This window comes from Sphaerodactylus townsendi, linkage group LG04 (assembly GCF_021028975.2).
Source record: "Sphaerodactylus townsendi isolate TG3544 linkage group LG04, MPM_Stown_v2.3, whole genome shotgun sequence".
NCBI lineage: Eukaryota > Metazoa > Chordata > Lepidosauria > Squamata > Sphaerodactylidae > Sphaerodactylus > Sphaerodactylus townsendi.
This window is the reverse complement of record NC_059428.1, coordinates 104,606,214-104,750,392: the sequence shown is the minus strand read 5'-3', so window position 1 is coordinate 104,750,392 and position 144,179 is coordinate 104,606,214. Positions and strand designations below refer to the sequence as shown.

General features: G+C 43.3%; 2 protein-coding genes and 1 long non-coding RNA gene across 4 annotated transcripts in view; 1 reads left to right on the top strand and 2 right to left on the bottom strand.

Moving 5' to 3' along the window:
* Positions 1-50,250: 50,250 nt before the first annotated feature.
* On the bottom strand, positions 50,251-115,570 carry EFNB2 (ephrin B2). 2 transcript variants are annotated; one of them, XM_048493034.1, is made up of 5 exons: positions 114,720-115,565; positions 84,619-84,902; positions 56,764-56,856; positions 55,876-55,989; positions 50,251-53,925 (listed from the first exon to the last, which is right to left on the bottom strand). In XM_048493034.1, exons 1-5 carry the CDS (start codon positions 114,845-114,847, stop codon positions 53,546-53,548), a joined length of 999 nt encoding a protein of 332 aa, XP_048348991.1. In that variant the 5' UTR covers positions 114,848-115,565; the 3' UTR covers positions 50,251-53,545. The 2 variants fall into 2 exon arrangements, with proteins under 2 accessions (XP_048348991.1, XP_048348992.1); XM_048493035.1 differs by lacking the exon at positions 55,876-55,989 and having other exon boundaries at positions 114,720-115,570.
* Positions 115,571-124,974: 9,404 nt separating this feature from the next.
* ARGLU1 (arginine and glutamate rich 1) lies at positions 124,975-142,422 on the bottom strand. The gene is made up of 4 exons (XM_048493153.1): positions 141,908-142,422; positions 129,502-129,727; positions 127,095-127,178; positions 124,975-125,789 (listed from the first exon to the last, which is right to left on the bottom strand). Exons 1-4 carry the CDS (start codon positions 142,264-142,266, stop codon positions 125,625-125,627), a joined length of 834 nt encoding a protein of 277 aa, XP_048349110.1. The 5' UTR covers positions 142,267-142,422; the 3' UTR covers positions 124,975-125,624.
* Positions 142,423-143,720: 1,298 nt separating this feature from the next.
* LOC125432121 overlaps positions 143,721-144,179 on the top strand; it is a 5,667-nt gene continuing 5,208 nt past the window's right edge. The window contains exon 1 of the long non-coding RNA XR_007244405.1: positions 143,721-143,857. This is a non-coding gene — a long non-coding RNA (uncharacterized LOC125432121). The remainder of the gene's footprint in view (positions 143,858-144,179) is intronic.

Below are 144,179 nucleotides of genomic sequence, written 5' to 3'. Positions count from 1 at the left end.
GTACGGGTGAACTGTAGGCTGAATATGAGCAGTCAGTGTGATGCAGCAGCAAAAATGGCTAATGCAGTCCTGGGGTGGATCAACTGGGACATAACATCCAAACTGCAAGATGTCTTATGACCTAATCCAAAGGAGGGAGGGAAATCTGCCTATGGAAGCAGCACAGGGCCACTCCTGCAGATTTGTCCTCCCTGGGGCACTTACCAGTGCGTTGTCGCTGTGGCCCTCCATGGCAACCAGACACAGCGTAGAGCACCATGTTAGCACTCCTGTGACTTTGTTGATGTAGCCAGGGTGTTCTGGAGGCACGACCTCTTGCTGGGCATAAGTCCATAGAGCCCAATGGAGGACTTTTCAGTGGTGGGGAGGCCCTTTTTTTGTTTTTGCCCCTCATTGATGATCCTGCATTGAGCAGGGTGTTGGACTGGATGGTCTGTATTGGCCCTTCCAATTCTATGATTCTATGATATCATTTCCATGGAAAATCTGGAAGTGACACCATGTCACTCTAGGACCGTGGTGGCGAACCTTTGGCACTCCAGATGTTATGGACTACAATTCCCATCAGCCCCTGCCAGCATGGCCAATTGGCTATGTTGGCAAAAGGCTGATGGGAATTGTAGTCCATAACATCTGGAGTGCCAAAGGTTCGCCACTACTGCTCTAGGAATTGCTGCAAACTCTGTGGTAAAACTATATTCCTACCACAGTTCCAGGTTCTCCTCAGAAATGATATTGTGCTGCATGTCATATTGCCATTTTTTTAAAAAAAAAATTCTCTCATCTCCACTCAGAGCAGTGGTGGGTCCACAAGGGTTTCCAAGAGGAGGTCTCCCACCTCAGTGGCAGCCTGCCAACCCTATTCCACAGACAGAAAAAGGAAAGAGGGAACACTCAAATTCACACCAAAGGATCTAATAATTATATCACTATTCTACACAAACAACCGTGTGCAATTCCCATATAATTCATAGTACAGTTACCAGTTGTGGGTACCAGGTAGGTCTTATACCAATGAAATGCTTCAAAATGGTTGTAAAGTATAGTGGAGTGTGAAGGATCAGCAGGAAAATGAACTGAACACAATGGTGGACGAAGTGGTAGTTTTCAGCAGGAGGGCAGCATTGGCACCCTTCTTTCACTAATGCCACTACCATGTTTACATCCTCCGCTTCCTCTCAGCTTTCAAACTGTTCTGCCAATACCAGCAGAATTCTTGAGTCACCTCAATGGCCAAACTAGATCTGATGACAGTAAATCTATTCATATAAACCAGTCTCTGATTTGTAGAGCAGAAAGGGTGCATAGTGAAGGGAGCTAAACCTTCTCTAAACCCTTGCATTTCCTTCAGCAAATTTCCTTTCCTAGCTCTTGGATGAGGAGAAAAGAGATGAAGGCGGAAATAACTGCAAGAAGGTTGTTGGTTTAGCACTGCCAACCAGATGCCTTTTTTTGCCCTACATATAAAACCCCACAGCCTGATTTATTTTTAATTGGGGCAAATGTTGGTTTGAACAAATGGATCTGTCGCCATTGTGTCTCTCTCAATGAACCACTTTGGTAATTGAAATGCTAAGTGTTGTTATTGATTTCCTGTTGGGTTGATTCAGGGTCTATACTTACCATGTAAAAGTATGTTTTGAGATCTCTTTGGGCCCAGTTCCCATAAAAATCCTTGATACGACCTCTTGCAGTATTTGAAATCAATGCCAACTTCTTGAAGCTTTTTTTCCCCCTGCAGATGCACATGTAAATTGGTCAGACTAAACACTGATGTGTGTGTTTTTCTTCCTAACATTACATCTATTCCCCAGAAATTGCTTATATTTGGATCTTTCTTGAGCTGTTTCCAATTAACCCAATGGCTTCAGGGATGTGGTGACGAAGACATGCTTTGCATATTATTGCACTCCACAGTAAAGTTGCACTTTGGAGTTTGCTTTATTCCTCCACAGCATTTGTCTTCCACAGGTAGGCTATGATCCACAACTTGGTTGTGGCTGTGGCCTGACCCAAAGGAGTACCAGCGGCTTTTTAAAGTCCTTTTGTCAAAGTAGACAGAGAAAGAAAAAGGGATGTATATACTGCAACAAACTAAAACTGGGTTCCCAAGTTGTAAGTTGCATTTATATTTTATCTTGTTCCAAAATGGTTGAGAGCTACAGATATACAGATATAGATGAGTATGTACCAGTACAATATATATTCACATTCTCTGTGCCACACTCACAAACAAGGGTGAGCAATCTTGGGACAGGCGCAGGTAGGGGGGGGAGACAGACGGGCTAACTTTGTGGCTTCCAACCTTGTGACTTCTCTCAGTGTAACAAGTTGTCCATAAGGAGGGAGCATGTAAGCTCTCAAAACATTATACCAGTTAATAGCACAAGATTGGACTTTCTGGCTGATTCCGCATGGGCCAAAAACAGTGGTGTGAAAACAGTATAAACCCTTTTACCCCGTTTTAAACCCTTTTACACCATTTTCACACAGTTTTCACACTGCTGTTTTTGGCCTTTGCGGAATCAGCCTCTGTGTCACCTGCTTACTTGGGGAAAAGAGGATTCTGGGCTTTTGGCCTGATTCCTAGAGGTGCTGCTTTACTAGACTAGCTGGCTCTTCCTATATCAACAGGGATTTTCATGACTCAAACCTGTAAAAAACTAAATGTTTCTGTTTCAGTATTTTTATACCTGGCAGAAAGGTATTGGTATTGAAAGCTCTGACAGCATCTGATGGGGATTCTGTGCAGACAAGGCAAAAACTAGAACTATACAGTTAGCTGTACTGGTCTGCAGTTTCCCATTAAATGGATGTCTTTCTCTCGCTATCCTTCACTGTAATTGCCATGTCTGGGAAGCTGACTCTCCCTAGAGATTAATCTATTTTAAGTTTAATAGATCAAGGGAAGCTACTGAAAGACTTACTAAAAAAAAGGAACCCTCTGTACACTTGATTTCTTAAGACCAAAGAAAAACAGCACTGTCTGTATCTGTATTAATCTGAGACATTTTCTTGGCATTGCCCCAGGCAAATATTTCTATCCAATGCTTCCATATATTTATTTATAAGCACTTAGTAGAATATGTAATTGTAAGATTAGCAAGGAATGGAATGGTCAAAAATGCTTTGGAAGAGATTTAGAAACGGAAACAATCATTGAAGCATGGTTTTAAATAAGATTTTGAGCAGAATATGTATATAAAGGGCACGATCATTTGTGGAAAATAACAGATATGGCGAGCCCAATCCACAGCCGGGGTAGCCGTCAGGGACAGTGCAGCAGCCACTCTGCCCTTCCACCTCCAGAGAACTTTCTGGCAGCTCAAGGTGGCAGAAAAATAAAAAAATCCACTGCTGGAGAGTCCTCCATAGGGCTAAATGGACTTACACCATCCAAAAGCGTTGTGTAAGTCCAAGCCCCAGACCATGGGGTAGCTACCTGCAAAGCTGGGGTGGAAGTTGACGTCAGCCACACCCCAGAAGCCCCCTGCCCCCCTTCCACACTGGCATCTGATTGGACATCAGCAGAGCTTTGCAGCAACCCTGACTTCCTGGTTTCAGTGCTGTGGAGCTAGGGGGCAGCTGGTTTCACTGCCATGGAGCAAATGGGGCAAATGCATCAATATAGTTTGGCCTAGCTCCACAATTCTATTCAGCCCCCCCATAGGATTGTGCTGATAGTACATCTCAGCAAAATTTAATCTGCTACTGTGAAGGTGTGTCCCCAATCCATTAAAAAGCCATATAGGAATAAAAGCAAAAGTTGCTGTCCAGAGAGAATCAACTGTAAAAGAGGGGCATGTCTGTTGGCCTGCCTTGATTTATTTGCTATCAAGTCATATGGCAACTCCATAGGGTTTTCAAGGCAAGGTATGTTCAGAGGTGGTTTTGCCATTGCCTTCCTCTGGATCATGACCCTGGTATTCCTTGGAGGTCTCCCATCCAATTACTATCCAGGGCCAACCCTGCTTAGCTTCCAAGATGATGAGATCGGACTAGCCTCAGCTAGCCTGGTGGTGATTGTTTAGTTTCTAAAATATTATTTTGTATTTCATATTTTTACAGCTTCTGACGCAGACCATTTCAGACACTGTTAGAGAAAAAGTGGTTTATAAATATTTTAATTATAAAATAAATATTAGGAATACAAAGTGATGGGGGATGGAACCAGTTGGAATCTAAGGCCTGACTGGCAAGTGGACCAAAGACAATAGTACGGGTTATATGTGTTTTATTTAAAAAAAACATTTTTATGCCACTTGTTCACCTTAGGATTTCCAGGCACACAAAAAACTCTGTAACAGTTAAAAATGTAAAATATACAATTCAATACAAAGAGATAAAACAATAGTAGAACCAGAGAAGGGGGGCAATAGCTGCAATTGTAAAAGTGTGCCAGTTCAAAAATAAACATCCCCATCCAAAGGGAGGGAGAATCCATCACTGGGAATGGTGTGGAGCCATGCTGATGGATTTTCCATCCCTGCGGCACTTGCCCTGGCAGAAGGGTAGATCCACCAGTGGGTGCCTGCCATAGCTCTCCATAGTGGTGGAACACAGTGATGGGTTCTCTGCGCAGCATCTCTGCACCCCTACTGCCAGCATAGCAGGGCAGGCCAGAGGCATGACTAGTCAGCTTCCACCTGGCCGTTGCCTCTATTATGCCAGCAGCCGGGACTTTGGACTTATGCCACTTTTTTGATGGTGTAAGTCCATTCAGCCCAATGGGGGCTTTCCAGTGGCTGGGAGGACAAGTTTATTGAAGATAAGTTTATTGAGGACAAGTTTATTGAAGATAAGTTTATTGAGGACAATGTGTAAACTATTTGTTGTCAATCAGTTTTTCATTGATATTGTGTGTTTTGTTTGACAGTGTGTGTTTTGCGGCAAGGAGGACAAGTTTATTGAGGACAATGTGTGGAATATTTGTAGTCAGTTTGCTTCTCATTGATATTGTGTGTTTTGCTTTCCCACGCCACCAGAAAGCCCCCTTGGGAACAGCGGGGCAGAGTGCCCGTGTTGCCCCATCCCAGAGCTTGGCCCTTTGGCTGGGGCTGCCCATATAATTAATATGAGTTGACTATTACATAGAATAAGGCTTCAGTTCAGGAGATAAGAGTGCTAACTTCTGATGCATGTCGTTCATTATTATTTTAAAATAAAATTGAGTGGAAGGGCAATGTGGCATTCCTCTAAAAGGGCAAAAATGTAATCTTCCTTTCCATATGTGGCCCATACTGGACTACTTCCATCTGTTTAAATGATCCCACCTACAATATCTCATTTGAATATGCAGTCCTTACACCTGTTTTCATTTCAGTCAATGGTCTGTTGTTTTCAAATGTCTTCATAGATATCTTTCTCCATGACATTTCAGGCCTGCGAACAATATGTGGAACAGGTTCTTCCATGTATTTCTGCATGAATGAAGGCTTGTGATGACTTTTGCTGACTCAAGCGGTTGGAGTGATTGACTGGAGCAGAAGTACCATAGGGGAACGCCTCGCTAGGGGTATGCTGAAGCAGACAGCTGTTGAATCCTTTGGGTTGGCAGTGTTTCTTGTAAATATTGACTTTATTGAAATAAAGATAAGCCACTGTAGCAATGAGCTTTTAGGTGGTGGAGGGAGACTAGTGTTCCCTTCTAGCTCTGCCATCCCAGGGGTCTTTGTCAGATTATTCAGCTAAAGAAGTTTATTGAGGACAATGTGTGGAATATTTGTTGCCAGTTTGTTTTTCATTGATAATTGATTGCCTTTTTGAGGGTCTCAAAAGGAACTTGCCATGACTGGCTGATATGAGAAATTATAGGATTTTCTTATATTTGTCAATACAGTCAGTGAACCAGAAGATTTTAAACCTATCGATCAAAGTTAGCAAAAAGTACATGAACGCCTATAATGTTAGTGACATGATCCATACTTTTGAATGTCTTCATAGATGATTGAGCATCTGCATTTCAGCTTATTACATCTTAGTAAATGTGAGATTGCAGTCTTCCAAATAGTTATTCTTGTTGTCTGTAAATAACTAAGATTGACTAGGATTCCTGTGGAATAAACAAATTTAAGAATTGCAGATAGGCATTTAAATCCATACACTTAAATTTACTTGAGGGTAAATACCACTGAGATCAATGGATCTTACTTCCAAGTAAATGTAGCTGGAAAACTTGTCAATAGGCAAATACATCCACATTATGCCTACTGCAGGTTTATGCCGTCATCCACATAGGATCAATTTATCTGAAGAAAAGAGCCTTTTTAGAAAGCCTGCTTTAGGAATCCAATCACTCAGCAAAATTGCTGCTATGAATTAAAATATCTTAAATATTTGATAATGCTGTGTCTTGGTACTGAATGACTTCCTAATAAAAAGACCAGTGCAAAGGAAAAGAAAGGGAATGAACTTTTCTTGTAATTAAACTGTCAATGAATAAATTATTTTAGTTTCCTCAATACCTGTTTGCAAAACCATTTACCGGTAGTTAAAAAAAAAAAAGACCAACTGAAACCCGAACCAAAGGTCTTTTCTTCAAATCTAAGCAACGGGAAGGTTTCATTGCCTGTCAATCACAGCGGCTGCAAGCTCTTCTTCTTTTAAAGCACTTCAATTTTTCAAGCTGTTGGAGGGATTGCCATAGATCCTGGGGGCACAGGCCTGAAAGCAAGATCGTAATTCAGCAGTAGGAGGTCTGCTTATCTCACTCAGCAGTGAGCTGGCAGAGGACAAGAGCCCGGACTTTGTTTATGAAAGCAATAAATAGCATGCTTGTTTTGTGCCCTACCTAGTATTAAAGCTGATTGGTTGAGATGTGTTGGCAAAAAGTCTGAGGGGGTGTGTGCATGTGCAAGCAGAAAGCCCATCCATGCCTTTAACAAAAAAAACTCTCTCTTTTTTGCAGTTTCAGCCTCTTGATCTCTTTGTTAAACTGTGCTTTTTAAAAGGCCCATTGTCATTCAGGAAATGCCACTTCATTACTGGAGGGAGGGATGGAATGAGTGAGAGATGGCATTCAGTGACTTGAGTAGCAACTGGGGAGGAAACACGACTCTCTCTCTCACTCTCTCTTCACAAAAGATAAATGCATCAAAGTACTGTTTGATAACATTCCGTTTTTGGATGAATATCAGTTTCCATGTACTTATTCATACTGGGGAGAAAACCTTTCTTCAGGACAGCATTCACTAGTTTCCAGGGATGCACACTTATACAATGTTTACCACTGTGCTGGTGACACCCTATAATTATATTTCATTAAAATAAAAGGAATAAATACATATGCAGAAAACAGCAACAGGCTGAATTTCCTTCTTGGTGTGTGTTTTGGCACTCACTTGATAGACAAAAATCACTCTACAGCACGGAAACAACACATATGGTGGTTGACTATTTTCATTTAACACTGGATTGAAAAAATAAGCCTAGTGCTGCAAGATCCTGCAATGGTAACTCTGAGCATCACTGCAGAATCTAGCAGGGCCCAGATGACTGTATTCAAGAGATTCTACATATTCACTCCTGGCAAGTTCCAAAGATGTATACTAGGGATACTCTAGTGGGCTTGTGAAGGATCCCAGGTTGTTTGCTGTTTAGTTCTACATTAAGCTTATGCATTTCTTTTGTTTTTAATTACAATTTTTTGTATTTAATGTGAAAGGGAAATAAAGTCCCATCTAAGCAGCCTGAAATGAAAAAAAATCCACAATTTTCTTTGTTTTGTTCCTAATCCTGTTTTTTAGGGTCCTAATCCTGTTTTTTAGGGTCAGGGATCCCACCCCTTTTCAGATGGTAAACCCACAAATCCAAATTTACTTCTTATGGTGACCCATCTTCTCAGTCCCATAACCTGGAGCCTGAAACAGAAGCCCCACAACTGCTAGCCTCACCCACAGGGTCATCAGAGCCCTTGGAACACCAGAGAAGGTGGGCCTTAAAAGAGGCACAAGATCGGCGCCATAGCACACAGCTGGCAGCTCAGTGCCAGTTAACCTCTGCCTGTGAGATTGAGTCACCAAAGGATCAGGGTTGACAGCCACAAAGGCTGCTGAGCCATTGTTATGAATTGCACAAGTCCCTGCATTACCCAGTAGATTGATGAATTGAATTTTTCTGCTAAAAGCAGCCAGGAAAGTGCATGCCCATGTAGAAGCAACTGGTTCACGACCCTGGTGTGGCTGCCATAGTTTCTTGCCTTGTTCTAAAAATTGGTTTGTTTGACCTCCTGGGCTGTGTCCCAGAGGTGCATGAGGGGAAAATGGTGCCTGGGGACAACACTTGCTCTGGGCGCTCCCCGTGCCCGCCTTTGCACTCGGGGGTGGGGCTCAGGGGCAGGGCTCAGGGGCAGGGCTCAGGACAGGGCTCAGGGCGAGCCTCAGGGTGGGGCTCAGATGATCACCATGGCACCCATCCGAGCCCCCCCACCTTCTTGCCACAGTGTGCCAGGCCTCTCCTGTGGTGCTCGAGGCCTCTCCCCCAATAGGGGATCATGGGGAGAGAGGCCTCTCTCCCACCAGCATGCCCAACCTCTCCCATCTTTGGCCTTTCTTGGCCCCGCCCACGTCATCCTGCTGCCTCGTCTTCAACTATGTGGGCAGGAGTGAGGGAGACCGAAGACAACGCAGCAGGACGACATGGGCTGGGCCAAGGCAGGCTCTTTGTGGCAGAAGTTCAGTCGGGGGGGGGTTATGTGTCTGAATTAGTTGCGCCATGGTTACTCCATGTCCTCAGGTAAATACACCATTGCTGTGTCATGATATGCATTTTGGATTTTCTGTACTGGTTTTGACACTTGGACTATGGAATACCTGTGCTTCGACTTCCCAGACAGTTTGGACTACATACTTTATCTCTCGCCTCAGTTACCTGCTTGAACCAACAACACCTTCATTGGCAGAGTTCGATAACACTCAGGCTCAGAGTTTTGTTTTTTGAAGTCTTACAAGCAACTGTAAAAACTTTGCTAGCTTATCCATTATGACAGAATTTTGGCTAGAAAGAAGAAACTGTACTTTATTCTCCTTTCCATTTAATTCAAAATGGATTGAGAAAGTTGTTACTAATTTAAGTATAGAAGGGGCAATATAAAATAACAATGTGATATAGTTTCTATACCGTGCTGTCTGCAGGGGCAAAATCTGTTTGTACAGGGGATTTTCTGGTATCTTTCAGATTGTATGGCTGAAGGTAAGATATTTAACCAGGTGAGCATAAAAGCTCTGCATTGCTGTGGATTGGTTAGATGATAGAAGTAAGATGCCGGGTGGTCAGAGAATAGCACGATCCCCAAGAATAATAAGGAAAAAGTTTTCCTAGCTGCCATGTTTAGTTCTTGAAACTCTGTGTCTAAAATTCTCAATTTTATGCTATTATAAACAGCTGTTGTAGATGTGAAAGACAGCAAGTCCAGAGAGAACCCTATTTTTTGATATTTTGCTCAATACAATTTGTCCATTCAGTAGACTGATACTCTGGCAGCATTCATGATATAAGGCTGGTACAGTCAGGATTAAAAAGTAGGCACAGCAGTGGCATAGCGCCAACAGGGGTGACGCCCCGGGCGGAGCCACGGCAGAGGCATGGCCGGGCCATGGAGGGGGCATTCTGGGGCAGGGGCACACGTGCCCCAGGCGCAATTTCTTCTCTCTCCACCTCTGAAGCACAGCCAAAACTTTAAAAGCCTGAACCCAGACAGCCTTCCCTATGCCAAATTCTCCCTTGCAGTCTGCACTGCAGACTTGCTTGCCTGCTGCTCTCCAGCCCTTATCCTCTCCAAGCAAATTGACCTCAAGGTTCTCCTCCTGCGCCTGCCCACCTGTCCAAATGACTTATCTTTCTTGAGCCCCCAAATGCCCTTGCCTTATCAGTCTGCCCCTTTCTCAAGCTACTGTTTTTCAAGTTAAGTGGCTTCAATGCTATCTGTGCTACTGTTTGGAATCTTTCCTATCAGTTCTTCCATAGACTCGAAAAAGGGAGTTGCATTGTTTTGCCTGTAGCTGCAGTGTGGTAGTGTTGATATTCTTACATCTTCTGCTGAAGCCAATGGCAAGTAATAATGACATAGAATTATGAAAACGAAATAACACTAGTGAAAGAAACAATGCTGAAACAAAACCATGTGAAATGACCCAATAACGAAACAGTCCCTTTTGGAATTAATAAAAAAGCAAAAGAAACAATATCAACTCCTGCAAACGAGTCTGTACTATATAATGTCAGGCTGGTGGATGAGACTGTGCCAAAATCTGCACAGCTTTGAAAAGAAGGGAGGAAAAGAAAGGCAGACAGATATTTTATGGAGACAGGGGCATCTCTCAGCCAGATATACAACATTGCAACTGGTCTTCTGGCCCTTCTGGCCCTCACATATTTGGGTGATTTCAATGTCATTCTAAGAACATTCGGTTGAGAGTGTGATTCTAAGTAGACCTTTTTTAGGTTTGCTCTCTTCCAGGCCACTAATACACTTAGAGTATCTTTGAAAAACATTGTTCACCCATTGCGAAGAATTCATAGCTGTTTACAGATGTTACCGCTTTGCCAGCTGTACTTCTGAGTACTTCCTTGATCTAGCCCTTATTAAACAATGTCTTAAAAGAAACTTGTGAAAATAAATACAGGGAAAGAAACATGTCGCTTATTGTGGGTAAGGAATTATATCACTAACTGTTTAAATATTCCTTGAAATGTTTTCATCTTTTTGAGGGACACACAGAAAGGGGGGAAAGATAATGGGACAAGGTATTATCTTGTTATCTTCATTTAAGTAAATACTTGAAGATAAATATTATTAATTCCATCTGGCTATCGGCGATGCAATCTGTTACGTGTTTTGAAAGCTCTTACAAATTCCGTAAAGTAAATATTACCATTTTCTTTTCAGACCACACATTATTTCATTCCTGAAAAAAAAATTATCTGAGGGCTACATTAACTGTTATGAGATAGATTTCTTTATTTTTTGTGAAATACGATTAAGAGTGACCAATCAGAATATTTTAGAATTTCTATGATTTATTACCTGTTAAATAGAGGCCCAAGCTGACCTACAGCCAGCAGAAAATCCACAAATATATTCCTAGCTGTTGTTTAATGTCTTTACTGAAGATTGTTCTCCCTCCCTGTTTCAGATACCCTAAAAAACTTGGGCATGGTCAGAGGAACATGCCATTGAGTGCCAGAGAAAAAGCAATAGCCAAAGGGCATTTGACCCTTTGGCTCTGAGCCAGTTTCTTGAAGCCTGTTTCTTTAAATAACCCATCCGATGCGTCCAACAACTACTACCAGAAGGTCCAGTTTGTTTGCTTGTTCACTGGTTTATTGATATTGTGTTTATTTTTGTTGAAAGATACTTTGAGTTTCTTCATGGAGACAAGCAGGAAATGCCCATGCACTGATTATGGTGATTGGTCATGTATTGATGACTCTGATGAATAGGCTAGTACATGAGAAAAAGAGACTTCACATTGGGGTAAGTAGTATAGACAAGAACATGCAGTATCTATTTTGAACAAATGTGGGTACCCACCCTAGATAGAAGAGACCGCACTAAACAGCTAATGGTCTGGTCATCCAGTTTAAGAAAGAGTAAAAGAGGCTCACTTGCTGGGGCAGACTAGGTATTTAAATTTATCAGGAAAGTTCCTTGGAGGACTGCAGCCCTGGAAGGCCAAGAGCAAGTAGAACCATGCCCAATAGATCCACTAATTTTTCAGGAGGTGTTTGGGTTTGATGTTTCAGTGGCGACAATAATTAATGTCAGGTTGCCACCACTGGCTCCTCTAACACTACCCCTGGTTGGAGGCCTTGGATGAGCCTACATCCATCATGGGCAACAATGTCCATGTCTGAACCTGATCAGATTCTTCTGTGATGATTCAGCTTGATCAACTCGTGGGTCTCTTTAATTTCTCAGTCCCTTTTTGTTCACTTGTGTAGCCCCAAAATACTTTGTAGGAGGGACACATAATGTAAACTCTATGACTTTTCTCTTCAAAATACTTGGGCAGAGATTTGATAATTGGCAGTGGCATGCATTTGATTCATTCTTGTCAGAATCCAAGTACACAATATATAAAGTGAAAATGGGTCATTATTAAAGGACAGCTGTTCTAAATGCTCAAATGTCCATAGAACGGTGGGGTACCACAGAACATGATATTTGAATAACCTCCACTTTGTTTTATAATGCACACCCACTCTTTATAGATATTTGTATAATTTTATAAATGCACACACACTCTTTATAGTATTTGTTTTCTTTTTTAGATCTGGCAATTCTATTGCCAGTTAATTAGTGTCATGATAACAGGAGGGCAATATTTTGTGATTTAGGCTGCCTAGCAAAGAATCAAGAACTCCCCCCCCCCCCAAAAAAAATTACTTTGATCATTTTCAAGTTGTTATACACTTTTTAGTCTTAAATGAAACACTGCAGTAACAAAGGAAAGAGTTATTTTAGTTTCACTAGATCGATTTTTACCAGGAACACCGTTAATTTAAGTACATTAATGAGACTTTGCTGAATAGTTTAGTGTACAGCCCACAACAAGATGCAGCAGTGAAAATATCGCATAAAACTCCACATGATTTTGTGTCTGTTGCATTCTCGACTCTCAAAACCATTGTCTCAATAGGCCAGGACACAAAAGAACAGCAGACAAATTATAGAACAAAAACTCTGGAGGTTATCATGAAAACCTATATACCCTTTGTGAATCACTTTTATTTGTGTTTTACAAACAGTGTGCTTCTAAGTAGGCCCATTTCACCTTTTGACTCAATAAAACAAGGGAAGCATTTAACATTCTGGAACCCATCATCTGTTGGATTCCTGTAAAAAAAAGTTGTCTTTGTAGCAGTTGGTACTTGAGTGAAAACAACGTCTGCAAAAATCCTTGGGCACAGAGCACTATTGTGGGCCGCAGGTCCTTTGAAAAAGCCTGGTGTGCTGAATATTAACACCATTTCACACATTCCCAAGATGCATGCAATTACCTCAGGGAGAGGAGTTGGGAATGCAAGGTCTCAAGGGCTTAGATAATGACATAAAATAAATTGCAACGATTACCCATGTATTTTTCCAAGAGACATGTTATTTAAATCCTATCTGGCCTTTCCAGAATGAAAGACAGAGGAATGTCCACTTTATGAAATTGCTATTAATGTGTGACCTAGAGTTGAAGACAAGGTTAATTATGGGTTTTTAACAGAAGTTTCATTTTGGCTTAATATCAGTGCCTAGCTCTTAAATATTGAAGTAAGTTACATTTTTCAGGGACAATTGCCTTTGAATGAAGAATGACAGGGCTCTGATCTTTGCTGACCCTTACAACTCCCACTGTGTAATCCATAGCAACTACGTTTCTAAGGCAACCAGAGAACACGTAGTAGAAACAGGGTAAAACCATGAAATCTGATGTCATACTTAGATACAAAATGGAAAATAATATTTTAAAGCAGGCTTATTAAATATTTGACCCTTGGTGTAAAACTGATGAGATGGTTTGTGTTTACCAGAGATCCCATCACATAATGCTCCAAAAGTGGTAAAGGGAGAGAGAGAATGACTTACAGTTAGCTAGTAAAACATCAGTAAAGCACCCCAGTGATTCCGGCCGTGAAAGTCTTCGACAATACATCAGTAAATATGTTTATGATTGATGTTTCTATGGGTCAAGTTCCAAGTAAACTATATCGTAACTGGATTGTGAATTTGATTGGCCAGTTGGTCAGCTTTTCTTTCAAAAGTGTTACTATTGCATCAAGTATCTTTCTTCTAGCCTTCATTCTTCAAAAATAGTGAAGACAGTTCTGAACTGAATGAGAACCATCCTGCCAAACATGAAATAAGATAGGAAGAAAAAATAAATGCAGTAATTTTAAAGAAGACTGTTGAGGTTGCAGTAGAATACATTTGTAAAGAGTAAATTAAGAGGTGTGATCCATTTCTTCTCAAATATATGAGATGTAGTTTATCCTTCCTCAAATATTGTTCATCCTTTCCCAAATTTAATATTTGCTGCTCGCCATCCTTCTTCAAATATTAGTAGATACAGTCCATCACCACCCTAATTTTTAGATATGGTTCACCACCATCTCCATTTTAAGGAGATATATCATTTTGGTCACATTATAAGACGACAGGACTCACTGGAAAAGACAATAATGCTATGAAAGTTGAAGGCAGCAGGAAAAAAGGAAGATCTGACATAAGATGAATTGACTCAGTCAAGGAAGCTTTGACCCTCAGTTTGCAAGTCCTGAGAAAGGCTATTATTGATAGAAAAATGTTGATGTCATTAAGTCATAGGGTTGCCATGAGTATGAAGTGAGCTAACTACATCCAAACACCCTGATCTAGATGGCCAAGGTTAGCCCCATCTCTTCAGATTTTGCCTGCTTAAGAAGGGTTAGCCCTGGTTAGTATTTGGGTGGGAGACCTCCAAGGAATACCAAATCTGCTATGAAGAAAGTCAATAGCAAGCCACCCCTTTTAGTCTCTTAACTTGAAAAACCTGTAAGCTGTGACTTGATGGCACTTTACACACACACTCTCCAAATATGAGCGGGTTTCTTGGGTTTCATGTCCATACATTTGTTTAATTGGCCCATACGTTTGATCATTATTATGTTTCACAATTTCTCAATTCTGGCTTGTCTTGTATATTTTAAATCTAAAATGAGTTGGGGAGTGGGTGGGAAGGCAAGGAAGGAGATGGGAAGAAGAAGCAAAGCCAGATTGAAAATGGGGGGCGGGGTGGTGTAAATGAAGCAAAGCAAACGTCTAGAGATCTGAGAGATGCTGAAGAGAGCAGGGTAAAGGGAGAAGATTGAGGGTTGTGAGGAAAGAACAGAAAGTGGAAATAGTGTGGGGAAAGGATCAGCAGGGGGGAAATGAGATTTCCCTCTCCATTATCTCCTGTAGGTGCCCTTCTTGTTTTCTTTTGAATTTCTAGCAGCCTACAGTAAAATTGGAAGAAAATAAACTTTAAGCCTGCTTCTTTTTGTGATTTATTATCTGAAATATAAAAGAAATTAACACCATGAATTCCTTACACTTAGGATTCAATGAATTGAATTATTCAACTATACAAATTATACAGCCAACACGGTGGCCACTGCTGTGTAAGTATATGGCTCACATAATCTTTGTGCAGGGTAATGGCTGCCAAGTTATAATGCATGGTTCACTAACAATATACTTGACTGCAAAATCCTGGATGTTCTTACACTGGCAATCTCTAATTCTGCCCCTGCCTCTTCAAAGAGTCCTGGATGGTTTTGGTGAGCCCACCTACCAATCAAGATAGCCTGCATGCTAGGGCTGGATCATGTGAAGGAAAATTGATGCCACAAGAAGTACTGGTAGGTTCCTGGGATTCAACAGGAGGCAATAACCTAGGGTGATTACAAATGTGAGCATGCTGAACCATGCAAACAAGGAAGCAGGTCTGGAGATGCTTCCCAATCACTGTAGAATATAGCAAGACCTTCCAATAATAAAGCAGAAACTATTGACCATTTGATCTAGTGTTCCTGTACCAACCCAAGATGACCTATAGATGATAACAGAATCATAAAGCAATGTCATCATAAACAGAATTATACCCTTCCAAAGACCATTGAGTTAATGAAATTAGAGTAGTGTTTCAAAGTCTTCATCTGCTTGTATCCGAAATATTAGAATAACTATTTCTGCTGCTGAGATCATCACATCTGAAGCACTACTTCAACCATAATCAAAGGCTCAGAAACCTCCTATGGACTTTGAACCATGTCATGCCCACATCAGAAATTGCTTTTGGGGCTCCCCATACATCCTCAAGTAATTTTATTTTTAGGATGGGACTAGTTTTTGAGAGCCTCAATTGGCTGTGCATAACTAATTATGTGGGATCCTGACCAGTACAACCAACACAAAACTAATGCTAATGCTTAGTTACAGGGTGTAATGTTTAAAAAAATGTTCAAGAGATGTCATATTTCCAGTGTGGTACTACTTAAACAATTGCTGCTCAATGATCTCAGTGTTTTAATACTTCCATGTATGGAGGTGTTTTTTTATGTTGTCTGACTGGTTATAATCTACTTTCCAGAATTAACTATTTTATCAAATGAAAAGCTGGAAAGTGTCCATAGGTCTAAACATGTTCATGTTTACATGTTCTGTTTGTTTCTCTTGGACAATTCCCTGAAGTACTATTCTAATTTTACTTTTCTGAGGAACATATTGGCAGTGGAAAAGGGCAGAAAATAAATACACATTCCTATGTTACCTAAAACCTGTTACCATTGACTTTATGAAACGCACAGGCCCATTACTTGTGGAACACTTTCCTTGGCCCTTTCAGCTGCATGGTGAAGCTGAAGTGTGGTCTCCTCATATTTCTCTGTTTACATGTCCAATCCTCCCTTGCAGCTAGTCTCAAAAGGCCTCTCTTTCCTGCTTCTCTTAACTCTGCCCCTCTTAAAGGCATAGATCTCATAATACTCAGTAGTTCCAATACTATAGAGATGATATTCTCCCCCGCCCTCTTTCCCTCCACAGTCACTTTCTTTCTCTCCCCGCCCCACCTTCTCTCTAGCTGCTGCTGCAGGAGAGAGGCTTGTTTTTAAAAAAGAGGCTTGTCTGGAAAAAAAGTTTTTTAAAGGCCTCCTGACAGTGGAGTAGGGGGGAATGGCGCCTGGGGCAAAATGGCACTGGACCCTGCCCCTGCAGGGCCCCGCTCTTCCGCAGGCCCCCCCTTAAAGAGCAGCTGGCTGAAAAAGCAACCTGGCTGGTCTGCCGTGCCCCCCAGCCCAGCAGCCCAGCCCCGCCATGCTGCTCCAGGTCACGGGGCCTGGTTGGTGGAGCCTTGAGCCTCAAAGATGAATGGTGATTTGAACTTGGATCTCCTAGTGCAATCATTACAGTAACCATCACTTTGCTTACTGGATTACTCAACATTACCGGGAGAGGAGGATGAATTGCAGAGCTGATGAGTCATGATCCTTATCTAGTTCTAACCTTGCTGTGAGCTGAACTTAGTTGCTTATTACTTAGTTCATATAACTCCTGTTCTGCCCACTTGGTGCACTGAACAAGTTAACAAGTACACTGAACAAGTTAACAAGAAAAAACAAAATCATTCTTAAAAATGCATTAAAACATTAACTCAAAGAATCTTCTGGAATACAGTCCCCGACTATAAAGACCTGGTTATAGAGTTAACTTTTCTCTCACCTAATGTCAGAGTCTTACTTTTCTATCAAGCAGTGGCCATCTCTCATAAGTTACTTGGAACAGGCTTGGGTCAGCCATGCTGTTTACGTCTTGCAGTCTTGTAAATTATTTTGAGATATAAAATGAAAGCCCAATATCTTGCCACAAAATAATAATTAGAATTATGTGATGATCCCAAAAGAGTGTTAAATGAACAAACAGTTAATTTTGATCAAAACATTAGCAATTGTTAAGATGCAAAACCACATCCTCCACATATTGCAAAAGCCATATCTGCAGAGTGGAGATTTAATCCTAAACTCTAATTCCTGCCTCATGCATTTAGATTCTGCTTTATGCTTCTTCACACTTTGCCCTCAAATTATATTTTTATCCTTTAGTTTTTCACAAAATAGGTGTCGTAGGTGGTACAATGGGTTGGTCTAACTTTGTGTAGCAGTTAGGATTTGATGGCCTGTCAGATGCATGCAGTTAGAAACATAATTGGCTCTAATTAAAAAGAAAGAAAAAGAATAATAAGACTCTTGCTGTGAAAGTAGCCAAAGAAAACAAGTAAAGGGGATGAAAGGTTAAAATCTTAGTCAACTGCTTTTCCTCAGGAAATCCTGCAGTTTCAACAAAAAAAAAGAAAGAAAAAGAAAAATATGAGGGAATCATTTACCTATACAGAAAAACTTTCCCATACAGGTATTCAATACAAGGCTGTATTTTATACTAAGTCACTTCAAATATCTTAATTCCACTACAATCTGTTCAAATGCTACCTAATTTTGCTTGAAGATGAGACGGATCTGTCAAGCGAGTGTGTGTGTGTGAAAAAATTATGGGGAAACCAAGTGAGAAATATTATTGACGTGTATTCTGTAATGCTATTTTAGCACTAAGCAGTCTGACTTGTGAAAGTATGATGTCATTGCATCCTGTCCTTTAATATCTTCTGGCCTCACCCCATGAATTTCAAGGACTGGAGTAGAAAGGATTTTGCAAATGTGTTACAATTTCATCATCCTGATACAAGAAAATAATAATTACATTGGGCACACCACAGCCAGAAGTAGGGTTGGAAAGACCAAGCAGTTCTCAGCCCTTGGGGCCCTCTCTGAGGCCTTTTCTGCATGGCCCAAATAACCTGGGATGAGCAAGTGAAATATCCCAGTTTGTGCAAGTTTTTCGGATGGTTCCCAGTGCTAAAGTGGGCCAGCCCCAGGAGTGTTGCCCCAGGATAGTTCCCTTAGCCCGGGATTTTCAAAAATTGCCAAATTGATTGTTCTTTTCAAATATCCCGGGGTGACCCCACTGCCATGCAAACACCACGGGAGTAGAAACGTTTTATTTTTCCTGCCTCCCCACTCTCAACCAATCAAGAGGTTTGTGCATACGGGGATGCACTTGTGGTGTAAATACAAAAGACCTGGGCTTGTGCGGAACAAACTGGAGTATTACTTCCCGGTTCTAACTCGGCTCCTGGAAAGAAATGGGCAGCCGTGCGGAAGGAGAAACTGGGATAAAATAGACCCAGGTTTTTTTAAATGGTGGTAACAGAGTTATAATTTTGTCATGTGGAAACTGTCCTTTTCCCCTACTGTCCTTTTTTACTACCACTACTGCTGCCTTCTTTTTTTGGTTCCATCCACTGCCTCATAGGAGATGCAAAGGCGGGGAGGCCAAAAAGGGGAGAGGTCAAAGGGGAGAGGCCAAAACATCCTTGAATAAGCTCCTCTTTCACTGCCACACTACCCTGATAGAAAAGTACTGGCCCTTGCCAGGGCTAGGTAAGAGGTAGAGCAATTTGCCTAGCCAGACAGGGCAAGCAGGTGTAACAATTCACCAGGTGGATGAACCCTGGAAGGGGCAGGAAAGGCAACCCTTCATCAGCCTACCGAGACTTTGTCCATAATGGTAAGTCCACTCCTGGTTTTCCTGTTGGCTACCTTCCAATCCTCTGAAAATAAAGTATGGAAAGCTGCACATGCTCTGCTGGAGCTCTTGGGCTCCCATGAGAACTGGCGCTCTTGGGAAAGCTGAGGAGCCAGAGGGGCAGCCAGGGATTAATAGAATATTTGTTTTAATGGTCAATGACCAGAACAGGCTGTTGGGAATGGTTCTCAGGCACATATGTTTTCAGTACAATATCTGAGATTTGACACCATCTCTTGTGATGCTTCATAGGGGCCCAGCTACCACCCCAAATAGAGTTGCAGTCCATAGAGAGCAAAGTCCAAAAATGCCTACTGGACCACCAGAATTGGCAATGGAGCCACAGACCACAACACATGTGTTGGGGGGCTGCATGTAGCCTTGGATTTAATGTTGAAACACCTTTCTCTGTGCATTCAGGTTGCCAGTTCTAGCTTGGGAAATATCTAGAGATTTGAGAGTAATGGCTAAGGACAGAATTTGGAGAGGGAAGGGAGCTCAGCCGGCAGCTCAGTTTCTAATCTCTGTAATTTGGAGATAGGTTGTAATTCCAGGAGAACTCTGGGGTCCACTTGGAGAACTCTGGGGTCCACAGCTCTAGCACACACATTTGAAATGTAACCATAAAAGCAGACAATGACAAACCATTGGTAAGAAGTCACTTCCACGTATTTCTAGTGATTTTCAACATAAAGTGATGTTCAACATACTGTGCTACAAGCTCTAGGGATGCAGTCTTGTTATTTCCATTCTGCTAACAGTGGAAGCTTCTGAGCATTCTGGTGGAAGAGGTATGTCTCAACCCACACTCTCTGTTGTCAGAGGAAGGTTCCATCAATAACAACACTAAACAGGCTTATTTTGTAATGCATTGCAAATCAGCAGAACTATGTGGGAAGCAAATTGACTCAAATGGCTTGCAATATAGACCAACCTTCATGCAGCTGTATTTCAAATAGAAAATTATCACACCTCCATGTGGCTTGGATCAAAAAGAATTTCTGCCTGTGGATCACAACTTTTTCACAACCCTCCTCCCACTGCAGCCCAGATCCTTGCTTCTCTGAAAAAAGGGATCATTTGGGTCAGAATCAAGGGCAGGGGGCAAAAAATATGCACAGTAAATACAGAAGATGGTTAACCTAGGAAATCCTACTATGGATCCAAACCTTTGAGATCTGGTCACAACACATCCTTTTGTAATGCTCCAAATAAATACAAAGTAGAAAAAAGTACAGAACAGGAAAAGAAATGAATGACCCTTTCATTTATTCCCGAAGCATCATAGAATTTATTTGTTCCTCAAAAGTCTCATGGAAAGAACTCTCCCTGACCAATACTGACAAAGTGAAATTAATTACTCTGTGCCAAAATGTAAAGGAAAATCTTGTCCACAGCTGATCCAAGTTCTGGTTCACAAAAATCCTACCACATTCAGCAGCATCTCATTGTTTAACATCTGTGGAGGAGAGTTTAAAGCAATGTATTTTTTAAAAAAAATACAATACAGGCTGTTACAATAACCCTTGCTTTCCTCTGGGCATCTGTTGGCTTTCTACTCTCTGTTTTAATAGGATTTTTATAGGTGCTGAAGAGATAAATTTATAGCTGTAGGGTTACTCTGCTACCTCTTGGGCTTTGCGCAAGAGAGAGAAAGAAAATAGAGTGTTTTTCCACTCTTAGTCAGAACTGACAACACGAAAGGAGCTACCAGACAGAAATCTGATTTTGCAGACCTTGCTACCTGCAGGGCATTGCAGGACAGTAGAATCGGCTTTCCCATCTTTATAGAGCAAAAAGTCATAAGTCCCTTGCATATACTGCTGAGGTATGCAGTAGATGACCTGAGGCAAGTCAGTTTCTCAATTGTCTCTAGTAGCGACCACGCACAGTAGAGAAACTGGTAGAAAACAAACAAAAGGAACCAAATAAAACACCAGGCAGCCAGGATTTGGAGAAACACGCAGTTAGTTCCAGGCACAGTACTGGAACTTGTTTTTCCTCAGACAACTCTTGCAAGCAATAAAATGAGGGGGACTCCATGTATTTTCCCCTGAATTATGTGGAGGGTATGATTCAAACATGATTAACTTTAGGTTACTGTCCTTCTTGGTATCTCCGAAATGGCACTAATTTAGGGCATTTCCCCACACATAATTCAGAGCAACAAGATGTCCAAGAAGAGACCCAGGAAAATGCAGGCAATGCCATCTAGGCCTCATTCTCTTAGAAGCAGTGTATATCTGGATTAGGTCACTACGGATAGCAGGTGGGCTTCATGGATTAAATGTTCATTTATACATTAAAAGAATTCACAGCACATAGAGTCTAGCAGAGGCTTTTCCCTGTTGAATTAATGTAGTGCTCCTCCAAGGCTAGCAGCCTAAAAGCCTCATCCAAAGTGGGGGGCAAGCCACTTGTGGGAACAGTGCACGGCTGTGCCAGTGGATTTGCCCATCTCAGCCAGATGTTGGACCAAGGAACCTATATTCATTGATCTTTTTTGTCTTTAAAAAAGAGAAAATCACAAAGGCTAACAAATTAATGCTGTTTACACTTTCTCATATTGTTTTGGCTTTCTTGCTCATATTCGTCACATCTTTTCCTGTGTGAAATTGCTTTTCATTCTGGAATTTTGATTCTGTCTGTAGTGGTTTTCATTCACCTTCTTTATAGGCCTGGATATTGTGGCAGATAGTTATGTAATCTTCAGATCATCCCCAAATGCTGCTTTCTGTTCCATTTCACCGACAGGGAACTGAGGCTGACATATAGCGGCTTTCCCAAAGCTTCTCATTAAGTTCATGGATGAGCGGGGATTTAAATCAAGGCCTCCATAGTCCAGATCAAAGGATTTGCCCTGGCTGATTTTCTACTGCATTCAAGACAGTTTTAAGCCAAGGTGACTCAAGCTTGCAGCTTCGTTCCTGTTCTATTTCTTTGTTTGATCACCCAAAGATCTTATTTTGAATATCACCCTCAGAATAATCAGCCAAAATGAATTGGTGTATGCAAATGGCCTCTTGTAACATTTCTCCCGTGGGAGAGATGGCAGCCTTACTTGCCAAAAAGATAGATGTGTGAGGCAAAAGAGTGTACTTTGCATGGACATGGAGGAAAATGAAGGCAATGGGGGGATCTTTTAAGAAAAGGAATTCAACACCCTTACCTGGAAACTCAAAAGAGGTGCCATATTCTCTTTTCTGTCAATCAAGTATTAGGTAGGCAGGATGTGGCAGTGAAGATACGATTGTTCCTTTTGTGCCACAGTAGAGGATTTGAATTTCCAGACAACTGGAACTAAGCTAAGGAGAAAACTGGGTAACCAAGAAAATTAATTTGCACTAGAAACCATGGAAGGGACTATCAATCACAGTGAAGAAAGATATCTATCCCAGTTGCCTCAGTTTCTATCCTAAGAGTTTTAAGATAGTTTTAAGAGTTTTGCCTTTGGACTCACAAAAACTGTAATTTTCTACCTAATGCTGAGTTGAATTCATACATGAGAGCTTCATGTCACAAAGATTTTGTAGCATAAGTATAGCTATGCAGACAAAAAAAAAGCCAAAATGGTTCTTTCTAAAATGTCTACAAGACTTTTTATTTGTATTGTGCAGAAAGGGCCACAGTATCCCAGGGTAATGTGGGGTAAGCGGACTATGTTCTCCCTCTAGATTTTGTGGCATTGGTGCTTAACTTAGTTTGGCAGTGTTACCCTCCTGCAAGTCATGCACTGAATTTATGTGGCAATGTGGTATTTGCAGAGAGTATAGCACTTGGGTGAATAGCCTGAAGGATGCAAGGGGAAGCAAGGCTTAGCAGTACCTGGAGCACTATGCTATGCTCTTTTATGACAATCATCCTGATGCAAGTAGTTCATACCTGTTAAACTACTGAGTACATTCTTGGTTTTGCCTAGTGCATACAAATTGCACTGCATGTGTAACACTCTGAATGACTACATCTGAGTTTCAGTGTGCTTTCTTTGTATTGCTTTACTCAAAACATTTTTTGCTGGTTCTTGTGAATTTCTTAGCTGTGCTTGATATTATTATTTAATTGTTCAGGCACAATACAAATTCCTCCAAAAGTTTGGGTTCCTTTCCTCACCCTTGGGTGAGTCATGCAGCATCTATGTGGTGGTTCCCCCCTCCCCTTTTGGATTCCATTATCTTTGGTAACCTCACTGACTTGCCCTTGCAACTGACTTGACACCTGAACTGCATGAGGCTAGGAATTTGTGACAAGCCTGTTTTTTTCTTAGTGAGGAGGTACACACAACCTCCTAAAGTTTGGGGGATCTAGGCTCATTTTGAATTAGAAACCTTCTCAGTTTTCTTCCCCTCAGTGTTCTACAGGCAGTGAGGATATAGGCTTCGTGTTTGCAGCTGTGAGGTAAGTTTTGAAGTGCACAAGGAGATCATTGAGATCCCTGTGGCTGGATGAATATGTAAACAACTAAGAAGATTTATTTATTTACAACTTGGTTTTTTTTAAAAAACCCAGCAGCCCAGATCTCCAAACAAAAGCCCTTTCCGCACGGGCCATTTACAGCGCCCTAGGGACGGCAAAAATGCCATCCCTAGGGAGCTGTTCGCATGGGGGGTGCAGCTGCATTGCAGCTGCGCCGCCCTCGCTCCCCCCCAGCAGCGCGAAGCCGCTGTTTCCAAACCTCACTCCCTGAGCAAGGTTTTCTGGAAACAGGTACTTTTCCTCGGGGGATGTCGGCGTTGTATACGCCGATGCACCCCCCAGCATGGCCGTGTGGAAACGGCCAAAGTAGAAAGAGGAATGCTTCCTTTGGGGCTCTTAGCTGTACAGTGGGGTTGTAATGTGGTCTCCTCAGTTTTCTCTGTTTACATGAAAGGAGACATTCACTGCCTGCCCTGCAATTGCTTGCTGAAGTCTCACTGAGTCTCTGCTTTTCCTGGTTCTCCCATCACCTCCCTCTTAAAGGCACAGATCTCATCACACTCAGTAATTGCAAGATAAAGGGTTTTGTTAAAGCCTTTTAAATTGCAGTTTTATTAATATACCTGTGATTGCAGTTATTTCAATATTGTAACGCCCCCTCCAAAGAAAAAGGCAAAGCAGTTTCCTGAATCACACTCTGCTGAAGAAGGGGATCAAATCCTAGGACTGATATATCTTCCCCCTTCTACACACACACACAAAATCCAATAAAAGACTGTGATTTTGCAGTGCTTCTCTATATCAATATATCAATATATCAAAATAAAAAATAACAAAAATTGAAGTACTAACTCTGAAAAGGGGGGAGGGAAGAGGTGTGCATGGGAGTGTGAGGGAGCAGGATGGGCTTGTGGTGGGTAAAGGAAAGATGTTTGGGGCAAAGCTGTGCTCACTGGCAAATCTCCCCTGCTCTGACAGCGAAGAAAATTAAAGTCACACTTAAAGTGGTGTCACTTGGCACAAGGAGAATGGAAATTGAAAGTGGGTCTCGGGGAAATACATCCATACAAGAAATCTTGCTGCGATGGATATTCACCCCTGTCGCGCAGCCGACATCTGGTGCACAATGGGCCACAGACTTTTATTGACTAGCCAGTAGGTTGGATCCTTTCTCATACATAGATTCCACCCACAACAGCCTGCCCTTTCCCCAGAGTCAGACTAAATTGTACAAGGTCTGGTCACCAGAGACCCTACCAACTGGGAACTCTCTTCTTTTGCAGAGAATAGAGCTTAGACGCTCTGCCATATTACCAGGCAGAGCTACCCTTCACTGTCTTTTCTTTTCCTTAAGAGAGACCTGAACTGTCACCACTCTCTCCCTGAGGCACAGTTCAATTCCCTCTTCTCCTGTGTTCCCTCCAATCTCACCCCTCCAAAAAGGGTGACTGGATGCTGGAACAGCACTCCTCTCAATGGCTGATTTTTCTTTCAGGGGCAGGACAGCCTCCTGCCCATCACTTTCAGGCCTTCTCTTTGAGGGAGCCTTTGTAAGCTCTTCTTTTAGAAGTCAAACAAGGTGTCACAATAATGAAGTAATCCAGGAACCTTTCTCTCTCCCCCACCCCACATTTTTACTTCTTGAGAAAGGCTCTGTGCCAATTCAGCTTGAAAGAGATAAATTATAGGGGTTAAAGTGACCTGTGATTATCTGGATTGAATCTGACATGGATATACTGGAGTCTAAACATTACCTTGGACTTTGGCAGGCTGTTAAGCCCTAGCAATTCAGCCAGCTGATATTTTCCCTCTTTCCATCAGAATGATGACCCAGCTGAAATACTTATATTCTTGCCCTCTGAGGAGCTGGAAGCTTTAGCTGATAATTTTGTCAGTAAAACCCAGCCATTTTCTCAAATCAGCTGATAACCTTAGTCAGCAATGGCCTCTCTCAATTAGCACATTGCCTTGTAAAACTGGCCCACATATATGTTACCATGAGCACTTTGGGAGTTCAGTAAGAGGGAGCTGTGAACACCCAAATGTATGAAAGAGATATTTTGGGCTTTTATGTTGGGTAACTCAAAAAACCAAAGGTTAATATTATATTTTTAAAGGGGGGGGGGGATCTAAAGCGTGTTAACAATTTTACCTCAAAGAATGTGAACAGACATGGAATGAATAGATTTTGACTTAATTTTTAACCACTAAAAGGAATGAATATACTGGTGGAGGGGCTCTTATGCTGGTGAAAGAGCCAGCGCCTAAACCTAGAAGCTGCTGCATGTATCAGTGCCCTTCTGTTGCAGAAACCCACACTGGCATGGATAGGGGTGTTCCGAGTGTCCTCCCGGGTGCGGGGCTAACTTTAGTTGGTTTCCAGTGCCCTTTCAGCCCAGATACATGCCCTTTTCCAGATACACATTCATGACACCATAAAGGATGGTGTAAGCTGTCATCCTCAGTGGGGTTTTTCCCCAGTGGCTGTGCCCCCAAAAGTCTCTTTGAAGATGGCACAGCGACACTGTGCTCAGCCACCACAGATTCACAGCTTTCAATTGGGCACTAATGCCCAAATGCACAAGTTTATTCTTTTTGAGGAAAACTTTCTATATTTTGATCCAGCTACTGAAACAAACAAAAAGTTAAAAGCACAGAGGCAGTGACAGCTGCTTAAAATAAATGTTTGATTCAAGGACATACAAGCCCTGCTGGATCACTTCATCTCACTGCCTGGAAAAACTTTAGCTGTTAACTTTCAGTTAAAAACACAGGAATAATCCTCTTAAAAATTAGCGGCATGTTGGTATACTAACTGTAAAGAAGGTATTTTCTTGTTCAGCAACAGGTTTTAACACTCCACTCAGCAGCCATGTCTCTTGTGACTAACAGCAGATCAAATCCCTTATCATTTGATGAAACTGTTCTATGTTAAGGGCACCACAGAGATAACCCAATCACATTTCTCTTGCTTGTACGTCTGAGAATTTCTCAGTTGAAGGCTGCCACTGGGGGAGCCTGGAGGAATCAGACATTATCTTGGATGGAAAAAGATGAAAGCAAGAAGCCAAAAGCTTCTGTTTTAGAACTATGATGTTAGAAATGGTGATCAAGGAACCATCTAATCCAGCCTTAGTCCTGTCTAAGAGATAGTATCTCCAAGCATCCTGTTTTGGTTTGCCCTCAGTGGTAAATTAATAATGACCCTTTGTTTTGTTTTTCCTGGTTGGAAATAAATTTAATTGACCAGTGCAACCAATCTCAGAATGTACTTCCAACCAGGAAAAAAAATGGGGCCACAGCTGCAGCCTCAGGACATATATTGTACCCACTTTCTGTTTTCTTTTGTAGTTCCTCTCTCCTTTATTTTTTTAAATCCCCAAAAAATTGCAAATTTATTTCTAAAGGGAAATACACCTATTAGTGAAAGATATCATACCTGCCCTCCCCTCTGGTTGTCCCAGTGTTTGTGTCAGCGCAGGGAATCCCCATTAATAGTTCATTGCTTTCGGTAGCTGTTCATATCCTGCTCATATCCCCAGTGGCAATTCAAAGCAGCCTAAAATATTGTTCTCCCTTACATTATTATATCCCCATCACCACCCCCTTTGAAGGTATGTTAGGCTGAGAAAATCTTGTAAAATGTCATCCTGTGAGCTTGATGGAAAAGTGGGGATTCAAACTTCGATCTCTCAGATCTTAGTCTAGCACTCTAAACCACTACCCCACTTTTGCATTCCCCACATCACTGTTTACAGCCTCTTTTCTCTCCCTCTGTCTAGGGTTGGAAACATGGAGTTTCCTAGAATTACAACTGATTTCCAACTACAGAGATTAGCTACAGAGAAAATGGCAGCTTCAGATGGTGGACTCCATGCCCTCAAAACTCACCTGAACTCCCTCTCCAGACTACGCCCTCCCTGAGTTCTGCCCTTAAATCTCCTGGAATTTCTCCACCTGAAGTTGGCAACCCTACACCATCACTTCTGATGCTATGCATTCACACTCCAGAATGTGGTCTTAATGGTTAAGAGCAGCAGACTCTAACATGGAGAACCAAGTTTGATTCCTCGCTCCTTCACATGAGCAGTGTACTTTAACCTGGTGAACCTGGTGTGTTTCCCCATTCCTCCATAATGAAGCCAGCTGGGTGATGTTGGGCTAGTCACAGGTCTCCCAGCCCCACCTACCTCACAAGATGTCTGTTGGGGGGGGGGAGGCGATTGTAAACTGCTTTGAAACTCCTTAAAGGTAGAAAAAAAGCAGGGTATAAAAACCAACTCTTTTTCTTCTTTGTAGACAAATCACTGGCGTAATGCCCATTGGGCAAGGTGGGCAGCTGCCCAGGGCATCACCTTGCTGGGGGCATCAAAATGCTCGGTTCGTTTTTGGGTATTTTAGTGGTTTTCCATTTTTGGCCTGCAGGGGGTGCACCAAACTTGGGGGGTATCATTAGGGCAGTCTCCTGATGAGACCCTGAAAGTTTTGAGACTGTGCCTTCAGAAATGTGCCCCCCCCAGCCTGCAACCCCCATTGACAGCAATGCAGAAAACTCAATGCAGAACAAAGATTCTTGGGCAAATTTCTAGGATGTTCCTGCAGGTGCATTTTTGGATGTATCGGCACCAAAATTTCAGGGTATCATCTGGAGATGATGGCACCCCCCAAGTTTGGTGCAGTTTGGTTCAGGGGGGCCAAAGTTATGGACCCTCAAAACTGTAGCCCCCATCTCCTATTATTTCCCATTGGAAACAATGGGGGATGGGTCACCTCCTTTGGGAGTCCATAACTTTGGACTCCTTGAACCAAACCTCACCAAACTTGGGGAGTAGCATAAGGACAGTCTTCTGATGATATGCTGAAATTCTGGTGCTGATATGTCTAAAAATTCACCCCCTGCAGGCACCAATGTCCTGGTGCAAAAAAATTTTTTGGTGATGGTGGAGTGGCCGCCCGTGGGGGGTGGGGCATCCAACTCAGGTTTTGCACAGGGCTATAGTTTGCCCAGGGCTGCCTCATTACGCCCCTGAGACAAATGATGTGGTTCAAGTTGTGAAACTAACGTGTATTCTACACAGGGTGTGCAGCGCAATACAAACCAATGGGGGGGGGGGCACTTCACTCAAGTCCTATCCCCAAAATGAGTTTGCCCTGTTTTATTTCCATCAACCTGGGATTTTCAAAAATCACTAAACCAGCAATTCTTTTGCAAAATCCCGGGTTGGAGCTGCTCCTGTGTGAATCGTCAGGCAGAGGGTGCTTTATTTCCCTCCCTTCCACCACACCGTCCACAGTCAGGGAGAATACACCTGCCACAGCAAAACATTCATTATTGCCCTTGCAGGGAGGTCCCTTTTTCTTTTTTTTCCATTTTTGCATGTTGCACATGTGCAGCTACACAGGTGCATCCAATCCTCTTGTGGGATGATTGGCATGGCTGTGGGGGTTCATTTCTGTATGCCTTCGCAGCTACGCCTTTGTTGCAGGAAATTTTTTAAAAGAGACACATCTCCATCCAAAGGCATGAAAGCAACCTGGATTGTTTTCATGGGTTCCAATCACTGCCTGCAGGTCACACATGTGAACAGGGAAAAGGGAAATGGGTTCCTTTATAATGGCTGCAACCAGTTAGACATTTGCTGTGCAGAATCCACCTAAGAAAGAGCACCTTAAATGGTAGATAACATTTCAATATGTAAATTGCTCCAAGGTCCTTGAAGAACAGATTGTTTTTTATAAGTCTCTGTTGGTAGAATTTTTTGTAAAAGACCAGTGTATTTTATAGACATGCTAGCTACACCTTCAGAGATAGACATATAAGGGTTTACAGCAATCACCTGTCAACAATCTGCCATGCCTTTGTCTTTAAGGAAACTGTTAGCAGTTATTTGAACTGAAAATTGTCACCTCGGCTACCAGAAGAGTGAAGGAAAAGTGTCCGAAAATTCATGTTGGGAGATTAAAACAAATAGGAAAAAAAGCAACTTTGATTTAGGCCGTTTCCGCACGGCCTTTTTATGGCGCCCTGGGAACAGTAAAAACGCCGTTCCCAGGGAGCCATTCGCACAGGCGGCGCTGCTCCCCCTCCCCCAGGGCGGCATCAGGCCGCCCTGAAAAACAACCCTTTAAAGGGTTGTTTTTCCCGCAACAGCGTGTCCCCGGCGGCGCGGTGCGAACAGCACCGCCAGGAACACGCTGTTTCCCTTCCCTGTCCGACTCACTGTGTCCCCGTCGTCGGCCTGCTGGCCATCGAAGCCCCGCCCACGCTGTCCTCCGACCCCTGGAGGTTGGAGGGCAGCGTGGTCGGGGCTTCGACGGCCAGCAGGCCGACGACAGGGACACGGTGAGTCGGACAGGGAAGGGGGCAGAGGCGGCTCCATGCTGAGCCGCCTGCCGTCCGCCGGCCTCTCCTGAGGCCGTCATTTGCACGCCGGGTAAGGTATAGAATGGTTTTCACTTCCAACGTACAGAATTCTTGCCGGCGTGGAGGCGCATCGACGGCCGTGCGGAAACGGCCTTATATTCTATTCCCTCACCCTGAGGAAGGCTACTCAGAAGTATAAATAAATGCCTGTGAGGAGTAGAGCAAAATATACAGAAAATAGTATGTTGACATGTTATGCTTCTTCTGAGTGACGTACTCATACATGTCAACTCGAAAGATGCAATCTGCCCTGGCTGGCTTGGAGAAGTATGTATGTATGTATGTATGTATGTATGTATGTATGGATGGATGGATGGATGGATGGATGGATGGATGGATGGATGGATGGATGGATGGATGGATTTATTTATTTATTTATTTATTTATTTATTTATTTATATCCCACCTTTCCGCTCAAACGGGGGATCTAAAGTGGCTTACATCTTCCTCCTCTCCTCCATTTTATGCAGATCACAACCCTATGAGATAGGTTAGGCTGAGCATGTGTGACTGGCCTAAGGGCAAGCTGCCTTGACAGAGCTGGGATTTGAGCCTGGGTTTCCCAGATCCTAGTAGTCTAACACTTTATCCACTACACCATGCTGGCAGTTAGACATGGCCACGAAGAAACTTAAGGGGAAATGGCAACAGATGGGAGAGAATATGGGTGAGGACTGTCAAATACCCACAGGCTGCACAGTGCTGAGGCACAATCATTAACCCTTCAGAAACTGGCTGTGCCAAAGAATTGGATTTATACCCCACTTTTCTCTCCTGCAAGGAGTCTCAAAGTGGCTTACAAACTCCTCCCCTTTCTCCCCTCACAACAAACATCTTGTGAGATATGTGGAGCTGGTAGAGTTCAGAGAAAACTGTGACCACCCCAAAGTCAGCCAGCAGGCTTCATATGTAGGATCGGGGAAACAATCAAGTTCACCAGATAAGAGTCTGCCTCTCATGTGGAGGAATAGGGCATCAAAGCCCATTCTCCAGACCAGAATCCATTGCTCTTAGTGACTTGGTGCACAAAAATTAAGCAGAGGAAGCTTTTCCCAGCATTTTATCTTAATGCCAGGAAATTCTACATCCTTTTACACTTTTTTTCCTGTCAATCTACTGCTTCCCCCATAAGAATAGGGCCGGTCAATTACTATTTTTTTACAAGAGTACACAAGGGCGTGGGAAATGCCCTATAAACAACAACAGTGTTGCTATACAGCCATGCAAGATACAGGGAGGAAAACCCCAGCTATACTTATGTGGGTTGTTGCTTCATTCCTTCCGATAGGTATCAGACAGGATGAATAACTGGTGATTGCAAAAGTAGCTGGCATTAACATTTCTCCCATCTCAGGCACTTTCCTTCAAGTCCTATTTCCTGGTTTTACTAACAAAACAATCTCTGCCTCCCTCAGTGCTGGGTCTACATTTTCTAAAGGGGGAAAAATACCAATTGACATCCCCTTTATACTATATATATACACATATATAATCAATGTACATAACCAACAACTCTTTTAAATGATAGAATAAATTATGTTGACTGCTATGATCTATTAATGAATTGTTACACTTTTACATTATCTTATCTATCTATAATGTTTCAATATTTTCTCAATCCCCTGCACCCATAAAAACACAACCCAAGGAGAAAGTTTTTCAGCCTAGCCTTTTCCTAGGCATTTTTTAAAAATACAGCACAAATAATTTTTGACATGGGAAACGCCAAACACACCTTACACTCTTTCTCAGCCTGATAATCTACAGAACCAATAAAACCTTTATCTAGTAATTATGCTGCTAGAAGCTAAAATGACTAAACTGAAGTTTCCGTACTTTAGTCACTGGAAAATACAATATTGCCAGGAAACACTGAAGATAACAGGAAAAGAAGAAGATCCACCATGAGATGGGTTGACTCAATAAAGGAAGCTACGGCCCTCAGTTTGCATGACTTGAACAAGGCTATTGACATGAGGACTTTAGGGAGATAATTGATTCATAAGTCAGAAGCAACTTGATGTACATAATGCACATGAACAAGCCCTTCATTCTTGTTCCCCACTTTCCCCAAGGTGTAAAATAAAGCTGTTTGGAGAAGCCCAAGCCTATCAAATAGGGTGCAGTTCTAGTTGTGGCCTTTGGCAAAGCCAAGCCTGATACAGCTCCCAGTTTTGAAGTGGTAGGGCAAGAGAAGGGGCTGTCCTCTTCCTTTCCACCTCATTTAACTCCAAGCTGCACCAGGACTTGCAGCGTCTCAGCAGAGCACAAGGCAAGGAGGTGATACAGAGGGGAGCATGGTCCCCAGCCCTCAAAACTTTTATCCCCCTGTGGGTGTTTAGAACAGAAGTATCAAACTAATTTGTTATGAGGGCCAGATATGACATAAATGTGTCTTGGTTGGGCCAGGTCCTGCAGGGGGGCTGTCTCAACTGGTGAGCCCCCAGCATGCTCACTAACCCAGATGAGCGGGCGGGGGGGTGAGGTTGCAGAATGGCTGGCTGGCGAGGTTGCAGAATGGTACTAGGGAAGGTGGTCGGCATTGAGAGTGGCGGCTGCCTCCTCTGGCAAACCTGCAGCAGCCTTGCCAGCCCAGAATCAGCACTGGGGAGGTGGTCAGCACTGGAGGCTGTCTCAGTTGACCATCTCAGGAGCAATGGGGAAATTGCCTCAGCTGGCTCATGGCCCTGACAAGCCCTATTGAGGGGCCACATGTTTCACACCTTTGGTTTAGAATGTGCCTTAAACCTCCCTCCCAGAAGTTTCACATGTCCAAAGCTTACCATGGCCACTGTCGATGTGTGGTCCTTTGAAAAGGGCCTGTACGGAAAGATGGAGGTGGAAGAGTAGAGGGTGGAAGAGTGGAGGGTGCCTCAGCTGGGGGAGGGAGGGAGATTAGTGCACGGGGGGCGGGGGGGACTGCAGCACGAGGCTTTGAAGCATGAAGTACTGATTTGTCCACACACTGGGGAAAAGAAAGGGAAAAACAGAAAATGGCAGCCAGGAATTGTTTCAAGGGTGTGAGTGTGAACAAAGGTGCGGGGGTGGGGGTGGGGGGGGACATTTTACAAACATTTCAGGACACTTGTGTGGAAAGGGTCAAAGCTGCCACCAGCCAACTCTCCCTCCACTGGGACATAGCAGGAGAGGGGTTTGTGGCATTTTTGCCAGGTCATTTTATCTTTCCAGTCTGCTTTTTGTTCAATTTCCCATTCTACCATGGAATCTGGCTGGGTGACTTTGAGCCAGTCACTCACTCTCTCAGCTTAACTTTCCTCACAGAGTGGTTGTTGTGAGGACAACACCGAGGAGAGGAGAATTACATTGTAGTTGTTTTGGATCCCCATTGAGGAGAAAAGTGTGGTATAAATATCTAAATAAGTAAATATAGTTCACACCTCAGGCTTGTCTGGCTCTTTAAAATCAATGGCCCCTCCCTCCTTCTTCTCCTGCCCACATAGAGCTCAATCGCTCTTTTTGTTTCTTCTCTCCTCTCACATTCTTCCCTCCGGCCATCATGTCATTCCTCTAAACAACCCATTCTTCAAGATGTCATCCTTTATTTCATCAGCCCTCTCCCAGCTTCCTTGACAGATCAAAAGGTGTATAGTACAGGGAGTGGTCTTCCCTGAGCTCAAATCTATAGCGTGTTCTTCTCAAGTAAAAAGGTGATCGTGCTGAGCTGTGGTCTGTCAGCCACTAAGGACTTTGCTACGATTCCACCTGAAGAGAAATGCTCAGACTTCTGAAAAATACATTTTGTTTCCATGCAGCAATACTACTGATTAGCTGCTACTGTAGAAAGGTAACTTTCACTCATAACTGCGGTGCATGTAGGCCTTCTGAAACTGCCTTAATAGCCGAAGATCTACCTGTTTGATAATCCAGCCAAACCAGTTCTTTCTAGCAGAAAAAATGCAAAAGCAAAACAGCAATTAAGAGTGTCCAGATAATAACTTCACATTAGCTTTGCTTTGAGCAGTTTACCTTTCCTCCTCTCCTTGTGGAATAAAAGGAACTTCCATTCCCCCAACCTGTACTTAATATTTAACAAACTTGAATGTAACTGGAAAGTGCTTAATCGTCACTGAGTTAGAATAATTATGAATAAAGGTCCCAGTGGGTATATCTTTGAAAGCAGGAATGTCTTAAACATGCTGATATTGCTATAGCAAAGCATCATAATACAGAGACCCTCATGGGGCACCAATTGCTTGAGCAGAGAATACCTCAAGCATTTTGAAAATCTATCCTCAGCATCAGGAGCTAAAACAAAAGTTATGTTTAATCCCTTGAGGAAACAGTGGAAAAACTCCCAACCCATAGCTACTAGCTCTTTCCTGGATCCCTGTGTATCTATCGGTTACATTCCACAAGTGGCATTGCTTCCTTTGAATATCATCTATATCGAAGTCCAGCAATAATTACAAAAATAAGAATTCCTTCCCTCTTCGTCTGCTCAGGGTTGCAGACTGTTTGATCTACAGCAATTATCAGGCGATGTTAATTAACTCCATGCCATTAAAAGTTTCAGCTGCAGGAGACAGCATATAAAATCTCTATTAAGGAAACAGGACTATTTACCTCCCTGGCCAGCTGGCAACCTTACCTCTGTTCAATACGTGCTGTTATTTCCTTCTGTAACAATTGACCTGGATGGCCCAAACCAGACCAACCTCATAACATCTTAACTAAGCAGGGTTAGGCCTGGTTAGTATTTTGATGGGAGACCACCAAGGAATACCAGGGTCACTATTCAGAGGCAGGCAATGGCAAGCCAGCTGTGAATGTCACTTGTCTTAAAAACCCTACAAGATGACCATGGATCAGCTGCAGAGGTATTGGGGGGAAAGGGTACCCGGAGGCAACACCTGCTCCAGACGACACACACACACACCCCCGCTGCCCTTATGACCCACTTACCTTTGCAAGCCTGCAGGGAGGCTGGGGGGTGGGCTTGGGAGGTGGCAAGCAGCTCAGCAAGTGCCTGACACCAGCTCCTGCACTCCCCGGCCTCCCTGCTGACTGGCCGGCCTCTGAAAGAGGTGAGGAAGCTGGCAGAAACCAGTGCTGGACCGGCAACCTGCTGCAAGCCCGCCAAAGTGCCCCTCGAGTCGAGTGGCACCCAGTGGGCCCGCAGCATGCTTCGGTGTGTGGGGGGCAATTTTGCACTCCCCCATCTGACCTGATAAACGGCGTCCGGGGACAGGAGATGCCGCCTGTCCCTCTGGCATGTACACCCCTGGTCAGCTGCAGTTTAATGACAGTTCCCACCAACTGCTTCCTTTTGCAATTTCTGGTCATCAGTGTTCAATACATGCTAAATATTTGTCTGATTAGAAATTAGTTGAGAAAAAATATTGCTTGCCACCAAAACACTCTAATGAGTAGGGTTGGCCAGACTGCAACCTGGCAATTTCCCCTGCCTCCTTAAATTCATGATTGAATTGGGACATTGTGCAGTTGCAGGGTTTTCTACCCAGTGTTCACCCACATCTTTTGGTTACCCTGCTCCCTGTCTGCTGTGATCAGGAGAGATTTCAGGTGCCCCTCACAGGAGAAAACCTGGCGATCTTATCTCTCAGTACATTCAAATGCATGGGAGGAAGTGATGGTAATGTGTTTTCTGGGCTGTGTGGCCATAGTCTGATATTTTTTGTTCCTAACATTTTGCCCACATCTATGGCTGGCATCATCAGAGGCATGTCATGGTAAGGCAGGTGAAAGGTTAGGAGCAAAAACTACTAGACTCCGGCTACACAGCCTGGAAAACTCACAACAGCCAGTCGATTCCAGCCATGAAAGCCTTCAACAATACATCATATTTATTTATTTTTATTTATTTATTAATTTTATTGTACCACCCACCCCCGAAGGGCTCTGGGGTGGGGTGTACAAGCTTGCTGAGGCATTCCAAACACCATCCCCCCCCCCCCCCCCCCGGCAATCTTTTAACAATTTCATGGCAAGCAGAAATTCAGCTGCTTCTCATTCTCATCTCTCCATAAAAGGTACGGAGACAGTAGCCATTCTCTTGCAATGAAAACAGGAAAGGGTTACAGCATTTTAAAGAACAGCGGATTTGTTGACAGGCTTTTTATGGGCTGGAATTTTTTTTGCTCAGTCACCCAAAAGGAAGACTCCATCTACACAAAAAGCTTATAGTCCAACAATACAGCAATCCTGAGCATGCCTACTCAGATTCCTATTCAGGTGTAATAAATGGGTTTACTTGCAGGAAAGTGTTTCTAGGATTCCACTTCCAATCTGTTAGCCTTTAAGATGCTGGAAGACTCCTTTTTTACGTCAAATGTTTATTTAATTAAAAAACACTGAGGTACTCAAATCCATGTAGCGGTTGTGATTATATAGCAGGGAGATGAACTCTGCCAGTGATGCAGTTAGCATTTTTCTGTGCAGACAAGATAATCCAGGACATGACTGATTATGATAGCACAATATTGTAGCACAGTACCCAACTATCTGTCGATGCAGCCTATGATGACAAGTGTGGTTATAAATGTGATAATTACTGCATAAAAAACATAAAACTTCCCTTTAGGCAAAGGAAAAAAGATGATGAAGAAGAAGAGTTTGGATTTATACCCTGTTCTCAACCATAAGGAGTCTCAAAGCAGCTTACAAACTCCTTCCCCTCTTCACAACAGATATCTTGTGAGATAGGTGGGGCTGAGATTCTCCTCAGAGAACTATGAAAAGTCCAAGGTCACTCAGCTGGCTTCATGTGGAGGAGCAAGAAAACAAATCCAGTTCACAAGATAAAGAGTCTTTCACTCATGTGGAGGAGAAATCGAACCTGGTTCTCCAGAACAGAGTCCACTGCTTTTAACCACTATACCGCTATAGTTGTTCCAGGTGAAGGTGATGGGGAGACCCCCCCCCCCCCCCCGCTGCTGCCCCAGGGAAAAGGCTCTGTAAAATGTCCGGCTGGCCTGCTTACATTATTCATGCTTGATACAGGAAATAGCAATCAGTCCTGTAAAAAGAACCTTTATACAACTGAAACTGTGATTTGCAAAATTCCAAATTTGCCATTTCCAAATTGCAAACAACCTAGGACTGGATTGGAAACTGCCTGAGCAGGGATGCACTAAGAATGTAGAACATGAGAGTCCTGCTAGATCACAGCAGTGGTCCATCCAGTATTTTGACTCACACAGTAGATAACCAGTACCTCCGGAGGTCCAACAACAAGGCATAGAGACCAAGGCTTCCCCTGATGTTGCTTCCTAGAACTGGTATTCAAAGGTTTACTGCTTCTGAACAGGGAAGTTCCCTGTAGTTACCACAGCTAGTCAGAGGCGTAGCAGGAAGAAACGGCACCCAGAGCAAAATGGCACCCCTCATGCCCCCACCCCCACTCCTCTGCGCCCTTTGCCCCACTTACCTGAGCCAGCAGTGGTCCGAGGCAGCCTGGTGGGGCCTGGCAGGGTTGGGCTGAGGAGTGCTCGGCTGTGGCCTCCGCCAAGCGGGGTGGGCCAAGGGACACCCTGCGGCAGCCCACTAGGCTGCTACTTCAGCCGGTGAAGTCTCCACCAGCTAAAGGAGCAGCCTGGCAGGGCCAAGCCCAGCTGAGGGAAGGAGGGGGATATGGGGGCAATTTTCTCCCCCCCCCATGACCGAACAGGGCTTTGTCTGGGGCATTTGTCCCTCCCCCTTCCCATGGTAGCTACACCACTGTGGCTAGTAGCCACAGACAGACCTATGCTCCATGAATCTGTCTAATCCTCTTTAAAGCTGTCTAGGCCTGTGGCCCTCACTACATCCTCTGGTAGCAAATTCTACATTTTAAGCACTCACTGAATAAAGAAGTATATTTCCTGTTGTTTGTCTTGAGTCTACTGCCCATCAGTTTCATTGGATGCCTCTGTGTTCTAGTATTTTTGGAGAAAAAGAAACATTTGTCAGTTCTCACCACCCTTGCATAATTTTACAAACTCCATCATATCCGCCTTCATTGCCTTTTTTCTAAATTGAAAAGTCCCAAACTCTTAAGCCTTTCCTAATAGGGAAGGTGATTCAACCCCCTAATTATCTTGGTTGCTCTCTGGTGTACTTTTCCCAACACTGCAATGTCCTTTTTGAGAGATTGTGACCAGAACTCTAGGGAAAGGCAACTTCCTTACCTCCCCTTCTCACACTTTGCTCCCTGAAACTGTGCTCTTTTGGGTGAATGGACCCAGAGGAGCAAACAGGGAGTCTGCAGTGGGAGAGGAGAATGAGAAAAATTGCCCACCTGGCCTTCTATCAGAGGAGCTGCAGCTGTGCAGACAGAACGGCGCTATGGGACCCCAGCCATAGTTTTATACACGCTCTTCCAATGCAAGTCAGTGTAGTCAGTAGGCTTTAAATTACTTTTGGTATCTGTGCAAACACTGGGTTCCTACCAGCTGCAATAGAGCCATGGAAATGCTTGTGTAAGGACATTTTTGGCATACAGAGCCCTTGCTGCTTTGTCTTAAAAATATTTACACTAGGAAAAAAATGACAGAAAATAAAACACCCTGCCGCTGTAAAGCAGGATGACAACATGGGGAGAAAGGGAAGAGATGTTTAACTTGGAAGAGCGACATGTTGGTATAAGCGGGCGGTGTGCAATCACACATGCTGTCCTGGCTGGTGTCCTGCACAGCCATGCTCAGGTTTTATTGCTGAAGGGACTGTGCTGACGTCTTCCTGGCAAACATGCAACACAGCAAGAACAACAAATGTCCTTTTCTCCTCACGTGGTCTTTCTAAAATACTTATTTCTACTCAAAGACAGGGTAAACCATGAATAGAACAGAGGGACTGATTTAGAAGTGTCCTTATTGTGTTCAGCCTTAATATGTCTTTCTGTTTCAGGGTCAAGTGGCAGGGTAGGGGTCATGCTTCTTCAAGGTTAAAGCAGAATCCACTGGCAGTTTACAATGCAGAGGGGCTGCCATCTTAGGTGACCATTGCAGAGGCATAGCTCCAAGGGGATGAGGGTGGGCGCGACACACTGGGCGCGTGCTCTGTCGGGGCGTGGCGGGGGGGTGGAGGGACATTCTGAGCGGGGCGGGGGTGTTCTGGGGCAGGGCAGGGCAGGGGCAGAGAACGCACCAGTGCACTGGGCGCTTTCCCCCCTCGCGAAGCTCTCAGAGCGGGTTTACCCCTTAAAAATGTGGATTTGTTCAATAAATGTCATTGGGACATGTTTTTTAAAAAGCAGACTGGGACAGAAGTGTTGGAAAGGTATTAAAAATAACACTCACAGTATTTGATTTGTTGGTGTACACAACTGTCATGGAGAATGTGATGGAATGAAACTGGTTTATGTGGGAGATGTCCTCTTATCTATACAGTTTATCAGTTTAATGTATTGTCGAAGGCTTTCATGGCCGGAATTACTGGGGTGCTGTGTGGTTTCCGGGCTGTATGGCTGTGTTCTAGCAGCATTCTCTCCTGACATTTTGCCTGCATCTCTGAAGATGCCAGCCACAGATGCAGGCGAAACGTCAGGAGAGAATGCTGCTAGAACACGGCCATACAGCCCGGAAACCACACAGCACCCCAGTTTATCAGTTGTTACAGTTATGCATATCAAGAGCCTGCCAATTGTGTTGTTAAGAGAATGCACTACCTGCAATCCTTCTAATATGTGCAGTTGCAATGTACCTGACGGGGGCAATACCGGTAACCAGATACGATTTCTGTCCATGCTGCTCAGAACCTGCATCACCAATGTACACATTAAGTTCTAATCAGGGGCCCCTCTGCACTGTAGGATTCAACCTTAGTTCGACGTAGGTCTGACCCGGGTACTCCACACAGCCGTAGCATTCGACTCATGTCTGTCTCGGCTCCCCCCCTTCTCACCATTAAATTTTCGAGCTCGACTGAGAGGTACAACTTCCTGGTGAACTCGGGTTGCACTCAAGCCAAAGCTGGCGGAGTGCAGAATCTCCCTCGCCTCGACTCTGCCAGCCAGCCAATCACAGTGCAGTATTTCAGCCATGCGCAGAACGGGAGACTCGTGGCAGCAGCGAGAAGTGCTCCTTTTAAAAAATCCACCTACGTAGTTCCTATGTCGATAAACAAAAAAAGGGATGCGCTCTCACGTTTCCCGCCATAGAATGGCAGCCAATCGGGAATGAGGAGCTGAAGAGGAGGTAATCCCGCCCTCTGAACTCGGCTCCAGAGACACGAGTCAGCTGCTGTGCGGAGTAACAGAGGAGTCGAACTCAGGTAACGATTTCGGAAGACACAAGTCGAACCCTAGTTGCCTCTGTTGTGCGGAGGAAGCCTAGCACAGCCTGATGTGGTTATGTATTTGTCTCCTGAGGGGATATCTGTTTCTTTGAAACAAAACAGTTGCCCCTCCTAATACAATAGGTTTGAATGTACAGGTTTGAAACATGAACTGGATTTTTCCAAGCTTAAAATATTAATTTAATTATTTTTGTCCTAATATCATGAGACTTTTCAGGGCAAGTCTCAGTTTCCTATAGTTAGTCTTCAAGGGAGTGAGGTATACTGATTAGAGTGCCAAAGTAGGATCTAGGAGACCTAGGACACTCTACTACCATGGAAACCTCCTGGGTTACCTTGGGCCAGACACACATTCTTAATCTAATTTACCTCATAGAATTGCTGTGAGGATATAAGGGAGGAAGGCAGAAGGATGTTCTCTGTCATTGGGTAGAAAAATGGGGTATAAATGTGTAAATAAAAATAAGGTACCAGATACTGGACAAATGCAAGCAGCCATTTACCAAGTGGTAACTTATCAGAGAGTTCCTGTTATCACTCAGTTAGTTGTTCATATCATTCTACAGGAGATTTTTACTATCCTAATTTCTTCAGATTTCTAATCAGTTAAGAAAGAGCAGTAAATTCTTGTTATCACTTGGCAGGTTGATCTGATCTGTTATGGGATTCTTTAACTTGAAAGCTGATAAAGGGTAAAAATGTTGAAAACCCAGAAACCAAAACAAACAAACCCACACATATACCAGGAAATATTTACTATAAACTGTCCAGTCTGTAGAAGGGTGAGCCACTAGCAATGCAGTCCTAAGCAGAGTTACACCCTTCTAAGGTATGGAGTAGGACTGTACTATGCCTGTTCCATCAGGGAAACACTAAAAGCAGTGAATGCAATCTTCAATTATTCATAATCCAAAAGAACAGAACATGCATAATATGTATATTTGGACATATAAACAGATGTATAATACACAGCCAAATCTTCAAAAACTGTTTAACTCATCTAATAGACCAAAAGAACAGAACAGATTTACATTCAAATATCATAACTTATAGAAGAATTTTGAACTGCCTTTCAAATACATTGTTTTAAGTTTGAGTCTTGAATTGACATGTAACAGGACATTATATTTATGTTACCCAAAGTCCCAAAGACACAGCACATTTGCCAGTTTTTTACAACTTGCAGTAATTATGCCTTCCCAAGAATGTAACTTTATACAATGAGAATTCTAACAGAAATGTGGCATTACAACAAAGGTTGTGGTCACCAGCCTTTCTTCTTCTACCTTAGACTTTGTATAGGAGGAGATGATCTATACCAGGGGTCTGCAACCTGCGGCTCCACATGGCCTGGAGGTCAGAGGGTAGCGTGGGCGTGTCCCTCCAGCCCTCCAGAGCAGCGCTGGAATGAAAGGTGAGTCGAGGGGCCGAACCAGAGGCAGCTCTGTGCGTGGGGGCACCGCTTTTCACGTCCCCTCCACTCACCTCTCCTTCCAGCACTGCTCTAGAGGGCTGTAGGGACACACCCATGCTGCCCTCTGACCCCAGGAGGTCGGAGGGTAGCGTGGGCATGTCCCTCAAGAGCAGCCGCCATCCCTCCTCTGCTATCCCTGCTGCCAGCATCCCCCCTCTGCCCCACGGTGCAGGTGTCTGCCTGCTCCACTGGGCAGAGAGGGTTTCCCTGCCTGGCGCTGCTGCCTCCTGCAGCACGGGAGGTGGCGGCACTGGGCAGGCTGCAGAAGCCATCCCCCCTGTGCCCCACAGTGCAGGCAACTGCCTGCTCTGTCGGGCAGAGGGGGTTTCCCTGCGCCTCCGCCTCCCAGCGCTTGAAGGAAAGGAGAGTGGAGGAGCCAAACTGGAGGTGGCTCTGTAGATCTTCGGGGCTGTGGAAAACGGGTCCAAATGGCTCTTTGAGTGGTAAAGGTTGCTGACCCCTGATCTATACTGTTCAAAAGTCTGCACCAGCATTTTGACTTAGTCACCAAAACTAAACGGCAGTTGGAAGAGCTAAGCTCCTGAAACACTGGTACAAAGCATTCCCTGCGATTAACTCCATTAATTAGTCTGTGCATTTTAGAGCAACAGAAATTTCTGAGCAGCTTTCAAGAGCACTCACTAGAGTTGGGAAATTACTGGAGATTTGACAGGAGTGCATAGGGACTCTGTGGTATGACCTCTGAAGCTGTCATATTCTTTCCTCTGAAGTTGTCATTTTCTGCAGGGGAACTGATTTCTGTAGTTTGGAGATGAGTTGTAACTCCAGTAGGACTCCAGCCTCCACCGGGAGTCTGGCAACCCTATCACATGTAAAGTGCACAGGTCTAATAAACTTGGCACTATGGATGGTAGTTCCATAGGCTGAGAACTGCTTCAGTGAAAGAATAAATATCCTACAAGGTTCACTTACAGTCGTAACATCTCTAAATATAAGAGTTCTCAAGGTCCATTTCACACATTCATGTTGACTCCTGTTCTGACTTCTGTTCATACTTCCTTGTTACCCAAAGGAAAAAGTCCCCAATAAGAACACTTGCCAACTTTTTTTTAATGGCAAGACTCCAATGCTTTGAATTGGAGCAGGTACTGGAGTAGGTGAAACGCCCCCGCTCGTTTCTCCTGCATGCTGGAGCCAACACAGGAGCCATCCCAGACAAAAGCTGGCCTACGGATAAATCACACTGGTTCTGGCACCTGGCCTGCCTCAGATGTTGCAGCACTTCCACAAGACCAGCCCTCCGACATAAGCAGTAACTCTGTTGAAACACAGTCATTACTGGAAGGTGCTGTTTGATTTTATTAGCACTGACCTCTTTGATGCATTGTGTAGCAATCAGACTTCATCCGGTTCAAGAAAAATGCCACCTTCCCAATCATATTCCCACAGTTTCCCTGTCTTTACACACTTTTTATGTACAGTCTTCTGTCCATAGTAGTCTGTCCATAGGAAAAGATCCAATATGGAGGAAGTATATGAAAGGCAATGAAGGTGTTGTTTTTTTCATTTTCATTTTTAAAGCATAGCATTGCACATTTGAGATATGCCATTTCCATGTGCATAGCCTGCTCTTTCTTTGATGGATTCCTTCCCCTCTCAAAATGGATCAGTACTGTACATAAGAATTTTATTTTCTCTTTTGAGCCTATTGATTCAGCTGGGCTCTTGCTTGGACCACAAGCTTTATAATGAGGTAGTAAATTCTGATTTTGTACTCAGTTGATAATTAATGTCAGCAGCAGTTTAAAATGCAAGTACATCTTTCCCCCTTCAAGTTACAAAACATGGGTCATAAGTCAATTTGCTTTATGCTGGGCATGTTTCTGGAAGGTGTACAGCCTCTGCCAAGAACTATATGATGTTATTCGGTGGAGTTTTATCTGCTTGCTTGCAGAGTTCCAAATCAATAGAATGACGCACATGGCCATACGCAGCACAGTTGCACCATTCTAAGCCCATTGACTTCAGTGGAATTAGAATGGTATAACTCTGTTTTGTTAGCCATCTTACTCGTGGTACTAAATTAGTGCAGAGTTTTTTATTTCACAAGTCAGGCATAAAAGAAATAAAGGAAAAATGTAACTTTGACCAAATATTCTGAACTTGCTTTCATGTGATTTATGCAACCAATTGCACATTACAAAACCCATATATTTTACTGAATTGAAGGATCACGTAATTGTGTACGAAAGAGCTTTGAAACATAATGTGAAGGCTGGTGTGGTCCAGTAAAGACAGTATTGCATTTGTAGACTTAATAGGTGAACTTAATAGGTTCCCAAAGTGAAAAATTGGAACAGTGGAATGCCTTTGCAGAAGCTAGAACATGACTCCACCTTGAAATGAAATGCTACACAAGCAAACAAGAGCTTAATTGAAAGGGAAAGACACAAACACCATCATATAAAATCCGTACTTATGTGGCAAGAGCTGAGATGCATGTGTAAGTGGACAACATCCAGATTTGTCATATATCATTACACAAAAGAATAGTCATGTGAAAAATCCTCCTACAGCCACAAAAGGCTCTCACTATCAGGTATATGATCCATCCTGTGGGCACTACGATTCTGTTCTGTTGACTGATTATCTTTGGAGAAAGAAATGAGGACAAGGCTGATTGCTTCATCTATGAACCAGCTGCTCCATTTAAAGGCTCTTACATGTGAAACCTTGACAATCCCAGCTCAGTCACTGCATTGCTGAAAAACATTGCCTGAATTTCTAATGATAGCACAAAGTTTTGTTCAGTGCACTAGCCCCAAATAAACTGGAGTGTGTACTTGACAAGCACAACCTGCCTCAATGTTGGGCTTGCGTACTTCCTCCCTCCTCCCTGCCATGCAGCATGCTGAGACTGAATGTTCAGCTAACTGTGACTTATTGCAACATGCAGACGTAGATGTTTAACAAACTGAAGTTTGCACCCAGGATGAAGTGACCGCATTAGCTTGCAAAGACCTTCCATAAGAACATAAGAACTAGCCTGCTGGATCGGACCAGAGTCCATCTAGTCCAGCATTCTGCTACTCGCAGTGGCCCACCAGGTGCCTTTGGGAGCTCACATGCAGGATGTGAAAGCAATGTCCTTCTGCTGCTGCTGCTCCTGAGCACCTGGTCTGTTAAGGCATTTGCAATCTGAGATCAAGGAGGATCAAGATTGGTAGCCATAGATCGACTTCTCCTCCATAAATCTGTCCAAGCCCTTTTTAAAGCTATCCAGGTTAGTGGCCATCACCACCTCCTGTGGCAGCATATTCCAAACACCAATCACACGTTGTGTGAAGAAGTGTTTCCTTTTATTAGTCCTAATTCCCCCCCTCCCCAGCATTTTCAATGAATGCCCCCTGGTTCTAGTATTGTGAGAAAGAGAAAAAAATTTCTCCCTGTCAACATTTTCTACCCCATGCATAATTTTATAGACTTCAATCATATCCCCCCTCAGACGTCTCCTCTCCAAACTAAAGAGTCCCAAACGCTGCAGCCTCTCCTCATAAGGAAGGTGCTCCAATCCTTCAATCATCCTCATTGCCCTTCTCTGCACTTTTTCTATCTCTTCGATATCCTTTTTGAGATGTGGCGACCAGAACTGAAGACAGTACTCCAAGTGCGGTCGCACCACGGCTTTATATAAGGGCATGACAATCCTTGCAGTTTTATTATCAACTCCTTTCCTAATTATCCCCAGTATAGAGTTTGCCTTTTTCACAGCTGCCATGCATTGAGTTGACATTTCCATGGAACTATCAACTAAGGCGCCCAAATCCCTTTCCTGGTCTGTGACTGATAGCACTGACCCTTGTAGCGTGTATGTGAAGTTTGGATTTTTTGCCCCTATGTGCATCACTTTGCAATTTGCTACATTGAACTGCATTTGCCATTTCTTAGCCCACTCACCTAATTTATCAAGGTCCGGCTTCAAAGAGCATTGAAAGCAGTTTGAAAGTGCATTATTCTGCATGTGCGGAATGAGCCCAAGATGCAGATATGCAATTGTTTTGACTTAGGCCTGTTTTTCAGGGTCTAGCTATTGCGGCTCTGCTGAGGAAGGAGGGGCAAAGGGCTGGTCACAGCCTTATAAGGCTCCTGCCTGCCCCTCCTGTGGACGTCATAATGCCGTGCCAGCATTATGATGTTGCTGCCCATAATGGGCATCGCCGCCAACTGTCTTCCACCCTTTTAAGGGCAGGCACGGTGGGTGCCTCTTTGCAGTACCCTTCCTGAGAAGCAATGTCAGGCACCGGTGATTCAGGGCCGCTCTTTATGGTCTGTATGATCAAACATGTAGTGTGTTCAGTGCTGGGATCTTAGTGCTGGGCTTATATGGGAAAGGGTCTTCTCAGTCACAACACCAAAGATATTCAATTTTCTCCCTGGGGAGATTCACCTGTTCCCTTCTGTTGCTATCGTCTGCCAGTGGGTGAAGATTTCATTTCATTTGGCACACCCTCGATGATCCCACCTTCTTAACCAATGGTTAATTGCTGTGTTTATGTTTTATATGTATTTTAGCCCCAGTTCAATTGCTTTCATGATATGTGTTGGGGGTTCATTTTAATGACTTAAAAATGCAATTTTAGAAGAAGAGTTGGCTTTTATGACCCACTTTTCTCAAGGAGTTTTGAAGTGGTTTATAATTGCTTTCCCCTTTTCCTCCCCACAACAGACCCCTTGTGATGTAGATGGGACAGAGAGTTCTGAGAGAATTATGACTAGCCCAAGGTCATCCAGTAGGCTTTTTGTGGAGAAATGGGGAAAACAAACTCAGTTCACCGGATTAGAGTCCACCACTCTTAAGCACTACACCATGTTGGTGTATGTTTTAAATTGTTAGCTGCCTTGGTGGCCCCTGTAAAGGCAGAAAGATGAGACACACATTTTGGGAATAAAATTAATCAGGGGCTGATGGTGGCAGAAGATAACTGATATCCTTTCGAAGCTGATATATACATTAAGACAAACCTGGAAAATAGAATGCTCAAAATGTACAACTGTAGCAAAATCAATTACAAAATGTGACAAAGACTTCTTTGACTTATGCCCCTCTTGGGTTTGGAGGGGAAGTTAGCAGGTTAAAACAAACTTATTCACCTTGTCATCTTGGGAAAAGTGTACATGTGCATCTGATCAGATAAAAAGGAATGTTAGCATCTGTTCTCATTTTCTGTGCTGCTGAAAGGAGAAGCAGTGATACTGTTGGATTCTGCCCTTGTAGAGGTCATTTACAAGCTCTGTGAAGGTCAACACTGAACAGAATAGAATAGAATAGAATAGAATCTTTATTGGCCAAGTGTGATTGGACACACAAGGAATTTGTCTCCGGTGCATATGCTCTCAGTGTACATAAAAGAAAATACATTTGTCAAGAATCATAAGGTACAGCACTTAATGATTGTCATATAGGTCTAGTAAGCAATCAGGAAACAATCAATAGTAATAAAAACATAAAATGTAAAATCATAAAATAAAATGAAATGTCAGCACAGGCTATAGTCATACACAGTCATAATTGGGAGGAGATGGGTAATAGAATGATGAAAAAAAGTAGTGCAGTAATTATATAATAAATATATAATAAATAGTTGACATTATCAAAGGGAGTATTTGTTTAACAGAGTGATGGCATTGAGGGGAAAAACTGTTCGCTATGTCTGGTTGTCTTGGTGTGCAGTGCTCTGTAGCGGCGTTTAGAGGGTAAGAGTTGAAACAGTTTATGTCAGGATCTGGTCAGTAAATATTTTCACAGCCCTTTTTTGACCGTGCAGTATACAGGTCCTATGGAAGGCAGGTTAGCAGCAATTGGTTTTTCTGCAGTTCTGATTATTCTCTGAAGTATATTTCGATCTTGTTGGGTTGCAGAACCAAACCACACAGTTATAGAGGTGCAGATGACAGACTCAATGATGATTCCTCTGTAGAACTGTATCAGCAGCTCCTTGGGAGGCAGTTTTGAGCTTCCTGAGTTGGGCGCCAGAAAAGGAGCATTCTTTGTTGTGTGCTTTTGATGACATTTTGATATTAGGTGACCATTTTAGGTCATGAGATATGATGGAGCCTAGAGATTTAAAGGGGTCTACTGTTGATACGGTGTTGTCTGGTAGTGTGAGGGGAGGTAGGAGGGGAGGGGTTTCTCCTGAAATCTACCACCATTTCTCTGGTTTAAGTGTGTTCAGTTCTAGATTGTTCCAGTGGCACCACGAGGCTAGTTGTTCAACCTCCCGTCTGTATGCGGTTTCATCGTTGTCTCGAATGAGACCAATCACTGTTGTATCATCTGCAAATTTCAGTATTTTAACAGATGGATCATTTGAGATGCAGTCGATGGTATACAGAGAAGAAGTGAGGTGAAAAGTACACAGCCTTGGGGGGCCCCTGTGCTCATTTTACAGGTGTCTGATGTAATTTTTCCTAGCTTCACCTGCTGTTTCCTATCTGTTAGGAAGCTTGTGATCCACTTACAAATATGCTCAGGTACTGCTAGCTGATTTAGTTTGGTTAGAAGAACAGTGTCTGATGCTTAAGATTGCCATCTCTAGGTGAGGCCTGGAGATCTCCCACTATTACAATAGACCTCCAGAAAACAAAGATCTGTTCCCCTGGAGAAAATGGCTGCTTTAGAGAGTTGACTGGATGGGATTGTACCCTGAGGAAGTCCCTCCCCTCCCCAAACCCTCCCCTCCATTAAGGGGAGCCATGAATGCACAGGAATTAAAGGCTGACATAAGAGCAAGACACTGCTCCCAACAAAATGGATGCCCCTCAGAGAGTTCTGGGATCCATCTTCTGTCTCAGGCTTGTGCAGGAAGGCGGTTCACCACTGAACTTTTCCCCTGGTCCTAATGTGTGGCTAGCTGGACAATGGGGCTAGTTAATCTTCACTGTGTCACCCTAAGATGATTTAATCAGCATTCCAAGCAGAACATTACTTACCTTATCTGCATCCATCCCAGCAACTGGTATTCAAGAGAATAGTCCAAGTATTCCCTTGAGCCCTGACAACTCATGAAGGCTCCCCTATCTTTTTGTTGGAACCCTAGGAAAGCAATAAATTCTTTGTCTCTGGCTTTCCTGCCAGCTTACCTCATACTGCTTCAGCACCCATTTTGGCGTATGAATATTGGGTTTCTGTCCATTCCTAGTGCATGTGTCTTGAATCCAACCAATGTGGAGACTGCCTAGATAGGGTAACACTGCTCCCGAAATCTCCAGGTATTTGCCCACCCACAAACTCTAGTATGTACAGCTTATACTTGGGTCAGGCCTAGCTCAAGTTATATTGCCGTCACTAGTCAGGTAGCATGTATGGAGAAATAGTGTTGTGTCTTCTAGCATTTTCCTCCCACCCCTAGTTCCTTTCAGAGCACAACACAGGACACCAAATACATCAAGGGGAAAGGGCTACAGCAGGGGCAATCAACAGCTCTCTGTTCCACATTCTGTTGATTAAAAGTTCAGAGACAGGTTGGGCAACTGTGCCATCCTTTCTGAAGGATCTGCTGGAGAATCGCCTCTTGAATTCCCCAACACATTCACAGGTTCCAGCTTAGGATTCCTTGCATTGTGTTCCAAGGAGTCAAGGGAATGGATAGTCTCACAAACTGTGATGAGACTAAGTGCTAGACTGAGACAGTAATGTGCCCAAGAGTACCACGTCTTTGTATGGTTTGCACTTCACTCCCCCAGTTACTAAACATGTCCAGTTCATCACAATGAACATCCAAGTTAAAGGAAAAACTGTGTTTTCCATATCCTTCGAATAGAATACGGTAGTCATAGAGTGCCAATCAGATCTAGCCAGGTCTCCAGTCTTTATTGTTAGTGAATTCAGTAGATACTGCACCTCTCCTAACACATTTAACTCATCTGAAAGTTTTTAAACATTGGAGGGCTTTTACTCTGGCCCCTTCAGCTGTCCGTGAAGGCCAATATGGAAAAATACGTTATCAGGAGATTGCCCGTATGGATCTGGGCAGACAGGAACAATAGAACGTGTGTTTCTCCACTGTCAGTACTATAAAAATGTATGTACTTGTTTTATTTCACCATTGCTGCATAGATTTCCAGGAAACACAGGTCAATTTTATATTTCCCTGAAGCTTAAAGATACCAATCCTGACATAACATACAATGTTGCCAGGTTTTGTGAGCAGCAAGTCGCAGGATAGTCTGAACTATAAAGCAGGCTTAATGAATACTACCAGAATGCATTTTGATCTAGTAGTTAATAGTCTTTTTTCTGCCAATTTTACTACTCCTTTTAATATTTATACTTCTACCCCATCCCCTTTATATTTCCATACATTTTTGATTTCCCAATTTTCTTCTGCTAGAAGATTCTTTTACATATTTACAGTTTTAATGAATTTTATCCTTTTAATTTTAACTTGTTGACCGTATGCTTGTCTATAATTGTAAAAAAGATGGATATTGATAATAAGCTGTCTCCTTGGCAAGTGTACAACACACTAAAGGGGATGTGGAGAAGGGAAGACAGAGATGTAAGTAAATCCACAAAAGGTGTTCTTTCCATAGGAAAAAAATATTTTATTTTTTTAAAAGAACAAATTCAGTTTGAAACAGATGCGGAATGTGAATTTTCATAGATTTGGTTTTCTGGGAGGGGCTAACTGCAATGGAGAACAAAAAAGATTTCAAATCTATGACACGCTAGTTTAAAAAAGAGAAAAAATTATTTATAACTCAAGCATAATACTGTGTTACTTACAAACTGGACAAAGGAATTCTTAAATAAATATTCATGGTACACAATTACAGCACAAATATGCAGCAATTTGGCAACCTTTTTATACCATTTTTTTAACCTGGATACAGTGCAAAGGGGAATGACACTGCCTTTCAACAAGCTGTAGCTAAATACATAGCAAAAGTCAGATTTTATACAAAACATCTTGCTTAGACTTTATAAAAAACCAATGTTGCTCTATATACACAATCTGGTTAAGAAAAGATGTTTTTTCTTGTTTCCATGTGTATTTTTAATTTTATATTTACTTTTAAAAAGGTGAATAAGGCTATTGTAACACCCCAAATCCATATACAGTAAATCTGAATTTATTTACAGCGTCTTCACTCTTTAGACAGGATGGTGCAAATTCCAAAAAGTTAAGTGATCAACGGGTAACACAAAGCAAGGCATTTACAGTAACTTCTCAAAGCTGAACCAACACACCAACCAAAGGAACAGTTGGTAAGATTGTCATTATTCTGCACGAGACACAACACAGATACATGGGGCTCTTTTGTCTCTCCCCCCCCCAGTTGGTTGTAGGGTGCTCTTTTCCCCATTGATTTATCCAGTTCTCCTATTCCCTCCCTCACCCGCACCTGTTTAATATATAATCAGAATATAACCAATCATCTAAACATAGTGTGGATTTTTTTTAAAAAAGGCCCATCATTTTCCCCTCCCCCAAAACAAAATCTTAATGACTTACAAGAAAAAAAAATCTTGCATGGATGGATTCAGAGAGAGGAAGGCTTTAAGGAAAGAACTACATCTGGATTGTACTTAGTTACCATGGTAATCTCCTACGTAACACTGCTTCCTTTCCACCCTCCTCTCCCTTTTCGGACCGACATTTTCAGGTTCAGAAAATACAGAGAATAATCATTTCTGTGACAGTACATTTTTGCACGTGCTCAGTGGAGGTTTGAGAACCTTAAAACGCTGTAGTTACATGTTCTTTCCAGTCCAGAAAGTGAAGTGTTACTATGGTAACAGGACTATGTGAAAAGACATCTATTTTGCATAGCACATAAAAAGTATTTTCCCTCTAGGGTGTAGAGGTTGGAGGGAGGACAACTACCATGCTTCAAGCAGAAACTTTACACTGGAACTCCCCTATTTGTGACTATCTGGAATATTCCATCCAATAAGGCAAAGGGGGGGGGGGACACAACACAGGGGCACCCACCAGAATTATTGTGTGTTGTTATAAAGTATGATGCACTTACATTGATTTTTTTTTATTTTGGGGGGCTTGCATTTCCTAGTCTACCGTTATGAAAGACAGCTTTTGAGGGCTTTGCTATTTTTATATTTCCTCTCAGTATTGTTCTTTTTTTGGAGTGAAGCTTTTCTTTTCCAGAAGTAGTTGCCCAAATTGTTTTGCTTTAATGCTGAAAGATTTAATTTCATTGCCGCAGATGAATTTCACATCTTCTGGTATAGACTCTGTGCAATCTCTCTCTTTCTATATATTTATATATATATATTAGTAATAATAACAAAATCTGCTACTTTATATCCCATGGGTTCTATACACCTATTATAAATAAGTCATATCTTCCTCTCCCTGCCCCCTGCTCTTGTGTCTTGACAGTATTGCATTTTTATGAACTATAAGCAGTTTACCATATGTGCTTTTTATTCTGAAAGAGAACACCCCAATGGCAGTGTTCACCATAGCATCACTTTGCAAATGCACTGCCAGAAACCAGAAATGTAAGACAGGCTTGATTGGAGGAAAAATAAAAATCCTGATCAATTTTTAAGAGACATGATTTTAAGTGATGATTATAGCCCTCTTGACAGTTTAAGCTTGTAAAAAAAAATTCCCTCCGTCAGATGTTGCTAGTTTCTTAAACACTTGCCCCTCCCCGTTATTAGTTAAAATGTGATAAGTACAGCAGCGGAACCTGCTTTTTAAAAAAGTGTCATTTGAAGCAGGCCAAGATTCCGCCCCAGCTTCTTCAAAGCCGTACATCTTATTGCTGGTACGGTACCACAGCAGTCTTACCCTAATATATCACCGATGGCCTTCTATTGTCTTGTCTTCCAGGCACACTCATCGACTTACCCTCTCTTTGTCCTACTTTGAGGGAGAGAATTGAGGAAGAATTTCTCCTACACACTGCTACTTGAGAATAACCTTGGCATCCATCAGGTGCCACCCCAATCCACTCTGTTGTTACTGCATCCCCTAACTTGCTTGTCTCTGAACTCCAAAGTGCTGTGCTACCTAAATTGTCGGGCATCGCCCGGCTGATTCCAAAGGCAGCAATAGTTGATCAGCCCTGCCCTTTCCCTTCCCCCACATTGTGCCACCTCATCTCACATCTGACTCTGCTGACAAGCTAACTTTCAGCTGGAAGATTCCCCTTTCTTTTTTTTTTAAAGCAAGCCCAATTTCTCCCAGAGTTGTTATCCATTCAAGTGAGGCTGCTATTGAAAACGAATGGGTACATGGAACTGGAAAAACATCATGTTTTTCCAACAGCGATGCGAGATGTGGAGAGACATAATTTGTGCATGAAGAATGCAGGAACACGACGTAACCGAAGTAAAATGCAATACGGGGACAGACTAAAGCAAGAAAAAATGATTAAAAGTCTTACTTAAAAGCTGAGGTTCTGTATGACAAATTCATAAGCACTAAGAGAGAAGCACGCACACAGAGTCACTGGGCTTCATTTCAAGGTGGATGACTAAAGACTTCTTTCCAGATTGCCTAAAACCATTATCATCCACGAACTGCTTCATCTTCTCTGGGCTTTTTTTTGTACGTGCCTGAATGCCTGCAGCACATGGCTTAGAGGGTGATGAATGTACAGCAATTGGTATGGGTATCTTCTATGTAAATTCTTCCAGCTCCCAAGCCAAAGCTTGTTCACCGAGACAGGAATTCTACAGACTAGAGAAGCTGTCCATCTCTCTGTAACAGGGTCGGGGGCCTCGCTGTTCCCTCCGCCGCACCTGGTCCAGTAACCTGCACAGGGGTTCATTACAACCCAACCCCGTCATGGATAGCATTTGGCTAGAAAGAGTTCCCAAAGGTACCATGCTGAGCGTTCATCAGACCTTGTAATAAATGTTTGCTGGACTCTGAGGGGGCATCTCTTGGACTATGTACACCGGGTGTCCATAGTCTCCGCTGACCTTTTCATAGTGGGGGCAAAAGACACTGTCTGCAGTCCTCAGAGGGATGATAATGTCACTAGGTTCAGACCCGTTATTGTTCCCGCGTTTTGGGGTGGCTAACGTGCTGAGTGACAGAGTCGTCGTGTGCTGTGGCGAATGCTTCCGATGTCTCCTCCGATACTTCAGCAACAAAACCACCAGCGTGATGATGATGATGAGGAAGATGATGCACCCTGAAGCTATCCCTGCAAATAAGGCCACCTCTGAACCAAGGATACTGGAACGACCAGCCGTGTTGCCATCTGTGTTGGAACCTAGGAAAAGAGTTGGGCAGCGGAGAGGGAGAAGGAAAGACAGAAAGCTAAGTTCAAAATAATCATGGTCCTGTCACCACTTTGCAGTACTGAAAGACTCAACTGTCAAGTGAACTCTGACAAATCAATTACCCTCCAAGACAGCTACAGGTACAACTAGCCAAAGTCAACCTGTTCATATTAAGCCTGCCTCATGTCTGTTGCTCTTTGCTTTTATGTTGTTCCTAAACCACACTGTGTTCCTTTTCATCTCTCATCGTTCATCACCAGTAAGAACTGGCACTGACAAGGCAGCCTTTGATGCACACCAGGTCTTAACAGATGTTGGTCAACTCAAAGCAATTCAATGGGGCAAGACAGGGAAATGAAAAATGCAGAAAACTGGCCTTTACCACTTTCTTTTTCAGACTCTAATTTCAACTAACCTCTATCAATGTGTGCCTGTTTTCTATCTTTGCAACAGATCAGAGGACATCAAAGTAGGGTGGAAGGCAGATGAAAATGCTCCAAGATCTGAAGTAGTTATGATTTCATCGTGTTTTAATTTTTATTGTGTGCATCCGGGGAAACTAGAAAAAGACACCTCACTCTGATGTTTGACCTCATGCTGGTGGCAGTTTCTTTTAGATAACCAATTGATTGTCGTAAGTTCCCAAATTATCTGCATGCACACAAGTGCTGGGGTCCTACTAAACCCCAGTTCAACGGACTCTCGGCTCTGGTGCATTATAGCCAGGACACAGAAAATAGCTTTTATTTTGCCAAAAGAGCTTTGCACACATCCAGTGAGACCTTTTGGCCTGTTAGAGTTGGTGAGGCCAGCTAGAAGCAGTGCTGGACATAGCTGGTAGCAAGGGGGACAGCAAGAATCCCATATAGCTGTAGTGGCATAAGCCGTAACAGCAGAAAACAGAGCAGCAGGACATACAGTGCCAGATTAAATCTGGAGCAATGACAAGATCTAAAATTATTTTATTGCAACTGAATGCCTATGTCAAGATGGAATAACGTTGTGAAGACTAAATATAGGCGCGCCCCTGCCCTCCGCATGCGGTAACCTTAGCAGAGTTGTTGATGCCAAGCAAACGATATAACCGCACGGTAGCAAATAAAGGTGCACAGAAAAACGAATGTGAAACCACCACCAAGAACCGGTGAAGTCAACTGGCTCCCACTACGGCTTTGCAAAAGATCTTAAATTATTCTTCGTCCCCTCCCCCAACCTTGTCCAGTGTATTCTTTCTTGTTCAGATCCAACCAAAAGAGAAAAGAGAAGAAGCTGATGTTAAGAGAGAGAGATTATGTATGAGTGCATGTGGTGGAAGGGGAAAAGGGGTGTGTTCACTCTGGAGGTTTAAACAGGCACTTTATAACCACCCATGAATGAGTTCAATCATTTACAGAGCTGATACAAGTTACAGAGCAAAGGCGTGATCAGCCAAAAGATTACAGCCATAATTATAATATGTACTAAAGCAAGCCTTATAAAGTGCTAACCAGAAGGCTCTTCATAATAGCATCAAGAGACAGTGGCTACTATCCAGCATACAGTTAAGATGCTTAAGTGCCTCTGAAATCGAGCTGGAGCGAAGAATGCTTAACTCTGTGCTGGATTGCAGCCAGTGATCATAAAGCCACTTTCTCTGGCAAGACAGTTCCTACCGTTTCCAGACCATTTAGATCAATGCCCATTTCTGCAAGCCAGTAACATCCTCATGCGGAACAATTAAATTTAAGTGTAAAATGCTAATGAAAAGAAGGGCTTGGTTTGGCCAAAGTAAATAACTTTGACCTCCCACATACTGGTGCATCAGAACATACAGTTTTGATCTGCCTCCCTATGCAAATGGTTATTTTAATCACCTAATAAACTATATTATTACAGAAAATGTGTGGAAAAAATAGCCTTTTAAATAACCTCCTTGAAGATCTAACAGCCGTCCTGTTTACCTGAGTGATCCTTTACAAAGGGACTTGTTGTAGAGCTTTTCCCGTTGGTACCAGCTTCCTGTTCCGGGCGTTTAGTTGGATCAGCATTATTTGGGGACCCACCAGAATTGGGAACTGAAAGAACACAAAGGATTCACTACAAACTAACAATAATGTGCTTTATAAGCCGGTTATCAATTTTCATGAGGCATGAACGGCTTTGAACAGAAGATCCTTTATGCAGGAATACAAGCAGATACAAGAGTGTAATTTTCGTCTTTAAATCACACAAAAAAAGTTTGTTGTACTAGTTATTTCAGAGGTTTAGATCATGAGGCCACTGGTAAAAAATGAAGGAGGTTCTTGAAACCAGCAGGAAACCTTTGCAAATGACATTTCAGTAAAGCCAAGCAAACTGACTACTAACCAACCTCTAATTAGAAAGAATAATGGGGGGGGGGGTGCACAATAGGTTATCTGTGTTTGAGGGGGAAAAGGATAATGAACAAAAAACTCTCTTCTTTGGCCAGGATTCGTAACAAGCGACTTATGGAAACATTAGCTCCCTCTCCCTTTTGTTTGTTTTATATAATTTTGAGCTGCGAACCTGCGTGTTTAATTTTTAGCACACAAGCAAGAATAACTGGAGCATGTTGTTTACGGATGACCTTCCTTTCCAAGAAGAGCGATCTAATGAAGAGATCTGATTGCATTAACTCTTGTCCTACAAAACCTGTCAGGAAGTTAGGGACAGAAAATAGGCTTTTCCCCCAGCAGTTACAGAAAGACAGAAAGACCACAGCTACCCAGGCATGCGGTTTTGCCCTCTTAGCAGAAACTGTGGGAGCTGGGGAGTGAGGTGGGGGTGCTGACCAAAGCAGCTGGATGAAACCAACGGGTGGTCTTTACCTTGTCCAACTTTCATTAGGATCTTCATGGCTTTTGTTTGGCAGACCCCTCCCTCCTGGTTATCCAAGCCCTCCAGTGATCCATTGGATGTTGCTGTTTGAAAAACAAAACAAAAATGTTTTAGGATATCAGCAGGGGAAGTTAAGCAGAAGAAGAATACCCGAAAAGCAGATTTAACTGGTCCAGATTTCTACTTCTCTATTCACATTTATCCAGAAAAAGCTATGAAATGATAACAACCAAGACAGTGAATATGTCACCAAGGCTGACTCTGCAATGTCTCATACAGGGGCTGATGGGAATCTTAGTCCATGAACATCTGGAAGGCCAGGGTTGGACACCCCTGGTCTAAGACATTATCAAGCTTCACATTTATCCAAGCATTTTACTTTTCAATAATTATTACTTTTCAATAATTATTACTAAGTAAAATTATTACATTTTACTTTTCAGTAATTATTAGTAATAACTATTACTCTGGATGAAAGAACTATTACTCTGGATGAAAGAACATATATTTCCACTCTCCAAAAAAAAGGGAGCATGGGTGGGCAGGGGAGAGGGAAGAATATGAGTTCTGCCCATGCTGGCAGAGCAAAGAGCACATGAGTGTGCATTCGTGTTTTTCAAGCGCCCGTTCTGCAGCCGTCTCTCTCATATCAAGGTTAAACAAATGGGTTGCAAGTGCTTCCAATTCTCAGTTCCCCCATGGCATTCTACTAAACCTGCTCATATACTCTTTGGGCTAAAGCCAGCAGAAGTGGAATTCAGCAAGCAGACAAGTTCAGCTCCCGTTTCAGAATTTAAATTTTCAGGGCACTGATACAAAGAGAAGGATCACAGGAATACTTTAACCTAGCATTTTCTCTTTGAAAGTTGTTTTTCTAATAATTTCTCAGCCTGAGAACCTGAACAGATTTTTTTTCCAGAAGAAGCTTCTCAGGATATGTACATTTTTATCCTACCTTTCTACCCAATTAGGGCCCTTATGGCATCAAACAGAAAACAGTGAAACCAACGTTTCAAACACCCATACACATATAACAACAATTCAAAACACACAGGGAGGAGGATCAATAAGAGAAAGACAAATGAAACAAAAAGGTAATCAACCACTGGCAGAAAATAAAAATAGGGGGCAGACAGATGATTTCACTGGAGATCAAATTCCACAATTCTAGTGGTGCAACTAAAATAATCCCTTTCTTAGGCTCCCACCCATCTAGCTTCAGATTACAGGAAGGCTGATCCATGACCGTAATAAAGATAGATTGACTGATCAGATGACAGCGATATCTGAAGCAAGGTCCCAGGAGATTATAAACGTCAGGTAGGTTCATAGAAGATTAGGTGGTCCCAAACCGTACAATGATAATCAGTTGCTTAGGAAGGCTGCAAAGAACCAAGAATGTCTTTCAATTACCGGCAGGAAGGAAAGGACAATACTCTGCGGATCCTGATAGGTTGGATGGAGTCTTCAGACCCCCAGTGCAACCTTATGATATCTGTGTTGATGCTGAAAACAATCTCACAATACTGTGAAACAGAGGGGCAGATTGTCTTGCTTGACTAATAACGTCAAGGCAATTTTAATTTGGACAGTTAATTATAAACCTGTTCAGTTTGCTACCAATATGCTTTCTCGGCACTTTCTTCCTCTCCCTGTTTTCTTTTGTCTGTCAAGTACATACGTACTGACATCTGGTCACTTAACTAAAATACGAAAGAAAGAAAATAAGAAAAGAGAGGTCACGAAAGTGCTTGCAGGAGGTTCCCGTGGAGGAAAAGCAATTAAATGGCGCTTCTTGCACTTCGAAGGATCTCCCTTTTCATCGGAGAGATTGATCTAGCTTAGGGACCCCATAAGTCGTCTTTTTCTTTCAGTTCTCTTTAGTCATCTCCCACACATGCTTCCTTTGGGATTTTGGGGGGAGTATTTTTTTTTAAAAAAAATGTAACTTATGCACATTTCTGATGCCCTTCATAGGCCCTCACCACCTTTCATGAAGTGTCTTCCCAATCCTATGTTGATATTTGTCTTTCTCTAATCCTCTCACTACCCACAAAGACTACACACTCCTGGCTTGCCTTTGATCTACTTCTAGCTTTTGTTCTTCTTCTGCCCCCCTTGTGTGCGTAACTCAATTCCTCGCTATGTGAGCTTCCCTTCTTGAAGTTCTTTCCAGGATGCTCTGTTCTCCCTGCAGCTGACCCTGCCCAGGCTTCCTGTCTCTGATTGTGTTGTTCCATCTTCCACAAAAACAGCCGGCCAAACTTCATTTTACAACTTCTTGGGTGCATTTTTCAAATGAGTAATTTAGTGGTGCTGGGGAAATGGATCCGATGCATACAAAGACACTGCCAGTCTCAAAAATAATGGAGATATATTGTTTTGTTTTGTTGGGATCCCCCCCCTCTCCAGAGAGAAAAGAAAATCAATACCAAGAACCAGTTTTGGACATAAATCAAATGCATCTTTGCTCTTTTTTATGACCTCTTTTGTTTTCTGCCCTTGTGCCTAGACACTGGAAATACAGCAACTGAAAGAATGGCTAGTATACAATGGCTGTTTTGCCTTGCTGTTCCTAAACTGCAGGACTTCGCCAAGGTTTACCTGCCTCTCTGAAATAATATTCACAGAGCTGTCTGCTTTCCTCCTCCTTACTCAAACTGCCTTGCCTATCTTGTTGTGTGTGAACAGCATCAGTCTATTACGAACAACTTAACAGACTGATTTCCCTATAGCTGCATCTACACATCATTAGATACTGCAGTCACTGGCAACTGGGTTGGCTTATCCACGAAGAATATCATTGCACAATAATATCACACAGCCTGTGGCTAGCCTGATCTTGTCAGATCTCAGAAATTAAGCAGTCGGCCCGGGCTAGTATTTTGATGAGATACCCTCAAAGAATGCCCGGGTTGTGAAACACCTCTGAATGTTTCTTGCCTTGAAAATCTTATGGGATCGCCGTAAATCAGCTGTAATTTGATGGCACCCCCGCCCCCCAAAAAACAGTAGCAATACGTGGATTCAGCCTTCTGACACATCACAGAAGGAACCACAAATAATTGTCAACTAAGAAGTGCAATAATTTTGGACACTGGAATAACCTTTAAAGATCCCAACCGGTTTGGATTTCACAAAATTATAACTAGGGTTATGCATCAAGATAAAGCTGAACCAATTTTTTTAAAAAGCTGATTCAGGGATGTGGAGTGCCCCCAGGCAGACTGTGGGCCCTGTTGTTCCACCATTCATGTTGACACCTCTGTGGGTCGCTACCAGCCCATCCAGGTCATCCTCTCAAGTCTTCTGCTAGGTTTGCGGGCTTCCTGCTTCTCCCCCCCTCTCTCCTTCCTCATCTTCTTTCCCTTCTTTCCTTCTGTTGCTATCCCTTTGGTTATCTCTTCTAATACACTTTTAATGCACTTCCAATGCATTCTGAAGGATGAGTATATAAAAGAGCATCTATAGAATATCACTAGTTCAGGGATCCCAAGGTGGCATCTGTGGGCATGATGATGCCTTCTGGTTCCTTTCCTGATGCCCGCTCTCGCCAAGTTTCTTTTCCAGGAAGCTCAGTATAGAAGATATTTAGGAACAGCCTAAACGTTTGACTCCAAACACCAGCATTCATGCACTCAGCGATCGAGAAGATGAATTCTGGTTTGCAAGCTGAGTATACAAGCTTAATTTTTTTTTTTTTGTATGGGCTCTAAAAGTCATTTCTACATCATTCAAGGTTTATCATACTTAAACAGAGTGCAGGCCCACACAACCTGTGAGCCACCAAGCCAAAAGCTGACCAATGTAAATGATCATCCACCAGGGACTTGGGGAAATATTCTTGTTTTGCTTTCCAACCAAGATTACATGAATGGAGGCGTATTTGTAAGGGAAGCGGGGGTGGCATTCAGGCTAGCAGTTTACAACTTTAGCAAGCTTGGTATTTTCCTCATTGAGATATTAATTTATTTTAGTTTTCTAACTCATACTCATTTGAAGGTGTAGGAATTATAATTCTATAAGCAATGCAAGGTGAATGCTTTATTGGTTTTGCATTGTGTCACTTTTTTTAGAAAGGCAGTTAAGGGAAACTGTAAAATGTTAAAGACAACGTAGAACAATTGTAAAATACATTGTAAATATGGTTTATAGCTGTAGAGCTCTAGTACAGCTACTTGGCTAAAGCATCCGCTACCAGCTTGGCCCTCTCTACACAATCATCAAATTTAAAAGCACTGGAAATCCTGTAAACCAAGGTTTGACCTGATAGATTTGCTTCAAAAACTATGCAATCATTCTGTGTACAGAATAAAATGTGCTCTTTCCAAATGCGAAGCAACTGGCAACTGAGATAGACCAGAAGAGTTTCTAGGCTATGATTTTTATATAGTCCCCATGAAGTGGAAGTAATATTACATTTTAATACATGTTCATTTGATTGTTATTACTCTGTCTCCCAAGAGGCTAAGCCACTGCCTAGATCTTGACTGTTTTCAACCTATCAAGTCAGTAGCAGTGCTCTAATCAGATGGAGAATTAAGCTGCAGGATTTGCGCCTTTCATTCCCAACCAGATTAGAAATGAAGGCAATGTCGCTTCTCTCGCACACATGCATTTCTTTTCTAAACATGTTTTTGTTTGTAAACATGCAATATATATTGTGGGAATCTCAAGAAATCTTTTTATCACAATGAAACTATAGATTACTACTGATCACAGCTATCATTTGCCTTTGTAAACTCTGAATGCCAGTGACCACAGTTATGCCAAATTGGTGTAACATGACATACCGTGGGCTAGAGTGGCATTCAATTTACATCCATTCAATTCGGACTAAAAGGAAAAGATTCACTTTGATCCACTCTGTCTTGTGAATAGTTTACAAAAGAGGCGGTACATATCAGGATAAGGAAAGAAAAGGCTGTAAGGTATGAGAAAGGGACCAATTTGAACTTGTCCATTTAGTCTGGTACATTTTCCTTTGCAGGGTAAAAATGGAACTTGCATTTTGTACTGTACTCAGCACAACATGTTAATTACAAATTAGCCTTAATTTTTAAAATCCCCTTTGCTGCTGTCAATTCTGTTTTTTGTTACAAATGTATTAATAAGTAACTTAAAACATGAATAGGCACCAACAAATCATTTCTGTGTCAATAATTTCTAGCAATGAAATGTTAAGAGAAAGGTGGTTTCTGTGAGGCATTTTGGGGGGGGCTGTCAAATCACAGCTAACTAACGGTGACCCCCACTGAATATTCAAGGCAACAGATGTTCATAGGTGGTTTTCCATTGCCCTCCTCTGTATAGCAACTCTTCTCTTCCTTGACGGTAAGTATCTCAACCAAATACTAACTAGCCTGGAGAAAGGCACTTGCTTTCATATAATTGACCCTGATACATGGATGTTATGTACCTGACAACTTAATGTACATTTTCAAGTTACTACTGACAGACTATTCTAATGTGACTTTGAATCTTAAGGTAGTAGCTACTGAGTGTAAGTAAATCTCCTTACAGTACTCACTGCAGCAGTTATCCCCCCTCCCCCCATTCTAGAACAGGGTTCACTCAGATCTGTTGGGCCTGAGGGGATTTATACAATGTTGAGAAAAGATAGTGAGAAGTACCATAAAATCCTGTCATGAAAGTCAACATCAATTAAAATGTCTGCCACTGCAGGGGAGGGGAATCACAAAATAACTGCAACTGAGGCAGTATCTGTTCTTTGCTGTCTGGTTTCAGTTTCCAAGAAAGTATAACTTAGGGGTATAAGAAAATCTGTGAATATGTCCAAGCTTAGGATAAAAGCCTGTGAGTGACGAACTCAGATCTGTACTCATCAGCCAGCTGGTAGAGAGCAACCTAAAATGTCCTGTTTGTTTTTTGTTTCACTGAAGTCCCCCCCCCCCCCCCCCGGCAAAGGAGCAAACAGTGTCAGAAAACACATCAGCTGACACACCTTGGTCATCACACTGAAAGGCTGGTTTTAAAGGCTGCCCATAATTCCCCCTTTTAATTTTGCTTAGTAGGAGATATATAACCTCCAGCCACTGCTGAAATTAAGTACAGAACTACAAGGAAACATGCATGCCACCTTTTTGTGTGTACAGTGGGTCCCATTCGGCAAACTGTCTCTCGGGAATTTGCAAGCGCTGACACCCAACACTTCCCAGTGTTTTCTGCAGAATATGGCCACACCTGATGTAGCAATGGCTGATTCCACATGGGCAAACAAGCACGGGTGGAGGATGCTATAAAACCTATTGGGGGGAGGGCGGACTTTGCACAGGTCCTGCCCCCAAAATGAGACTGCCCCATTTTATTTCCCCCAACCTGGGTTTTTTGAAAATGTCTAAACTAGCTATTCTTTTGAAAAAAATCCCAGGTTGGAGCCACTCCCGCACGAACAGACAGGCAGGAGGTGCTTTATTTTCCTCCCTTCCACCATGCCCTGCACGGAGAGGGAGAGGCCACCTGCCATTGTTCGGTGTTCTAGGGAGGCCCCTTTCCCTTTTTTATTTTGCAGGTTGCATCTGTGTAGCTACACAGGTACAGCCGGTCATAATGTGGGCTGTGGGGGGTCATCTGTGCATGCCTGCGTAGCTATGCATGTGTAGCAGGAAACTTTTTTTAAAAAGAGAAGCATCTCTGTGCGAAGCACAAAAGCAACCTGGATTGTGTCCATGGGCTCCAATCACTGCCTGCACAGAACGCAGGGGAATGGGTAAACAGGGTAAACTATTGCAACCCGTTATACATTTGCTGCACAGAATCAGCCAACGTTACTTTAGTATTAACTGGAGACAACATTTTTTTTTTGCTCAGATACTGAAGCAAGAGTCAAGGAATCAATTTAGATGGGGAGTGCATGCTCAGAGAGAGGCATCGTTCGCTCTGCACGGTGCCCCTGCCATTGCTTTTGATCAAACTAGTTTTGAAGGTTGAGGAAAATTTTTGTTTAAAAATGGTTTGTTAGAAGAAAGAGTGGGATCAGTGGGATCAGTATGTGCCCGAGCAGTTATTCTCCCCTTTAGACTTCCTACAGTTAAGAGGCAAAAAAAAAAAAAAAACCCTAGTTGTTTTCAGCCTGGATAGTATGGCATGCAACATGCACACCAAGCCAGATTCTCTTAGGGAACACCGTCTCTCAACCCTTCCCTCCGCCAGACAAGTCTGTTGGAATTTCAATTCTGAACATGTTTCTCTTCTCTAACACCTTTTATATAGGAGTTTTGCCTTGGCCTGGATGGCCCAGGCCAACTTGATCTCATCAAATCACACACAGGAAGCAGGTTAGTATTTGGATGGTTAGTATTTGGATGGGAGACCTCTAAGGAATACCAGGGCTGCTACACTGAGACAGACATTGGCAAACCCCTGCAGGGTTACCATAAGCCTGTTGCGACTTGATGGCACTTCACACACATGTGGGTGTTTCATTATGTTGTTGTTGTTATTAATTGTTGTTTTCACTGCTGTTTGAAGCCATATTTTAAGTATATTATTCTTTCACCGCCAGCACTTTGCTTCTAAATTTCTGTCCGCTGTGCTTTTCTGATTTTAGTTTGGCATTGCCTTTTTAAGTTTGGACTCTGCCTCCAGCAATTTTTGTTATGCAGAAGAAGGCCATGGCAAACCACCTCTGAACGTCCTGCCTTGAAAACCCCATGAGGAGGTCACCATAAATTGGCTACCACTTGACAGCACTTTCTACCACCACCAGATGGTAAGAGCAGAACTGTTAGCCCTTCTGGGGATTCCCTTCAGAGTCAGTAAAGTTCACTGCTCAAAACTATACTTTATAAAATTAATGTTCCTTAAGAAGATGGGTGACTGTAAAGAATTCAAGTGTTGCCAAATATTGTACTTAAAGACAGATAATAAGCAAGTAGGGAAAGAGGACATATAAAAAGGAAAATAGTGGGGGGGGGGGAAGTCACCACAGTTTTCAATACAATAACATACTCTTTGTATCAAAGTTATACTCGCTTTAATGTGAATCCCCAGGATTATCAACTACATAGTCTTTAAAGAGAGAGAGAGAGACAGAGAGACAGAGAGAGAAAGAAGAAAATTAGTTTGCTAAAGGATTGTACATCTACGCTGCACCTGCTGTCAGTTCCCTTTGCCTTTCTTAAATGCCTTTCTTGGTAAAGTATCAAGTAATTACTTCTTCTTACACATATGTTATCTAATTTTACAAGACAGCTTTAAGAACACCAGGAACCACACAGATTGAAAAACCACAAATCAAGGTGGTTGTTTCTGGAACAGCCAGAAACAGCAAATAAAGCAGCTGTGGTGGATCAGCAGAGTGTTTCAATTAAACGGTATTACATTTGCTTTTAAACACAAATTCTCTGATCCCAGCGCTTTGAGAGCTTGGAAGAAGTAAAAGCAACATCTTCAGACGAGGTTCAAAGCACAGGGGAGGCCTCAAGATGCTGCGCTTGTGGGTCTTGTGATACATTTATTACATTGAGGCGGCGTCTGTTTCTTTAATTAACTGAAACAATACACAACTTGCCCTTTTAAATACATTCAATCCTTTATTTAAATAGCTTCCTAATTCAATCTCCAGGTGGATTCAAATATCGATGTCACAAATTCACACTATTCTTGTTTTAAGTGAACGTTGCTAAGTTACAATATGCACATAGCAATTTCCAAGTCCAGGATCTGGAGATTTACTCCTCCCCAAGATCCTAAAACAGCATCAGAGAAGCCATTTGATGTGGCATCCCATTTGATGAGGCTATCAGACAGAGGGAGATGCTACTTTCAGGTGCTCCAAGTGTGTAGTTAACCCTTCGATATTGCGAGTTTCCCCATCATGGTTTTGAATATTGCAGGTTGGGGTAAGAAATTAAATGCGGATTTAGGGGGAGTTTTGTGGAAGGTTCAGATAACACATGAAGATGTCATAGAAAAAGTTTAGAAACTCAGAAATGCATTTTATATATATACATATTATATATTATATATATGAGCACATCAAGCTCTGGGAAGCATTGAGAGAGGTAGGAGTGCCTATACACCTAATCAAATTGACCAAATCACTCTATGACAACCAAGAAGCCACAGTGTGAACCAGGTATGGGGACACAGACTGGTTCAAGATCAAAAAGAATCATCTCTCCTTTTCTGTTCAACCTCTATACAGAAGTGATCATGAGAAAGCTGGACTTAAATATTGGGGTGAAAATCAGTGGAAGAACCATCAGCAACCTGAGGTATGCAGATGATACAACCCTACTGGCTGAGACAGAGAAGGACCTGAAGAAACTGGTACTGAAACTAGAAGAAGAAAGAAAAAAGATGGAACTTCATCTAGACATAAAAAAGACCAAGATCATAACCACTGCCAACAAAGAAGTCCATATTAAAATCAATAACATAGAAATAGAATTGGTTGACAGCTTCATTTTCCTTGGAGCCCTCATCCATCTTAATGGCGGCTTGACAGCAGAGCTCAGGTGACGCTTAGCCTGTAGGCAAAAACCCATGGTGAGTATGGATCAACTATGGAAGTGCAAAGATGTCTCAATCACAACCAAACAAAGACTGGTAACAGCCATCGTGTTCCCAATCATGACATATGGTTGTGAGACATGGAAACTGTCAAAAACAGATAGAAGAACAGTGGATGCCTTTGAGCTGTGGTGTTGGAGAATACTTTTACGAATCCCATGGAAAGCTAGAGTCATCAACAAAGCTGTCCTGGAGAGTATTAACCCAGAGATGTCCCTGGAGGGCAAGATCACTAAACAGAAGCTGACCTACTTCGGACATGTCATGAGGGCAAATTCAGTGGAAAAAGAGATGCTACTCGGAATGGTCAGTGGTAAACGGAAACGGGGTAGGCCAATGACTCGTTGGTTGGAAACCATTACCATAGGCATGAACATCAACCAATTGAAAGAAGTTGTGGCAAACAGGGAAGCATGGAGGGGACTGGTTTATAGAGTATCCAAGAGTTGGACACGACTAAATGAAGAAGATATTATATATGCATTATAATATATACAAATATATACATATTTTATCTTTTAATACCATAAATATACACAATTTCTTTTTAAAAGTTGAAAGAAAAGAAAACAATCAGACTTCTCTGGTATGAAGGGAGGGTCAAAAATTTTACACAGATTTCCAGATCATGGGGGGGCACCGTGCCCCTAACCTCTGTGATGTGGAAAGGATATCAGCACAATGATCCAGTTTTAGCAGATTTAGTCTTTTCCTTTATCCACAACCAACTCCACCAAAGCTAACAATCCTTGTTTCTTTTTCTGCACCATATGTTTTCTTAGGAGTGTTTAATGAGCTTTAAATTGGACTTTCTTTTTTTAAAAAATCTCTGCAGTGGTCAGGATTTTGCATAGAAAACACTTTCTCCTGGGTAAAGAGCTACGTATTTTACAACTGAATCTCCCTGCTCTCACTTGGTACCCTAGTTTAGACAGAAAGACAAGACAACAAATGCTCTTTGACTTTTTAATGGAATGGTCTGGAGGCAGCTATTGGCTTGGTTTGAGCAAAGGATTACAATGTGGTGCCACTAATTTAGCTTGATGTCGGTTCCACCAACTCACATAACTGAGCATATAAAGACCCAGTGAAGTGTCACCTATCTTCACGCTGGCTCATCTGTCCTTTTCATTTCCCACTTACACCCACTCCTTGCTTTGGTTCCTTGAGCAGAGACTTTCCCAAAAGAATGTGAGGTGGGTCCGCCCCTTTGGCACACCATCTGAACGCAGAGTGTGCTATCAAATCCTGGCTCTGGGCTTGGTCCACAAAGTACTGCTGCTATGCATCTGCCTTTTTGCTTCCACACAGCAAAACCATCACATGATGCACACCACTCAGACTTTTAATGGAGCCTGCAAATCAACAATGCATTAGCTTGCTTTTCTTCTTGCCCCTCGCTACCTTCCTCCCAAAACACCTTCCTCGCTAACACTTTAAGTTACCTTTTAAAAATAGCACCTCCCCCAAGTGATTATTTACACAGTGTAAATATTTCATCACTGCTAAGATTTTTCTGCAGCGTTATTTTACTTAGTGTATTCTTCTCCCCTAAGAACTTCTCAAGGGAATATTCTTACAGCCTTTTGAAATACAAAGAAAAAAGTTAACACTACAGAGAGTGCAAAACATAATCAGCCCCAAAGAGCCAGCGCAAAGTATTGCATCTCCTCATCAGATGTGGAAGCCAGCAGCCTTGTTGGAAGGAAATGTGAGGAGGGAAGGGACCCCCAGTTCCCACCCGAAAGCCAGTACTGTCAGACTAGGCCTTGGACAATGGGGGTTCAAATTCTTGCTCTACCAATAGAAACTCATTGGGTGACCGTTGACTCAGGATTAGCCACTTTGCGTCCCAGTTAGGAAAAAAAGGACACAATTATTTGAAAAATTAATAATGATAATAATAAATTGGAGAAAAGGAGCAGACATCTCAAAAACATGCTTTTAAAAAATGGAAGGGGAGGAAACGAGAAATAAAGCCTCACAAAATGGCGGGGGCAATCTGCATGAATAGAGGCAGCCTTATTGATATCTTGAGAGGAGGCTTCCACTGCCGATGTAAGTGGAATGCACTCAGACAATGTAAACAGGATTTTTAAAAACAGAAATTAACAGGCTTTATAATGATACCGGTATGGCCAAGGAAATATGCTGTTTGTCACCAGGAAGTTCACAGGCACCAACAACTGATGACCTAAGCAAACACAGTCCACAGAGAAGTTACCTGAAATACTAGTGAAGAGCAGGTGGAAAGAATGGTAAATGTGGAGAATCAGATCGCCTTTCCCCTTAACTATTGCCAGGTTCTCAGACCTAAACTAGGCATTTCAGTTGCCTACAGCCACATAGCTGTCCTACATATTTCATGAGGAGCATCAAATACAAGAAATAATAACTGCTGTGCTATTTTGGCAAAGTTAAATTGCTGGGAAGGGGGGTGTTAGGAGGCAGGGGCCCCCCCCCCCCCCCGGCCGTGGCATTCTGAGCTCAAATTGACTCTCTCTTCTTTTTTTTAAACAGCCATTCCCTGTAGTTACAGAGGCTGTGGGGAACCCGTACACAGCTCTTTAAAAACCAACACATCTAGTTGGGCCCTTAATTTTTCTTTTAAATGAAAGCTGGGAGTACAAAGGAACTAGGAGATCACTGCAACAGATCATTACAACATTAACTCGTTATAGCACAACAGCAATTGCCAATTTATAAAAATGCCCTCTGATGGCACTGCAGGGGGGAAAGGAAAATGTTCACAAAACTGTGGGAAAGATGTTCCATTACCAGTGTGGATGTCTCTGCATTCGCAGCAGGAAACAAAGAGTGCTTGCCATGTGGATGCAATCTTAATCAAGATCCTGCTGAAGATATTTTTAGTGCAATAAATTCTCCATCTGAGATGCCCTTTGTTGTCCTGTTGAGCGGCCACACTGTGCTTAGGAATTAAGTTTCTCAAATGACATCATCAACTTGGCTATGCCACATGTTTGCTCTTAAAGCAATGTGAAAAATATCACCTGTGCAACACGAAAGGATGCTTCTGACATTTTTGAGTTGCCAAGCTGGTGGCAAAGCATTGTCTTGCTTATTCTGCCCTCTTACCTCTGTGGGACCAAAGTGGCTATCAAAGTTCTACAATCCAGTGCAGAGACTATGAAAATAAGCAAATGGAAATGGAATCTCAAGGCGCCTACTAAAAAAAGTCCCAGAAAGAACGGAAAAAACACTTCCTTTATGATCTCAAACCAGTAATAATTGCTGTTCAAGTTACACTAACTCTCAGAAATAACATACATACCTTTTCATGGGGGAAAACGACCTGTTTTCAATGTAATGTGGGGCAAATATTTTCCTATTTCTGCCAACCTTCTCAAAAAATCTCCCAAAGTTTGTGACTTTGTCCCTATTTTGAGAAAGGTTAAAATGGAAAGTTCCTACTCGGGATGAGGAAAAAAAATAACAACCCCTTTTGGGTGCAGTCGGCTGTTACTAATTGCATGCAATGATATTAATGACCCAGTAATTGCTGCAAGAGTGTCACTGAAGTGGAAAACGTCATCTTGAGGCAGGGTTCATCTCTAGGTGGTAGGACATCACCATTGATTGAGTTAATGCCTACTGACATTTTAGAATATAACACTACAGATGAGAAAATGTGCCACTCGCACCATGCTAATGGCTTAGACGGACACGGCGCTTTTTGCTGCGACCGCACAGAGCCCACCAGTAACCCCAATGAAGTGACACAGGCAGTATTTGCCCTACAGATGAACCTCATTCCTTTCCAGGGAGACAGTCACTCTTATAACAATCTAGTGCAATTTTCCACATGTTTGCTTCAATAAAAGAATACCTTCATCTCCTGCTTCTGCTTCCAGCACAACAGAAGTGTGCATTATTGTACGACACAAAAAGCTATTTAGATCCTCTGGCTGTTGTCTATTGCAGAAACAAAAAGAGAGAGGAAACTGGCCATTTTGAGTATCCCGATCCGTTATGAAACCCCATCAGAAATGTAACACACTTGTGCTTTTATTGTTATGCAATGGACAGGTTTAGGCTTAGACCAAGTTACACCTATATTTTAGATGACCATTATTATATTCTCTTCAATGTGCTACTTCAGAATTATATCAATCCCCTCCCCAATGCACAGGAACTCCAGACCCAGACAGCTTTTCTCAATAACAGGCCTATAAGTTGAGTATACGTCGCTGAATGGATATTAACAGAACAAAGAGCCCAGCAAAGCAATACATTAATAACCAAAGGCTAACCTTCTTGTACATAGAAGGCAATATGGGATAGCACACATTTAAATACCTTCTTCACAATACAATGCAGACCTTTTCCTAAATGTAGTGGAGGCTACTGCAGACAACACATTTATGGCCACAGATACATTTTGTTCCCACCTGCTGAAATGGTTTTTCAATGTAAGCTCACAAGTTGTCACATTCTCAGGTATTTAAAGCAGCCTTTTTAAATGGGGAGACACAACCCAGTACATAATCCGATACTCTAAGCAGGCAGACTCTACTTCTGTTGGAGGATTGAGTTGGAGACAGAGAGCGAAAGGGGGTAACTGGGATTGATAACCTATGTATACCAGGATAGACATGGGTGAAAGCACTCAAATGAGCAGGTGATTGTATAATTAAAATTGGTTTTAATAAAAACAATAGTAAAACACGAAATATATTTTAAGCAGTTAACTTATGCACATAAAACATACAAGACAGTGGTTCTCAACCTTCCTAATGCGCTGACCCTTTAATACAGTTTCTCATGTTGTGGTGACCCCCAACCATAAAATTGGTATTTATAAAATATAAAAAGACCGTTTTCCGATGGTCTTAGGCGACCCCTGTGAAAGGGTTGTTTGACCCCTAAAGGGGTCGCGACCCACAGGTTGAGAACCGCTGATACAAGAGCTGACTACAGGGAAAGAGAGGACGTTGGATAGGGTTTCAGGGATGAGTAATAGTCTTAAAGGGATGTCCAGGGAAAGCAGCACTGAAGAGAGAAATAACCAGTGTTTCCTGGAGGAAAAGGAAGAGGCCTGAATGCAATGGACGTAGGTGCAGGGATCCAACACACACGCACGCACGCACGCACGCACGCACACTCTGAAGGGCCAAAAGACCAATATTTGTATCCCAAAAAGGGTCCTAACTCTGAGATGGTACGAAGTAAACTAGCAGGAAAGCCAGGGACAAAAAATTAATTGCTTTTCCAGGGTTCCAACAAAAAGGTAGTAGAAGATGAATCACCAGGACCCAAGAAAATGCCTCAAAAACTTACCTGAGAGTGACAACATGGAGATTACCTAGCTACCCCCACTGTCCAGCCAGGCACCCTTAAGGCCAAGGGAAAAGTTCAGTGGCCAACTGCTTTCCTGCCCAAGCTTGACACACAAGATGGATCCCAAAACTCTCTGAGGGGGGGAGCAGTGCTCTTATGCCAATCTAAAGCCCCTATGCTTTTGTGGCACCCCTTAGCAGGAGGAGGGGTCCAACATTTACATAATGAGATAATACAGATAGCAAATATAAGCAAAATACTTTGAGCATGTAGTAGAAGTATTGAGCTACCTGCCCCAGTGCCACAAGGGCAATGTACAGAGAGAAAACCTCTTCTGGAGCTGTTTCCAGGCCTTCGTGGCACTGGGTAGAAGCTACTGAGATTGTTTGTTTCTCTGGTGCCAACACACACTTTCCCACAATACCAGCAGCCATTTTGGGTGTGTGTTTTGCTTTCGCGCCTAAACAGTCATTTAAAGGGCTCGGCCAATGGCGGAGTTCCTCTGCAGGGGAGTGGGACTGGGCAGCCTTGTCTGGGAACGTGCCCGCCGCCCATTCTGGCTAGGAAGAGGCTGAAGCATGACCCTCTTATTTGGAAAACAGAAAAAGCTCCTCTTTGGGGGGCATGTTGAATCTCCCTATATGCAGCTCTCAGCAAATTGACTGTTGACTATTAGTGCAAAAGGCACTTAGAGTAGTTTTTCCCACTGCCCCCAAGAAGGGCTGCATACCTCTCCCAGATCAACACAAACAAAGACCAGGGAAAAGGAGAGGAGAGGTGAAAAAGAAATGGGTGCAGGACAGGCAACTATGCTCAACTGCTTTCCCCGGAGGCAGGAAAGAACTGGAGGAGAAGAAGGCAGTCCCCAGCAGATTAAGAAAGCCGAAGATTAATTAGAATCCTGCCTCCCTGGTTGGTAGCTGGAGATAACCCAGATGTCCTCGAGCTCAAATGGAGAACCATTTAAATACATTTTAATTGTGCTTATTTTACTAACAGATGGAAGCAACAGTCCCTCTATCTGTGATAGGGAACTGGGTGGAAATTCCCTATACTCTGTTCCACAAAAAGATGATAACTCAGTCAGCTGAGGTACAGCGGTTGAGGAAGTTGTATGCTTCCACATTAGAATATAATCCTGAACTAATATGAAAATTATCATTCATTTTTACAGACTGCCTTTTTCAAAACCACTATTTTGTGCATTACTGAACCCAGTACTTTGATACAAGAGCATTTAAGTATTTTTTTTACTTTCAATCTTTTAAACGGATGGGGGGAGCAGGATTAGGTAGACACTAGGACCCAGGTGGAGCATTCTACAACAAAGAAGGCCTGGCATGCTTTGTCTGTGGCAGAGGAATATAAAATCTACTATGATTTTTCTGTGGAACAGAATATACCTCTGCATGGGAGGGAGCTGCCTGCAGGAGCTCCACTTGCTGGCGGCTGCCCAAGCTGTGTGGCACCAACACAGTGTCTGGGCGGCCATGCAGCTTGCAGGGAACGTTGGATGGAATATACTTAGACTTTTTTGTACATCAGTTTTCTAAAGTATGAATAGATAATCCTTCTTTCTATACATCCACAGAAAATAATGAGCGCTGTTAATTTATCACCCAAGTTGCCAGCAGGATAAGGTTGTTGGTGTGTCACGCTAGGATCTAAGAGACTCCGATTTGAATCTTTACTCTTTCAGCCATTCGTATCACGCTAAAGAAATCGCATGTAGCATGTCCCAGGCCTTACAGAAAGAATCTAAGCACAAAAGGGAGAAAGTAATGTTTACGAGTTTTGATGTTTGTGGCAGAAGCTTTTAAGACCCTGCTCTGGTCTTTTGACTCTGCAAAATAAATTTACCAGAAGTAAATTATAAATAAAATATACAAGTTGTAGAGGTTTGCTACAGTTCTGATTTGCACACTCATGCCCTGTCGTCCCACCTGTACAATTAAAATACCTACTTTACCTCCCCATGTACAGAAGACAAATGAAGCATCTTTCCAAAATGCTGCGTTACTCATTTAAATTTATACTGGCTCATCTTTAATGGGGCTTCTCTTCAGCAGGATGCAAACGGCTCCCTTTGATTTAATGAGAGTTCTTCAAATCCCACAGCAAAAGGAAAAGGGCCTTGGGGTACTCATTTTGTAGAGTTTTACACCAGTAGTTAACTTTACACAAGGGAGTAGTCCTACTTAAGTCACAGAGATTCTTTATATACATAAAATTAAAACCTCTACGTGTAAGCCTTTGTAATAAGTTGCTTCAGTTATTTATTATGTTTAAAGCATTTTAGTTCATTTAATGCTAATCTACATAATGAATATATAAAAGCTCCTTAAGCGGAGAAATTGCTTTCTCCTTTGTGCCAGTATTTTATTCCTGGTACTGTAAAATCATTTACTGTGCCAATTTTGGGAAAGGGGGTGGTATAAATAAGCAGTAGCTGGAAACATTCAACCATGTATTATGAAATATTAAACAGTTTCAATCTGAGCAATTCCTAAATAATTTCCCCCTTCTCAGTAATTACTCGTAACTTCCCCACCTTCTTCAAAATTTTGTATACACTGGGATGGAGGATTCCTATTCGCTTACTAGCTCCTATCCTACTAACAACCAGAGCCATCTTGTTCTTTCATGTGCTGCACTTGGGAACAAAGAAGTGGTACTTACAGATTTCCTGCTGTAGTAGCTTTCCGTCTCATTATAAATGAGCTAAACAGCCAGCACCGCCCATGCGATGGCATGGAAGAAGTGCAAGAGAAACAAAGACTATTTACTATATCCACGTTAGCAAGCTAGCTCACAGGTCCTGTGTGAACTGGAACATGGTTCATTAGCACTACAAGCCATACACTTCTCCCCCCCCCCCAACCCCCAAAGCTTTTCAGTCCCTCATTTCTCCTCCCCAGTCATTTTATTTGTATGATATATGCATAATTCAACAAGAGCTGAATTAACCAACAGCCCGTTTAAAAAGCTCTCCAAGAGTGACCTCCATATATCATCTTACAGTAAACGAAGAGCTAAAGATAATTTCATTTAGTTTTTCTGAGGGAGGCCAAAGTGAGTATTTCACATACAGTCGGCATCAAGGTAGCTTTTAAGACAGGACTTTGACTAGTTCAAGAGCTGCATGTTACAGCCATAAATGTGTAAGTGACAATATGGTACTTTCTTTAAAATAATACCAGTGTGATAAACCAAATAAGCCTGGTAAAAAGGTTCACTTATTGAAACAAAACAAAGTCCCTTGGTAGCAGCCAAGGGGAAAGGGTTTCAGAAGCCAGCAGTACTACCAACCTCCTCTTAAAAATACACACAGCAATATTTTTACTGATCGAATAAGCTCTCTTTCTGTAAGGCAAGCAAAGTAGAAGAGTGGCTTCCTTCTGCTGAACTTTAATCCTATTCAATCAATGACACAAAAAGAAAAAAAATTGTTTCAGATCTGGGGACTATTTTACTCATGGAATGGGACAAAGCAGGAGATTTTACACTGGAAGAAAAACTTCCAAACCTTTTAATTTGATTTTTTTTAAAATGTAAACCCAAACATTCTGTGCCCATAGATTTACTGTGGGGTACACAGCACCCTTCAATAACCATGTAAAATAACAGCATAAAAACATGCACACAGAAATCAAAGAGAGTTTCCGAGGGTAGTCATATTCGTCTGCATTAGAACAGCTAGATTAGAGTCCAGTAGTTCCTTAGAGACCGATAAGATTTTCGGAGTATAACCTTTGAAGAATCAAAGCTCTCTCCATCAGATACTGAAGGGAGCTTTAGCTTCCAAGTTTATACTCTGAAAATGTTGTTGGTCTCCAAGATGCTACTGGTCTTGAATCTAGTTCCTCACAGAAATCAAAATGACTGATCAAATGTCCATTTGGTGTCTATTTCTAGCAAGAACCCGGCCCAGACAAAACTGGATCCTGTTCTGGTGTGTGGTTTCTTGAGATGCTAATGCACATGACGTGTAAAGAATAGTTACTGTTAGTATCAAACCACAGAAAACTCTGGAAAATTTAGTTGTGCAGAACAGAATTTTCCATTGGATGTGGTAATGTTACCAAACATGAATGCTTATTTCATTGGGAAAGGAACTGGAATTTATGATGGTTTCCTAATGGTCAAGCAATTTTATGCAGGGTGAACATTTCCATCTGCTGACCATTAACAAGCTGACTTATGCCGAATACACACATTTACCCATATACAGCTTGATCTGATCACACATTGTCTGGCCACATTAATAAGAAACAAATTCCCCTGAGACTTACTTCCTAGAAACTGCTCTTAGGTCAACAGCCATAGATTTGTCTTTCCTAATAGTACATATTTTCTGGTGTACCCTCTGAACAGTTTATAATATTTTATTCTATTGTTTAACTTCATCCAGAAGCCAATTACATAAGTAGGTCACTCCCCCTCCCCCCCAAAAAAGTTGGCAGAAAGTAAAGGAAAACTATACATCTCATTTGCTTGCATCAAAGGCAATGATTATCTTAAGAGTAAGCAAACAGTGGCTCCAGATGTTAGGATGAAGTAGCTTGTGCATCTGTTTTTCACACTTCTGGTAATTTATGCACATCTTCCCAAAGAAATGTGAATATTACAGATGGATTTAGTGACAGTACAGTAGTTCTACAATCCCAGATAATGGATCAGATCCAACCAGCATTCCCACTGAAAAAGGGAAGGGCCCACTCTGATCAACAAAAAGGGTATGCCAGGGGTCTTAGGATCTGCACAGACAAAAGCCATGTTGGATTGGTGCTGTAACAGGGATGGCTATTGGTCAATACTGGATCTAATCCATTCTACCAGAAGCAAATACATCTGTCCGAGTCACTCATGGGTATCGGTGGTTTGTAGATATCATTCCTAATCAATGATGAAGACAGCTGCAGACCAACAGATGCCAAAGAACTTTTGTTAAGGGCAGTGCCAAAGGTAGGTCTTGATCATTCTCAATGCTCATTTCACTTCCTATAGTGTCAATTCTCCTGGTGTTTATTCCATTTACTTAAATAACTGTCTCAACTAACAATCCCAACATGGTATATAAAGACAATCAAAATAACACACTGAAAACCTTGTAAAAATCAATCACACATTCTAAAACACACATTTGGACAGATTTATGGAGGAGAAGTCGATCTATGGCTACCAATCTTGATCCTCCTTGATCTGAGATTGCAAATGCCTTAGCAGAATTGCTGCTGCTGCTGCTTCTGAGCACCCAAAGGCATCTGGTGGGCCACTGCAAGTAGCAGAGTGCTGGACTAGATGGACTCTGGTCTGATCCAGCAGGAGCAGCAGTGGCGTAGGAGGTTAAGAGCTCGTGTATCTAATCTGGAGGAACCAGGTTTGATTCCCCGTTCTGCCGCCTGAGCTGTGGAGGCTTATCTGGGGAATTCAGATTAGCCCGTGCATTCCCACACATGCCAGCTGGGTGACCTTGGGCTAGTCACAGCTTCTCGGAGCTCTCCCACCTACCTCACAGGGTGTTTGTTGTGAGGGGGGAAGGACAAGGAGATTGTAAGCCCCTTAGAGTCTCCTACAGGAGAGAAAGGGGGGATATAAATCCAAACTCTTCTTCTTCTTTCTTAGGTTCTTAAAACAGACAAAATAATAAAAAGCATCAAACCCAGAAAAGTACAACTTGTAAGTACAACAAAATAATAAAATATCTGTCCCTGTTTTGATGTTTTCATGAGGGTGTGGACTAAACAGCCAGAGAAAAAGACATTATAGAGATGTATGGCAGTGACAGAAAGGCCCTTGTGGAGGCTAATCTTGCTTCAAACAAATTGAAATCTGAAGCAGGATCCTCGCTTAAAATTAAGTGACATTCATATGGGGAGAAGCACTGGCCAGAGATAACCAGCCGGTTTAAGACTTTATATATTAAACAGTGCCATCCTAAGCAGAGTTGTACCCACTGTAAGCCCACAAAGTCAACAGTCTTATAAGGGAGCAACTTTGCTTAGGATGGCATTGATGACAAGATCTTGAACTAGCATCTTGAACTGAATTTAAAATCACAATAGAAGCTGACAGAATGGTTTCATCAGCATGCTCGTACTGACTTTTGTACACCATCTTATATGCACAGATCGCTGATTGTATTATGCCTACTATGATTATGGAAGAGCTCCCACAAAATACACATTACCAGCTTTTGTGTCAGTCCTATTTACTGAGTGCAGCATGATTACAGTAATGCGCCACATCCCACGGGCACATTGCTCTGTCGTGAGCACAAAAAGAAGCAGAATCACACCTCCTTCTCCATCCCCAAACATCTGCACATACAAGATGCAAATATTAGGGGAGACTTTCCTGAATGCAAGTATGTCAGTCAGAAGGAACACCAATCACAGAAATGCAGCTCAGTTCTACCAACAGAGACATCTGCTGATGTCTGGTGGTGGAGACAAGGGGTACGCAATTCAGTTCTCAATGCATGCAAAGAATACATCTTTTGAACAATAGGTGAACATTGGTAGCATAAGTCCATGAACCGCTAATGTGATTGCATCAAACTAGAAAGTCTGCCTTGTAGAGAGAAATCTACTCTGCTGGCCTTAAATCGTATCAGCCCTCAGCAAAGATTCCAACCTTCCATTTCAGAGGGTGACATGTATTACTGGTACAGTGGGGTCACATAAGGTATCTCTCTACCTCCTCTCCACCTCAACCATTAAGTTTATTGTTTGCATGCTTACCTAGGACAAATACCAATTGCCCACAAGCTAGAAGTTCAAATGCATCTGAGCACCCTGCACTCATTCCTTCTTACCCAACTCATTCTCAGTTGTGAACTGGCAGCTGCCATAGCATGTGGTGTTTTCCTTACCACAGAAACAAGAATGAAACACTAGGGCAACAGCAGGTGCAGAACCAACATGAAAAAAACCCCTTCACTCTAAATGAACCTTCTGCAGAGTAACCCTTAAACTACAACCAGATAAATATAGTAATGAGAGCAAATCAGCATAAAGGACATGAAGAGCCTGGAGTTTGGACATCAGATACATGGTTTTATAAAACTATGGCTTATCTGGGAATCTTGGCAGAAGACCCCAACTGGGCACTAGTTGCCAATAGCAAAGGATGGAAACATCTTGATAAATATGGCAGGTGATGAAAACGTCCTACTCGCACTGTCACAAATGGTTAAGAGCAGGTAGACTCTAGTCTGGAGAAACAGGTTTGTTTTCCCACTCCTACACACGAAGCCTGTTGGGTGAGCTTTGGCTAGTTACAGTTCTCTTTGAACTCTCTCAGTCTCAACTACCTCACGCAGGCCCTTTCCGAATGGGCGTAATACAGTGGGCCAGGGACGGCAAAAACGGCGTCCCTGGGCTGCTGTTCTCACAGGAGGCCGCCCAGGAGCGGCGTGAAGCTGCCAGTTAACCTCGCAAAACTAGCAAGGTTTTTCCAAAGCACCGTCTTCCCATCGGCATGGTGCGAACAGAACCAGTGGGAAGACGCTGCTTTCCCTCTCCCCTCCACTCACCATCCTGACCAGCGTCGCTCTGGAGGGCTGCAGAGCCCCGCCCACACTGCCCTCCAACCCCTGAAGGTCGGAGGGCAGCGTGGGCGGGTCCCTGCAGCCCTCCAGAGCGATGTTGGATGGGACGGTGAGTGGAGGGGGGCGACCGGAGGCGGCCTCTCCTGCTCTCCGGCTGAGGGGGAAGTGCCGGCCGCTCGCATGCTAGCATGCGAACGGCCCCCGAGCAGCCAGCGGAGGCTCGGCTCCGCGCGTGTGCGGAAAGGGCCTAAGTGTCTGTTGTGGGGAGCAGAAGGGAAGGAGTTTGTAAGCCACTTTGAGACTCTTTACAGCTGAAAAAAGCAGGGTATAAATCCAAACTCTTTTTCCTCCTCCTCCTCCTCCTCCTCTTCCTCCTCCTCCTCCTCCTCTTCTATAATACCCACTCTGCAAATGTTCCTACAGCCACCACACTAAGACCATCACTTCAATTACTTATAAGAACGGAAGTCAATTCATTTAGCAATTTCACTCTTGACTGTGTGAATAAATGAGTGGTAAAGAGTATCTAATTTGTATTAAGTAACCTTGTGAATTCCCCCTCAGGCTTCTGTTGAACCACAAAATATCAGAAAGATTTCCCCACAGACTTGGGTTAGACAGCCATAATCCCTGCCACACTATGCCGAGTACAAATGCCTGACACTGAATTAATCATTTAGCAAAATGTCTCCAACTTCATCTTTGCACATTTTTCTTGATTACCTTCTTTGGTCTCTCTCTATACCAAGTGGCATCTTTTAGCCTGGGGATTTAAGTGTGACATACTAGACAATTTAAGTACATATTTTAGATTAACTTAATCCCAACAAGATTTGTCTGTTCTCTTTTTGCCAGAAAGCCAACGTCCAAGCGTCAAAAACAGAAAATGGTGAATTAATTTCAATAAAAAGGGGAACAACTTCAAAATCCTACCATCATATAAGGATACTTGAGCTGTGAATAAAAAACTTTCCCAGCTCTCAGAACTTTAATTGCTGGAAAAAATAAGAAAGTAAGGAAAAAATTACTTCTGCTTCCTTGTCTTGGGTCCTGACCAGCTGAGACAAATCCTCCTGTGTTTCCTGTTCCTCAATGAAAGACGAGTGGGAAGCAACAACATAACAGGAGAAGGAGTTTCCATAAAAGCAATCATAAATTTGCCAACATATTCTACACCATCTCTAGCTCTGGATCGATTAAAAAAATGGCCACCTTTTGCTGACATTCGTTCCCTGTACACTGCTTTTTGGCTATAATCATCCTAGTTTTGCCTCCAGAGCTTTATACCAGAGCCGTTGAGAAAGAAGCTTAACGGCTTTTCTAACCAGGAAATGGACAGTTAGCTAAACAGAGCTGCCAAACTGCAGCAGTAGTTGGCAAAGGGACAAAGTAGAAAGAACAGTTTTGCAAACATCCCTACCATCCAAGAATTAGAGTCTACTCAGCTCATTTTCAGAGGATGGCAAGAGGCATCTGGTTCCTTGTGTTTTCACTGGTTCACACCCCATGATTCATCACCCTTTCCTCTGTCTTCCTGATGGCTACCTCATCATGTTCCAGGGAAAGAATGTGGCAAAGCACTAACCACGTTTCCCTCAGAAGCTTTTTGCTTCACTTCACCTTGCACATGAATTCCATGTCTGCAACTGCAGGTTGTAATGTTATCTGCATTAAAAAATATCAAAATAGATGTGAATTAACTACAATTTGGATAACCAAACAGATGACTTTTTTGTGGTTGTGTGTCAATTTGGTGCTGTGGTGTTCCAAGCCACGGTTAAGCCATGGTTTAGAATTCTGGATTTTAAGCATGAAACAAGGCCCACAAGTTTTAACCAACTGGGAACTTAGCACAAACAAGTGATTTGCTACAAGGCAGGAAGTCTTGCATTTATATACCAGGAAAAGAGGGAGTACCTGAGGACAAAAGCTTCAGAATGTTATCCTCTGATGAACCAAACCACAATTTGTTTAGGTGTCTGAAAGCGGACACTGTCTTCCATCAATAACAGCGGTTTGCTGTATTTCAAACCTTTCTTTTGGGATGGGATAGCAAAATCAATGGAGTCCCACATCACATGGCCCTATGTGGCAAGGGTTTTTATTCACAACCACAATAATATATTTGTAATTGCTACATCACAATAATATATTTATAAATTGCTATCATCAAGTAGGCTTTCATATAATACTAGTGGGGCCCGGCCATGCGTTGCTGTGGCAATTGTCCTTCTCATCACAGTCTGCAACCCACACAGATGTCCATCTAGGTCCAATGATCCGCAGCATAGCCTTTTGGGGTGGTCAAATGGAATCCCTCTTTTCCTTTTCAATTCACATTGTTATATGGTGCTGTCTTGTTTTTTTAGTATAAGGTAACCCTTTCCATTCCAGAGTGCGAATCCCGCTGTCCATGAGGCAGGTTGACACGCACAGTCCTGGCTTGGGTAAGGCAGAACTGGGGCAAGGAGGCTATCCCAGTCAGGCAGCAGAGGCAGGGTGGTGAGGCGTTCAGATTGAGGCCAGCTCCCTGGGTTCTTAAAGGGCCATGTGCAAAAGAAGCAGAGCCACCCCGCAGATTTTCTTAGAAGAAAAAGGCAAACTCCAGCTCGCTTTTAGTAAAAGAGAGCTGTGGCAAATATGGGTGAGGAAGTGGGTAAGTGGTGGTTGGATGTGAGGGAGGGCAGAGTGAGGTGTGTGAGGATGAGCTGGACGTGTATGAGAGTATGTGTGTTGTGTGGTAGCAGTGGGTGAGGCAGAGAGTGAAAGTTACCTGCGTGTGAGGGGGGGACCCCACCTGACGTCTCACATGGCAAAGTGTGTATGTGTTTCACTTCCACTCGTATTACCTACCAGTATTACCTATTTACTGTTTTCAGTGCTCATCTCTGGCCATCTGCGTGAACATTGTAAGGGCATACCAACCCCTCAGGCCACAGACATGCTGCATGAACATTCTAAGGATGACAGTTAAACACAGCCAGTTTCATGACCTGGTGCGCCAGGAAAAAGACGTTTTACCTAGCTCAGGTATGGACTTTTGGCGATTCGAAGGTCCGATTACCTGCCCAGAACGGGGAGGGACGTCATGTAAAAATTTGGGGGCGATCCGTCCAGCCGTTTCCGCGTTAGGGCATGAGTAACAAAGTTACTGTTACCTTTTTATATATATAGATATCAGCATGAGTACCCTGTTTCCCCAAATATAAGACATCTCCTGAAAATAAGACGTAGTAGAGGATTTGCTGAAGTGCGAAATATAAGGCATCCCTCGAAAGTAAGACGTAGCAAAGTTTTTGTTTGGAAGCATGCCCAACAAACAGAACACAGAAAAATAAGACATCCCCTGAAAATAAGACATAGCGCATCTTTGGGAGCAAAAATTAATATAAGACACTGTCTTATTTTCGGGGAAACACGGTAACAGTTACACAGACATGTGGACAACCAAAGATGGGGATGTGAGAATGAGGGTGCTTGTGCTGAGATACTGATGTCTTTTTTGTTTTAAAGAAAGTAGAGGTTTCACTGGTTTCATCTGGAGATTATGTACTCCTAGGCAATCTGAAATCAGACCTCACTGTACTTGTAGGCCCCAGCAGCCTATCATGGCTAGACTTCTGTCAAAGCACCCCAACAATATAAGGCAGCCTTTTTCCTGAGGTATTATAATGTCTAGTGGTATTTCCAAGGCACCAAGCTGAAGGGACAGTGAATTCTATAACCCTTAAAGAATGCCATAATCCTCCCGGAAATGTAATGTCTATTATACCTTATTGCCATAATGAAATAATTATACAAAAATGAGGAAAATGAGTCCTACTTATGGATTTACTCAGAGGGATTACTGACACAGATACGATAAAGCTGACAGTCTACCATGAAGTTCCATTTGTGTCCATAACTCTCAAGTCATAATTAAAATGGTGCCATTTATGTCACAGTTGGTCTACTGTAGAGAATTAATCCCCATAGCATTAGATAACTGAAATATTTCATTCTCAGAACCTGCTATTCGAACACAGACATTTTTATGTTACACTTTTTCATCAGGCCTACTGGAAACTGTCTCAAGTAAAAACTGCAATGTTGAAGCAAAAGTAAAACAAAATTCACTGGTAAATTTCCCTCAAAAGTCATGGACCACAGAAATAAACTCTTCAGTATTAACTCTAAAACCAAAAGGAAATCCTTTGAACATAATCTTACAAATCTGCAAGTGGATTATTTTGTATTCCACATTTTATTTCATCAACTCCCTGACAGCATGCTTTATTTGTGGTAAAATGGCTGAAGTAGTCCTTCATTTATTTATAAACAGATGTACTAGAAAAAATCAGAATCAACGCAGGCTTGAAACAACTGTTCAGTTTTGCTACTTTAAAAAAGCCAGATTATATATATATATATTTCACTTTCCAAGTTATTTTAAATGTTGCAAAGGCTCATGGCCATCACTCAACAAGGAAACTGAAAATTTCACAGATCTTTGCTGAACTCCCATCATGGCTGTTGTGAACAAGGCAACACAGAAGAAGAGCAAAATAACATTGCTGCATCCCATACACATTTTTCTGCAATCCAGGCTCAAATAGAAGTACAACTCTTAATAAACTCAGCGAACTCACTGCCAAGTACGTCATGGGTTCCCTATCTCTGCAAAACATACCCATGGTCTTTTCTCCCTGAGGGGCTGTCCACTTCTTTAAACTTCAGTTGATTAAAAAAAATGAAACAATCTCTTTCATGAATAGTATATAAATGCAATAATAAATGTAAAAACAATTGGTGAATTAATTTCACCAAATTACTTTAATTATTTGTTCTAAAATCTGTTTTTAGGCTGCTCACACACTCTACATTCTTCTATTTGTTTAATTTTAATACAAAGATAGATCTAAAATATTATATATACACACATACACACACATATTATATGTGTGTGTGTGTAACTTTAATATAAACAATTATTATTTAATCAGCACTGACTGGTAGATTTTAGAAGAGCAAGAGAATACTACTACAAAGATCATGAATGTATGTTTGTAAGGAGCAACATACTTTAAACCACAGTTTAGTTAACTGTTGGTTTATTTGACTCTATTTATGGAATACACTGACACTAGTTTCTATCATTTAAGGGGCTTTCACTCTTCTTCCAAGCACAGTCTGGAAACAGATTAGAATACCAACGCTTTCAATAAAGTGCATTACTAGCATCAGCATCATGATTGCTCAGACTCATCAGTTCTATGAAAATCCAGACAGAACAAACAATGACAAAAAAAGACAGGATCTAAAACAGTAGGGAGGTAGTTAATAATAAGCAGCCATGAAAATACTTTAAAACGAAAACAATACAAATCCTTTAAGCTTCTTACTTGATTGAATACAATGAATAAATTAAGGAACGGCAATGAAAGTGAAAGAAAAGAAACGAATACCATTGTTCACTTACATATGATGTAATAATCTTTGTTTTTCTGAAATTCCAGGCCCCAGAGGTTAGGGCTGAATTCTTGAAACTTGATAGTAAACTTAACATCTTGATCAGGCTTGGCACAGTTAAGTAGAGGTGTGTTGTCCTTTTTAACAATGCAGCTATCTGCTTGGTCCTTCTCAACCATGTAGACCTTATAATATTCATACTGGCCAAAAGTTTTAGAGTCCACCTTTGGGCATATAATATCCAGTTTGTCGCCTATCTTTGGATATAGTACCAGTCCTTGTCCAGGAAGGAATCTAAAAAAATTAAGGAGAGAACAATAGTAAGATATTTGATTTTTAGCAATCAGAAATATGTCATTCAAAGGATAGGGTAGGAAAAAATGAACAAATGCAGTTACTGAAACAAACTGTGGTCAATTATGTATGGTGAGCTTGTGTGGTCCCAAATAGAATTTGCCGTGAAATCTTTTGTTTTGAGGCCTGCTGGTGACTATTACCCGCTAGCCCTTTCTCTCCATGGTTTTTTGCCCTCTTTGCAGTGGGGCAGGCTGGTGGGCTTAAGAGGGCGAGGGGATCCACCATTTTGATATGTCACCAATGGAGAAAAACCATTCACAAAATGGTCCCCCCTTCACAAAAAGGCATAATTTTTCCATTAGCACACTGTGTTTATATTAATATATTGATATTAAAACATTTGAACAAGGGATCACTGTTTGTTCAGGACCAGGACATTGATTCTCTTCTACGGCAGGAAGGGAGGGGGAGTAATGGTGGTATGCCAATTGCAAAGTGACAATGCAACCTGCCTTTTTTCCCAAGACCTCCAGATTCCTGATCGTTCCCTTAAAAGCCAGGGCATTTAATATCATTAAAAGGAAGAAGTTGGCAACAGGGAGGGGGCCGAGGGGGAAGACATAGGAGCACAGTGTGAGGGAGGGGGAGGGGTGAAGCTAGGTAGGCTGGCCAAGGACAGAGGAAAGATGTGTGGGGCAAAGCTGTGCTCAATGGCAAATCTGCCCCGCTCTGGCCACAAAGGACTTTAAAATCACACTTCAAGCGGTCTCGCCCAGGGAGAATAGAAAGTGAAAGTGGGGCTCAGGGAAATACATTTATACAAGAAATCTTGCCATGATGGACATTCATTCCTGGTGCATAGCAGAGACCTTGTGAGAAGTTGGCCTATGAGTATGAAAAATTCTTCCTTCCCCTCAACAGTGCTATCATGGAAGCTGCCTCTGAGGGAATCATACCATGGACCTTAGGATCAGTGCAGTGTGCTGATTGGAACACTGGGTTACAAACAAGGAGATCCCCACCCTGTCATGAAGCCTGCTGGGTGACCTTGGGCTAGTCACTTTCTAATATATCTAATATACCTAAAATATTCCTAAAATATACCTAAAATGTTTTAAGGAGAATCATGTACAAGGCTCTGAGGTTCTCAGAAGAAGGGTGGCATTAACATATTCATAAAATACAGCTCTATAATATTTTCACCATCCTTCTAAAAATTTCAGAAGGATGAAACAGGCAAATTTGCTGAAAATTTGAAGTGGAGCATTTCATGGGTCAACATTTTAAAGTTTATTCAATTTAGTGTAAGCCCGATATAAGAAGATATAAGAACTTATTTTTTAAAAGCTTCCTCCAATTATGTAGCCATGTGTGAGACTGGATGTCTGGGAATATCGCCAGAACTAATACTAGGGTTGCGAGCTCCAAGTTTGAAAATACCGAAAGATTTTGAGGGTGGAGCCTGAGGAGGGCGGGGTTTCAGAAGGAAGGTATAATGCCATAGAGTCCAACTTCCAGCATGGCATTTTCTCCAAGTGAACCGATCCCTGTTGCCTAGAGCTCAGCTGCAATCACAAGGAGATCTCCAGTCACCACCTGGAGGATGGCAACCCTAACTACCACCCAATAGTTACCTGTTTGATCACAATTCCAACCGCCTAGAGTCTCTAGCAATTGCCACTTTCTCCTTCTATCTGTGATAAGGACTAGCCAGAAACCAACAGTGACTTCAGCTTCCAATTGCTAGCTATACAGCCAACCTCATCTTGCACACAATATCTATTTCTGCTCACTAACCCTTTGGTAAGCCTTCAACTTACTTTCTCTTCCTCTTAAAAAATGTAGGCACATAAGAGAAAAAGCTTTTGCTGTAGTTAACATCGGGATAATTCTATGCAAACCAGAACATGCGAGTACTTTTTCTTGGTGTTCAATAAAACACATTGGCCCACTCATGACTAAATAAAATAGGAGAGCTCTGGTGGTTAGTGGATAAGATCTGCCAGATTACACATGCACTCATAAGAAAAGCATCTTCATAGCTTTGCCCAACAAGAAAATCTAACCCAGAAAAATATGAAACTAGCTGTAGCTGGGGGAGAAGACTTTGTCATGTCACCACAATCTCTAATATCAGAATTAGACTCAAATATTCCATATGTGGAAAAAACAACAATATAACGTCGGTGGTTCAGAATGTGTTGGGCCAACCACACTGTATTAATTAATTAAAACATTTATCTTTAAGGAATCTCACAATGACTTACAGTCGCTGCCTCTTCCCTCTCCACAACAGACACCTTGTGAGGTAGATGGGGCTGAGAGAGATCGGAAAGAACTGTGACTAGCCCAAGGTCACTCAACAGGAATGTAGGAGTGTGGAAACAAATATGGTTCTCCAAATTAGAGTCTGCCGCTCTTAACTACCACACCACGCTGGCTCCTTTCTGCCAAGGCTTAGGTAAAAGGTGAAAGTTCCTTGAGCAAGCACCAGGTCATTACTGATCCATGGGGTGACATCACTAGGCAAACTTTGTTTACGGGGTAGTTTGCCATAGCCTTCCCCCATCATCTACACTTTACCCCTAGCAAGCTTGAGGCTTTCAACCGTAATAAAACACAATAAAAAGCTAATACAAAACCCATAAAATGCCAATTAATTCTACCAATGATAATCATTTTTATTTAGGACTGCATGTTGATTGATTTAACTTTTACTGCTACCGCCTCCTGAAGATCAATATTAAGGGGGTCAGGAGGACCCCCTGAGGAGTTATTCCATAACTGTGAGGCTAGCCTGGAAAAGGCCTCTCTCACATACACACCAAACAAACACCTGGAGGGCACTTCCCCACGATCTTAATTCCTGGGCAGGAATGTATTTGAACTTCCACATCCCCCCCCCCCCCCCACTTTGGTCAATGATTTTCTGCTGGCATCAGTGCAAAAATATGCAACGACCCTAGTTGCTGTAACCCATCCATCCCCTACTTTTTAATTTCAAAAACAAACCCCATTTGTTCGGTTGCAAGTCACCGCTAATTAAAGCCTTCTATAAAGTCCAGAATGCCATTAAGCATAGACTCATTTTCTTACTGCCTGGTATCAAAGAGACCCCTGAAATATTTCTGATTACTTATAGTTGGCTGCTCATCAGTCAAGCACCTGTCCTTTTTTTTTAACACGGTGCCTTTAAAAAAAATAATCGCTTTAAAATGACAATAATAGCTTGTAATATTGATTCAACCACAGAAGGGAGACTTGCGCTCTTGTAAGTAACGAAGGCCACTATATTTTCAGCTAATCATTCCCCCCCCACCCCAAGATGCATGTGTTGCAATTAATGCCTCCAAGCTAGTCTTTAGAGCTACTAAAACAATAACCGTCACCTAGCACCTACAGCCAAAAGCCTCCTTTTTCTCCTTTTAAATCTTTCTCTCCAGCCATAGTGCTTCAAAGCTCTTCTTTAACAGAAAATGTCTCTGTAGACTGAAACAATGGTTTCCTAATGAATGGCCCTATCCAATAGCTAGCTTTCAAATACAAACATCCTCATTCTCTCCGTCAGAGACGGAGAAGCCCAAGCTCATTTAGATTTGTGGTGAGCTCAATCAAACATGAAAGCTTTGCAACAAAGCTCTAGGCCTTCGCAGTATATTGGATTAAAGATACCCTCACCAAATACTCTGTGTGTGTCATCAAGTCACAGCTGATTTACAGCGACCCTGCAGGGTTTTCAAGGCAAGAGATGCTCAGACGTGGTTTGCCTTTGCCTGCCTCCACATGGGTGAAGAGAGTTCTGAGATATTCTGATTGGCCCAGGGTCACCCAGCAGGCTTCCTGAGGAGTGGGAAATTCAGCTCCGTTTTCCAGATTACAGTCTGCTGCTCTTACCAACTGCACCACAATGGCTCATTACAACTACTGTAACCTGTACCTAAGGGAAGGGGCTGGTAGGTGAGTTGAAAGAAGTCCTAAAGATCAGCCAGTGATAGGTCTCAGCATGCCTAAAATGTTTATGGAATCCCAGGTCTTCAAGTAGATCCAAAGACATCTGAGCATGAGATTTGTCCTGACAAGGCAGATAAACCCTAACAGTCTGCATTTAGATACCATGAACAAACAAGGCCAACGTTTTCTGGGGGCTCTGGGACAATTTGGAGGCGACCTTACCCACCACTACTCAATCCCAGCTTTGACTTAAAATAAACTAGTTGTTTTTTTTTTTTTTGCAGAGGTATAAGGGGAGACCAAGTGGGGTTTTTTTCTGGGTTGCCTGGAGAGAGAGTGGGTGGAAAAGCTGCAAGATGCAGTAGTTGGATCAATTAACTGACTACACTGATTTTCCTCTGCTGCTTTTCTCTCTTTGCTTCTTTCAGTTGTGTAGTTACTGTTTTATATGCTACCACAAAGGGCCTCTATGCAAGAAGGCCTTGAGGGAGAATGGGAGGATGCTCAGTTTCACCTTTGTGAAACTGGTATGAGTGCTGAAGTCAAGTGACAGTCATAATATTTTTAAGTTCCATCCTCTGATTACAGTTATGAGTTTGCTTCACTAATGGGATGGGAAGCAAGAACAACAAAGAAAAAAAGTCCCATTTCACCAAACCTAGTATCTGGTTTTAATTATGAATTGTAAATCACCTTGCTGTAACTTGCCTTTGTAAAGGAAGGTGCACCTCTGAACAAGTGAAGAGAGTCTTTAATCGCTAAAGAATAACTACTGTCAACCCCCTCTCCTTGTCCTTCCTTATGCAAAAAAAAAAAAATCTGGATTGGGATTAAAGGACCAAAAAGGCAAATTTATCTGCTTCACTTATATGCCACCTTTTGCTCCAATTAGGGCCCAAAGCAACTTATATATATTCCCCTTTCCTCCGTCTTATATATATTCCCTTTTCTTCCATCTTATCCTCACAATGACCCTGAGAGGTAGCTGAGGATGAGATTATGTGTCTGGCCCAAGGTCACCTAGCAAGCTGTCATGGCAAAGGAGCGACTCTCAAAGCCCAGTCTCACATTCTAACCACTATTCACAATGGCCAGGCTGGTTTAAACTTCAGAACCTCTCTCACAGAAAAAGAGAAAAATTTCACTGGGGAAGGCCAAAATGGAACAATAGACCAAAAGTCACAAGCCTCCCACGACAGAAAAACAAGATATTTGAGGAGATCTAAATGTATTTGAGCCAAGAATAATCCTTTCTTTGAATACTGAGGCAGCAAAAACTAATGTGTACCACACACTAACGACACATACCTACTTGTGAGGTTTTAGGGGATAATTTCCTAGGTTGGGAAGTGTGATTTGCAGGCAAGTGCAGTTTACGAATTTCCCTTTTCAGTGATTAAATCATTGGTTAATTGATATATCTCCCCCCCTTTCCTGCATGATTTTGAATTCTACTTCCCCAGTACTATGTTCTAATCTACAACATCTCTTGAGAAAAGAATGTAGGTACACTAATTAAATTGACAAAGGACTCATAATGTGATTATAAGCTAACCACTGTTCCCTAGATATTTGACGGTGTGCCATATTGCAGATATGTGGCTTCTCCTAAGACTGGTACACATGCCTGCTTGAGGTATACGCAAACTGACGATGGGAGGCAGAGTCTAGTACTAATGGCTGAACTACATTTTGTAATTTAGCTCATGGTTAATTTCCATGTTATTTTATTTATTTATTTATTTGTAGTCTGGTAAATAGCCCGTCTCTTCAAAGACAAAGGTGTGGCTACATATAGGTGTCGTGGGATAGATATCTAGTGGTATAAAGGAGTACAACTGTTCCATGTGACATCATCAGGCCCCTATCCAATGAGAGGATTTAGGATGATGGGGCTCTGGCAACCGCCTTCAGTGTTACGTCCCCTCACCATAAAATGTCTCCCTACAGGCTTAGAATAAACCTCTGTTTACTAGCAAGCTTTCTTTGCTCTGTCTGACATTTTACAAGTTCCCTCCCAACTTCTACAATGCAGACTTTGTCTGAGTAAATCACATTTTTAGAATCTGATACCTTTCAAAAATATTATTTCTTTGCTGTTGGGCTATGGTACCACTCTGCTACAAACACAATTTTGGAGGCAAACCTGTTTTGGTGCCAGAGCTTTGACTCAGTGGAAAGCATCCACCTTGCACGCAAAGGGTCACTCCCTTTTATTTTCAGCTAAATGGATCCAACAAAGGGTGATAAGAAAGGCCTTGACTGATGTAGGGCTATCAACAGCTAGGCAAAGAAAACTACTGCCCCCTTCAGAGAGGAATTAGGGGATATTTATTTAAAAGGAAATGCTATTTACTTCCATGTTGTGAAAATCTTCTCCTGTACATTTCTACACATTAAGCTTCTATGAAAGAAGCAGGACATTTTTTCTCCAAGTGGGCAACCTCAACCAGACACTTCAAAGAGTTGTTGCCAGTCGAAATAGGCAGCACTGACCTTGATTGACCAAAGGTCTAACTTCAGTATCAGGCAATTTCACTTGTTCAAGTCTGACATTTAGACTATGTCCACCCACGCTGGAGATCTGGGATATCACATCAGGTTTTATGAAGGCCACTTTCTTTGATACCTTCTAATTTAAATAACTACATACTCATCACTTACAGGGTAAGATTTGGATGTCAAATATTTTTAAAGCTTTGGTTCATAGTATAATGCCAAACTATCATTTGCTGTTGCATAAACAAACCTAAGATAGTGTTAAATAAGGCCCCTTTCTGCGCAAAACATTTAAAACATTTTGAGGCAGAAAATAAAATGTTTCCTCCATTGAGTTCTGCATTGTTTTCACCCCCAAATGTTTTATTTACAAAACGTTTTATTCTTTAAACGTTTTAAATAAATCCCCTTTTAAAACAATTCTCTGGTTGAAACATTTTGGAAACTGCTGGAAGTTGCTGTGCAATCTACTGACTACATTTCCCACACTTCTCCGCTTCCCCAAACTTCCTCCTCAGTGCCATTTTCTGAGCTCACTCCATTTGCCCTCACCTGTTTCTTTGCAGCATTTCTGGGGATTTTTTAAATGTTGGGGGGTGGCTATCTTCAAAGCATCAAGTATATGAGGAGCAGAAAATTGCAGAATGAGACTCTGAAGCACTGAAGTATCAATTCAACACAGAACTAAAAAAAAAAGGAGGGAGCATGTAATGACAGCCATTAATTATGTTGAGAGGGTAAGTGCAGACATACATCATTGTAAAGGGGGGACTGAAAACGTTTTAGAAACATTTTAGATGTTTTGTGCAGAATGGGCTGTGTACCATCTCTCCTTCAATCCCTTTCAAGATAATGATTGCAGGCTTGTGGCAAAAGATTACTTGCTGCTAAATCCCAAGATTTTGCCTTGCAAACTTGCTGCTAAATCCCAAGATTTTGCCTTGCAAACAAAGCAGTTAGGAATCCTGGTCTGCAGTGTAAGCTCAAACCAGTTTGCTGACTCATACGTAATGTCTCCAACTTGGGAAGAATTAAGGCAAAATTAAGGAGAACAGAATGCCTCAGCTTAAGGATCTGCCAGGCTTCTTGCAATAGCAGCAACCCACAGTTTGCCTCTACAGCAGTACCAAGCCAGGATCAGTGTTAAAATAAGGAAGCTGTACAAACTCAAAAGTCATAGAAAAGTTCAGACCAGTGAATTGAAATTCTGATCCAACTTAAATCCATATTGATTGGTTTACAGACTGTGGTGTGAAGAAGTTGAACGGTTTGTATGCATGATGCTGAAGCAATTTTTTTACTGTCAAATCACAGCTGACTTACGGTGACCCTGTAGGGTTTTCAAGGCAAGAGATGCTGGGAGTTTTGCCATTGCCTGCCTCAATGTAGTGTCCCTGGTATTCCTTAAGGGCCTCCCATCCAACTATTAGCCAGGGTCAGGACTGAGAGCGTATAACTGGCCCAAAACTGGCCAGCAAGCTTCCTGAGAGCTAGTGTGGTGTAGCAATTAAGAGTGGTGGACTCTAACCTGATGGACCAGGTTTTTTTTCTCCACTCCTACATGCAAAGCCTGCTGGGTGACCTTGGGCTACTCATAGTTCTCTCAGAACTCTCTCAGCCTCACCTACCTCACAAGGTGTCTGTTGTGGAGAGAGTAAGGGGAAGGCTGCTTTGTGACTAATTAAAGAAAAGAAAAGTGGGGTATAAATCCAAACACTTCTTCATGGTGCAAGTGGGAACATGAACCTGGGTTTCCCATGTCCTAGTCTGACACCTTAGCCACTATACCACACTGCCTCTCTTATGAAGCTGAAGCTATCAGATGTCATGAAATCCTCCCTGTTAGCCACCTGTCGGCTGTAGACCCGTGCTGCAGCATTTCACGTGGCTGTAATCCAGTCGGATTCCATGAAGGTGCTTTGAAAGGCGTGCACAAGGATGTAGTCCTCAAGTTCATTAAAAAAAGAGAGCTTAAGCTCACAAAGGAATCTAACTAATATGCAGGATCAAAAGTCTCCTGTGTCCCACGCCCGGTGCCAAAGCAGTGTTGCCAGTGCCATGTCCTCTGAAGAGGTCTGCTGGAAACTTTGTAGTAAGTTTGGGGGTAATTATGTCTGTAGCGGTTGGGTCTCTTTGAGACTAAAGGTATGCGATGCTAAGTGTCACATCCAAATGCAAAAACCTGGAGCTATAAAAAGCTCCTCTCCAGCTGCTTTGCTGCACTGTTCACTCTCACAGCAGATTATTTTTTATCCAACAAGAAGCCTTTGCAATTAAACAGGAGCACAAATAAGCAAAATGTTGGTGCTGTAAATCACAAAGCCTACAATACATGCACGATGGGAGAGACTCGGAACATATTCCTGTTAGGGCGGGCATGCAGGAGCAGATGGAGCTGATGAGCAAAACTGGTTGTAATCTGCCTTTGTCTGTCTTCCTCACCCTTCTCGTGGCGGTTGTGACAGAAAATACGGAGCTGCATATGGCCTAGAAGCCACTCCAGCAGCCAAGAGGCACAGCCTGATGATGCTCTTTGCCAAAGCTTAGCCAGCGTTTGATTCAAGGACCAGGCAAACAGGTCAGATACCAAATGTTTTTAGTTTTACTCTTCAAAACAACTTACTCCTTGTTTATTTTCACCTCTTAGGTGTCAGCAGGTATATTAATCAGTAGCACTTAGAGTTTTTAGTATCACTTCTCTTCACTCGTTTAACTGTTTGTACTGTTAATGGGCTGGCTGGCCCAGGCTCGCCAAATCCTATTAGATTTCAGAAGCTAAACATGGTTGGCCTCAGTTACTATTTGGATGGGAGACCTCTACAGACATTCATGGTTGCTATACAGAGGCAGGCAATGGCAAATCACCTCTGAATGGTTGTTGCCTTGAAAATCCTATGGGGGTCGCCATAAGTCCGTTACACCTTAATGGCATTTTCCACCATCACCCCCATTAATGAAAACAGACTTCATAACAATTGTGAACTGCATGGAACTATTTCAACATTCTTATTCCTTCTGAACAGATTTGGCAATTGCCTGGAGAAAAGTGTCCTGTTCCTTTAATAGAGGCTATGTGACGTTACTAATGCTTCACTCGCTACATAAAGGGACAAAACATTTTTCTCCAGGACACCATTTCCAAACTTGCTGTCTGTTCAAAATCAAACCAGTAATACTATATCAAGACAAGCACATAGATTGGGATTTTCCAGCCCTTTTAGAGATTTGCTACAACAGAAGAAACTATGGTAGGGTAGCATTTTAAAAACTAAACTCTATACAGGTTTTCAAAAATGTACTTTTTAAAGTTTTATTATTCCGCCATTGTAACTAAGCTTACCACACGTAACACTTGAATCTGCTTTGACAGTTCAAGCGGAAGAAATTCCTAAATGATTGAAAGGGAGTAGAATCAGACTCACGTGTGAAAATGCGAATATCGGTATGCTGCAGTAAGAACCTGCTAAGTGCTCTGAATATAAAGTGAATGGATGTGCTTCTCTCGTTGGAGAACATGTAAATTAATATCCACTAGCTAAGAATTTTCAATCCACGAAGAAACTACAGAGCGGGAATGCCAGAAGTTATCAGTGAAACAGTTGACTTAAGTACCATCAACATACCTACAGTTCTCAACATGGTCAAATCTGTAGACACTAAAATCCAGAGACTGCAACTAAACTGCAGTTCCCCCGGTCCATGTGAATGCAGCCCAAGGCCTCAGCGATCCACCCACTTTAACAAGTAACAAAAAATTACCTAGCTCTATTTTGGAGACAAAAAGGTCACATGTAAAACCCTCCCACTTGTAAAAAAAACTGATCTAGTTCAAGAACTTCAAGTTATACACATAAATGGCCTCCATACATGATATTATATTATTAAATGCAATTATTATTTATGTATTTACATTATTTTGCAGAAACTAATTACTGGAATGCTATAAAAACGTAAAGCACTGGAGTTTTGATGCATTTGATAAATCAATTTTGGTCACACTCACCCCTCATCCCCAGCAAAAAAAAAGAGGGAACTAGCAAATTAGCAGGGTTTTTGTTCTGTTAGTTTTGCTAAATGAAAAATGCTGTATAGACACTATGAATGTTCTGTTTTAGAACTGCATTTTCACTCTGCTAACGTTTCTAGTGATATGCATCTTGCCAGCAGCACTGGACGAACACCACTGTCAGAAAATGACAAGTCTATGCTGCAAAGAGCTGCTTTCCTGAAAAATGGTTGCTGTGTATCATATGACAATATTTTGTTTGTTTAAAAAATAAAAAGCAAGTTCCTTAAGTAAATAAGAGTGGGTTTCAAATAGAAGTCCTTGGAAGATGCACTGCAATTAGATGCTCAGTCTAGCTACTCCTTGATGAATGATGCATGTGTCTCTGGATGAGAGCCCAACTCTTGACCCCATGACCCCCTCCACATTTTACCGCTCAAGATCCCCAGCGCCTAGCCTCAAAGTTCTCCCTCTTTTTGCATTGTTCTCAGAGATGCACTGTTGGCAATACAGAATACAAGGGAGCTGTTCCTGAATGAAGCTCTTTTTTCTTTCTTTTTTTGCAGCATCATTTTGTCATAAGAATCTGGAAGGGAAGGAACTCGGATTCAGTGTTTCAGAAACATGAAAAGGCCAAAGAAGCTTCATGCCGAGGCTAAAGGGTATGTCCGCAGCCACGTAGTTTGTCATTAAAAAACAGTAAAGATTTTTATACAGATCTGAATTTTTAAAAATCCATTAAATGCAGCAAACAATCACTTCAAGCAACAAACTAGTGAAAAATCGAGATCACAAACAGGTGGAAAACAAGAATCTAATTTTTTTTAACTGCTCAAGAAAAAGACAGCATTTTCAGGATAGCTACTGCTCCCTTTTTCATCTTAGAACATTAGAACAGGTTTGAGCACAAACATACTGTTGTGAATCTCAGCAAGATAATGAAAGGCTGCAACAGAGCCTAGTAAGAGACTGTCAAATGCTGCTTTGAAGCCTAAAGGTGAAGATAAACCTTATTCAGTCATTTTCAATAGCTGTAATGCAGAGGACTAATTAAAGAGTTAAACGTAACACTTTCTGTCTTGGCTTGTGCACATCCACACACGGGAGCTTTTTTCTCGTATTTCCAGCAATGCTTCTTTTGAATGTTTACAAAGCAAACAAAAAAATACTGGCACTTTCAGTGGGTGTGTTGCAGTTAAGGAAGAGAAACGAACTGCAATGAGATTATATGCTCCAAGCCACTGTAATCACACAGTCTGAAATAGATATGAGTGCGTATTCCTAGCTAGGTGTACAAAATGGTATACAAAAACACTTTCAGAGGGAAGAAAAAGATGGGAAGCTTCTATCCCCTGGAAGCCTCAGGGGCAGAAACCAGCTCTGCAGCTCTGGCTTGCAACTATACTTAGTAACTCTGCATATGCATCTATCTTCTTCTTTTTTTCTTTTTTTAGTTAATAAATCTGCCATCTAGTGGCTGGATATATTTACAAAACACTGATTCATGCTGACAATGGGAGAGAAGGCACTCTGTCCCCGAGTAACTCCAGATTTCCATTTTGACAAAGCCCATGTGTGCCTTGCGCTTTTACATTTAAACTTAATCCACTTCCCCCTGTCTTCCTTGAATTTCCTGGCTACAGCTCTGCAGCAATTGAACCTTCATGGTAATGAAAGCCAGCTCCCCTTGCTGTAACGACCAGTGTTCTGTTTTTTTAGCTACACAATCCTGGAAAACAAAGATATGCACATGCATGTTTCTGTGCTATTCAAAATACAACATGGAAAGCATTTAAGCTAGGATCCCTAACCAGTCAGAGAAACCAGTATACTAATATTCTTTCAACATCTTTCTCTGTCATACTGCTGAAATCAGTTTAGTATGGAAAGGTGAGGACTAGGAAACAGGAACCTTCCTGTATTGAATGGGGTGCACAAATTGTAGCATGTAAAAGAGAGCCAAGGCAGTCGAAGTGAACCTAACGTACATTTCTTTGAAATTCCAGCTCTGAGTTAAGCTGGTATCTGCCAAGGAGTTGGCTTTTAAAAGCACACAGTAAATCACACAATCCAAAGACAATAGAACAAGATTGCCTGACTGCTGGGCTCTACCACACAGCCTCCCTTATTTGGAAGGGTTTTTTCCCTGTGTCAGCTAGCTCCCCTTGCTGTAACGACCAGTGTTCTGTTTTTTTAGCTACACAATCCTGGAAAACAAAGATATGCACATGCATGTTTCTGTGCTATTCAAAATACAACATGGAAAGAATTTAAGCTAGGATCCCTAACCAGTCAGAGAAACCAGTATACTAATATTCTTTCAACATCTTTCTCTGTCATACTGCTGAAATCAGTTTAGTATGGAAAGGTGAGGACTAGGAAACAGGAACCTTCCTGTATTGAATGGGGTGCACAAATTGTAGCATGTAAAAGAGAGCCAAGGCAGTCGAAGTGAACCTAACATACATTTCTTTGAAATCGTGCCTCCAGTTGCTTGGTATCTGCTGGTTGAGTTGGCTTTTAAAAGCACACTGTAAATCACACAATCCAAAGACAATAGAACAAGATTGCCTGACTGCTGGGCTCTACCACACAGCCTCCCTTATTTGGAAGGGTTTTTTCCCTGTGTCAGCTAGCGTCTAAGGAGACAACCTTAAAAGTTTCGAGACTCCTTCCTCTTCATTATAATCTATTAGCACCTGTACGGTCTTGTTCTGAGTCATACAGCCAGCCAGAATGAACAAAAAAGGGTGGGGACTGCCTTGTCATTTGGTCTGGAATGCGAAACGAGTGACTAAATGAGAAATTCTAACTCCTCTGTTCATTGTCAAGTGGTTTTTGCCCAGGCAAGGAAACTACAGGGATAGAGAAGTCCACCCCCCTTTCAAGCAGGGATGTGCCACAGAATTAATGAATCATAGAGTCAGATCCTCATCATCGTTTTTAGTTAGAGTTTCAGGTAACCTGGTCTGAGGGACGCATCTTCCTGGTCGAATCCCCACTACTGCCTTAGCCTGTAGTTTCAGGAACACAAACACCCCAAAACCTGGCTGGCTTGTGTTCTGAAACCTGGCTAAGATGGTAGTGGGGATTCAACTGGGGAGGTCGTCCCTCAAACCTGGTTAGTTTGTGTTCTGAAACCTGGCTAAGACGGTAGTGGGGATTCGACCATAGAGTTGGAATCCAATCCCTGCTCAATGCAGGATCAGCCTAGAGCATTCCAGATGTGTTTGTCCAGCTGCTGCTTAAAGACTTCCAGCGATGGGGAGCTCATCACTTCCTTCAGTTGCTGATTCCATTGTTGCACAACTCTCACTGTAAATTTTTTCCCCCTAATATCCAATCAGAAACGTTCTCCTTGTAATTTATACCCATTATTGCGAGTCCTATCCTCTGCTGCCAACAGAACAGCTCCCAGCGCTCCTCTAAGTGACAGTCCTTCAAATTCTTAAAGACAGCCATCATGTTCCACCTCAATCTCCTCTTCTGCAGACTACACATTCCCAAGTCCCTCAGCCTTACATCACAGGACTTGGTCTCCAGGCAATGTGAATAGCAGTGGCTCATTCACACAGCCACTTTCTCTCCACATGCCCGTTTCTGTAGTTACCCATGTGCCACTCCTATGAGTTGTTCCAACACACACCCACCCACAATCCCCCTCCTCACAGACCTATCAAACCACAGAGGTTAGGAATTCTGGGTTATATGTATTGCAGCCACACACACACACACACACACGGAACCAATCATACAGACTGCAAAACATAATGGAAGGCGGAGAAAATGTGTGTATCAGCACAAATTCTGGTGTATTCTAGAATTTACTTCCCCTGATCAACCTGGTATCAAAAGATGGCCACACAAACTTCATCCGTATATTAAGACAAAAGAGAGTTTTAAAAATGAGAACTGCAAGGCAGTTGCAGATGCAATCAAACAAAAACCTGGATTTGTGTTTTTTGATCATCCCTGTTTCGGATCCATTGACCTGACTGCAGCTTGGCTTTCGCACTACCCCTTGACACAAGAAACGGAACTGTTGCCCAGGAGGCTTTCCACACAGTTCCACAGTGGACCCCCTGCAGGACTTAAAACAACATTTGAGCCAAAATCACAGCTAGTCAAGCATTAATACATTACATTGCTATGACACATCGACATCACTGTGCATAGACTCTGCAACTGGAGGGGACCCGAAACATTGCACACATAATGAAGGGCTTACGCATAACCTTGGGTTTATATTCCAAAGCAGACCTCCTTGAAAGGGAACAACAGCCAATCTCAGCTGCTTGCAGAATGTACCTGTACAACATGCTCATTTTAAAGTATGTGGCAGCCACATTCACCTTTTTAAACCGCACATGATTATCATAAATGCAATGTGTTAAACATCCAGACATCCATTTAAATCCAAGACTGCTGGATGTGAAACATGAATGTCAAAAAATGTGAATACGTGATATTCACATGAGTGTGCATATGCAGAGAGACTAAAAGTTAATTTCTCAAGAGAGGTTCAATACCCAAGCCTGCTTGGAAGCTAGGCTCCAAACTGGAAGGCCTGTGTGTGTGTGTGTGTGCGTGCGTGCGTGTGTGTGTGTGTGTGAGAGAGAGAGAGAGAGAGAGACAGACAGACAGACAGACAGACAGACAGACAGACAGACAGACAGACAGACAGACAGGGAGAGACATCTGGTTGCAGAGATCCAGGGGACAAAGTCATTCCCCTTATTCCAGCAGAAATTTGCTCTCTATTATTTCACATGGCCCCTGGCGCTGAAAACAAAATGGTTTCCCGTTTGAGCTCCTGCTCAGATTTTATACGCAAAAAGATTTTATGAAGATGAAAAATAGTAATGCACATTCCCCCTTCCTTTTTCTGAAAGCTTCTTTGGCTGCATTTCAGCAAAAGGCCTAAAGATGTATTGAAGCTTTCATCCTGCACATTGTTGAGAGCCGTTCTTATTAGAAAAGAACTACAAGAGTTAACAGATAGATCTCTATTATTTTAATGTCTGCAAAAGTTACGATTTGGTTTGCAATCCTTTAAAAAGGATCACTGGAGTCACCTTGATTTTGAATATTCTGACATGCAAAAACCTCAAACAGCATATACATCCTTTTAGAACGTTTTAAAAAGTAGCCTAGCGTTCTTGACTGCCAACCTGATTTTCCCTGCTCAGCTCACCAATAAAATCAAGAATTACCTTGAGGAGGGGGGGAAAAAACCCCAAAGGTTAAGCACTGCAGAATGATTCAACTAGACCTCTCCTGAACTAAAACTGAAATTAATTAAACGTGAAGAAAACAACTGGAGTGTGGACAGCCAATCTGATGGAACTACAGAGCCCCCAAAAGGAGTCAAGATGTTCCAAACTTCAAAAGGCATTTTTACTCAATCAGGCATATGACTCAACTGCTACTCTGGCACTAGTTAAGCAGATGGCAAAATACTAGCAGGAGCAGACAAGCAGTGAAGATGCCACGCTTGAGAGTTAACATTGACAGCGATGTACAGTTTCACCTATAAAATTCAGATTTTCTAAATGGCAACATTCCAAAACAATCGTGGCCAGATCAACTTCTATGAAGGATTTGATACTGAAAGGTGTCGATAGGTCAGAGAAAAAGACTTAGGGCTTAGTGCAGCCCAAACCAGACAGCAGTGGGGTTCCCCAGAAGCACGGGCAGGAGGAAAACTGCGAAATCCTCCTGCACCGGGAAACCCCACAGGGTAAAAGAACTTATGGCATAAAAATCATGGCACAAGTTTGGGGCCAGCTGAAAGCCCAGTGGAAGCCATCTGCAGTGGGAGCAACTCCTGGGCCTACTCTGGAACACGTCCCCCCCCCCCGAGGTGTATGAGCCCTCACTGTGGTGGTGGGTGCCCCTTACGCCCCTGCAGTAGGCACCCTGTCAGCGCGACCTCACACCGCATCCAGTGAGGATTTCCCCCTCCCCTCTGGATTGGGCTCTTTTCCTGGTGATATAAGTCACAGAACCAAAATAAGCCCTTGGAGGGGAGGGATTCAACAGTTTTTGAAACTGCATAGCATGATCTGTGAGCACTACGCCCAACAGGGATTAGTACTAGCTAGATTGACAAACACGTGCCACTCTCTGACAAAGGGAACTCTGCAAGTCCTGTTTCATGGCAGAATTAAGGTTTTTCAAAAATGGCTTACTGAAGATCCACAAGTGAGCCTGCTATGCAAACCACTCCTCCACGTTTTGGGCAAATATCCCTTCCATACGTGGCCAGTGCCAAGGTCTCCTCAAATTCTTCCAAATCAGCAGAAAGGAAGCAATTGTTTACTTCAAGCTGGGACTCTCAGAAGGCAGACATAGTGAAAGATCCATGGAAACTTCTTCCCTCCCCAGGACTCTGCACAAGGGAGAAAATTAAAGCAATGAGAAAATGAAAGCTTTCCTGACACAAAGTGGGGAAATCCCTGCTCTGACTATAATCTGTTCAGGATGAAGATGACAGGAGATTTGTGAATTCCACCATTTCCTGGACCGTCTTTGTTCTAGAATGCTCCATTTCTTCTTCTGAAGAAGAAAACTCTTCTGAAGAATAAGAATTGGATTTATATCCCCCCCCTTTCTCTCCTGTAGGAGACTCAAAGGGGCTTACAAACTCCTTACATTTGCCCCTTCACAACAAACGCCTTGTGAGGTAGGTGGGGCTGAGAGAACTCAGAAGAACTGTGACTAGCCCAAGGTCACCCAGCTGGCGTGTACAGGCTAATCTGAATCCCCCAGATAAACCTCCACAGCTCAAGTGGCAGAGCAGGGAATCAAACCCGGTTCCTCCAGATTAGAGTACATCTGCTCTTAACCACTACACCACTGCTACTCCTAGTGCTGTCTACCTAGTGTCTGCCTACCTAGTGCTGTCACCAGGGGACAGACATGTAATATTTCTGTAAGTTTTGAAACTATGGAGAAAAAACTTTATTTCCTACTTTTTTTAAAAGATGGCATCAGAATTTACTGGAGGAGAGGAATCAAAATATATGCAACTGTTACTTTCTTGTTAAATCTAAACTTACTCTACTGCTTTAACAACACAAAATGTACCACCTGTAATTTAGTTGGGCCAGAAAGGTGTATTAGCTGTATTTAAAAGCCAAACTGCAAATTTTGTGCATACTAGAAAAAGAGCACTTCAAACTACTACAGACTGTGCTGTTTTAGCACATGTATCTTAGGCCTCAACCCCAAGGTGCTGTTCTTCTAGAACACAAAGTTCTGTCACCTACTATTCCTGCAATTGGGTCTTCTCATCCACAGTTACCCCTGCATCACCTACTTATTCTCTTTATTCCTCAGTTTCCTTTTCTGTAAAAAGTTAAGCTCCTTAGGAGATACCAGTCTTTCTTGCTTACACTGAGCCCCCCCCCCCCCGCCACAATAAAGTAAGCCATCTCAAACAACAGATGGGGTGAAAGTGTCAATAGGAATCAAAATTTAAATTTAAAAGTTGTTCCACATTCCACAATGAACATAGGCCGAATCCCCACTGAAATCTAATCTAGACTGGGAACTGAGTTTGAAAAGAAATAAAACTCGCACCTTTTCTACCGAGGTTTCACTTTCCTACCCTTACCCCCCCCCCCATGTAAAGTATTGTTTCCCAGTGAAGATATCTTAAGCCTCTATCTCGGATTCAAGAAATGTAACAATCCCCACTACCACGAGATCAGCTTGGCGGGTCTCTCCTGATTGGCTGTCATGCCGTGTTGGGGCGGGACCTTTTCTTTTTCTCCTACAAAAACGTGCTGATGTTATGACATCAGCACGTCATCACGTCTGCCCTGCCCAAGTTTCTGGTTGCTTAGTGTTCTCTCGTGCTATCGCAAGAACAGCATCGCGGACACTGATTGATTGTAAGGCATTTGCGTCACGCTCCACAGTGGGAAATTTTAACCAAGATTAGACCCCTGATCCTCCTCTCCAAACTGGATCGAGACATGTTTTTTGAAAAAGTAATACTTTCAAGCAGGTTTGGCAAAGACGCAGGAGAAGGGGGAGAACGAACACCAGAACTGGGATGAATCCTTCTTCGTCGATCAGGCAGTGGGGAGTTCTTCCTGAATCCTTGATATTTCACGTGAGTATCACACGATTAATTGACCGTGGGGAATCAGCCATATGTTCAGATAATAAACCAACATATGTTTCTTTATAATGAGGATGCACTGGTCCAGGCACCAAGACAGATTAGCCACAGTTCCCAAGCATTAGATGCCACTATACCTTCATCACTACAAGTTCCTCTAGGAGCTCTTTTTTTTTCTATAGGAGTGGGGTCTGATGCTATTACTGGCTAAAACCTGGCTCAGCTCCCGTACCGAGATAGGATGGCATGTAGCTGTGCTTTTGTAATTCAACAAGGAGTGCATTGAGTTGACTCCTTTGAATCCTTGCCTTCTGCTTTCTGTCTTCCGGTGCTACCCATCTCACACTGGGGGATCCATGCAGATCCTCAAACCCCGGTCATTGGCTTCTTCTGCATGTGCTGCTTACCACAGATTTTTCCCAGTCAAACCTTGTGTCTTGGAAACTGTTCTGTAAAATCATTCATCTCCATTCCCCCTGCTGTTTTTCCCCTTGTCTCTTCAGGTGCATTTATTCCAAATGCTACTGCTGAAAATATATTATTCTTAATGACCAATTACCCACTGCAGCCTGTTTCCCGCCCTCACCCTGCTGTACCACAAAAAAGTTGCACCAGAAGTGCTCTCACTTTCCCCAGGGAAAACGGGAAGCACATGCGGGGCAAGAGGAAGCATGTCTCGTCTTGTCCTGACACGCCTCCTCTCTTGGTGTGCGGCAAAGAGGAAGCATGTCAGGCAAGATTTTTTGCCCTGACAAGTCTCCTCTCTTGGTGCTCCGCAAAGAGAATACATGTTGGGACAAGTTTTCTTGCCCTGACGTGCTTCCGGTCCCACTGTACACCCCAGCACTGGTGGGTAATCAACCAACAACTCTTTGGCACTCCTAGGTGGGTGTCAGAGGAAAGGAAAGGTAGGAAAGATCCAACACCACTTTCTACTGTATAGGACCTAAATTGTGGTATTCAACTAAACTACAGCAGGCTGCTACCAGTGCCTACCAGTCCCCATTGCTTCTCAGGAAGGATAATCAGTGCAATTTGATTTCTCAACATTGTTAAGAGTTATGATCCGCATTTTTGAGAAAACCTATGTTTAAAAAATCCACTGCAAATGTTTGGGTACAAATAAACTTAGTGATACCTCCTGTAAGCCTTTAAGATTCTTTAGATAAATCACTGAAAAGAAACGAAAGAAGAAAACCTCAAAGTTTCAAATACAGTACTATACCTTACCAGTCACAGGACAGTCTGCCAAATGTTGTACCATAAACAGATTTACTATCATGCTGAAACCCTGCAAATAACTACTGTACCACATAAATCTCCCCAGTAGCCTCTGTAAATTGACTGCTCTGTTTTTCTTGACTGATGGACAATTATCCATGATGACTGAGTTTTGTCAGGAAACAGAATAAACTTTTGATTCCTTGGAATTGGTAAACTTTAGGGCCTGATCCAATTTTGTTAAAAATAATTCTTCATGTATTTCTAAATATTTTAACTTAATTATTTTAATGAGTACTGACTTGAAGCTCTAATAAACATTTACTTTAGAAAATGATGGAATAATGGGTTAATGACAGGGTTGCTTTTCATAGGGTGGCTGAACTCGAAGCATTTTCATGCTTTTGGCAAAATAAACTTTTCATGAGGGGTAACTCATGAGGGGTAACTCAAAGACCAGGGAGGACAACAAAACGGGAAAAATGTTTATATGATCTGAGATATATAAGTTTATGAGATCTGAAATATTTTAGACTAAAGGGTTTTAATTTTACTTTACCATTCTGATCCATATCATCTTGACCTGAATCTCAGAGTTGGAGTCAACAAGCAACTAAGATAAAGAAAAATCAGCATTCAAACGTTATGTACCGGGCAGCCCAATTCAGAGCCCCCGATGGTGGGACACCACACCACTTCAGTGGTGGTGCCCCATCACTTCCAAGATGGCTCCTCAGCAGCGCAGAGGTAAAAAGCAGAGAAAGCCTCCCCACCACCAAATACACCTCCATTGGGCTCTATCGGCCTACACCACCCAAATGAGTGGCATAAGCCCAAGACACTGGCACCAAAGTTCCAGCAGGCAAAGGCCAGGCGGAAGCCAACTAATGTCAACTCTGCTCCTGGCCACACCTCTGGAATGCCCCCACTATGCTGGCAGAGGCACAGGAGTGCCACAGCAGATGCTCACCAGCAGATCTGCCCCCTTTGCTATGGTAAGTATCTGGGGAGGGCAAATCCACCAGCACAGCCCCGCACCGCCTCCATATGCAGATTCACTTCTCCCTAGATTAGGGTGTTAATTGTGACTTTCGGTATTTAGATTGTACATGTGTATCTCCTTCCCACACAAAACACATGCAAGGAGGAGATAAGCAATGTCCACCTCTCACACACAGGCACACATCCACTTGAAAAGATATAAAGTTCCTATGTGTGTTGGTCTCTCTTCTCATTACTGTTTTTGCAGAGTTCCTAATTGCCCTGAGGTGTGCCCACTAGACAGGATCTTTATTTACTTTATGTACATCAGAGCTTTCTCATGTTGTGCCACTTGACCTACCAATACACATTTAGGCTCCATAAATAGGCTGTGTGCAATGGGCCATCATACAGCTATGTTAGGGGGTCAAGATTTTCCCATTAAGCTTACAAAATGATTTTGCCTGCAAATGGTAAGCCAGCTGCCATACATGAAATGCCTGTATGCTGTAAAGTTTGAGTTGGAGCTAGATTACCACTCAAGTCAGAAGAAAGATCAGAAACATTTTGACAGAACTTGATGGGACAAGGATACAGCTTGAAATAAGAACATGTTTCTGCTTTTATCAAAACAGTGAGCTAGCCTGCTGCCAGAACATATTCCCAGTCTTTCTCACACGTGCTTAGTTGTGGAAATCCACCAACTTACATTTTGGGGGGGGGCGGGGGGGGAGAAACGGTCAAACCAAAAATCTAATTTTAGCTGCTTTAAAAAAAATTATTTGGTACATTTACCCAAGTGCTGTCTGCTTTTTCGTGGACTGTGAAATAGTTCTGCAGCAGAGAACTTAAATTTCCCTAGCTGCAAACTTCAGTGTATTACAAGTTGTCACTTGAACGAACATATACAGGTAAGTGCAATGTTAAGATCTGAATCCTCTGATGGCTTCAAAGAGGGAACAACGTAAAGAGAGATATGCTTGACAATCTGCTGCATGAGAAACACTACATAAATAATTGCCTCTTCTTCCACCTATGCTGTACCAAATGTACACAGCTTTATCTGCAACGTTTCTGAAATGTGACATGACAGGTAGGTTGGAAAGCTAAATGTCGGATAATGGTTAGCAAACAAAACGACATTGGTTTTTGCATTATTTCTTTAATCACTTTAACCCTTGTTCCAACAGAAAGCGCAAGGCCAGAGTAATTCAGCTGCTTCTTTTGTCATTTGCCTTCCATAAATATGCACCAGTCTTCATTTGAAAAGCTGGAGGAGGCCGCAAGCTTGCTGGACATTTATCATGCCCTGTTCCCTGTGAACAAGCAAATACTTTAGCTGAATAGCCCATTAGCAATCATTGTCAAATGCAGAATGCAAGGTGCTGGGATGTGACCAGCGTGAAAAGCAGAAGATGCTTTGCCCCAGAGCTTTGCCTAGCATCTGCAGCCAAAATGGATCTTCTGCTATAGATTTCTGAAGGTTACACAGGGACGCTGGTCAACCTCACAGTTCTTAACACTCCATATATTACACAAATATACTCAAGCTCTCTGTGGCATGGTTGTCAAGCTGTGTCAACTCAGAACAGCTTGTCAGTTTGGGTTGGGAATCCAGTTATGGGTCAAAAGATTTCAAAGGACTTCCACAGAAGAGAAAATGCACAGTAATTTGGAGAACTGTAGTAATCAGTTGCCTTTCAGAGTTGTGTCAATACTCCAAGCATGGAAACCATCAAAAGTACCAAACTACACCTAGTGAAAGCACCAGTTGGAAGATTTTGGCCAAACTTACTCTGAGCTTATGGGCTGTCTTCCACGTGGAGAACAATTCAACATGTAGCAGTTCTCATCTCAGCAACTGCTGCTCATGTAATAACAGGGGAATAACATGTGGTCTTTGTGTGTCTGGGGGTGCTTTTTATGGGTCTTTTACAAGAGCTGAGGGACCCAGGAAGAAAGAAGCAACAGTGTTGTTCTGCAAAGGGCAGCCAAAGGAAGACATACTGAAGAAGCCCTGTATCCTTTGTGCTTTTTACAGCCATTGCAAACCTTAACAATACATGGTAATCACAGAGAGGGGAAACTTCCTTTATGTTGGATGTAAAAGAGTTTGATCCAACTGTTTTAACATTAAGCAGACCCGCAGGGTCATCAAAACTCTGGATTTCAGTCTTGTGGAAATAAATACCACCGGCACTAAGCTGCTTGAATTTATTTGGGGATGGGGGAGAACCTCTGAAAGATGGATTTGTCCATTTTCTTTTTCTACTAGGAGGTTGTGAAGCAAGCAGAAGCAATAAAAAAAAATCTTTCGAAGGATCATCTGGCGAAGGGAGGAGGACAATATGGAATGTTTATTTTAGCTTCTCCCGTGGAGTGTGAGATCGAGAGCACTGTTTGAGAGATGGCCGAAATGAAAAGCCCTCTGTTTTCTTTTCAGATAACCTCAGCTCTACCTATCCCTTCCACTCACTGTTCCCTGCCAGCATGGCCCTGCCTGAATCCCAAATAGATTAAGGAAACAAACTCCAAGTGCAGCTAATCCTACCATGGCCAGGCAGTAAATGAAATCTACCTTTACCATATTATACAACACCAATGAGCACGAACTGAGCAGCTTTTCTTTACTGCTTTAACCAACGCGGCCACAAGTAGGCCTTTCATACTTCTTAATCCCAGCCCCCCATAATACTTTCCAGCCCTAAAGCAAGGCCCTTAGTTTCCACATCCCTTTCAGAGACGTGTCATTTCCAACATCAAGCTAATCTATATGTTGCCATGGTATCCTTCTTTATCTGCCTTTACATCTTATGAGCTGCATGGATTTACCACATTATTTTTATCTGAAAGACAGAAAATGGTGGTTTTATTGCCATACAATCAGATTACCGCTGCTAGTTTCTCTATGCCTTTTTACCATACTTCAATCAAAAGGGATCACTTTCTTTATACCCTCTCCTTGATTTACATTACATCTGTAAAGGCCTAGTCTGGGTTGTAATCCCCTTATTAACTAGGAGCAGGGTTGATTTGCCTAAAAATAAAAGCAAATTGTGTCAGGCCTTTTCACTTTGTTTTGGATTCGGAACTACAAAATGGATTACTAAAAGAAATCTTCAGAGTTCACACGGCCGCTATACTACTGAATTTGAAATGAGAATTAAACAAGTTGAACAAGAGGAATAATGCCATAGGTTTACATTTTCCATCATGGGTGAAGGGTTGAATAGTGTTATGTCTTTGTATGCACTGGCTTTACAGAGAAACAATGAAACCACAGGAGTTCTCTTCTCAAGAAGTTTCTTGTGCTGTGTTTGGCCATCATCCTTCTAGTCTACTTTACATTTACCAAATACAAACTAGGAGGCTCTGTCACTTACAAATATGAACAGTACATGTCCCAAGTCTGATGTTTATGACTGCTATGCCATTGTGCAAAATATTCCATATCTTGCAAACAGTGAAGTCTATATTGAAGTTGAGATCAATGGCCTGAGAAAAAGTGGATTTTTATGTCAACGCCCAAGGACAGCAGAGTTCACAGGGATAAAGTTTTACTCACTGTTTTCCCCTTCTCAGAATATTTCCCCCTTTTTCTGCACCACGAAATCTGTTAGTGGCAAGAGTTATTCAAGACCAGTTCACAACAACAAAAATTATTGATTGTGGCCTCTTTATTTTAATAGATTCCCTAAATGGCACAACACCACACAGAGAGCTCTCATTCGACCAACTTCCTATTAGAATTTTTTTTCCACAAGCTGGAGATGTGTTCTAAATGTCACATTAATACTATGTGCACCCATTAAAGATGGGGAGAGGAAACTAAAGAAACACTGACTTCGTATTGGTTTTTATCCACTGCCCATCTAACAGCAATTCTTGAACTGAAAGTACTTTTAAATGTATACAGATGGGAGGCTTTGAAATAATTGCTGGATGCACACAGCCATTATGTTCCCAAATAATCACATGTAGGGAGGGACCAAAAAAAATGACTGAGTTAGAAATGTGGTCTTTGGCTGGCCATAAACTTCCTGTAGCTATAAAAGAAATCACCTGTGTTAGGAATATGATGTGTTGCACCAGAAGCCACTGAAAGGAACACATTTAAGAGCCTTTGCCTTTGAGGAACAACTGGGAATAATTATGTTTTGGGTGAAAGCCGAAGGAAAAGTGCTCATATTATACGAAGTTCAGTCTGCACAAGTTTACATACAAGTTTCTGGATGATACCATAAATTGACTCCGCTTTTGCTAGACTGGAGTGCTGGCCTCAATTATCAAGTGAATCTATCTCTGAAAGCTATGTTTTGATGAAGTTTCAGCTAATGTAAAAATTCCTCAAATGTTTCGAGGCTTCTTACACACGCCATGCTTCAAGGAGGAGAAACTGAAATAGTATATTTTAAGATTTTTCGAGCTCATGGGGAAGTACCCTACCAGGCTTGCTACCTAGGCCCATGAGTGAGTCAGGCCAAAACACTTACATAAACGGCATATTCCTCGATTAAGACATAACGTCCTGAGTCCCAAATAAAATCATTGTCCAAAAAAAAGGGAAACCCAAAAGCTTACAAGATAGCATTTCAGCAGCCTCTTTCTGCTCCAGTAGGTTCAGTTTCCTTGTGAAACAAGCCTGCCCATTACTTACAGTTTATCATCCTGACAAAATGTGTGGAATGTGGATGTGAAAGAACTAACAATTCCATCCTTTGGTGCTTTGAATTGACCCTCCCTCCCTCCCTTCTGTCTCTATATTAAAACCGACAACCTTAACCCAAACATCAATTGCACAGCACAGTTCAAGGGTCTATTCAGTCAGCGGTGAATGTGCATTTGTTTGCCTACAACAATAACAACAAAAAATAAGAATTTCACAAACAAGCAGTGAGAGATAGGGTGGTTTATGCCCCTGCAAAAATGACTTAAATAGGGCCATAAATTGTGGACCATTTTATCAGTCTCTGACAAGTTAGTGTTTGTTCAGACTCACCATGGTGGATTCCTTGTGTGATATGTTATAGTCAGAGATATCATTTGGCTATTTGTTTGCTTTCCTATAGCCAAATTACTATTTTTTTAAAAAAAAATTAACAGACAGGAGCCCCTGAATTGGCTGTAAACAAAAAAGTGATTGGTTAGTTGGCAGAAGCAACCAGCACAAGGAAAGCAGCCTCTTGATAAGTTAAGCTCCAAGTCCTTCAGAGTAGACAAACCCAGTAAACTACAGACTGTGGTTTGCAGAATTAAGATAGATGTTGGTTGTCATCTTGGCTTTAGAAGTCAAGTTCTGAAGTATGTGGACTAGTATCTTTTCATGAACACGGATTAAGGAGTGGAAGTTGTTGGGTGGGGAAAGCAGCCAGGAGAGCATCCACAGCTGAGTCGTTTATCTTGCTGCCATTATAGAGCAATCCTAAACGTAGTTGAACTACTAGACCAAAAGTATAATTCTTCTTAAGAATATACTGTTATGCCAATCTATAAAAAGGATGTTCAGGTTAAATATTTCTCCCCAGCTCCATGCATCCCCATATCCTGTATGTGAAAATACTATACACTAATAAATAAATACTAAATACACTAAATAAATAAATAATACTAAATATTTGTTTTATCAATACAGTAGAAACTTATATTATGTATTTTGGAGAAGGAGCCTTTCAGCTTTAGAGAGCAAACACTATGTAGTGGCTAAAAGCAGCAGACTGTAATCTGAAGAACCAGGTTTGATTCCCCACTCCTCCACTTGAAGACTGCTGGGTGACCTTGGGCCAGTCACAGTTCTCTCAGAACTCACTCAGTCCAAGCACAGGCAGGTAATGGCAAACTACCTCTTAATGTCTCTTGCCTTGTAAACTCTATGAGGTCACCGTAAGTCCCCTGTGACATGTGCAAGATGTACCTTAAGACGAGGTTTTCAATCCCTGCCTTCTCTCTCCTCCCTTTGCTAAACATTCTAGCCATTAAAGAGATTCACAATTGAAGTTTAAGAGATTAGGCAGTGAAAAGACAGAAAATCAAAGTGGTTCCTTTATAAATAATGAAACTGCATCAAAATTTGTGATTAATTAGTTCCAAGTGTAACACATACATAAATGGTCAAAAAAGAATAAATGTACATATTCAATAAATGGATTAACTGCTAGTTGTCCCTTACAGTAGCTATAATTTCCAATCATGGAAAAGTAAAAATGTGGGCCTATACCAAGACTTTCCCAAAAAGTAACCAAAAGAAGAGGGAGGAAAAGTCTTTCCTTCATAAGGCAGCTGTATTTTACTAAGCAGTTATTTACTAGCCTTTTGCCAACAATAGTGTGGAATTCTGAAAGAAATCCTGCTTGAAAAGATCGATTCTCCCTCCCCTCAAAAAAATCGACTATTTCTCATGCATTTGTTAGTTTTCACAAAGTGCAAACCTCAAAGGCCTGCAAACCACAAAGGCTTCTTTTTAAAAATGTCTCCAGCACCTTTTAGCTCACCTGCTCAGAGAAGTGGATCAACCTGAATTAGTCAAGGAGAAAAAACCTAAACCACTGTCAGTAGACAGTAGCAATTTGCAAGTGGTACTTCTTGGACCAAAACGGGGCAGTAATTAGTTCACATTACAGCTCCTATAGAACATGCTCAACCATTTATGAAGTGACACAAACCCGTTTGCCCTTTAAATAGATTCCCAACTTTGGAGACAGGGCCATATACCGTAAGAGCGCCCAGAACAAGCCATCTGTGATTTCAAATAAAAAGAGTGAACGATTAAGGTTAGGTTAGGCCTCGGAGCCACCAGAAGAGGGACGGCCAGTGCACTCGGACCACAGTTCTGTATTGGAAGAGTGACCTCTGTAGGAATAAAACAATTACTAGACTGCAGCAGCAGGCGCAAGAATGCCCTTCGCCTCTAACGCTCCACTTCACGCTATCAGCCTTACAGACATGACCCCCTTTCCTCCTTCACTCACGCACACTGCAATTTTAAAAAAAACAACACAACTCTGCTCTTTATATGGATCTTGTCTTGCTTGTGTGTAAACACAGATTTAATATCCCGCCTTTCCTAGATCTAAGAGAGAATTACACTAAGCTTTAATCCAGACAGGCAGACGTGAGGAAGGACTGTTTCTCTCAACAGCAGCAATTTCTTTATATGTTTGTTTTGGGAGGGGAAGTAAGCACCACTGGGCCAGGAGATGCCAATTCTCCCGTTTTAATGAAAACAAATGGCCTTTTTTGTTTTGTTTTTCTCTACTAAAAATATATATATGCTTGTTATCAAGGGTCACAACCCCTGCCTGTAAATCGTCCTTTCCTCAGAAGAGAAATCTATAACAGAGTGGAAGAAAAATGCTAGAGACAGAATGCGATTTTGTGAATAAACTCATTTGAATTCTAGGTCCAAACCCAAACTTGTGGTGTCATTTCAGCAAATTGCAGGGAGTGTGTGCAAGAGGCACCCAACTGAACAGGCATTTCACACTTGTGAGACAGGCTATGTGTATTTTCTCCAATGCATTGTCCAATTAAAGGTATTTTAACAGCCATTTAACTCTGTGCTTCAAGGGCAGCTTGGAACTGTTCACAAGCAGCCAACTGGATAGAGATAGAGGGAATCTGCTCCTTTTACATTTTCTAAGTAGTAGTTAAAGGCAGCACTGTTATGACGACTCCTTAAAAATCATTTGTCTGCCGATATTTTCAAGAGGCTTTCATCTCCTCTCCTTTTAAAAAAAATGAATTCCATCTAAAGAGGTTTGCTTAGACTCGCAAGTTTAACACAGCCGACTTTATCTGTAGCAAAACAGTTTTTCCTGAAGCTGAAAAGAAACACAAAACCTTTTATCAATAGCCCTTCTGATCTTGCTTTAACTTCAGCACTGCATATAAAGCTCTGTCTGCTGAACGTCTCTGGCTAATGCAGATTCCTCTGTACTGCAAACACATTGCGTCCCTCCCGATCTCTTGATGGGGGGAGAGGACATTTTTCAATTTAACTGTAAATGACAACTGAGGATACAATTTTACAGCCACAAGAACAGGGGCGGAAACTCCCACCGCCTTGCTTCGCTGCCTCGACGTTTTGCAGAACAACTCTTCTGGCCCCCTTCAACAGTTGTGTGCAGCGAAACCTACGGACCCTTTGGGGGCCCCGGGTTTTTTCCTTCTTTTGTCTGGTTTTGCAAAGAAAGGAAGAAGACATGACAGCGCTCTTTGCCGGCTCTGTGCCCTTCACTGACGCGCCACCCTGATGCCTCCTTGCCAAGCCCAGAAGCGGAGACTTCAGCTAGGCACAGGGGCAAAGAATGAGCCGCCAGCTCCTTCCAGCCTTTTGCTATTCTCTGCCCAGCACCGCCACAGACTGCAGCCTACTGAGAAGTGATGCCCAGGAACCTACCCAGGGCTGAGTCACCGGCACACCTTTCTGCCAGCTTTGGTTTCCTGGCAAACCAGGCCCACCGTCTGCTGGATTGGGAAGAAAAAACAGGATTCGTGTGTGCGCGTGTGTCTGCCAGTGTGCACCAAATACCTACAAGGTGACTTCCACCGGACCCAGGTTGGGCAAAAGAAAAAGGCCAACAGCAAGACTCGGTGGCCACGCATCGCTGGCAGCGCTTGCCTCGAAAGTAACAGTGCGATCCCACGCCGAGTTACGCCCCAATTCAAGCCCACTGAGAACAACTCTGGGCAAAATCTCACCGGAATCTGCTAGGATTAAACACGAACGATGCGCACTGGAAGAAGGGCGCGCTTAAAGTCCCCCCCCTTTTTTTGGAAAGGGCATCCCCGCCCCATAACCAGGGTCCACAGGCTCCCCCCCGCCCCCGCCCCACTTCAGGCGAGCCTAGGCGGGCTCGAACCCCGGCGGCACAGGAGGGCCGAGTCGACCTCCCCGGTGTCCGCCGGCTGGGAGCCGCCCGGGAGGCGCGCCAGGGCGGAGGGCCGTCGGCCTGGCGACAGGGCCTGGCCGGGCGCCCTCGGCCTCCCCGGGGGCCCACCTGCTCCTCGGGCCGGGCCGGGCACTTACTTGGGGTTGGAGGAGTTCCAGTAGATGGGCTCCAGGACGAGCGAGCTGGCCAGCACCGTCCGGCACAGCAGCACCCAGACGCCCCAGCAGCACTGCCCGAACGGGGACTCCCTCCGGCGCGCTACCATGGTCGGGGCCGCCGCGGCCGCCCGCCCCGAAGGCTCGCCAACTCCGCGGCGCCGGCAAACAAGGTCGGCCCCAGCAAGGGGGGGGGGGCGCTCCGCCAAGCAAATCCTGTCGGTGGGCCGGCCGCCTCACTGGCTCCCGCGCCCGGCCGCCGGCATCGAGCCTCCGCAACGCCCCGGCCGGGCGAGCCACAAGAGCCGCCCGCCGCTCAGTCCTCTTCCTCCTCCTCCTGCCGCCGCCGCTGCCCTCGCCGCCGGCTCCCGGCTCCCCCGCCGCCGTCCGCGCCTCTATAAATCCACCCGGAGAAGAAGCAACAGAAGAAGCGGCGCGTCCCGCCCGGCGCCTCCGCCCTGGCGCTCCATCGCGGGCGGCTTCTTCCTCCTCCTCCTGCAAGTCCGCCTCGGCTGCCTCTCGCCCTCTTTCTCCCTCGGGGCCCGGCGGAGAGGAGGCTCCGGCGGGTTCCCAGCGCCCGGCACCGGACCCCGGGCAGGCAAGCAGGCGGCCGAGGCGCAGCGAGCCAGGCGCGCACAATGTTCCCACGCAGCCACAACAGCCCAGCGCCGAGCGCAGCAGCAGCAGCAGCGGCCACCAACGCCACTGGCTCGTCCGCGGTTCGCTCCTGCTCCTGCTCCTCCTCCGGGCGCGCTCCGGCCGCGGACGGCTCCGCAGGCGAGCGTGCGGCTCCGAGTCCCCGCTCCGGCGCTCGGGCTCCCCACTATAAACCCGGCCACCCCCCTTCTCCGGCAACTCCGGCGCTGGTTGGGTGGCGTCCCTGTCATTTACGCGCACCTCGAGCCCAGGCGCGCTCTCCCCCCGCGTCGAAGGGGGTGGGACGGGGCGGGACGGGGCGGGCGGAGAGAGGGGGGCGGGGTGGGAAGACAGGTAAGGCGGCCCGGCTCATTAGTCGCCTCCACGACGGCTAATCAGGAATGGATTATCAAAAGGAGGGGAAAGGGGTTTTATTATTTGGCCGGGCCACATCGCGGACGCTAAGCAGGGTCAGCCCTGGTTAGTATTTGGATGGGGGACCACCAAGGGAGGCCGAGGTCGCTATGCAGAGGCGGGCAAGACCAACCAACCACCCCTGGACGTCTCTTGCCTGGAGAGCCCTCCGGGGTCGCCCTAAGCCTGTAGCCCCTTGGGGAAAGAGGGGGGGGGGCGGGTCTTTGCGCTTCCAAAGTTTGCGGCGATCCTCGCTCGGGTAACTTTCTCCAGTGGTCGCAACAAGAGATGTTTCGCCCCTACCCACGCTTTCCTTCCCTCTGTCCCTGGGCGAGATTCATCGTGCTGTTATTCCGAAGCTCGAGGAAGCCCCTCGAGAACCAAGGTTCTAGGAAGCGCAGGTGACCCATATACGCGACGTATTTTCCTCCCCGGGGGTGGCGCCCATTGATTTCAACGGAGCTGGTTTCCTCGGAGGTCCGTGACGGGGGTTCCGACCTTAACACTTGGAGGTCCCCTCCGACTCAACTCAAAGGGGACCCGATTTCCAGCGAATGGGCGCTGGGGCGAGACTTGGCAGTGGGCTCAAGTCCCTGCGGCGCCCTCTCGGAGCGGCTGTCGGGCTCGGAGGGCCTGTCGCTGGCCTTTCCCCCCGGGCGCCGATTCCCGCCCGCCCCTCTAGCCCAGTGAACCCGGGCCTAGAAGGAGGTCCTTTCTCTGGCCGTCCACCACTTCCCCACTGGATAACCAGGGGTGCTTTATGAGCGGCACTGTCTGTCTGAGGGTGAGAGGCTGCAGCTGGGAGCTGATCGGAGGAGAGGGTCTGCAGTGAAGGCAGCGCGGAGGATCGGGACCGCCGGGGCAGCCTTGGACGCGGCCGGGGATGCACGCAGCAGGCTGGCCGCAGCAAGCCCGGGGCTGGCTCAGTCTCGCCCGGCTTCCCCGGCGCGCCCTTCCGTGGAGCCACAGCGCCCACTAGCGCCCGCTGCGGGGAAGCGCCGCCGGTGCAAACGCCCAGTCCACTTTCACCCCGCGGTCCTCGCGCCGCTTTACTCGGGAGTTAACGCGACCTGATTTGCAACGGGGCTTTGGGGGCGATTGAGCCGGTTTGGGGATTACGACTGAAGCGTCCTGGTTTCGATCTCCTCTGCTTAACCGGCTGCTCGCCAAAACAAGAAAGAAAGCCGCGCGAAATCAAAACCAGCCATAGGACGAGACTGTGTCCCCATCTGCTGCCAATTATGCATTATTTTAATGTAAGGTTTGGGGTCGAAAAGAGGAACGGAGAACTCGGGATTACCTCCAAATGTATCTCGACCGAAATGGCTGCGACGAGCAAATGACGGGGCTGCGAGGCCCGCTAGGCATTATATTGGTGTCCTGTTATGACTTTTAGTGCGGGGCAAATGTTTATGTCAGATAAACGCGGCCAATATAAAAAAATATTGTCCTTTCGAAATTTGGACCCTCCTCCCCTCTCCCTCAGATCGGTTTTCGCAATAAAACTAGGGCAGAGAGGAAACCCCCGCGCGCACATGGGGGTATCCACCGAGGAAAACTTTCTTTTAGCGGCCCTCCAGTTTCCCTCCTTGTCTACAGAGAGACAAAAGCTCTCTTTGGGCCTCCTGGGCGGGAGTTGGCTGCAGCAGGCCCCGAAAGTTGGCTCGGCCTGTGGCAAAAAATCGACCCTGTTCTTCTTCTGCTCCAGGCTGGAAACGCCTGTTGGAGAAAGTCCCTGGTTTGCAAGGGGCCAGGCCGAGGCCCCGGAACGGGTCTCTCCGGCGGGTCCTTTGGCCCCCTTTCCCCGCCGACGCAGGAGTGCAAAAGGGCGCCGGGTCCGATCCGCTGCTGGGATCTCCCCGGCGGCCACCTGGTCGGGCTCCCCCGATGACAAACGGAGCCCGTCGGTTTTGCAGCAAGGCCCGACGGCGAGCAAGATCAAAAGTGGGGATTCACTAGACACCTCCGCAGGCGGGCGGGCGATCGGGGGGAAACCGAGCAGACAGGCCCGGTTGGAGACCAGCTTCAGGCCTTTGCCAGGGTAGCAGCCCCACACACAACGAGGCCTCTGCTAAAGGCTATGGGACTTCCTCTGCGCCCCCAGGAAGGAGAGGCCTCCTGGCCGATAGAGAGCGACCCCGATGAGCGGCGGGTCCACCCGGAGGGCCGGCCCGGGACTCTGCAGTTTGAGCCGGAGGGGGAGAGGGGGAGGGCCGGGGGAAGGGCAAGAGGGGACTGTCGCTTTTTGCTTCCCCGCTCTGGGGCGGGGGTCTCCGTCCCCGCCCGGGCACATCTGGAAAGCCTCCAATAGGCTAAAATTAGAGCCCGACACAAAGTCGGGAGAAGAGGCCGCTTCTTCTTTTGCAAGGCCGTAAATAGCCCCCGCTTGACATCTGGATCCCTTGCTTTAAAAAAAAGAAGAAAATATTTTTAACCGGGGAAACCCATTTCGTTCCCCTCCCCCTTCCCAAAACACAAGATAAAAGCCGCGCGGGTTATTTTTAGGGGACCTGTCAAGGATACTTTGACATGTTGGGGGAAGTACTTTTAGTACGAGTTTATTCTGGGACTCTCCGTGTTGTTTATTTATTACAAGGGAATAAAACTCGCAGGGCTCCTGCGGGCTGCAGGACCGACAGGGCCGGGTGAAAACGCTACCCCGGTTGAATGGGCGACTGTCTGACCCTTGTTTAGCAACCGCAACTTAAGTGAAGACAAATGTGAACCTCTGCAAGCTGGGCCGCCGCACGAGCCTTCCCTCGGAAATGCCCCATGCAATGCAATGGGGCTTACTCCTGAGTATAGGTCCCGAGGATCGGGGCCGCACGTCCCACTGATTTCCTCTGGAACTTACTCGAAGCTAGATCCGCGCAGTTCCTTGCAGGGCCGCGGAAATCCGAAAGTGTTTTTTTTTTTTCCCCAGCTCGCCAAATTCGTTTCCTTGCAAGGAAGCAAGCGCGTGCTTGGGATCGGGGCCCTCGTCTATTACCCCACCTGCGATCTGTTTCCTTACGATGGGACGAGATTCCCACGCCCGTCTTTCTGTCCCAGGAAGGTTGTGGGGCGATGCAAGACTGGAAACCCACCAGATTCGCTTTCGGCTCCGCAACTGCGAAGGAAACGGGCTCGAACCACCGGCTAATTCGAATCCTGCCGAGCTGCATCTGTTTGAGTTGGGTGACTTTTTAAAATGTTTTTTTCCAAGGACCTCTTGTCCTGCGAGCAACTTCGTGGATGAGACCTCTGGCCCCGGGAAGGCGCCCCCGGTGGGGGGGGTCTTCAGTCTAAGCGGAGACCTTCCTGGGGGGCGGGGGGCGGCCGCGATCCCTCGCTTATCGGGGGCTACGCGGCTCATGGGGGATCGGGCCCGCGAGGATGAACGGCAGCAACCCAGAAAGAGGAACAGGAAGAGCCGCCCCCAGAAGGAGCGCCAAGGAGGAGACTCTCAGTTCTCAAAACTTTTCTTCCCTTTTAGCCAAACCTCGAGGAAGCCTTGCTCGGAAACGCTGCAAATGGAACGCGAATGGCGCGCGCTCCCAAAGGGGTCCCAAAGCTGCCGTCTTAACTTCTTGGCCCTTGCTCCCTCGGAAATAGGATCCGCTGCATTCTGGGAGGTTTACCCCTATGTAAGCACCGCAGCTCTACTCACTCTCGAGATGTTCACTTTATTTAGTTACAGTCGTGGGTCAGCAAGGAAACGAATAATACAGAGTATTCCTATAGCACCTATCAACGATCAGAGATTTCTGCCCTCTGCCACCAGCACTGCAGAACTTCACCGCTGAAGGAGCGATGTCTTTATCTGCAAACAAGTGTTTTACTAAGGCGTCCTCCTCTTAAAATCTAGGAAACCTAGATAACAAAGGCAAATTAGGCAACTCCCTGAAGAATTAACAGTGAAGTAAAATATGTGTGTGTGTATGAATCCCAACTGCAGCCTCAAAAAAAGAGTCACAATTACTCTTCAATTACTCTTTTGAACACTGGACTAGGTTTGGAGTTATAGGTTCATCATCAACACAGGATGGGGACGTTTAGATTCATGTTTTTTTTAAAAAAAACAACAACATGTGGTGGGAGGAGGATTTGATTCTTGAATGAAATCCAGCACTTGATTTTTCTTAGGAAAACTGGTATCAAGGACATGGACCTACCCCCCATTGTCAGAGGAAAGTCAGATCGGGCGCTAGAACCAAAACAACCCCGATCAACAGAACCACGCTGCTTACATCTGTATGGTCGCTCTCAGAAAGTTAGAGATGTGCTCCTTTTTGGCCTGTTTACTCTGAAATAAAACTGCTTAAAAACACTAGGATTTACTGAAAATTAACAGTGTTCAGGATTCAGTATCTAGCCACTCTGTTTAGCAGAGAAGCCTGTCACAGCCTGTCAGGCTTAAGAAAGATTTCCCCTAGAAATTACAGAGAAGGGAAGCTAGACCTTTAAAAATCAAGTTGGCAACTGCTGGTTTCTTGGGCACAAGAATCAAACTTCTGCTTGGAAGAAATCAGCTTAGAAGCTCCATTGCACCTCACAAGGTGAACCTTTCACATATAATCTAACTACTCTGCAAAAAGACCTCCTCTGCTACCACTGACCATTACAGTGCGCCAACCAAAAGGAAACAAAGCAGAACCCGCCAGCATCCAAGAAGAAACCTTTTGGCTGAGTGCGCAGGCTATGGCCGTTTCTTTCTTGCCAGTCTCCCAGGGGACGCCAAGCCAGGGGAACTAAAACCAAGTTTGTGTCTCACAGGATGACACAGCAGTTTACTCTTCTTAAGTGCTTTACCACTTTCCTGTCTTCCCAGTTGTAACAAACTGAGTCCAGACAATCAGAATCTCTTCACACCAGTATTCCTTGGCAGGTTTAGGAACAAGGAAAAATAGACACAGAAAGCATTATATTCCCTTCCCCCCCACCCCGCAAACGTTCATTGACGATCCTCTTCTTCTGGGCTTTCCTGTTTCCTTTCCATTGTTGCCCTTGGAGGTAGATAAACAAGATCCACAGCAACAGCGGTTTCTAGATTGGTGAGCTGTAGGTGTGTATGGAAGGGGATTTTTCCTCACTTGCAGACTATTTGTTAATTGAGAAAGTAAGCTAGGGCAACATCAAAATACTCTCTCCCTACATACTTGTAAAGCTTGCAGGACTCAACTCTATGCATAGTAGAACTATTCACGGAAGAGCAAATCTTGGTACTCTCCCCTTCTCTGGGCTGTTTGCTCTTAAAATCCTCCAAAACAATACAGGGCATTGCACTTTGGGGGTGGTGATCAAATGGCTTTTCCCGCCTTCCTTCCAATGCCACACACTACTTGTGGAAGAACAGTCATTTTATCTGACTTCCCTGAGACTGTGCAGGGCTCTGGGCTGTCTGAATTGTGTTCAGAAGGATCTCCCAGCCCTCAGAGAAGAGTTTCAAAACCAAACACCTGGCTGCTTGGACAAAATAGGGAAATATCTGGCTCACAAAGCCTTTCAGTGAACTACTGCAATAGATCCAACCTGTTAGTATACTTTTTAAAAAACCCAAGAACCATCCAAAACATAATAAAGTATCACACTGCTTGTTTTGGAATTTTAAATGCAGCAGAGTATTTGAGGAGACACAACCTGTTCCTTGTATGCTGAAGAGAATTTGGAAGAGACAAATTTTTAGAAAATTCTGAATTCTGAATTCTGAATTTGAGTTTTAAATCTCAAAAGCATTTTCAATAGAAGTAAATGGAGGGTGTTTTTTTAAGATGTACTTTAATGAACTACAGCATTCAATGTACGTAACTCGGGGCTCTTGAGTATTTAGTAAATGCAACACCATCTAAATGCAACACCATCTTTGCTTGAAGGGAAAAAAATCCAAAAAGGCCGGTTTATATATGCATTGCTCAGCGTGCTTAAGAATTCTGACCAATTCCACTGTGCTGTTTGAAGGAATGCACAAATGATTTTATTTGAAAATTGCACAAAGAATAACAAAAAGCATCTCATAAAACAGTGAGAAAAATCATATTTTAGAATGCATTCCATACAATCAGATCATTTCTCAGACTGCAGGTACTCAGAAGTTATATTTCTGGATACTTTGACATATGAAGGTATTTTAACGTACAGCCCCAAAAGACTGAAGGAAATTTAGAACACTGTAGAATCAGGATTCACATACATTTGTTTGTGTCATTTTACTTGATATAGACATTTAAATTTGTGTACCTCTACTGTTGGTTAATGAGAATCTAGAAACTTCTCACTGTAAACTACTGAAGCTTATGTTGTCTCAAGCTCCGCAAAATAGTGTTATGCAAGAGCCCATCTTTTCTCTCAATACTAGAAGCTGTGGAAGTGTGTGTGCATAAGAATAGCACCAGTTCATCATACAGGTAGATTTCTAAGCATACTATATGGTGCTTTTGTTGAATATGATCTTATTAGTTAGTCAATGTCTCAGTGCTACCGGGTTTCAATTTTATTTTACAAGTTAAAATGCTGGGGGATTTTCTTGTACAGAAAAATTCTCTTTAAGACAGGAAGAAAGTGTCCAGGGGGAAAAAAATCAAATACAAGACATCAGATATTTCCAGTGGCGTAACTAGGCAAACTGTAGCCCTGGGCAAAACCTGAGTTTGATGCCCACCCAGGCGCATGCCCAATGCAACACGCATCCCCCCCTGTAGCTACGCCCAGTGGCGTATCTAGGCAAACTGGAGTTTGGCACCCCCCCCATGGGCAGCCACCCTCCCCCACTGTGACCAAACAATGATTTTTTACACCAGGTTGTTTCAAAGTCACCATCACACTATAGAACATGCCCCAACTCACAAATCTGAGCACAGCAAAAAGCCATGCCACACAGCAGAAATATTTTTTTGAAAACAAAATGCTTTCAAAATGTTTTATTGCTGCTATGAAAACATTTTATGGTGTTGTATCCAGTACCCCCAGTTGGGGAAACAGCATCACTTTCAATGTTTCAAAGGAGAATCTGGCCCCCTAGTTTAAACAAATGATGCTGGAATCCACCCCCAAACAGCATCATTTTCAATTGTGTTTAAACTAGGGAGATGAGATTCTCCTTTTAAATCCACCTTAAAGGGAGAATCTGGGGTTCCCAGTTTAAACAATACTGGGAAGTGATGCTATTTTGGGGTTGATTCTCCCCACCCTGAAACAGCATCACTTGCAATGTTTCTAAAACTAGGGGATTCCCTTTGGGATTCTCCCTTTTAAATCTAATGTCAAAAGGCAGGGGATTTAAAAGGAAAATCTGGGGGTGAAATTTGGGAGGGTGTGCCTGCTGGCAGGGTTCAGCTGTTCAGCTAGCAGCACCAAACTTTCAGGGTATCTTTAGGAGACTCTCCTAATGATACCACCCAGGTTTGGTGAAGTTTGGTCCAGGGGGTCCAAAGTTATGGACCCTCAAAGGTGTAGCCCCCATCTTCTGTTAGCTCCCATTGGAAACAATGGATGATGGGGCAACCCCTTTGGGAGTCCATAGCTTTGGACCCCCTGGACCAAACTTCACAAAGCCTGGGTGGTATCAGTAAAAGATTCTCCTGATGATACCTCACAGGTTTGGTGAAGTTTGGTTCAGGGGATCCAAAGTTATGGACCCTCAAAGGTGTAGCCTCATCTCCTATTAGCTCCCATTGGAAACAATGGGGGATAGGGCACCTGCTTTGGGAGTCCATAACTTTGGACTCCCTGAACCAAACCTCACCAAACCTGGGTGATAGCATCAGGAGAGTCTCCCAAAACATCCCTGAAATTTTGGTGCTGCTAGCCTAAAAACTGCGCCCTCTGCAGGCCAAAAATGGAAAAACACTGAAAATACAAAAAATCCCATAAACAAACCTGAGCCCCCACAGGGCTGCGCCCAGGGCAACTGCCCACTTTGCCCAATGGGAGGAACGCCTCTGGATATTTCAGTCCATTACTCTTCTGGTGGGGGGGGGGACCTCAAATCAATTTAGATCACCCAAAAATGGTTTCAAAAGCTGCAGCTTGAGATTTCCAGATTAAAAAATATTTGCTATGTTTCAGACTAGTGTGTTGACATAAGAACAGCACAATGCTTACAGAAGTATTAATTTATTACAAACATATTCAAAAATTAATTGACCTTTAGAGTTCAACTACGTATTGCATTGCCATCCTTTTATGCCATACTCTTAAGTAACTAAAACATGAGGTTGCTCCAGACCTGGGCCAAATACTAAAAAATCTCGCACAAAAGAAGTTACGTACTTGCAAAACTAAAAGGGATTAGCATCAGTTCTTTATCACTCTTTGATCATTTTGAATAAACTGCTTGAATGAAGACTTAAAGAGCAAACTATGGATACTGCATTTCTATTAGAGAACCTGTACGGGACAATGGAAAAAGCTGTGTGAGAATATCTGTTAGATGGATATGTTTGCAATCTAGTTTCAAAGTATCCCTGGACTGACAAAAACAATCAGGATCCAAATGCCCAAAGTTAAGGACTAACATGTCAACCAATTCTTGCTTCAACGTAGCATTTCACTGTATTTATTACTCCAGTAATCCAACCATGAACTTGCTGGGTCAGAAAATAAGTGCTTAGAATGGGTACATATATATTCTTCTACCAGGTCGCCAAACTATTACTATTATTCCGGCAAACGAGTCAGCAAACACTTTCAGGAATACTGTAGCAGCGATTGTAAAAAAGATGTGACAGTCTTCACTTGTGCAACATACTCTAGAAAATGAAACCAAAGACAAGAATCAAAAGAATCAGAAAACCTGTTTTGTGAGCCTGAGGAACTCTCAACTTGCTGCTCCCAAACACAGCCTGCCCGCCCAAAGCCATGTCACAAAGAGCTCTGAAGTTAAGGAGAATCCTAAAAGCTAGCAATTCCAGAGGAATAACATCAGCTTTGAGCCTAACTTACTCTTTGGATCCCAGGCAAAAGGACAGACACTGTAGATTAAAGGCCCCCCCTCAAAATAAAACCACCCAGAGCCAAGAACCACCACCTAACAGCACAACTGCAGTAGTTGCAATTATAGGTACGACTCTCACATTGGAAATATGCAAAAAAAAAAATAAACTTGTCCAGCAGTGTCCATAATACTAGTCTGCATTTTATGGTGTTAAAAGAAGTTGCCATTTGTTAATGTAAGCATACATGAAATTTTAAAAAATGTACTGAAAACATATGAATTTAAGACTTCATTTTATTCGGCAAATTGGATTATTTACACAATTGGGAATGCTGGTTGACTTTCATCAGTGGAATAAAAACAATTCTAGCAGAGACAATACTGAACTCCCTTTACACATCTCCAGCAACACTGACCAACATTTTCCTTACCTGTTATCGGGAACATCAAGCACAATAGTGGGATAGTATCATAGGACACCAAAATAACAAACCACTGCGGATCCAGTACATTGTGAAAACCTGCCAATACCTTTGCCAAACTTCTTAAAAAGCCAGCGGAACCAGCATTTAATCGTTAACATCAGAGTATAACTCTGAGATCGGAGGGTCAGTAAAAACCTTATCAGACCATACATAATTAATGAAGCAACCCGACCAATTTGATTCAGATCGCTTCATCCCAGACTCAAAGTGGACGAGAACTGATTTCCTCTTTTAAAAAAGACAATGATCTGATAAGGGTTTAACTCAAAATAGAAGTTAAAAAGAGAGATGCAGAGCACAGCCCCTATTAGAACAAGCTAACTTTTCAGACGTCCAAAAAGAAAAAAAATCACAAAATAAAAATTAAAAAAAAAACACTTCAACATGAAGCTACTATACAAAGTTTGTTTCGTTTTTCCATTAAGAGTTCAGAGCTGCAATTTAATCCTGACTCTTTAGTGAGAAGGACAGTTTTGGCCTAGACTTCCCCTTGCCCAGAATCATTTTTTGCTCTTCCTTTTGCTGACGTTGTCTCTCTTGCTCTAGTTTCATCCTTTCCTCATGAATTTTCCTTTGTTCTTCAACGATTTTCAATTGTTCTTCAGCCTGTGACACAAAGATGATAAAACAGGTTTATAACACAAGCGGCAGCTCTGATATTGTATTGGCCACTTCAATGTTACTGAACTGGAATCGGACACTGTTGTGCACATTTGCACAGCAGAGCCTGATTGCTGTGTGTCAGTGTTATGGTCAAGCTAAACAACAATGGCTGGTGACCAAGTCAGCAGATTGCAACTTACTGTCATGAGCTAACTGACCTAGTATTACTCTACAGAAACCGTGATACTATTTACCAAGAAGAAGAAGAGGAGGAGGAGGTGGAGGAGGAATAGTTTGGATTTATATCCCCCCTTTCTCTCTTGTAGGAGACTCAAAGGGGCTTACAATCTCCTTGCCCTTCCCCCCTCACAACAAACACCCTGTGAAGTAGGTGGGGCTGAGAGAGCTCCGAAAAGCTGTGACTAGCCAAGGTCACCCAGCTGGCGTGTGTGGGAGTGCACAGGCTAATCTGAATTCCCCAGAGAAGCCTCCACAGCTCAAGGGGCAGAGCGGGGAATCAAACCCGGTTCCTCCAGATTAGAATGCACCTGCTCTTTACCACTGCTGCTTCTATTATAATTATTTCTTAAAGCAAGAGTTTCAATACTTTACCCCTTCTCACAACATACCCTATGAATACACTACAGCATTTGCAGGGTTAACTAAGGAAAATCTTTGGCTAATTATCACAAGTAGAGATTGATAATCCCCCCCCCCCCCCGCTATTTGCTTTAGGGGGGTGAGATAGGCATTACAGTACTTTTTATAAAAACTAAAGCTTCTAGGTCAGATTCAGAAGCGCTTTCTTGCATAACAGAGCTGTTTGATGCCTTGTGCCAAAAGACTGCGTGAAAAAAAATTGTAACTAAATTCAAAGATGGATGTTCTGCGCAAGGCAAGGTTTGCACAAGCACAAAATCAGCCACAGAACCTTCCAGAATCCACACAGAGCAGCACTGGGAGCGATTTGCTCACCGGTTTGCATCTAGTCTGTGTGTTTCCATTCAACCCCACTCGGAGGCCTTTCCAGCCTGCAGCAAGCTCTCTTTCGTGAGAGTTCCTCAACTTTCTGGAGTTGCATTCCAGGAATGGGGAAATAATGAGCAACCCTGCAAATGGAATGGAAGTATCTCCCTTGCACAATGAGAGATCTTTTGATCCAGTCCTATGGCCATGATCCAGCACACAGTTAAACGCTATTAAACCCAACAATCCCCAGGGCTTTGTGTCAGATTGCAACCCAACAATCCCCAGGGCTTTGTGTCAGATTGCAACACTTCTGCAACCCTGAATGAGAATTCTACTCACCAATTTAGCTTGTGCTTCGGCAATTTTTCGATTATTTTCTTCTAGTATTCGCTCTAGCTCCTCACGCTTTGCACGCTCTTCCTCCTAAAGGGGAGGACAGGGTAAGATGTTAGAGAAGTGAAATACTCACTCACCCATCTGAACTAGTCTTCCTAGGAACTCCTTCTGTGGACTGACTTAAAGGGGCAGCTTTACAGCCACCGTCTTTTTGTCTTTCGAAAAAAAAAGCAAACGGTGCAGCCACTAAAATTGGTCTCTAGCTCTAAATTTAAAATCATCCCTCCCAATTCAAACAGCAACCAACTAAACCCTCCCTAATCAGAGAGCCCTAGCCATTTATTACTAGTATTTTTTAATATCACACAAATCAACAAGGACAACTACAAAAAAACTGGATAGTTATTTACCAAATTAAAAGAGTAATATATAAAATATAAATAAAGTGAATAATTTGTCTCACCAATCATGTATACCTACGTATTCTTTACCTATACTCCTTTAATCAGCATTAAAAGTTGAATATTTACTGTCTTGTCCAGTGTCCTGCAGAGTGTGCTCCTCGGCTGCCATACGCGCCAGCTTCCTCTTTAAAATGATTTGTACTGTTAGCTTGGCAATGCCTGCATCAGCAGCTCAACCATTTATAAAGAAACAACATACAAGGAAGGCTGAGCTGAGGAATGCAGATGTTTACGGTAAGAAGGAACAAAATATATATATAAAACATTCCTAAGGCAAACAATTAATAAGAAAAATACATTTACTGTTAGTGAAAAGTACAAATGGCAATCCATACTCGGTGGAACTGCGGGGCTTCCTTCATGGGGAAAGGGATCGGACGTGTTACAGTGTGACAAGCTTAATGACAGTAATGAAACTGTCATGCTAACAATTTTATACTGGAATTCAGGAGTCCAAAGAAAGGAGGATAGAGGAATGAAACTGGAAACGTTGAGTTTCCTTTAAAAGTTAAAGAGATTCTGTTATGCAAACCATAAGCAAAAAGATTGCAATAAGGTTCAGAAGTAATTTCAGTTACTACCATAGCATATTCAAGCTATTTTAATATCTGGATAGTTTTAAAATCAGCCGGAGGTCTGCACAAAAATATAATGAATGGGAAACAAAACAAGTATGTGAAGGAAGTCCCTCTTGCTATGTCTAGTAACCAGCTGCAGGTTGGCACCCTTCACTCCAGGAATTCAAGACGATGCTGCATAGAAAAACCCGGATGAGGTAAGCCAGCATCACACTAATCACACTGGTGCTCAATCAGCTATCTTTTGGGAAGTGACTGCTGCTTAAGCCAAAATCCACTGTGCAAAGATTTTCAAAAAAAATTTGTTTGCAACCTTAAATAATTCAGCGGTTGTTTTAAAGCCAGGATTTTAATTTTGCTGAATTTACGGCGCATGCAATTACTTTGAATTGTAAACATGCTGTATTATTAGCGAAAGCCCTGAAGGCAAAAGGATCTTTTTCTGAAGTCTTTCTCCTATTACCCAACTAATAAACTATGCCCATTCAAGATTAGATCACCACACACAGAGAGATGTATGGAGTGAGAGCTGACTGACACTCGGGACTATTTTCAGTCAAGGTTAAAGTAGGCTAACTTGGAATTTTGGGATCCTGGAGTGATTAGTGCTGGCAAGCATCAAAACCTCCAGTAGCAAATTACTGTCTCACAGAAAGACATTTTCAGCTTCTGCTCCAGCTGCTGACAGAAGAAGTCACATGTTTAGCTCAACTTCAGACAAGGACAACCTGCTTTTTTTACAACTCTCTAGTCTAGAGAAAAAGAAGGAGTTGTTAGTAGTCACTGAAAAACTGAATCTCATGAATTTGGCAAAGGCCTTTTATGAAGAAAATGAATAGGACCAGCATTCCAGAATTCGTCCATTCTCTGTTCAAGAAGAAGGCATGTTTGCTTAAAAGGGAAAATAAGAGTAGCTATTTGTTTAAGAAAAGGTTCAGCAGGTCAGTGCTGGACCCTGTATTTTTCCCCCTGACTGAAGGCGTAAAGCCTCTTACAGTCTAGGTAAGACAAAAAAAATAAATAACGAGGGATACATAGTCACAGATTGTTTAACCCCGTCCCCCAGTAAGAAAGGACTGTGGATATATCCTGCAGCCATGGCAAAAGTTTCAAACAATTCTCAAATATGAAGATCAGTTCCGTTAAAATTCAAGAATCCTTGCACAGGTTTTAGAAGAGTAACCATTTTAGGTATCTGTGAGCTCCTCTGAATAACTCAGAAATTAGGTTTCGCAGCAATGCAAGTTTACACAAGAAGGGAATTAGATTTGCTGTATTCCATCTCCTTCTCAACGCAACAGGAGGCACAACCCAACACTGAAAGTTTTGCCATGGACTGTCTCTACTTTCCAAACGACCGAGCGTTACCTCTCTGGCCTTTTGTGCCGCAAGTTCAGCTTGTCTCTGTCGCTCGAGTTCTTCGAGCAACTGTTTTTCCATGATGCGCTTAGCCTCCTCCACCCTGCGAAGGACCTCCCGCTCAATCTCATCTTTTCGTTTCTCTAGTTCTTCTTCCACCCTCTTGGCCACAAGTTCTTCCACTCTTCGGGCTGTCTCTTCCTCAATAAGCTTCTCTTCTATTTCTTGCTGACGTCTGTAGAAACAGAAACAAGAGGAACTGGTCATTTCAAATAGCCAATTAGAATCTACTGCACGGCTTTCTCCTTCCCACATGCAATGCAAACATACGAAGACTGCTTTCTTTATTTTTTATTTAGCAGAAAATGATGTGCTATTGCAATCATCCAACATGCCACCAATTTCTCACTGGAATCTGAAATGGTTGCTAGCAAGCTGTCACATTTTAGGTTACCTCCTGCCCAGCGCAGGGAGGTATACAAGTTTCTCCCCTTCTCCATTTTGTCCTAATAACCCTGTGCACTAGGGCCATTCCCTTACTCTGACTGGATCAAGGTGATTTGCAGTGCTATCTTCAGCAAAGAAGGTGATTTCAATGGACTTAGAAGGGTATAAGCTTCAGTAGAGATTTGAACCTGGTCCTCCCCAGGCCCAGCCTAACACTAACCCAGGGGTGGCCAACCTATGGCACTCCAGATGTTCATGGACTGTAATTCCCATCAACCCCTGCCAGCATGGCCAATTGGCTGATGGGAATTGCAGTCCATGAATGTCTGGCGTGCCATAGGTTGGCCACCCCTGCTCTAACCACACAAGCTCCAGACCTTCAACACTACTCTCCATGACCAAACAGTGCAAATATAAATTACTTTTTAATCCTTCAAGAAGAGGATCCCAGTAAAATAGAAGAAAACACAGAACTTGAGCTCAGGTATTATTTCCAGCTCTCAACCGCATGCCTTCTGACAGAGCACATATCAACAATACTACTGTGCACACAAATCCTACTGGTTTATTTCTACATAACACAGGATCTACCTCACATATGCGTTTTGTGTACCATAGGGTTATGACGCTCCTTCCCGACCAGTAACCACTTTAGAAATCAATCACCAAACTATATCTTACTCCCCCCTCTTCTATCATTTTACAAGGTCTGACATTTCATAAAATAAGAGCAAAAAATGTCATCATCTGTTTAAAACAGTCAGTAGACCTAAAGAACGAACATTTAAATTAGAAAGCTGCATATGTTCTTAGATGACCACTCACTGAAGACAACGGTCTTGACCTTAAGAGTGCTTAATTGGACAAGATTCTTTTATTATAAATATCAGGTTAGATTCTGTGACTTCATCCTACTAGCAACACAGCCTTGCTCAGCGCAGAAGAAGCTTCTGCTGGAGGAAGAAATGTTCTTTCATAAATGACCTGGAAGTAGGGGTGGGTAGTGTGGTGGCCAAGTTTGCAGATGATACCAAATTGTGTAGTGTGGTGAGAACTGCAAAGGATTGCGAGGAGCTCCAAGCGGACCTTGATAAATTAGGTGAGTGGGCTAAGAAATGGCAAATGCAGTTCAATGTAGCAAAATGCAAAGTGATGCACATAGGGGCAAAAAAATCCAAACTTCACATACAAGCTACAAGGGTCAGTGCTATCAGTCACAGACCAGGAAAGGGATTTAGGCGTCTTAGTTGATAGTTCCATGGGAATGTCAACTCAATGCATGGCAGCTGTGAAAAAGGCTATGCTGGGGATCATTAGGAAAGGAATTGATAATAAAACTGCAAAGATTGTCATGCCCTTATATAAAGCAGTGGTGCGACCGCACTTGGAGTACTGTGTCCAGTTCTGGTCAGCCGTGATTCTCAAAAAGGATATTGAGGGAGGAAAAGAAAAAAGTGCAGAGAAGGGCAACGAGGATGATTGAGGGACTGAGCACCTTCCCTATGAGGGAGAGGCTGGAAAGCGCTTGGGACTCTTTTTTTTTAGTTTGGAGAGGAGGATGGCTGAGTGGGGGGATATGGATTGAAGTCTATAAAATTATGCATGGGATAGGGAAAAATGTTGACAGAGATAATTTTTTCTCTCTTTCTCACAATACTAGAACCAGGGGGCATTCATTGAAAATGCTGGGGGGAAGAATTAGGACTAATAAAAGGAAACACTTCTTCACGCAACGTGTGATTGGTGTTTGGAATACGCTGCCACAGGAGGTGGTGATGGCCACTAACCTGGATAGCTGTAAAAGGGGCTTGGACAGATTTATGGAGGAGAAGTCGATTTATGGCTACCAATCTTGATCCTCCTTGATCTGAGATTGCAAATGCCTTAACAGACCAGGTGATCGGGAGCAACAGCCGCAGAAGGCCATTGCTTTCACATCCTGCATGTGAGCTCCCAAAGACACCTGGTGGGCAACTGCGAGTAGCAGAGAGCTGGACTAGATGGACTTTGGTCTGATCCAGCTGGCTTGTTCTTATGTTCTCCATCGGCTGGCAGTGCTGGCAGAAGGCTTTTGTGCTGGCAGAAGGCTTTGCCATGAATAGATTCAACCCCAAGCCATGGGAGGGGAATGTACACATATTGGGGGCCGGACCACACAGACCGATTCTCCCTCCTCCGTGGCTTGTGACAATTTTGTAGTATCCTCATTTTCCAGCATTCTCACATTATGGCTTCAATTACTCCTGCTTATGTATTCACTTCTCTGGGCAACCCCAAATTTTCTAGGTCGACCCCCTCAGTGAAAAGTGTGGAGTAGACCCCCTGTCCCTCCTGACCTGCTGGTACTGGTTCCATGTTTGTAATGTCCAGGAGATGCTGCACGGCCTCTTTCAATATGGTATGCTTTTCTGGCCACTTGGGGTCCAGTGGTTCGTGAAATGTGTGTAGAGGAGGGTAAGTAAATTCAATTTTGGTAAATTGTTCCCCTTGGTCTCAACTAGCACTTTATCAAGAGTGGCTTCCCTGCCACCAAAACAATCCATTGAAGAGGTGAGCTTGGTCAGAGAGTCAGCTCTCCAATTATTGAGCCACAAGTTTCTGTGTACCAGCACCACCACCATCACTGCTTGAGATCTGGCAAAGAAGATGCATCAGAGATGCATCAGCTTTGAACTGAAATGCTGCCTGCATTGTCTACAGTGAACAACTTAAGAGACATGGGATCCATCTCCTGATTTTGCAGATGACTAAGACAAGACAGATAGGGCTCTTATGGCTAGAAAGGAGGCCTCATAAGATTTTTTTTAGTCCTTATTCATTTTTATGACCTAGAAAGTCCTTTACACTTTCCCCATGCTTTGAAAGAATAGCCCTGGAATGTAAGGCCACTACTGGGGCATCCACCAAAGGTACCTTAATGCTTCCATTGCCTCCTCATTCAAAAAACAGTACATCTTTGCTATCAACTGCAGTGAGGTGCTATTCCCAGGAGAAGCCCATCCCTTTTTTATGATTGCATCAAAAAGATCTCGGAATGGAGAGCCAGAGATCACTGGCTTTTCAGGAGCCCTGGAATCCAAATTTGCAGAGGCCAAATGTTTATTTCTGGATCTCCTTCCTTTCTGGTATTGCCTATTGCCTTTTGGAGAAGTCTCTGAAAGTGCTCCCTTGCAAAGAGCCTTGAGGAGTGTTCCTTTGGCTCTTCCTCCAAGCCATAGCTTCAGATCTAGGGGAGTAAAAGTCTTATAAGTCCATTTCCTGCTCTCTGCTTTCCAAATAGTGAGTCTTTTTCAAGGCTTTCTTATACCTGGTGGGGGACTTGATAGTACTGAGGAGGAGTCCTTCTAATCGCTACCAAACTGGTTGGGAGAGGGAGATCTATGGCTTCTCTTTCCCAGCTGCTTTATCTACTGTGTGTCTCAGGATGCATGGCTCTTTTCTGCATGAGGTGCGGTGGGGGCTGTAGCTATTCCCGTGTTGATCATTGGGCTTCAGCAAGGAATGCTGCTGCTCTTCCACCTCCCTGAAAAGCCTGCTGGCACAACATAAGTAGAGATCAGGAGAGAGTCCAGGGGTTTTGCAGGTTCATCTGTGAAGGGCAAGATGGTGCCACAATGACCTTTTGTTTTCCCACCAAAGTGCTTCCCGCTGAAAACCCAGCCTGCAGACTGCCCAGTAAATGTGCAGGCTGAGAGGGGCTAGCTGAGGGCTCCGCTCTCCAAGAACTTCCCAAACGTGGCCCCTCGGGTCTATTGCCGTTCGTTTACCGCTGAAGCTTGTCCCAGCATGTGCAGTCTCAGTCTGGAGTAGTTCCTGCTGCATGGGAGCTGCAGGGGTCAGGAGGTCATCAGCCATTTCTAATAAGCCTGCTGGAAGCATGACAGGACTTGGGTTTTGCTCTGATGTACTCAAGCAACCCACCTTGGCCCCTTCCAAGAGACCCTGATGACCAGTCTCCTTTAGGCCTGATGTTCCTGGCCTGAAGGACTTATCCTTGTTCTTCTTTACCTTTCAGTTCCAGACCCCAAAGGAGCCGAGCTGCATGAAGAGCTTTTACCATCAGCTATGATCAGGTAATCCTGTTCTTCTACACCAGGGGTCCCCAAACTACGGCCCGGGGGCCAAATCAGGCCCCTGGAAGACATTTATCCGGCCCGCTGGGCAGAAGCGCTTAGATCTCCCCTTTCTATTTCCTCTTTTCCCCCAGGGTTACAAACAAAGCATTAAGCTGATGGCGACCGGCTAAGCTCATTCCAAAGCTGGCCGGGAGGGGTGGGGACTGTACCAATGCAGCAAGTGGGGGGAGAGAGAAAGGGCAGAGCTGCCTTTCTCCTCCTCCCCCCCTTGTCGCATTGGTATGGTCCCGTCATGGCCGCTTGGAATGAGCAGCGCAGTCAGCTCAGCTTGAGGCTGTACGTAAACCTACAGGGTGCCAAACTCCAGGCGGCCCCTGAGCTTGGCACCCTCAACCCCCAGGTTTACAAACAGCCTCAAGCGCTGGGCCACTCCGCTGTTCATTCCAAGCTGGCCGGAGGGGGACCGCACTCAATGCGGCAAAGGGGGGAGAGAGAAAGGCGGCGGAGCTTCAGGGCCGGATTGGAAGGGGACCGCGGGGGTGGGGGGCTCGGCCAGGGGCGGTTCGAGGGTGGATGGATGGCTCGGCAAGTGCGGGCACTTGGTCCGGCCCCCGGCTGGGCTCTGGCCATGCGTGAACTGGCCCCCTGTTTAAAAAGTTTGGGGACCCCTGTTCTACACATATAGAATCATCCATTTTCAATACACTTTGCAGCTGGATTTTACTGTGCGAAATAGCAAAATCCACTTCCTAACAACTGTGAAAGTTGATTGAAAGTGCATTATTCTGCATGTGTGGAAGAGGCCAAACGGACTCATTCAGTGGAGCTCCTGAAAAGCGACCTGACTGAACTGCAGGGGTATCAGAACTGGAAGGGTCAGCCCCCTTCAGTCCAGGACAATAGCAAAAAAAAGATAAAACAGTTGGAAGCGTGACCTAACCAGCCTGGATGACAGAGCCTCACTGAAGGTGAACTTATGGTTTGCTAATAAACGGAACTTACTCAAATGCAGATCCTAACAGCTTTACTCTACAGAGCTACTCTACACAGAAGGCTTGTTTTACGCATTGCAAAGACTCATTGAAGGTAATTTTAATGTGCAGAACTTTCATTAAGGTCATTACATAAGAACGCCCTGTCCAGTGGAGAATTCTGAGTGCACAATTTGATAGAAAAATTGAATGCTGCAGTGGACTAAGCATCAACTACCACAGGAAAAAAAGAACAGCATGAGCCAGAGGGCCCTGCCTATTTTAGGAGAATGCAATGTACAGCAACAACTTTTATTACAGTCGAAAGACTTATTTACAAAAGTGTTAAATAGGAATAAAATTTATTAATAAAGACTATACAATTGTTTCCATACAATATAAAATTAAAGTGAGCAATATAAAAACATTACATTTAATAAACTAAAACTATAAATTCATATCTTCATTAACTTAGCAGATCTAATTCTTAAAGCTTCAGGCAGGAATTTTGCCCCAGCTAAGGTTAATTTAAAAACTATCCTCCAAGAGATATTTTACCAAAAACGGTTCAGAATATAAAGATCTTTCGTTTATCCAAGGCAGTATCATTTTCTCCCAAGGCAAATTATACCAAGGAAATTTAAGTAAGAGGTGTAACACCATTTCAAGGTCATTATCAATACATGGACATAGCCTGTATAAAAAGGGAATTCCCTTCAGCCATCCATCCATCCAACACTTCTGATTCCAGAACATTTAATCTCACGCTGGAAAACAAGTTCCTACAGCGAGCAAGAGTTAGATTATGTAAATAGTTTGCAGCTTTAAATGGGTTGGGATATTCCAACCCAAATAATACTGGAGAACAACTAGCAAAGGCATATGACCTTAATTCTGCACATGAAACATCTTTAAATCTTTGGTAAACAGGTTTTATGGCCATCTCATGACCTAAATAAGATTTAAAAAGTGAGCAAAGGCCATACATAGTAATTTTCTTTTCTATTGTTTTTCACCAATTGCTAGAGAAGACCTCCAATGCCATATATCACAATAATCCTGCGACTTCTGGAAAAATACACATTCTTAGCCTTAGTTTACTTGCAGATAACCAAGCTTTTATGGAAAGGGGATATTCCCCAGCTTCCAAAAAAAGCACAGCACTGGGCACACAGTTTGGTACTTGAAAAAGGGCCCTCAAAAAAGTTTCATGTAATTTATCAAATTCTGCTGTGAGCCCTTCTATCCATGCTGGTGCTGCATATAGAACAGTGGTTCTCAACCTGTGGGTCGCGACCCCTTTGGGTCGCCTAAGACTCTCTGCATCAGTGTTCTCCATCTGTAAAATGGATAAATGTTAGGGTTGGGGGTCACCACCACACGAGGAACTGTATTAAAGGGTTGCGGCATTAGGAAGGTTGAGAACCACTGATATAAAATGTGGGGGCCCACTTTAGTGTTGAAAACTCTCATTGCGGATGGAATGTGCTGTCCTCCCTTGGAATGGAAAAAAACAAATAACAGCATTTTTGTTGATGCTGGCTCTGCCTTTAGTTACTTTTTTGTGTATGGATCAGAGCATTGGATGTTGAAATTTTAGTCCTAAATAGGTAAGATGTCTGACCTGCTCCAGTTTGTGGCCATCTAAAGACCAATTTCTGGTACAAAACTTTTTCTCAAAAAGCAAAATTTTAGATTTATTACAATTTATCTCTAACACATTTAATTGATAATATTGTAGGAAAAGCATTAGCAGTCAATCTAGTCCTTTCCTGGTTCTGGATATCAAAGCTGCATCATCCATGTAAAGAAGAAGAGGAATTTTGCTTGGGCCAATCTGGGGGGTGGGTGGGTCCATTTGAATCAAGCAATATCTATTCCAAATTGTTTATATAAATATTAAAAAGGGTGGGAGCTAGTATGCATCCCTTTCTTACACCTCTTTTCATCAAAATGTCACTAATAAGTCTACCTGCTGTATCATATCTTACACTTAACTTACTATCATTATAGAAGGCCATCATAAGGTCAATTCATCTTTTAACTACAACCATGGCTTCCACTTTTCCCCATAACTTAGATCTAGTTATTAAATTGAAGGCAGCCTTCAAGTCCATAAATGCCACAAAATTTTTGCCATGTATGTACTTTATATATTCCTCTACCAAGTGGGTTAAAATTATACAATGGTCCGTTGTAGAATGTTTGGGTCTAAAGGATGCCTGTGCTTCAGTTATAATCTTTTTGTCAGCCAGAATGCAATGTTATTCATTCATAATTTTAAGAACCCAGCAGATGCCCACATACAGTTTAATATGAATTTATTTCAAACTGGTATCTTGAAATATGAATACGAGTCAACATTTAATCTTAATATGGTGTTAAGTCTCATGACACATAATGTTAAGTTGATCTGTTTTGGGTCTAAGAGCTTTTTTCAAACTTTTCTTCTGCAACAAAGGTGAGAAACATCACACAAACTTGCAAGAATTAAACACTTTTACATTTCAACAAAAAAGCTAAACATGCGTTTAGAACTTAGTCACTGAACTATGGTATTTAAATGATTAATTCCGGCTGGATTCACGCTAAAATTAGATCAACATATATTATGTGCTGAAATGAAACCTAAGATAGACTCTACAGCCACACTGCAGTGTAGCTGTCATGCATAAATAACAGACAAACTTGAATCCATGCACGAGTTATTTACCTCCATACTCCATTCAACATACAGATGTAAGTGTGGTCGTGTGCTCTTTGGTGGAAACCGAATGTGCATGCCTCCGCATTTCAAATAGGCCCTGATTTTCTTTGTAGGCAAAGAATCGTATTTAAGTGCTGTCTTCATCAAACCATTACCTTTTAAATGTTAAACACAGCACTTTGATAAAAAAGCATTTATAATGCTTCCGATGGCTATCAGATTAACTTTCGCTTTTATACAGTTGTGTCCACCATTTTGTTTCCCGTTCAGGAAGGGGGATGGAAGTCAAGCACTAAGACCCTGGAAGGGCACTGCTCCACAAAAAAAGGTCCAGGAAGATATGGCATATTAATGCACACATCTCCTGAGATCTTTATGTTGAATGGAGTATAGTCATGCCCAATGCAAATCTGAGAAGAAACACAGTACAAAAAGGCACAGGGGCTTTATGAAGAAAAGCATGAACACCACCATGTGAGAAAACCCACAACTATCAATGGAGACTGTAAGGGAATCAATGCTGGCTGCATGAAGATGTTGTGTGCCGTTTGCCCAAGTAATGTTCGAGTTATCTGGAGCATGCAAAGGGTGGTTGTCCGCACTTAACCTTAAGCAGGCACCAGTTCTTCTAGTGTATCAGACAAGTAATTTTAACAGCAGTGTAAGGACACTAGAGTGAAAGTTACACTGGAAATTATACCCATCTGAACAAATTCAAAAATAGGAGAGACTCCTTCTGCTGAAAGGCCACTGATTCGTGCAGCCCACTAATAACGCACAGCAGCTTTTCCAGGTATCAAGCTGTTAACCACACAAGAATCACTTTTAACTGAAGATGACCAAGATCAAGCCTGGGATCCCACCTATTTCCCTCTCTTTATAGATGCTAAGAATGTATTTGCTGCCGAGCCAAGGTCCTTCCAAATGCCACAGCCTGCCTTTTCTTTGAGCATTTTGATATTGTGTATAACTTTTCAACTTATACATTTCATAAACCCAGTGCATTAATAATAGTTGTTCAATGTCAACTTTCTAAAAGAAATCACTGGTGGCTATGGTTTCTTCGATAATCAGAACTGTATACGGCAAGGCTTTAACGTTTCTGTAAATTCATCCCAACCGCCCTCAAATTCCACATTTCACTTTGAGTCAGGGATCAAGCATTACTTCTCATTATGACATGATACCCACTGACCTTTCAGTGCGAGCATTTCAGTGAACGAGAAAAACCCTTCAGAAGCCATAAGGCTAAAGCACACCCTCTGTCAGACACTTAGGAGTGTGTGCATACTGAGCCCACTCAGAAAGGATACTTGAACTAATGTTAATCTGAAAAACTGACATAAAAGACACCAAACATTCAAATCCCTCGGGACAATATGTACTGTAACTGTTTTAATTTTGACAGAAAAAGTATGGCTTCCTATGGTACACAGAACTTTAAAAAACTTATAAAAGCTCAAAGCCAATTTAGAAACTATACTGGCCTATTTGACTTTTCTGAAAAATGTATTGTAACCTGGAACATACAGTGACAGTTTTTAAAAGCATGATGCACAGGGAATGAGAACATTCTCCATTCACAGAAGTTGCTGTTATGACATTCATCAATATTCTTATGCCACACTAAGCTGTTAACATACAAAGATGGGTTATATTAACAGGTATTTTCATGAGTAAGTTAACAGCTATAGCATCTAACCCAATGTTTCACAATTTAGCAAATGGTCAAAATGCTGAGCATATACAAATGCACCTTTGTATTATCTCACTTATAAAGAAAGCACTGATATGTATTTATCATTGAGAATGAATCCTGACTGCACCAAAAGAAAAGCTTTAGCTGGATTCAGCATCTCACACCCACACAAAATGGTCAGTTTCTACTAATTCCAGTCCTCAAAACACTCCTCTGACAGAAAATCTACCTACATTTATTGAATTGTCTGCATCTACAATATTCACTTAAGTAAGATTCTTGACAGCCAGCATGGTGTAGTATGTCTCATTTTTGAACTGTTAGCAACCCAGAGGTCCCATGGGGAACACTATTCCTCCCATGTAGTGAATACGCTAATAAAGCACAAGTAAAGCAGCAGTGGTGAAATAGGGGCATGATGACCTTATTGGGTCATTCTCTGAGTATAGAGCAAGTTTAATTGTGCTGTTCTCACTTCTGTGTCCGTATCTTATGTAGTGTCAAATATATAAAGGTTCAAAAACCTATAACAATATAGTGATGGTGAAAATAAGTTGTGAAATACTGTCAAAAGCAAAGCAAAGCAGGATTTAAAAAAAAGTTTTCCTATGAAGAAAACACCTCAACACAGCTTTGTAACATTAATATAAACCAACAAGAGTCACATTCCCTACCCAGCCCAACCAATCTTTGAGGACAGTTGAGATTTCAGAACACAACTTCTCCCCACCTGCAATGCCTTCTGATAGCCAACAGCAGAGTGCCTGTCATATTGCTCACCTCTGCCCTGATGATAAAACCCCAAATTTCTTCACAGACCCTTTAGCAAGTAATACACAGATACCTGGAAACATACCTAACATTAAGGAACTGGTTGATAACACAAGGGTCTGATATGATTAAGGTATCAGTACTATACACATATGATACATGCATTCCTATATAAACAAACTTGCGTTGACTTAAGTGTTTTTATGTCTTTATTTTTTTATACACTACAGCTAGCATAGTGTAGTGCAGTGGTTCTCAACTTTCCTAATGCCGCGACCCTTTAATACAGTTCCTCATGTTATGGTGACCCCCGACCCTAACATTTATCCATTTTACAGATGGAGAACACTGATGCAGAGAGTCTTAGGCAACCCATGTGAAAGGGTCGTTCGACCCCCAAAGGGGTCCTGACCCCCAGGTTGAGAACCACTGGTGTAGTGGTTAAGAGCGGTGAACTCTACACTGGAGAGCCTGGTTTGATTCCACACTCCTCCACATAAGTGGTGGACTCTTATCTGATGACCTGGATTTGTTTCCCCACTCCTATATTCTTACTGGGTGACCTTGGGCTAGTCAGACTCTTCAGAACTCTCTCAGCCCCACCTACCTTACAAGGTGTCTGTTGTGGGAAGAGGAAGGGAAGGAGATTGCAAACTGCCCTGAGACTCCTTACAAGGCAGAAGAGTGAGATAAAAATGCAAATTTTTCTTCTTAAGTTTTATTACTCGTGACTTAGGTCCTTGATGACAACATTTTCTATAGAGTAGACGATAGTATATTTAAAGATAAAGAACCACTGAACTAACTCTTGCCTAATTTTCCACTCAAGGACAATTTCAGCCTTGAAATATGGTAACAGACATGCACACTACACAGAGGTCCCTTCTGCACATGCAGAATAATGTACTTTCAATCCACTTTCACAATTGTCGGCAAGTGGATTTTGCTATTCCGCACAGTAAAATCCAGCGGCTGAGAAATGCATGCCCTGAAGACAAGCAAAGGTTCAAAGGAACCCCACATGCTCACAATTAGTCAGAGGAGATGCAGAAGGGATAGGGGACCAAGAGTGCTGAAAAGGAAATGCAGGTCGTGCAAAGCGAGACTGTATGCATCAGTTGAAAGAGGCAGAGAAATAGTAACAGAGCTGTACACTACAGGGAGTGGAGAAACCCAAGGTAAAGTTGAACAATGCACGCCCTGAAGACAAGCAAAGGTTCAAAGGAAGCCAGCAACCCCACATGCCCGATCACATTAGTCAGAGGAGATGCAGAAGCGGTGCTGAAAAGGAAATGCAGGCCGCTTGCCTGCATCAGTTGAAAGAGGCAGAGATCTGAAAGTGCGAGAAGCACGAAAGGACCAAAGGAAAGAGGAGTGGGGGGTGGGGGAGACTTATATGCGGAAGGCCAGATGAAGAAGCACAAAAAGGGGCCGGCCTGCAGTCGCATTCAGGTGAGCAGGATGGGAGCACGAAAGGCAGGACCAGTCAGAAGCAGTGGTCTGACACGTGTTCGGCGGACCCTCGCCTACCCCAGCACACGCCCTCCCCGCAAACTCTTTTGACAGCCAGGAACGCCCACCACCTCTGCCGTTTTCAGAGCGCCCCCCCCCCCCCCCCGTCCAAAGCGGTTCCCTCGCTCGCCTTCCCTCCCGGCTCTCACAAAAGGGAAGCAGCCGCCCCATCCTCCGCCACCCTTCCCTCCCGGACCCACGGCCGGTCGGCCGGCGTCCCTGCAAGGCTCACATTTTCCGCTGCCGCTCGAACTCGGCCTTCTTCTCCTCCTCCTCGCGCTTCTGCTTCTCGTCGAGGCTACTGCGCTTGCTGACGGTGCGGCCGAAGATGTCGATGCGATCGGGCGGGGAGGAGGCGCGCTCGCGTTCCCGGTCCCGCTCCCTCTCTCGGCGCGTCGGGGCGGTGTTGGAGCGCGACCGGGAGCGCGACTCCCGCCGCCGGCTGCGCTTGCCCTCCCGGGACTTGGAACGCTTGCGCGCCCGCTCCTTCTCCCGGGAACGGGACCGCGAGCGGCTCCGGTTCTTCTTGTTGTGCTTGGAGCTCTTGACGCGCTTGGAGTGCGACGAGCTTCGCGAACGGGAGCGGCCCATCCCGAGCGCCTCGCCCGGCTGTGCGGCCCTCAGCGCGGCCGCTCCTGCGACGCTCGCCGGCCTCGCCTCACCGAAACAGGCCTGAGGCCCAGCGGCGGCCAGACAAGATGGCTGCCACCCGAATCCCGAGACGGGCGACCCTTCCGCCCCACAGTGCACCGCGCAACCCACAATGCACCGCGGCATCGCGCCTTGGGAAAGAGAGCGCCGCAAAACGGTACGGAAACGCCCGAAGACGGTCCTGCGGGACGTTCCGGAAATAGCCGATCCTTGACAGACGAGAGTCGGAAGGCCGAACTGCTTCGGGAAAGAGCCGAAGTGTTCCGGAAATGCCCGAGCGGCGAGAAAGTCTCCTAGGTAGTGTTTTTGTGCTGGGGCTGGATCAGTGAAAGGCTGCCCGGGAAATAATGAAAGTAGTACACGTGTGGACCGCTAATGTGACGTAGCTGGCCTCTGCGGAGGCTCCACTTTCTGAGACTCGCTAGGTGGCCGTCTCTTCTCTGCCTGTCCTACTTCACAGGGTTGTTGTGAGAATAAAATAAAAGCACTATGGTACGCATCGCTGGAGGGAATAGTTGCACAAAAAAACCTGAACAAAATTAATAGATTAAGTAGACTTCTCCACAAAATGGGCCTTGCCCTGAGTTAGCTTCCACAACTCCTAATTTAGGGACCACCCTACCAAAAGCTGTTTACAAATTCAGGTATAAGCCACACCACACAGCTGCATTAAAAACTATAGATACAAAAAGACACGGGAAAAACGCTTAATCCATCTCTGCTGAATACAACGAACTTTGGAAACGTTGCAATTAAGTTAAATTGCTCTCAAAACTTTTAAACAGGAAGGCTTTGGCTGATTCTTTACAGTGAAATTGTACCTTTGTTAGCACAGTAAATACTCCTCTGCTGCCAGGAATTCTTCATGGCTCCCAATCCTGCAACGTGTCTCCCATGTTGTTGCCCTGGTGCCTCCCCCCCCCCCCCCATCCCCGTCCCCGTCCCCGTCCCCGTCCCCACAACTTTCAAAAACCACCAAATTTGAGGTTCTTTTGAAATGCCCCTTTGGTGGCTTCTGCTGCTGTGAAAAACTCCACAGTAGCAGAACGGGGGCCTTTTCTCCCGCTTCGTCACTCTAGCCCACCCCACAATCAACAGGCGCTGAGAATGCCTCCCCCCCCTTAAATTCCTTGCTCGTGTGAGATAATCCCTGTCGATAAGAGACATGGCTGTCATTGCAGTGGGAAAAAAGCAGAGGGAGAGGGGGTGGAGGATGGTGATTCTCTCGCATATTCAAGGATTTCAAGGGGGGGTGTGAGGGCACCGATTCTCAGCACCTGTTTTGTGCTCACAGTCATTGAAAACTAAAATAGTGAAAGGGAATGGGGGAGATTGAGCCAATCACAACGCGGGAAACGGAGGTTGTCGTCACATGTTTGGAAGACATTGCGGAAGAGCTCACGGTGCAAATGGAAAAGCACCAGACTCGTGAAGAAACAGCTGGGACATAATGTGCCAGCCCTGCCTCGAATCCCGGGAAAAACCTGGGAGCCGTGGGGAGTCAGAAGCAGGGCAAAAAACACTGCGGCAGGTAAGCTCCCGGATCTACCACGGGGCATTTTGACTGTGAAAAAACAGCCGTTGTTATGCTTTCAAAACTGCACCAGACTCTTCTCTAGGAGACTATCCCTAAGAATGGGTCTTACACTGAGAACAAGCATTCATGAACCATAGCAGATCTCATATAATTCAGAAATGGGTCACTTCAAAGAGACCCCTGAAAAAATCCACATTGGTGCACAGGCACTTATGATAAGGTGAGGGGGTCTTTCAGATATGTATATCCTAGGACAGTGATGGTGAACCTATGGCACAGGTGCCAGAGGTGGCACTCGGAGCCCTCTCTGTGGGCA

What these genes read in the sequence shown, in the direction of transcription:
- ARGLU1 (XM_048493153.1), bottom strand. Translation starts at nt 142,266, where the DNA reads ATGGGCCGCTCCCGTTCGCGAAGCTCGTCGCACTCCAAGCGCGTCAAG. An exon ending in CGGCACAAAAGGCCAGAGAG is followed by an intron (nt 127,179 to 129,501) that starts GTAACGCTCGGT and finishes CCTCCCCTTTAG; the next exon opens with GAGGAAGAGCGTGCAAAGCG. An exon ending in CCGAAGCACAAGCTAAATTG is followed by an intron (nt 125,790 to 127,094) that starts GTGAGTAGAATT and finishes TTTGTGTCACAG; the next exon opens with GCTGAAGAACAATTGAAAAT.
- EFNB2 (XM_048493034.1), bottom strand. Translation starts at nt 114,847, where the DNA reads ATGGTAGCGCGCCGGAGGGAGTCCCCGTTCGGGCAGTGCTGCTGGGGC. An exon ending in CCTAATGAAAGTTGGACAAG is followed by an intron (nt 55,990 to 56,763) that starts GTAAAGACCACC and finishes GTGTTCTTTCAG; the next exon opens with TTCCCAATTCTGGTGGGTCC. An exon ending in CTTTGTAAAGGATCACTCAG is followed by an intron (nt 53,926 to 55,875) that starts GTAAACAGGACG and finishes CTCTTTTCCTAG; the next exon opens with GTTCCAACACAGATGGCAAC.